Source organism: Urocampus carinirostris, chromosome 15 (assembly GCF_059441175.1).
Source record: "Urocampus carinirostris isolate Australia breed hairy pipefish chromosome 15, RoL_Ucar_1.0, whole genome shotgun sequence".
In the NCBI taxonomy this organism is placed as follows: Eukaryota; Metazoa; Chordata; class Actinopteri; order Syngnathiformes; family Syngnathidae; genus Urocampus; species Urocampus carinirostris.
This window is the reverse complement of record NC_142363.1, coordinates 7318019-7462197: the sequence shown is the minus strand read 5'-3', so window position 1 is coordinate 7462197 and position 144179 is coordinate 7318019. Positions and strand designations below refer to the sequence as shown.

Here is a 144179-nt window from a genome sequence, read left to right as displayed (position 1 = left end):
TTCGACCAGAACGACAAGCGGCTAATGTAACTATTCTGCCTTTAACCAAGCGGAAGGAAGCAGATAAATAAATAACCACGGCGGACGAAAACGCAGAGTGGCATGAATTCATGAAAGATGAACACTTGTTTGTTTTGTAACTCACAGAAACGCCATCATCGCATCGCATACCACTGGATTTATAACATGTTGCTCTACGTCACTGGTGTGAACAGTGGCGCTCATTGATAAAGCGATAGTATCTTCTAGTGCAGGGGTCGGGGTGCCCCGAGCCATTTAAGGCTCTTGTCATGAGTACAGAAAGCTTGGAGATGGAATAGAACTTGTTAATTTTTCAATATATTCTATTAGACAGAGGTGATTGTACCACATGCAAAGTCGTGACATAATTGATAGACAAATATAGCCCAATATTCTTATCAAAGTGGTTTAAACTTACCTCATCTATAAAAGATTTCACCAAAGTGTCTTTGTGCATTACATCTTGAAATATATTCCTACAAAGAGGCATACTAAATTAGTATTGTTAAAGTACAAACATTTTGAAGAGAGGCGAGATTTGAACAGCTTACAAGTCAGGGGTAAATGTGTCGTCAGTTGGGATGACTGTTTCAGGAGGTATGTCTTCCTCACTGTCAGTCTTCCAAAGTGTATTGAGCTCAGACCGCATGTAGCTGCGTTGGTTATAGGTATGCTCATGACACGGTGGCATCTGCTTGACTGTGTTGATGTCCACGTCAATGTGTGTGGTCGGGTAAGGGGAATAGAGAACCTGGCGGAACGGGAGCACAAAGCTACCAGTAGAGTCCTGAAATAGAGAAAAAAAAGTAGTAAAGTTAATACGCTCTAGAGCAGGGGTCTGTAACCAATGGCTTACGAACCATATATGGCTCTTTTCTTGAGTACATGCGGTGTGTGCGCACGTGTGCCTTCTGCTTTGCTGCTGTTATTTAAAGTTTTGATATTTTCTGCAACAAGATATCATTGATGAATGGTATGGTAGCTTTCCATAGCACTTGTTTTTTGACTGTAGTTCTTTGTTAATGAAGAATGGTTGATTCTGGTTAATTCTTGTGGCAAAAAGTTGAAGTCATGGATGGCTACAGGCCTTTCCACTTGTTTTTCACATTCATTTTTAGTTGATTGTTGAAAAAGAGTAGTGGAAGATAAATTGGTGAGTTATACGATTTCAATGTATATCAATGTTATATATTTGGACTTGTGTAAAATTACAGCTCTTTTGGATATAAAACATACTGAAAAAACACACTGGCACACTGATTTACAAGGAAATTTGAAAGTGGCACTCGACACCAAAAAGGTTGCTGACATAGTCTCTCCAGCATGTCCTGGGTCGTCCCCAAGGCCTCCTGCCAGTGGGACATGCCTGGAACCCTAACCCTAACCTCCCGAGGGAGGCATCCTTATCAGATGCCCGAGACACCTCAACTGGCTACTCTCAATGCGGAGGAGCAGTTGCTCTACATTGAGTCCCTCCCGGAAGACTGAGCTTCTTCCCTCATTTCTAAGGGAGAGCCCAGCCACCCTGCGGAAGAATCTCATTTCGGCCACTCGTATTCGGGATCATGTTCTTTCGGTCATAACCCACAGTTCATGACCATAGGTGAGGGTAGGAACGTAGATCGACCGGTAAATCGAGAGCTTTGCCTTTCGGCTCAGCTCCCTCTTCACTGCGACGGACCAGTACAGGATACGCATGACGGCAGAAGCTGCACCTACCCATCTGTCGATCTCACGTTCCATCCTACCCCTCACTTGTGAACAAGACCCCAACTTGAACTTGAACTCCTACACATGGGGAAAAATCTCATCCCCAACCTGGAAGGAGCATGCCATCCTTTTCCGTCTGAGTACTATGGTCTCGCACTTAGAGGTGCTGATCCTCATCCAGGCCGCTTCGCACTCGGCTGCGAATCGCTCCAGTGAGAGCTAAAGATCACGGCCTGAGGAAGCCAACAGCACCACGTCCTCTGCAAAAAGCAGAGATGGAATGCTGAGGCCCCCAAACCTGGGGCCTTTGTTATTATTAGTAGACTTATTTTTCCACATGTTTAACTTTTGTTCGGTAATTTATTTTCTTAATAGTGGTCTTAACACATTATTTTTGTTCGTTTCTATTTAAATTAGTAACTGTGTATTCTATCGAGCTCGTTTATTTATGTGCAGTATTATGTTAAATTAGTCTTTACAGCAGGCCCGTTCTTAGTTAGTGTGAAAAAGCGTGTTCCTGAAAATGTTCTCATTTATTTTGTTTCAATGCTTCTTGAAGCAGTGTTTCGATGCAAATAATTAAAATCAAGAATATTATTTTGTATTTATTATCTAGTTTGTGTTTTTGCTCTTTGATTATTTCTTTAGATTTTTCATTTTCAGACTGGTTTGAAATTAGGTAATTGTGACGGCAGTAGCTCAGGAGGTAGAGCGCTCGTCTTGGGATCAAGGGATCCCAATTCGAATCCCGGCTTGTCCGTGTTACATGTCGAAGTGTCCTTCGGTAAGACACTGAACCCCTAATACCCCCAATAAGCAGGTTAGCGTCTTACATGGCTGCAATACAAGGCCGCTATTGGGAAATGTGAAGCACACTGTAAAGCGCTTTGGGAAGTCATTGACTTGAAAAGCGCTATATAAATGCAGATCATTTCATTTCATTGTGCAATTTTGTAATTGTAATCCGGTGAGACATTTTTGTGATTAAGGGCTATATAAACAAATGTGACTTGACTTGACTATCGGAATAACAATTTCTTATCTTTTTTTCATTTATTTGAGTTGCATCAATCTGTTCAAGGCTTAGTGGGCTGCAGTGTTTCTCTGCATAATCAAACAAGTGTGCATCAACATTTCTCTTTTGATTTCATTGTCGGGCCTAATATTCTGTGTCCCAGCGTTATTTGATTGTTGAAATGCATATATCATGTTCATAAAAATATGCACATTATTTCTACCTTAAAAATTACAACAGCATAAGGTGATACTGAAAATTGCATGCCGTGATATTTTCATAAAGAAAAGTGTTGAAACTTTGACATTCGGAGTTCTCAAAAATAAAAAAGTAAGTAAGTAAAAATTTTAGGGTTTTTTTGGGCTCAGTCCTGCAAAATCAAGTTGACTGGTGCAGCGGTGGCCCGATAAAAATGAAATTTTAGGGTTTGTTCCAGGCGCGGTCCTGCCAATCAAATTAATTAGTCGGGTTCGGGTCGGGTTTTAATACTTGCAGGCTGAGTCAGGTTACATTTCTCAGGCCTGACCTTACCTCTAATACATTTATCACTATTAAGAACATTATTCCATTACAAATATTATTTAAGTCTAAATTCCTAATTCAAAGAAAAAAAATGTATACAAAAATGTTTAAACAATCAGACATTATTAGAGGGACACGACAAATGACAAGGAACAACACAAACTACAGAGACTCAAAGTGACCAAACAGCACCAGTTTTCTTATGTTTTTTCCACCCTTTACAAAGTTTTTGGGGTACCCTCAGCAGCAAGATGACAGAAAATTAGGTCAGCTCCCTCTAGGTGAGGCTTATGTTATATAAAATAAATGTAGTTTTCTCGATTTAGGAGTACAGTAATCATTCGCTGTATCTCAATTTGCTTATCACAGTTTCGCTACTTCATGGATTCCCATCGCCCATTGTGTTCTACATTCTTATTGGCTAAACAGTTGCCCAGCCCCTGCCTGCTTGTCTGCTTGCATGTGAACCTACATTATGAATGTGAAAATCTTTTTATTTTCAAGTTTCTCCAAAAGCCATCATGTCAAAAAACACTTTGGACCAACAAAAGCAGCAAAAGGCAGAGGAAGATGCTTTCATTTGCCAACAAAATTGGACTTCTCCACCAGCTAAACTGGCTAAATGTCCCTTTAAAAAATAGCAATAGCTGAAAACGACTTTAAAAGAAGGATGGGGTATGAAATACAAAATCAGAAAAAAAGAACAATTTTCTTTTTGTGTTTCAAAAGTTAGGTTTCTAAGTATGCTTGCGTGTACACTTGACTGTTTTCTATTGCGCTAAATAGGACAACTTTGCAAACATCAAATTCAAATTAATAGATGAAAAGCCACTGATATTTCAGACAAAACAGAGTTGGTACCTCACAGTATTCTAAAAAACAAGCTAATTACCAAAAATAGCTCACGTATAATTAGGGGAAAATTTTTGAAGATACTTACCTTCAGAAGACCTTGAACAAAAAGGCCCGTATCATATTTAAAGGACAAGTCTGCCTTACACAGCCGAGAACATTTCTTCTCAGCAGGAGTAAGAAAGAGGCACAGTGTTCGCACAATCTGTCAAAATATTGTTACAGAAAAGAAAAAAATGAGAACGTAAAGATGTGAAACTTTTGAGACAATGTATTATTGCCTACAGAAATACATTTTTTTTTCTCGAACATAAGGTGCACCCCAAAAACCCAAATTGGCATTCTGAAAGCAACATAAATGTTGCAGGAGATACACGAGCAGAAGAAAACCAGCCAAGTTCAGCACATCTGAAAATGTACGGCTGAAAAAAACTAGCCTGAAAACAAGCAATGTATGCTCATATAACTATGTAAAGTTTATCATGTAAAGGTAATTCTGATGGGTACAAATATGTTTAAAATATAGTTCATTAATGGACTGATTATTCATTGACTTCAATATACACAACCTAAAACATATTCAATTATATAATAATAGTACATGACCCTTTAAATGACCCATTTAATTGATAAAGGGTTCTTTTTGGAATGCTACCTTTATGATAGACAAAGGTTCACTCGACACAATGAAAATACAGAGAATTTTTTGCTAAATTTGGCCAATTCCAAATTTAAAAACCTATGTTTGGCGCTTACTGACCAATACCAACTAGGACAATATTCACCACAACTGTTTTTTTGTGGAGCACATCAGCAATTATCTGTGACTGATGTAGCCCGCTGAAATGTGGAGAGTCAGCCAACGGAACCAATCTATTGGCTTTGTGATTGGTTGGAAGGAAAATTGCGTATCACCAAAAACAGGCCAAAACAATCATGTACCTTAATTTAAGAATTGTGATACACAGGTAATAGTGTGCATTTAAAATGGGTTAAGCATTGCTATTTGTAATGTGGTCTTATTCACAGAAATTTGAATAGTGTAGCAAAACTTGCACACATGTTTCTTTGTCAATTTCCGGCTGAATTTACCTTGTTTACTTTTTCTGGGTTACTTCCAACCACAATTGAGCAACCACATGTCTGAAGATGAGAGCTGATAGCCCTGAAACACAGAAAGAAAATGTGCAAATTGGACTCAATCAGCACAAGAGGGTTTAAATATTAGGATACATATCATATTTGTATTTGTGTTACATTGCTGCTTTTTGGGGAGGTTTCTCTCTTGACTTTTTTCCTGAAAGAGTTGTGTTACAAATATGTACAATCAATTTATTTTTCATACTATTAAAGTTTGTATAGTAGTTAGTTAATAATAAATAATATGTGCCTAAAAAGTACCCCAAATCTTTGTACTGCGTTTATAGTAATCATAAACTAACTAATGGGTGGTGTCCATTTCTGAGCGTACATAATATTTTCAATCGATACCACTTTGTATTTACTTGGATCGGCTCGATACCAAAATTCCAAGTACAGCATTCCCCGCCCCTAGTTGATGGCTTAAAATGTATTTATTTATTCTCTACAACCAAGTTTAGTAATTAATATATTGACTAATTCTTGATTCTATCTCATAACTTCAAACACGATTTTGCTTTAAAAAATGCTTTAATTGAAATAAAGCTCACCGCTACCTAAAATGCAAACCCTTTTAACTGATTGCAATATTGGTATATCACACAAAAAATGCCCAGCAGCAGCACACTCGCAATTAGAGTGAACACACAATTTATTGCTTGGTATTTGGGATGATAATAAATCAGAAGACCGTGAGGCTTCATGCTACCTCAAATTTCAGCGAGCCAAGAAATGCAATGCATCCCCTCTTTTTGATTTGTGGCTTTAACATAATGAGCTGACTGGCCAAAAATGATCTACACTGACCAAACATTAAATCAGCTGTACTATTTGTTTTTCTAAGCTCTTATCAGCCATAAATGTCGCAGAACTTGAATATAAATTACTTTAGATTACCGGTATGGACCGTTTTGCATTTCAGCAAGATGTTGCAATAAACATTAAAAACTTTCTGGCAACTATAATTTAGTCCCGGGCTTTGCCTAAAGCAAACTTTGGCAACAGTCAGCATTTTTACTCATCGGAGGGCTCATGGATGATAATCTGACACTGCTCGTCCTAGGTCACCATTTTTGGAGAAGGGAGCTCTTACTTGTGGAGGAAATCTTCGTGGCAGCTGTCTCCAATGTCATCATCATTAAGCATGGTGTCTTTTATCTAGGCAGATGCAAAAAAATAAAATAAAAATAAAAATAAAACCATTACGAAAGTAATTAAGGTGTCAAACAGGCCTAATAGAGTAAACCAAATGTTTATGACCACAATTTTGAAGAAATTTTGGTGTGAGACAAGGACTCCGCAATTTGGACCTGTGTATAAATTGAGAAAATAATGACTCAAGAGAATGTCATGAATGAACTGAATTGCTGTCACAGTTATTGTTGAAGAATTGTGTTGCATTAAGTTCATCCGCAACCTGAAGGAGCTGGTATCGCCAGACACTGTTATAACTAACGCCATTACATTTTTTTCAGTAACGAGGTAATCTATCTCATTATTTTTTCCGGCGTTGCACAACTCTGTTGCACAACTTTGTTGCACAACGCCATTGCACAATGCTGTTACCATTACTGATGTCATGCCCTCGCAGGCCTGACGCCGTTTTCAGTGGCCTGATTTTCTGCTTTCTTCAGAGTTGCTTACGTAATATCTATTTGAAACGTGTCATTATTCAAAAGAGTGACCACCATACAGTATACTTAGATAGCAATTACGAATATAATATTTACTAAGGCGCTCAAAGAAAAGGCAAATGAAGGCTGATTCGCAAAAATGTGAGCCCTATATTTGACGTGTCGTTCGCGAACCGGCTCTTGGAAGTAAATGAGGGGAGCTAGCTCTCCACCAATCAGCAGCTGGTTCCCTTCGAAACTCCAAAACCTTTTTTCCCCTGTGAATGGTCAATATACATTACTCTGTGTTCTTGACTTTAAATTTGTCGAGCATAAAAAGGGTTAAAATTGTTTTGTATTTTATCTTTTTGTAGATTTATAGATATTTTAATTATTTTGTCTGTGCTTTCAGTGTTAATGTATTCATAATAAAATGTAAAGTTAATTCTTTTTTTCTTCTTTTATTTCTGTTTTTGTCTTTTGTTATTGAATTATTTTCTTTTGTTTCTTTCGTTTCCATTTTTGACATTGTTTCTTTATTTTCCCTACTTTTTAAGTCCCTCCATAATAAATGCTACCTAATAATGTTTATTGAAGGGATTAAAGCAACAAAAACAACCTCAAGAGCTGTTGGGACCCGAAAGAGACGGCTTTTTTAAGCGAGTCTGGCGGGAAAAAAATGTTCCCTAAAAATAGTCGGAAGTCCCATCTTTTCAACTAAACTACGATCAAAGACGTCACCGCGTTTTTTTGTGTTTGCTCGGAAAATTTCAAATTTTTTGACATACAACTTTATTTTAATGTAACGAAAATATTTAATTTCCCAGGTAACTAGTTACTTTGGCTATAGGGTAACTCAGTAACTAACTCAGTTACTTTTTGGAAGAATAGGTGAGTAACTAGGCTTTTTTGAAATATTGTGCCCAAAACTGGGTATCGCACAGCACTTGTTTGTGTTGTAGATTTGACAGCAATGGGAAGTAATGATACGCAAACAGTATAGTCATGCCTCTTTAAACACGAGATTGTTGATATGAGTTTTTTTTTTTTTAACAGGAATAAACCTCGCCAAATCTAGTTTACAAGCTGTCCGAGAGGCTACCACTAAATGAAATGAAATTATCTGCATTAAATATAGCGCTTTTCAAGTCAATGACTTCCCAAAGCGCTTTACAATGTGCTCCACATTTCCCAATAGCGGCCGTGCAGCCATGTAAGGCGCTAACCTGCTTATTGGGGGTATTAGCGGTTCAGTGTCATACCCAAGAACACTTCGACATGTAACACGGAGGAGCCGGGATTCGAACTGCGATCTCTTGATCCCAAGACGAGCGTTCTACCTCCTGAGCCACTGCTGCTAGAGACCGCTCACCGCCCGTGACTGCTTACCGCCAGCATCAGCTCATCCAGTTTGCGCATGCAAACTGTTACAGGCAAAAAAAGAATAAAAAGTTGCATTCCCTATTGAGAAAAGGGTTGCTGTTTAATTCCTGTTTTTTTCCCTGCTATATTAGATATGACTCACTTGCTAATATTGGGTGTAAAACTCAAAACTGGGTATTCCATAACGGAAAATATAGGATCAAAAGGCCCTAAGAAAATGCCATGATCAGATAATAATCAATAACAGATAGAAATACACTAAAAAAAAGGATTCTTTTGGAAATCATTCCAAATATTTTAGAAAAACAGCTAAACGTGGTGATAGCCATCGTTCACAAAAGCTTGAGACATGTGTTTGATTCGATTCACGGTGTTGCTATCAATGATAATAAAGACAATTGTAATTCTAAATTACCAAATGGGCAAAAAGACAACTTTTTAAAAAGGGAATCAGTCTAAGAACCACTAGCTTAGGTCACCGTTTAACGTCCATCTATGAGAAAAACACTGCGAAAAAAATATTCTTGGTAGACCTAAAAGGTGAATATGAATGATTCTCAATAAAAAAAGTGTAGCTTTTCATTTGAATGATTATTACAGCTTTCAGTGATTAAGACATGAGTTTACTTAGATCTAGTGCAGGGGTCTCTAACGTGGTGCCCCCTAATGACAGCGGAGTTGACCGCGAACCTGTTCTGAAAGTAGCTATCCAGTGATGGGTCATTAGATTTTTTCTTTTAGTCAAATAATTGTGTGGCTCACGAGGTAGAGCGCTCGTCTTGGGATCAAGAGATCGCAGTTCGAATCCCGGCTCCTCCGTGTTACTTGTCGAAGTGTCCTTGGGTATGACACTGAACCCCTAACACCCCCAATAAGCAGGTTAGCGCCTTACATGGCAGCACGGCCGCTATTGGGAAATGTGAAGCACACTGTAAAGCGCTTTGGGAAGTCTTGACTTGAAAAGCGCTATATAAATGCAGATCATTTCATTTCATTTCACACAGTCAAGGTGAAGAATATTTTAAAAAGTTAACGGAAAAACGTGGTGGTGGTAGTAGTTCAATATTCTTGGATAGCTCAGCTGATCTAGAATCTGGACAATTTGTTTGTTGAAATGACAAATTCTGCACCATTACCAAAAAGTTGGGACAAAATCAGAATGGTTTAAAGTCATAAATAAAGCCCTTCAAGTAGTGTCCCTGTTTTCCAGACATGAATTGAAACATTAGAATTATGTGACACAACATCTGAACGTTAGATTATATTTGTAATTGAGGATGGTGCATCAGTTATTGGTTAAATGGAAATTACCTTTTAGCACAGCAATGTAAGATTGGATTTTTTTCCTCAACATAAACACTTCATTTGAACCTGTATTTTGTGTAAGCTTGTGTTGTCTTTGACTAATATTCACATCTGTTTGATGATGTGAAACATGTGTTTCACTTACAAAAACATTGTACATCACATGTTGGTGCTATTCAACGTACTATGGCAGTTCTTTCATTATCTAAATGTATTATCCTCAGAAGGATCACAACTGAGACAGATCTTATTGCTGCTGTTTTAGCAAAAACTGTGTGTACCCGAGGCAGTTATTTATACTTACATTAGCACATATTTAAAATGTGGAAGAAGGTGGACATGCAAAAACTGTGCTAAGTATTTCATGTGGGTGACGCGCTATAAAATCCCCTGACAGACTTGTTTTCTGTTTTTTTTTCTTTCCATGAGCAGTCACAGGTACTCACGTCTATGTCTTCGGGAACACAATGCGTTTTCATGGATGCAAGCAGCTCCATAATAGGAACAATCTCCAAGCTGAGCACAGAGATGATGTTGTAGCCCTAAATAAACAAAAACATTTATGAATAGATATCAAACTGTACATTTTTACGATCCATTTGACATTCCAATAATATGAAAATATTTCTGTGCACCAAACTGAATCATACACATTCACTTGCGTTTGTATGGTACTCTAACCATTGTGGTGACTTAAGGAGATACTATTTGAACTGATGAATGTAAAAAGACCAATCGTGCCTCTTGTGAACATTTGAAAAGTCAGGTACCTTCTGCATCCATATACGTCCCTTGCGAATGGCATGCTTTAGCCTCTCAACGCAGATTGTATGCAACGGGAGATAGTAGGACAACTCCGTCTGTGGAAGAATAATGGACAAGGCACAGGTGTTCTTGTCTCCCTTGAGCTCACCGTCAAAGATGAGTGACACAATAATGACGCCCTTCTCAGCCAAGACAAAAAATTTAACATCCACTGCACCACACTCTGCACTGCGCAGAATCTCTCCGTTTAATGTATGGTTGGCCAAGAAGGTCACATCGCCATCGCTGAGGAACATCCCATGGTCACCTTTTGGTGCCCAGATGTGATGGACACGAGGTCCAAGGATATTGTCCCAGTAAGCAAAAGTGGCAGCCAGCATTGGGCATTCTCCTTCTATTGATACTTCAGACTTTGCAACAGCCGGTGACTGGGGTGGGCACCCAGATGACATTGAAGGATGGGTATTAGTCTTCTGAGAGGCGGAAAAACAGTCCGTCTGAAATGTAAAAAATTCAAAATAAACCTGTGGAACTCAATCGCAGCAAATTAGAAGGAATTGTTTGCTGTACTTTTCAGTTGATTTGGTGTTTTTTTCTCAAAAATGGTGACAGCAACATAATGTCATTTGACAATAGCCGTGGGCGATACTGGAAATTTAGGTATCAATTCGTTCCAGGGGAGATATTGATTGAATCTGATACCACTACTCTTTGCTTGGGAATTTTGTTATGATTGAATAATTTAACCCCTCCACCCTTGAGTAGGTTGATAATTAGGATAAAAACAGCTTGATGGGTGTGTATTTTTTAATAAATAACTAATGCAAACTTCAACAGTATAAAAATAAATATGAATTTTTCCATTAAAACTTTCAGAATTGTTACAGAGCACTGTAAAAGCATCTGTAGAATCGATGGAGCCTGCAAAATCCTTTTACTAAGCAACACAACATTTACTGCAAGTGGGGCAAAAACTAAGAAAGATGCTGAAAGAACTTATAGCGTTGTGAGTTTGGTAAGTAAAATAAACTTCTTTATGCAAATTATCTTTTTTTTTTAATTCAACAAAGTCTGTTTTGCGGTGAGTAAATAGTGTTTAGAGGGTTTATTATTGCTTAATAATATAAATCCAAATCTATTTATATGGCACTTTTCAGACACCAAACTTCAACTCAAAGTGATGTATAATCAAATTCAATGTGCAATAAAAAGCAAATTTATAAACCGCCTCCCGCCCCAATCAGAAGAAACGACTGATATATTTACACTGACATATTTTTTCTTAAAACAGAAATAAATTAATAGCAAATCAAGAATCCTTTAAATCCAGATTTTTTGCAACTGTTGTTGTCATGTGAAAAAGACTCCATTTATGTCTTACTTTTTACATATTTTTTTCAATAGTTTTTCATTTTTATATCGTAAACTTTATAAATGTTGGGGGAAAAAAAGGACAAAACAGCAAAGATGTCCATTGTAATCTTTTCCCTCATTTATTACAGTTTTGCATTTTTCGCAGGGTAAAAATTGCAAATATTAAAATGACTTTTGCAAAGCTCTACCCCACTTTAATGAAATAGTCCTTAAATTGATCAGCAATGTCCTTTTTATTGGAAAATATCTGATTGTGTTAAATATATTAAGGTGTTAGGTTAATAGTTTGTCTGTTTGTGATTGTTTGATTAATAACGTCCCACAACTATTTAGTCTCATTTTGATTTAGTTAAATTTGTTCACAGGAAAATATCTGATTGTGTTAAATATATTAAGGTGTTAGGTTAATAGTTTGTCTGTTTGTGATTGTTTGATTGATAACGTCCCACAACTTTTTAGTCTCATTTTGATTTAGTTAAATTTGTTTTTGTGATACTGTTTTTTTATTTTTACTAACTGTGTGTTTTTTGTTTTTTATTTCTATATTTTTTATTTCTTTTGTCTGATGCTTCTGTCCTGTCATAAATAACTTGGATATTATTTTTTTTCCCAATCCTAGCATTTTGTTTGTGTTGTCAATCCCAGGTTAATTGATTTACAACATTGAATGTCTTATAGCTCAATTGTGGAAATTATTTAATGAGGTAATAAATTGTATTTTGTAAAAACGGACAAAACTGGATTCTAGTTTGTCTGAACTGTTTAAATCCGGGCTTAAAACACATAGTCTTACTTCTACTTCTTGTCTATAGCTTATGAATGACCTATATTTCCTGTTGACAATATCTGTGTATTATTTGTTATTGTAACATCCATTGCAGCCTGGTCATCCTGGAAGGGGGATTACCTCATGTGCGGTCCCTTCTCAAGGTTTCTCCATTTTATTTGTGTTGATGTTTTGAGTTTTTCCTTGCCCTCATGTAGGTTTTAGATCAGGGGATGTTGCAATAATAGTCTGTAGTCTGCGCAGCCCTTTGAGACTCTTTGTGATTAAGGGCTATACAAATATACATGACTTGACAAAAATGAAAATACGTCTCTCTCAAACTACAGCAACGACATTGCACTCTCAAGTAGTCTTTAATAACAATACTAGAATTGAATTGCAATATTTATTGAGGGGAGAAATTGGCTGAGGTTGACAGGTATGCTTCGATTTGGTTCGGTGTCTAGCTATTAATAAATCCAACTAAATCAGACTTTTTTAAGAGCAACTGCATATTCAATTTGATACTATTACAGCACAATATATTAGCCTGAAAATCGTATTCAATGATAATGAATGACTTCTGTACCGAATAAAACGTCCCTAAAAAAGCACAAACGGAAAAATAATGCAAAAGCATTCTCTCGTGGTGATCATTTATCACTAATGACATATTAACTTAAGCCTCCAGTCGAAATCAGTCACACCTTACCCTTTTTGTCGTTTTTAAATCGCCACTCCGCGTTTTGAGTTTAAATTGTCATGGCGTTCGTTGTGTGCTGTTCTTTTCCTGTCAAATCAAATATTTTAATCTACTGTTGATGTGCTGAAACCGCTACGGTTTTGTTGTCGAGATACTTCCTAGTACGTCATCATGACGTCGTCTAATGCTGCATTCGATAGCAAGGGGAAGTCAGAGATCTTGAATTTCGTATTTCCCATTTCGACCGTAAAACGTTCGGGGCGGTTTTATGTGGCATCTAACGTTCAAAATCCAGATTTTGAGTCTAAATAGGAATACTAGTCATCATTTGTTTGGGCAAAATGTCATCAGTTTGTCTTGAACGTCACGCGAAGGCAGCGTATGAGCGGCTGAAAACGCCCTATTCGATAACCAATGCAAATTTCTGTGGAAGCCCAAACGTGCCAAATTCAATTAATTAAATGAACATTCGATTAAGTCATGTCAAGTCATGTTTATTTATATAGACCTTAATCACAAGGAGTCTCAAAGGGCTATACAGACCAAAGATTATTGCAAATCACAGAAATTACACCATCCCCTGATCTAAAAGTTTTAACGAGTGTGTTGTTTTTGTAACCATTCCAGTTTGCATGAGTTAAATCAAAGAGATAATATGTAATATCTGACCACCACATGTTATTGGATTAGGTGGTGCAGTAAGATCTTCATGAGGAAAATGAAGAAACCTTGAGAAGGGACCGCACATGAGTTAATCCCCGTCCTGGGATGACCAGGCTGCAATGGATGCATTAACAAATAATACACAGATGTGGTCAACCTGAAATATAGGTCATTCATAAGCTATAGAATAGATGTGTGTTTTAAGCCTAGATTTAAACAGTTCCACTAAGGTTGCAGATCGAATATCACGGTGAAGAATATTCAACACAACTGGGGTCCGAACATGCGGTTCTCTTCTTGGCTCTTGGGATCACTAGTAGACCAGCATTTTCAGAGCGAAGGCTCCGGACCGGGACATAGGAGAAAATAAAATCTGAAAGATATGAGGGGGGCTAGCCCATGCATGATTTCGTATAATACAAAAAGAACCTTAAAATCTTTATCAATGTTTTTTTTTTTAATAGCATTTTATCTAGATATCTTCCTGCCCTTTTAGCTTTGTAGCTATCTTTTTTTGCATGCTATCTGACTAACATTTTAACTTTTTCCTAGTTAACAAACTTAATTTTGGCCTCCTTTCTATCTGACTTTTTAGTTTTTAGTTTTTAGCTTTCTATCCGGCTTTTTAGTCGCATGTTTCCACTTTTAGCTAGCTATCCCGCTCTCTTTTAGTTTTACCACCTGTGTACTTTTCTAGCTAGCTATCTGGCTACCTTTTTAGCTATTTAGCAAGCCATCTAGCTAAGATCCTATTTTAGAAATTCATACGAAAGTGAGTCCCCGTTGTGCCAACTAGTAACAAAAAAGCTTTAATCTTGAGAAAAGTTGGAGACCCCTGGTTTCATACATGAATAGATTATTAATCTAATCTCTCTCCTGTAAAATAATTATCAACTCTTGAACAGTTTTTTTGGTCCATGAAGCCCATGAACTGGAATTTATTAATCAAAACACAATAAATATTTTCAGAACAAGTCTGGGTGCACCTCAACTGTCCTTAGGGGGCACCCTGGTCCATACGGGCCCCTTGTTGGAGCCTCCGGGAATTGAATATTCGTATCTGGTACAGTGGCTAAGTGTGATAGTGAGATAAAACCGAATGCCTTTTCAAAGTGGGTCCTGTTTCCGTTCTTGTCCTCTATAGTAAAATGTATAAAATCCTTCATCGCCCAGTAGCAAAGAAGGGTAGGACACCGGTGGCATCTTTAAAAAAAAGACATTTTGCGAGCCACTAAAATGGTGCTTGCACACACCTTAAATACCTTGTTATTATCATTGAACCCATCAACACTAACAAGCAATTATTATTGAATGTGTGTTATTGAATAATACAAATTTCATATTACTGTTATCGTCGAATCAGCTTCCGGTAGGAACATTCGCCAGAGTAGGAAAATATGGCAGAACACCGGCCAATGTTTTTCTCATTGATGTGTGAAAGTTATCAAATTTGAGTTAGTTGTAATATGGACATGATTTAGCCTGCGCTAAAGGAGGGTTCACTGTATCCCCTAATAGCGTCGAAGGCAATTCACAGTCAAATGAAAAGGTTTGGCCTCTGTCAGGGAGGAGAGTGGAAATCGGCGTACACCTCGAAGGCTTTCTGCCTCCCTTTGTCTGATATTGCTACCGAAGGTGGTTTGTTATGCCCTTTTTTGATTGGTTCGCGTTTTCAGGTGAGAAGAGAGAAGCCGTAGATCACATTGGGAATTAAATATGTCTGAATCTGGTTTTCTCTTTTTGTTGATTTAGTTTTCTTTTTTTCTTTCTATGTTTCTTAGTTTCTTTCTTAGTTTCTTTCTTAGTTACTTTCTTAGTTTCTTTCTTAGTTTCTTCCTTTCATTCCTTCCTTCTGTCTGTTCGTCTGTCCGTCTGTCCGTCTGTTCGTCTGTTCGTCTGTTCGTCTGTCCTCCTGTCCTCCTGTCCGCCTGTCCGCCTCTCCGCCTGTCTGTCCGCCTGTCCTTCCTTCCTTCCTTCCTTCCTTCCTTCCTTCCTTCCTTCCTTCCTTCCTTCCTTCCTTCCTTCCTTCCTTCCTTCCTTCCTTCCTTCCTTCCTTCCTTCCTTCTGTCCGTCTGTCCTTCCTTTCTTTCTTTCTTTCTTTCTTTCTTGCTTTCTTTCCTTCCTTCAGTCCTTCCTTCCTTGCTTTCTTTCTTTCCTTCTTTCAGTATGTAGTCCGTCCTTCCTTCCTCCCTTCATTCCTTCCTTTGTTCTGTCGGTCTGTTTGTCTTTCTTTTTTTCTTTCTTTATTTATGTCTGTTCTTCTTTTTCTCCCCTACGCCTCACTTTCTCTCTGTCTCTTTCTTGTTCTTTATCACTTGCTATTTCTCTGCCTCTTTTTCTTTCTTTTTCACTCGCGCTTTCTCCATTTATTTTTCTTTCTTTATAACTCACTTTTTCTCTGTCTCTTTTTCTTTCTTTATCACTCACTTTTTCTCTGTCTCTTTTTCTTTCTTTACCACTCACTTTTTCTCTGTCTCTTTTTCTTTCTTGACAACTCGCTCTGTCATGATTACTGATGTGACTCACCTGTGCCCGGTGATTTGGCACCAACCGCGGCGGCTTTTGATTGGCTCCCTGTCACTATTTGAACCCAGTCCTGCCAGTCCCTTGTTGTCAGTCCGTCTGCGAACCTCAGTGTATACTAAGCAAGCCTTTTTCAACCCTGACTCCCACCTGTCCCGTTTTTGCTCGCTTCTGTCTCCGTCTACGACCTGTTTTGATCCTGACCACGTTTGCTCTCCCGTCCCGGCTTAAGACCTATTTTTGTCCCCAACTACGTTTACTCTCCCGTTCTGGTTTACGACTCCTTTCCGAACCCGACCACGCTTTGCTCTCCCAGTCCCGGCTACCGACCAGTTTTGCCGTCCTTGACCCCACCATCGCTCGCTACGGAAGATCCACTTTTGTGTTCGGATCACAATCCGAGTACGAGAGAGAAAATCTTCCCGCTTCCAGCGAACACCGGATCGTGGGCGCAGCCCTTCTTCTTTCTTTCAATAAAACGTGGTAAACGTCACACAATTGGGTCCTGTTTCTGTTCTTGTCCTGACACGCTCTTTCTCTGTCTCTTTCTGTCTTTTTCTTTCTTCTCTTTTCCCTTTCTCTTTACGTATTCCTCTACCTTTGTCTTACTCACTCTCTTTCTCTCTTTCGTTTCTTTCTTTTTTTTATCTTATTTTCAATTTCTTTCTCTCTTTATCCCTCAATGTTTCTTTCTTTTTACCTGTCTCCAACCAGTTCAGGGTGTCCCCTGCCCACTGCCTGAAGATAGCTGGGATGGGCTCCAGCCCCCCCGTGACCCTATTGAGGATAAGTGGTGCAGATAATAGATGGATGATTTTTTCTGTCTTTCTCTAACTCTCTCTTCCTCTCAGTCTCTCTTTCTCTTTTGCCCTTATTTTCTTTCTATTTCTATCTCTCGTCAGCTATCTGTTTGTTTCTGTCATTTTCTTTCTCTCTCTCAATCTCTGTCACTCTCTTTCTCTTCCTTTTTCTTTGTCTTTATTTATCCATTTCTCTCTCTCTATCTTTATTTCTCTTAATACTTCAATTTTCTCTCATAATGGCTCTTTCTCTGTCTTTCACCCTTTTCTCCTCTCTTTATCTCACCCTCAGTGTCTCTTTTTCTCTCCTTCAGATTTTTCTTCTTTCTCTTTCTTTTTCTGTGTATCTTGCACTCTCTCTCTCTCTCTATTTCTATTTTTCGTTCTGGCACTTTTTTCTCTTTCTGGATATCTCGTTTTTCCTCTTTCTCTCTCTCTTTCTCTCTCTCTCTCTCTCTCTCTCTCTCTCTCTCTAACTATATCCATCCATTATCTGCACCGCTTATCCTCAGTAGGGTCGCGGGGGGTGCAGGAGCCCATCCCAGCCATCCTCGGGCAGTGAGCAGGGGACACCCTGAACTAGTTGCCAGCCAGTCGCATGGCACACAGTTCGCTTGCTCATTCACACCAAGGGACAATTTCGACCGGCCAATTAACCTGACCTGCATGTTTTTTGAATGTGGGAGGAAACTGGAGTGCCCGGAGGAAACCCACACAAGCACGGCGAGAACATGCAAACTCCCCACAGGAAGGTTGGTAGCTGGATTTGAACCCATGACCTCAGAATTGTGCCGCACACGCGCAAACCACCGCGCCGCTGGCAGCCCTTATTACTATGTAAGTGACTCTATTTACACTATTATATGTAAATGTATAGATATAAGAATGTCTTTCCGGGAAAACTACTGAGTCAATACAACCAAAAGCGCTGAGTTAGGTTATTTTTTCCATGGAATTTTCACTTCTAGAGTGAGCTAACTGATTGCTTGTGAAATATTCTGATCCTGGTCAAACTTGTTCTGGTCTGTAAGAGAAGAATGTCTTTCCGGAAAAAATGCTCTTTCAACAAAATCGAAAGGGTTGGGTCAGCTTTTCTTTAGGCATTTTTCACACCTACGGTAACTAAACTGACTGCCTATAAAAGATGGTGTTAACATTCAGTGTCATTGTGGCTTATGATATGGTATGTCTTTGTGGAAAAAATAAATCAGCACCATTGTTATTACTCCCCCTTTTTTTTCTGTGCTTTTCAGGGATGTGTTTCACAGTTAGCTTTCAAAGTTATTTTGTTTTTATTCTGAAAAGAATACGAAAGAATTCTACAATAATCCCCATAGTCAAGTCATGTTTATTTGTGTGGTCTCAAAGGGCTGCACAGACCATTTTCATTATTTTTGATATTCTTTATGACGGACATACTACAACAGAAATACTACAAAATACCATTACAGTAATATTAAGAGAAATGTAAGAAACACTACAAATATAGTCCTATAGAAATACTTCAAGATACTTCTATGGAAATATTACAAAAATACTACAAATATGCTACAAAAATACCTCAAATACGTAATGTATAGTTTATTCTTGTATTTGGTAGCTTTTTGTTGTGCTGAAAAGTCAGTATTTTTAATTGACATTGTGTGGTGTCATGCAGGGATTCCTGTTTAAAGTTGCACAGTATAAGAGAGTTGAAATAAGTTAAAAATTCACACCAGAGTGAGATAAAATACATTTTATTATTACCTAATAGAATAATAGATTCTCAAAAAATGTGTTAATTTATCTATTGCATTATTAGTAGTAATATACTGAACAAATGGACCCCAATAGGTCTTTTTTTACTGCTTTTTCTCTTCATTTTATTTGTTTTTTTCTTCTCTTTTTCTCTTCATTTGTTTTCCCCTCAATCTTTTCCCTATCTTCCCACTGTTTTTCTTATTTTGTTCCCCGATTTCCGTTTGATATTTTGTTTTTATTTTCCTCTAGATTTTTAATTCTTTACTCTTGCTTTTCTCTGGTTTATCTTTTACCTGAATGTTTTCTTCTTCTCTGTTCATCACGTTCTTTTATTCTTTTGTTTGTTTTCCCTGGCTTTTTCATTTTTTTCAGGCTTTATTATTTTATTCTTCTTTTTTCTTTCGTTTTTTACTTGTATGTTTTTTTTGTTATTTTTCCCCCAAACTTTTTTTATTTTCTTGCTTTTTCCTCTTTTTCTATTTCTTTTTCTGCTCTTTTACTTCTTTTTCTATTTTTCCTTTATTCTTCCGTTTAATTTCCCCCAGCCTATTACTTATTTTTTCTTGCTTTATTATTTAATTCTTTTTATATCTTTTTTTCCTTTTTATTTTGTATTTTCCTTTGTATTTTTTCTCCCCATCTTTTAGACTAACTTCACCACTGTTTCCAGTTTTGTTTGCGTGGGCAGAGCGTGTCCATGGCTGGACATTGCCCACCCCATGCAGCCCGCCCCCTGGTAGCACCCCTGTTTGCAGTAATTAGGAGTATCTGGCATTGCCCTGGTAACCATGTAGGTGTTATTATCAGAACACCTTGAAAAATTGTGGGAAAGGTGTCAAATCTTTATCTGAATGTGAGAAATCCAATCAGAACATACTGAATGGGAGCTGATGCACCTTTGTAAAGTGACATGTTTTTTAGCCTTCAAATCAGCTGCCCCCACCCTTCAAACCCCATCATGGGGACTGATAGATTGAAGCATGGGCGTAACCAGACCGTTTTGGAGGGTGCTTGAAATTACATCCCAACACCCCCAAAGAAGATTGCATTTTTAAAATTCTCTTTTCCTTCATAGATAACAGTATAGGTTTAAATGAAACGCGCTAGTTAAAAATGAAAGTAAAACAAAAATGTGAACAAAGCTTTGTCGAAAATACTCCACTGCCTTGAAATGGCTGTCAGGACCAGAACGGAGACAGGAACCACTTGCGTTGCGTTTCTCACAAGTTTTATTGGAAGAAGAAGAAATGGTTGCACCCACGATCCGGTGGTTGCTGGACACAGGAAGCGGGTCGCTCTGAAGGCGAAGTGGATCTTCCTTGGCAAGCAGTGGCGGTGTCGGGAATGGAAAAACGGGTTAGTAGCCGGGACAGGAGAGCAAAAACGTTGTCAGGGTCGTAAGCGAGTCGTAAGCCAGGAAAGGAGAGTAGACGTGGTCGTGGACAAAAAAGGTCGAAAGCCAGGAAGGGAGAGTAGACGTGGTCAGGATCAAAAACGGGTCAGAACAGACAGGAGCAAAAAACAGGTGGGAAAAAGGGTCGAAAAAAGGCGTTCCAGGTGTTGACAGAAGGGGACAGATAGGAGTGGGTTTAAATAGGGACAGAGAGGCAATCAGAGTCCGAGGCAGTTGGCGCCAAAGGAGCGGGCACATGTGAAGCATTTCAGTAATGAAAATGGCTCGGTCCATTTGATTCCTAGCACCACATCATAGTATTTCTGCAGAAGTATTTTTGTAGTATTTTGATATTATACTTTTTGCAATATTTCTGTAATATTACTGTAGTTATATTTTTGTAGTATTTATGCAGTATTAATTTGATTTGTATTATTTTTGGTAGTATTTTTCAAGTTGTATTTTTGTGGTATTTCCATGGTAAAGCCTTTTTAGTATATCTGTGGTATTTTTGTAGTATTTCTGCAGTCAAATTTTTGTAGTATATAAATGCAGATCATTTCAGATCATTTCATTTCATTTCATTTCATGTAGTATTTCCATAGTATTTTTATAGTATGACCGTACTTTTATTTTGTCGTATTCCATAGTATTTCTAAAGCAGTATTTTGTAGTATATCTCTCCTAATATTCATGTAACAGTATTTTGGTTATATAGCGTTAATGTAGTGTTTATTGTACTATTTATGTAAGAGTATTCTGAAGTATTTACATACTAGTATGTTTAAAATATTTCATACATATTTTTTAATATTACTGTAGTTGTATTTTTGTAGTATTTTGGTTGTAGTATTTCTGTAATAGTATTTTGTATCATAGTATTACTGTAGTAGTATTTTTGTAGTATTTCTGTAGTATTATTTTCAGAATGAAGAGAAAATCATGTTAGGTCCCTGTTTTTATGCAATCAAAAAATAATATTTAGTTAGTAGTAATTTTGTAGTATTTTTGTTGCAGACATTAAAAAAGGACAATGGGACCCCAAAAAAGTTCTTGATTACCGTAAATTCCGGACTATAAGCCGCTACTTTTTTCCCAAATGTTCAGCCCTGCGGCTTATTCAGTGAAGCGGCCAATTTATGGAATTGGCCACCAGTGGTGCTGGAGTATAAAATGTAAGATTTAGAGCAGTGGAATATGTGCGCCAAGTAAGACTGCAACCTCTTCGTTTACGCACACATTGTAAAGTTGAGGTACATTCCGATATGAGGAAGACGCCCTTAATGGCGATGGTTATGAGGAGGAAGTTGCAAACGATCTGCCGTGAATTTCACTTTTAAGGGATGCTTTGTTTTTAACAGGTACGTTTGATACATTGCGAGCGTGATCCTAACTAGCGTGTTGGTACCTTTCAAAGGCACGGTTTGGGATGAAAGTTATATTATTATTATTAAAGCTTTGAAAACTCTCTCGGTGTTCCGTCTTTCTTCGTAAATATGTGTAACCATGTATAATATGTATTTGTAATGTATTTATTTTAGAGATTTATTCTGTTATGTGTTCTACGGACGAATGAAAAAGAAGGGGCGGATCAAACGCGGGCTGATGGGAATTGGAGTAAAGCTGAGTTACCGGTAGATCTGTCTGTTGTCGCAGCGGACAATAGTGGATATATATTTTTCCCACCCTTAACTTTGGAAATATACATTTTGTTTCCTTGGATTACTTTCATTGGGACTCAGACTTTACAAGTCTGCATCATACGTTAATTATGGGTATCATTTTTCATTGATGATGCCGACCAAGATTCCAGGATTGTGCACTATCTATGGAATTACAATTGTGGAACTTTCAGGATGGTCTGGGTTGAGTTTGTGATCGTGTCATGAGTTCAATGGGTGCGGTTTGAGTAAACACAAAAGTGGCGAAACACCTAGAAAGTGACGGGTGCGACTTATTATCAGGTGCGCTCAATAGTCCAGAATTTATGTTACTAGTGCTATATTTGCTTATATATGTATATATATCTTCATTATATTCTAACCATTTCTATTTGGCGGGCCGGATGACGAAGCCTGCCTGGCCGCGTGTGACCTGCCTGGCCGCGTGTGACCCGCCGGCCGAAGTTTGCCCATCCCTAATCTGGGTGCTCAGCAACCCCAAAGCTCTGAACTTAAAATGCATTGAAGAATAACTGAAGATTGAATATGGGTGGGAGAATGTCCAAATCCAATGATTCACGACATGCTATGCTGCTAGGAACACTGTGAACTTAGTGTGAGGATTCCATTTTCAGTCTTCTGTTCATTCTGCCTTTTCCATTATCAAATGGGAGAATTATTTCCCTTGTGCTGTGCTTTCGCTTTCATGTTCAATGAATAGGTTTTCTTTTAAGTGTTTTTGTTTTTCGTTTATTTCCTGCCTGTTTATCATAATCAAAGATTTAATGAAAAAAACCTTATTGACAACATGTTGAAAAGTGGGTTCAGATTTTTGACATTTCTTTTATGGATAAAAAAATTGCTGCACATGAAATGAAATGTATTGCTCTTTCTTCGTTATTGTTTTGTATGAAAAGTCAAAATGTTATGTGATTTTCAGATAAAGTGGCAGAGCTGTTGTTTGTGGTTATGCACCAAATAGCAGTTCAGAGTACCCACCCTTCTTTGAGTCCTTGGAGGGTGTGCTTGAGAACGCGCCCCATGGGGACTCCCTCGTACTGTTGGGGGACTTCGGCGCTCACGTGGGCAATGACACTGAGACCTGGAGGGGCGTGATTGGGAAGGCCCCTCTGACCCCAACGAGATGGGTGTATCGTTATTGTACTACTGTGCCCGTCATGGCTTGTCCATAACAAACACCATGTTCAGACATAAGGGTGTTTATATGTGCACTTGGCACCAGGACATCCTAGGCCGCAGTTCGATGATCGACTTTGTAATTGTTTCAACGGACCTGCGGCCGCATGTCAGCCGTCTCCTGTTTTACACTTCGTTATGATGTTGTGAATAAATCCGCCCCTGTGTGCAAATGTCGGCTTTCCTGTTCATTTTTCTCTCAAAAAACGAGCGCGCATGATTGCTGGAGGAATGTAGGTTGTGTTTGGTTAACGGAGTCGGATAACTAATTCGAACAATTTGGTAAACGATACATTTTGATAACTAATTCCCAACAACACCAAATTTAACAAATTAAATTCTAATTTATGTGTTTTATAAAGCTAATGAGCAAAAAAAAATGAATTTTTTAGCTAGCTTCCTCGCTAACTTCTTAGCTTCGTAGCTATCTATCTTTCTATATTTTTAGCTATTTAGCAAGCTTTCTGGGTAGCTTTTGCTATGTAGCTTAAATATGACCCTTTTTGCTAAGGTTATGATTATTGAAATGTATCACTCAGGAGGTTCACAATTGCATGAGTTTTCAGCCATATTGATTTTATGATTTATTCGGCCAGTATTACGAGTTTTTAAATCTAGACTTAAGCCCCACTTCTATTCAATAGCTTATGATTGATGCCGACCTCATACTCTGTGTTCTACTGTCTTTTTCTGACTGCCTGGCTGGTGGTGATACGAGGGAGAAGGATGATTTGAGATCAGTCAGCAGACCAACGTCTGACCTGAAGCATGTCAGCGCCTGCATCGACAAGCCCGCAGAGATGGGAAGCTGCGTCGTGGCTGTCATAGACTTTCTGGACTAATTCACAGGCTGGGGGCGTCGTTGCTGTCATGCACTTTCTGGACAAATTTTCAACATGTTACTTAGTGTTCTCTTTTATTGTTGTTTACGATGTTTGTGTACAGTGACCCAATGCTAAATCTATTTCACCCCGGTCATCCTGGAAGGGGGATTACCACTTGGAGGCCCCTTCTCCAAGTTTTTTTTCCTCACGCTGAGGTTTTGAGTTTTTTCTTGCCCGCATGTTGGTTTAAGATCAGGCGATGGTGTCATTGTAATCCTGTGCAGTCCTCTGAGACATTTTTGTGATTAAGGGCTATACAAATAAATGCATCAAAGCAAGTGAGCCGTTTGAGAGCTGGGTCTCTTTAATGAGTTGAGCCGAAAAAGCCGGTTCTCTAAAAAGAGACAGACGTCCTTTCACTACACAACTTCCACGTGAAATCCGAGGCGGCAGATGCATGCGCACAGTAGCATCAAACCGCTCGCTTCGTTTGCAACAAAAAAAAAACACACAGAGATAGCGGCTACCGCGACGAACTCGTTTGCCGTTTCGTCATAGTCGGTGTATAGCGGATGGTACCCATAATCGACTAATTTGCGTTTTTCCGTACATATTTTCTTGTACGTCGTACACGTCTTAAAATGCATCATAAACGTACTTTGTACAGCAAAAACGTACAGGTTGACAGGTATGATGCCAACACTAGTTATCGAGTTAAGGTTTGGCATTGTTTCTAGCTAGTCATCTATCTTTGTTTTAGCTTTCTATCTGGCTATTAATATGGCTTTTTAGTCTGTTAGCTGGCTATCTAGCTCCATATCAGATTTTTACCTGTTTAGATTTCTAGCTTGGTCACCCCTCTTGAGGGATAAGACCAAGGTAGATAGATAGATAGATAGATTTCTAGCTAACTGCCAAGCTACTTTTTAGCTATTTAGCAAGGCATTTAGCTAAGGTGCTATTTTAGAAATGCATATCAAACAGGGTGCCCTTCATGCTAACAAGTAACAAAAAGCAGCTCGACACTTGAAAAAGGTTGGAGACCCATGGAATAATATATTAATTCTAGTTGTAAACCTATTTGTTGTGTTTCCTCAGCAAACTTCCTATTATATGGCCACACGCCTCACTCATTACTTTTTCACATGTCACATGCAACTGCCAAGGGTGCAGCTTTATTAGCTCTTGGCTGAGGATGATATTACTTAAGGGGAAGAGTGCAAAATGACGTCACGCTGAATCTTCTTTTAACCCTGCAGGCTCAAGTAGTTCACTTCAACCCCCAGAGGCCCACTTGCAATGCAGCGTGCCAGGCTCACTTTTTCTGTTATTGCTCTCATCTTTCACACGGCGGTGTGCGCTGGTGCTCGCCACAAGCTGCGTTTTAATGGGGCAGTTTCCACCGGGATGAGCCCGGCACGGCTCTTTGACCGAGCCACAGCTAAACGGTGGGATAATGCGGGGGTCATAATAAAATGTGTGGCGTCATTATATTTCCATTTAAAGGGAAGCAGTTGCTCTAATATCAGAGGCCAGTACAGTCTGGGTTGTGTGTATTAACAGGAGACCCTCTTTTTAATTACATTAGGGTATATCATGTGAAGTTTGGCAATCAATTGAGGTGAGAGAGAGTGTGTAATAATCAGTGTTGGGCACGTTACTTTAAAATCTTCTAGTAATCCCAAGAACCAAGAAGAAATCTGCAGGTTTGAGAGTGTTCTCCATTCGGGCCCCGGTGATGTGGAATGCTCTGCCCTCTGAACTGTTTAAATCTTGGCTTAAAACACACTTATATTCTATAGCTTCTGAATGACCTATATTTAATATCTGTGTATTGTTTGTTGATGCCCTTGCAACATCCTGGTCAACCTGGAAAGCGGATTACCTCATGTGCGGCCCCTTCACAAGGTTTATTGAGTTTTTCCTTCTTCTCTTGTAGGTTTTAGATCTAGGGATGGTGTAATAACAGTCTGTAGTATGTACAGCCCTTTGAGACTTCTTGTGATTAAGGTCTATACAGATAAACATGACTTGACTTGAAATGACTTAAAAAAATGTAACTACCGGTAGTTATCATTGCTCACTACTCCTTCATTCATTCAACTGCAATATATATTGTGTGTGGCCTTCCTTATAAGGTTTATATCCATCTATATACCAAATCTGTATTCCCATAGTGGGAGACGTCTAGAGTCAAGATCGCATTCACCAAACATTCATTCCACTTCGCTCTTCCCAACCTGACACCAAAATTTAAATCCACAGCTCAACAAGGTGTAAGTTGCTGTGCCATGCAACCCTTCATCAGCAGAGAGGCCTGACAGCATACACTGGTTTACCCCCTCTGCATCGTACTGTGCGATCCTAAGTTGGCCATCCGCGAGTCCAGGTTGACCAGTTCTAGCCGCGGCGATATCAGTCATTCTTTACTATTGTTCCCCATTCACATATATACTTTTGCATCCATTAAATTAACCAACCTCTCATCCAGAGCATGTTTCATCCCAGCCATCCAAACTTATTCAGGCGTTCCTCTCATTGTATTTCTCAACACTTCTGCACTACATACTCTCTAAGTCAAATGACCTTCATCCATATAAGGCTTATATTTTATTTTTTTGCGGCTCCAAACATGCTTTTTGGGGGGATCCAGTATGCCGCTTTCGCATTTCGGGTTGCGAACCCCTGGGTTAAATCATTAAAGCTGAACCACAGACACCACATCACTTAACATATACATTTCATCTCATAGCTTGATTACACCAATGCCAAGTGAAAATGCATCCTACAATGAAAATAATAAAAGAGAATTTTAGGCTCTTTGATCCTGCCTTCATCATCCCACAGATCACGCCTTAATATTCCCAGGGAGCTCTGGGACCCAGAAGACCTGCATTCCCTTTGCTATCAAGATGATAACATCAAGCGCTGTCTAAAAATGAAACAATCTGCTAGGGCAGGGTACAGAATCTGCATTTCCTTTCATCTGACTTGTCAGGTGATGAAGGATGCAGCTGTTGAAACTGTCTTTTCACCACCCGTGCTGTTGGTCTCGAAGTGAACGATGATGCCGGTATGCTGTGCTTCATTCAAGTACTTTGACTCATGTATTTGAAGGGCCCATTTCCATGGGCGGGTCTTTAACTGACATCGCTCTGTTACAGTTTTTGGTTCTCGGCCCAAAAGTAAGTCATGGACGGTGTTGGGCACGTTACTAAAGGTAGTAATGACTGTATTTTCTGCACTTTAAGTCCCACCGGATAATAATGCCCGCTCCAAAAACTGTCTTTGTGATGTTTTCTTCATATCTAAGGCGCACTTGTGTAGACTACAATGCCACAAATTCATTTTTTTGTGGTGGAGGATTTGCTTAGTATGCATGCTGTTTGCCGCATTTACTTTCACTCAAGTATGTATTTAGAAGACTACTTTTTACTTCTACTTAAGTATAATTATTCTGAAGTAAAGTACTTTTACTTGAGTAACACACCTTTGCGCCGCACTTCGGTGCAGAAAATCGTTCTTCGGCACCAAAGTTATATTTTTCAGACTAGCACAAAGAACATGCTTTCCGAACCATCAGTTTAACTCCAAATCACGAAATCCAAGGAAATTTTCATCCTCGGTTTTACGGTACAGGATATGCATTTAAAAAAAAAAGCGCCACTTCCTCTTTACGCCTCTATGTTGCTTACGTAAGACGATATTTCCACCTTTCGCCAATAGCTCACATGCTTTACAAACTGTCTTTCTGCTTTTCGACCAAATATTTTATTATTTGCAACTTGTAAACTGCAAAATATGATTTGCCTTTTGGTGCCATTTCGTTTTACTTGAATAACACACTACTCTTCTGCATACGGCGCCGCGCGTACTTCGGTGTCAGAGTGCAAACTTCATTTGAGGGGCCGAGCCCGAAGTAAACCAGAAGCTGCACCCCGGTGAAGTGCCGCTTTGGGTTTACTTCGGGCCCGGTCCCTCAAATCAATTTGATCTATCAGGTTCTGGCTTGCGGCAGGGCAACGGAGTGGTTAGCTCATGTGCGGCACCGTTCTGAGGTCATGAGATCAAACCTTCCTGTGCAGAGTTTGCATGCTCTCACCGTGCTTGTGTGGGTTTCCTCCGGGCACTCGGGTTTCCTACCGTATAACACAAACATGCATGTTAGGTTAATTGTCTGGTCCAAATTGTCCCTAGGTGTGAATAAGCAAGTGAATTGTCTGTCTCTGTGTGCACTTCGACTGGCTGGAAAGCAGTTCAGGGTGTCCCCTGCCCACTGCCCGAAGATAGCTGGGATGGGCTCCAGCACCCCCGCGACCCTACTGAGGATAAGCAGTGCAGATAATGAACGGATGGATGGAGGTACTGGCTTTTATACACGCAGGCCGGGTCGGATCAGGCTGATTATTTTAGGCCCGATGTTATCTCTACCCTGCAGTGAGCCTTCCCCAACATGATGCTTTGTCTGACAAAAAGGTAATATGAGAAAAAGATTTCAGAACAAACCGTTCTTGGTGTTGTGTAAAATTACCAATAACTATTTCAAAGCCATAAAATAGTTATTGAGGGTTGGATTGGTTTGGATTAGTAATGCGAATTCTGGCTCTTTTAAGAGAAGCGTCTCTTTTATCTCGGCTCACTAAAAAGAGCTGACTATTTAGGCTCCCAAATGTTTTGTTGTTGCTTTAATCTATATATTACCAACTTGGATTGGGCAATTAACCTGACATGCATGTTTTTGGAATGTGGGAGGCAACGGGAGTGCCCGGAGGAAACCCACGCAAGCATGGGGAGAACATGCATACACCGCACAGGTAGGCTGGTAGCCGGATTTGAACCCATTACCTCAAAAGTGTGCCGCGGACGCGCTAGCCACTCAGCTGCCTTGCCGCCCTCATTCAGACATTCAAGAATTATATATATTTTTTAATTGATTTATGTCAAGTAGGATCAAGTCATTTATTTTGTGACGCCCTTCATCACAAGAAGTCTCAAAGGGCTGCAGAGACCACAGATATCATCCAAATATTTCCTAAAAGTAAAAAAAGTACTTTGTGAGTGTGTGTGTGAATGGGTAAGTGTGAAGCACATTGTAAAGCGCTTTGGGAGGTCTTTAGTGATTTGAAAATGCTATATAAATGTAGAGCCTTTACCCTTTACCAAATAAAATTGGAAATCAAGGCAGGCTGGCTGGAGGCTTAGGCTGGAGGCATAGCGCATCCACTCTAAAGGTGCTGCACATTAAAATGGAAGGACACGTCTCTGCAGAGCAGGCAGAGAAATGACTCCTAAGCACTCTGAGGATGCTCCTTCCACTGGCGATAGGGACACGCCTGACAAATAATAAAGCCATCGTTTCCAACATTGGCCAACGGGCAAACTGAGGCCCATGGAATAATAGTTAGCAGCTCCTAGCCTCAATTTTTCTTTAATATGGAATTGTTGAGTTGTTGTAATCATCTTTTCGCCTTTTTCCTGCCGTTTTGGGGCTGCTTTGTTATTTTTTGATCATTTGAAGGTTTGACTTGTGGAAGTTTTCAGTTCTTTTTTGTGTCCCTTTTTTACAATTTTGAGTAATACTCTTATACTACTTTTCAATACTGTACTCCATCGGACACGGCCGAAGAAGTGACGTTGGAGTGTGTGTGAAGCCTTCTTCTGAAGTCGTTTAGCTTTCTCTTATTGGCCCACCTCTCCCTGCAAGACGGCGTCTCGGCTCCTCCCATGGGCGTGCCAAGGATTTGTCTGCGCCCAACGTTCTCACAACACAGCGCCTTGATGTCTGGCTTCCCAAAACAACGCCTGTCGTCCTGCGTCAGCAAATCCACGAGTCCTGTTATCAGAATATCTTGGACAAAATATTATGCACTATGCATTTCGAACAGCCTGCCCTGTCATTGAACTAAAGCCCAGTCAGTGAATATCTGAATATAATATATATATGTATATATATATATATATATATATATATATATATATATATATATATATATATATATATATATATATATATATATATATATATATATGTGTGTGTGTGTGTGTGTGTGTGTGTATGTATATAGACATGAGTCTCAGTGGCTAAGGAAGGCATAACAAATGCACAGGGAGGCACAACTATTATTACCCAAATTATTTTTTGCACAGCACCGTTTACAGTGTTTTTCGGGGATAAGTTTCACAATTACCTTTAAAACGCACAGTTTGTGTCCGTGGGTATGCAATGCCCCCCGGTAACGCCCCTGCTTTGAGCTCTATAATCCTTTAAAACAGTTTTTAGCTTGATTACTTAGCTGCACAACATTCGTTTTTGCAGCATCTCGTCATGCTGCTCATGAGAAAAGGATACATCAACCACGAACAAAAACAAGATGCATTATCCCTCTGGGAGAGGAAGAAAATTACTGCTTGAAAATTGTAGTAGGGAAGCCGTAATGAAAACATGAATGAATGCCGATTTTGAATGCTTTCGTGTGTCACAGCAGCAGCGGCGGCCTTTGCTTCCCACACAAACAGAGGTTTCCAACATAGTGCATCTGTATGAGGTGTGCGCATCCCTTTAAGTGATGGAAAGTTCCAAAAATGCATTAATTCTTGTTTTTTGGGGGGTTGGGGGTACGTCCTAAAAAGGACCCTTGATTGTCGAAATGCACGAAGTTGAAATCTTTTTATTTATGAAATACTCTATTATACATTGGAACCAAAAAAACCCTATTAACAGGCTAAGGCATTTGTTTAATAAACAAAAGTGCTCTACTTTATAAACGTTTTTATCATAAATAACCTCTGTACTGGTAAATAATTTTTTTAGTTTCTAAATATTATTGTGGTTATATTGCACTGTTGTTTCCAAAAAGGCATGTAAATGATTTTAGGACACTATACTTTTTTTTCTCCTTCAAATTATATCTTGTCACTATCATGTGGACGTTATTGAGAATTGAGCTGGGTTATTCTGATTTTCTACTAATATACTAATATATACATATATATTTTATTTATATCTGTACATTCAAAGAAACTGTGCGGGTCAGATGTATCGACATTTCGTTCTGTATACACGTGTACTAGAATGACAATAAAGTAGATCTGAATCTGAATGTAGTTACCTTGAAGGCAGAGAATGCTATGAGTGCAAGGATCCCTACACCCCTACATCTCAATAAATCAATGTGCTCTGGCTGCCTGTTTGGTGTTTTCAGGTGTTTACAGTTTGTTCTTTAGGTTTTGATCATAAATGTTCTCAACATGTATCGTTTAATCAGATTCTATAAAAAGAATTTCATAGAGACGTACAGCCAAACGGGGTCTGTTGGTTTAACACCGTGACTGTAAATGTAGTTCATACTGTGTAATATATATTTTGGACCAAGCATTTCACTTCCATTGTTGCTTTGGCTTTGCATATACCAATGTCTGAAACTCATGACAAAAAGTCACCGGACACTAGGGCAGACAACTATGCCTGCCCAGCCATAGAGTTGCCTGCCGCATTTTTTCACATCTTGAATCAAAATAAGACGACTAATCATAAAAAAAGCCATTATTGTAAAGTGTTAAGGATTGATAATCAGAATATATAACAGAACAACACTTTACAATTAAGTTTATTATAAATCTACTTATAACATTCATTGCATGGATATGACATCGCTGTTTTTCATCTGCCATTAGTATGTACCTGTATTAACTCATCTTGATTCATGCAATGTTTGCGTTGCGTTTTCTGCTACAAGCCACGTGAACTCCTCTTTCCACAAAGCTTTTAATATACGTTTAAGTTTTGTAGCGTCATAAATTTTGTTAGCTTCTTTTCAATATTTCTCCTGGGGCTGAGGTTTTGGCATGATTCTTAACCACTTCTCCATTTTTCTTGTGTTCTCTCTGCGTCTACTTTGGAAAATTATATGCAAATGCACGACCTTAGAACGCTCGGGAATGTCCAGAAGCACGAAGTTATTCGATGCAGGCTTCTGATTAGCTGCCGAGTATGCAATTTGCCAAACGAACCAAAATTCAAAAATTTCCAAACCGGAAAGATTTTAAAATCGGAATAAAGCAAACGTTTGATTTGAAAAAAATCTTTCTATTTTTTTTCTTTTTTTTTTTCTTGAAAAAGTTGTAGGCAAGCCGGGCGGAGACGTTTTGTAAGTTGTACGCCCAACGTAAAAGATGCACGCCCGAGTGTCCGGCCAGACGTTATTTCAGACACTGCATATACAAATGAAAGTGATGATGACAATTTGTAAGGAATAATTACTAAATAAATGAAAATAAGATTCTTAACATTTAATATCCAAGTCATAATAAACCTCACTTGTGCCTAACTCTTTTAAGGGCGTTAAAAAGGTTCTTTATGAACACAAAAAAAGTTTTACAGAAGTATGTAAACAAAATTGAGATCAAGGTTCTTTTCGTGGTGGTATTGGAATGCGATAACATGTATGTGAATTCAATGGCTCTGGCAGGTTTTGTGATGAATGCGAACTGGCCTCTCAAGAAGAAACATAATGCTGATGTCCAGCTTGACCTTGACCTCTGAATACAGTATGCTCATCGGAGCATCATTGCTCTGTGTGAGCAACGCCGAGATGCCATCTTGGCCTCACCGAGCAGACCAGACTGAAGAACACCCTTGATCGGGCTGACGTCATCTGAGCTGCAAAAAAGCTATGGAAATGGAGGTTGGGCATGGGCTCTCACCTGGTGTAGTCGGGCACTTGTTGTTCACTCTTGGTACACGTCCAATCCCACTTTAAAGTGTACAATTTTCACGAGAAAATGCATATTTGTCTCAGGTTTTACACCTTATATTGTTGTTAAAAATTAAGGATGAGAAGGATGTAAAAAGAAAAACTAAATACTGAATACTGTATGACATGATTCAATAATGTGATCATTTTTAATAGATTAACAAATGAGGGTTATAATGATGTAAGAAATGATAATTTGTTGGTATGATTGATTAAAGAAGCGTCCAAAGTTATTTTGGTGACGGGTCTCTCATATGCCTTTGGCTTCAACCTGTCATCCCTTTTTTTCTTTTCAATTGATTTGTTCATTCTGTGATGTTATGTTTGTTGTAACTTGACAGAAAAAGATTAAATAAATAAAAAAATACAAAAAAAATCTACTAAAATTAAAATGACACAGAGAATATTTGCATAGACCATATTTTCCAAACATCGAGGCGAGGTGGTGAGCTGTAGAGCCCACGTGGGCCTTCCCTGGCACGCCCATGGGAGGAGCCGGCACGCCATCTTGCGGAAAGACGTGGGTTGAGAGGAAAAAGGCTGGAGGACTTCAGAGAAGGCTCTACAGCGACTCGAGCGACACTAATTGGACTAATTCGGCCATATTCAACGGAGTTCACTTAGTTTAATAGTTAAAGAAACTAAATCTGCCCCTGTCTGAAAATGTTGGCTTTTCTTGTCCATCTTTTCCATCAAGAAACGAGCGCGCATTGTTGGGTGAATGTCGGTTGTGTTTGGTTAATGGAGTCAGATAATTGGAACAATTTGGTAAACGATACATTTTAATATTAAATTCCTAACAGTAGAGAGATTCGTAAGTTGAGGTACCACTTTCCAATATAAGAAATTCTGTTTCGATGCCAGTCGCTGAATATAAAATGCCATTCCAATAATAGGGTATCTTATATGTTTATTTTTTTCTTGAAAATATACCCATAAATATATTATATGAAAACAACAATACAAGCTTCGAATGACTTTTATCACAACGTAATTACACAAATAAACACCCACATCCCCGCAATACAAAGACTTGCCCTTAATTGTTTTGCCAATATTGCCCACACCAAACATTGAAAATATTTCCAAACAAAGAAAACATTACAAGATTGCACTACAAGTTTGAAATCGACACCTAAGAAAATACTGGTTTCACAATCAAAGAGGCTCGATCGAAGAAATAGGAGGGGAAATTTAGGCCATAACTCTGCTAGGCTAACGTTTGTCTTGTCCGAAAGAGGGCACAGGCCAGTAAATCTTTGTCGTTGTGTCTGGCCGCAGCATCTTTTATACCACATCAAGGGATTTGTTTCCGGCAGCAAAAAACTGTCTGTGATTTATTATGGTATGAAACAACTTTAACGCGTCGTTTCGGTTGCGGTAGGGCCTTTGGCCAGTGTCGTTCCTAACATCTTGCCTGAATGGGAATTCTATGGGCGAGACAAAGCTCACACCTCACATTCAATTACAGCAAAATGTTCCCCTGAGTTCACTTGATTCCCTCTGTGTTAAAATCTTCACACGAGGGCAACTATTTCCAAACAGATGCAGCATTTGTTTTTAGGAATAAGCGGTCTACTTCTTACCCTTATACAAGACATACAGCAGGGGTCACCAACATGGTGCTTGTGGGCATCAATAGTGGGTAGCTTGTGAAGGAATTCCAAAAATAACTCACTTTGGATGTGTGGTATTTTCAGCAATGTTACTTCTAATTTTCCACGGGTCTGAGCCTTCACACAGAGTCTGTGAGCAACGCTTGAAACAACAGTGAGCAACAGCAACCCCAAGTGTGGCAACTAAATCATTATCAAACATGTCCAAAACTTGACATCACGTTACATTTTGCTGAGTTTTCGGCAATGCAAAATTATTTTTCACTTTTGAAAGAATTGACTAATGTACGATTGCAAAGGTTGCAGGGCGTACAATTATCATTTGTTTTTACAATTCTTTCACAAGATTTCCATTTCTTTTTTTTCCTGGTATTTTTGTCGCATAATACTAACATCTTTGGGGGCTTATTTAGTCGGTTGCACGATACACAACTGTATTTGATGACATTTCTTTAGTGGAAGTTCAATGTTTGCGACAAGATTGACCTGAAATAATTGGAAATTATTTAAATGCAACACACTCTTTTTCGTCTTTTTCCCTGTTTTTTTCTACTTTTTTCTAATTCCTTTAAAAAAAAATCTTATTGTGTTTATTTTTTCCCAGCTGTTACCTTTTTCTTGCCTTTTTTGTTCTCTATTACCTTTTTCCTTTATTTGTTTCTTTTCTTTTTTTTTCTCAGCTTTTCACTACTTTTTTATTTTGGTTTTTTTTTTCTTTTTTGTTCTATTCACCCCTTCATTTTGTGCATAATTTTACATAATATTTTCTCATGTTGGGATTAAAGAAGCAAACAACCCGAAGAGCCGTTTGGGACCCGAAAGAGACGATTCTTTTTAGTGAGCCGAGCCGAGCAAGCAGTTCTCGAAAAACGCTACTGACTTTACTCAACTTCGTTCGACTTCGACCATGACTTCAAAATACCGGATTTAGAACACAGCGTCAGGGGAACCCCTGTATTTTTACCTTCATGCACTGTAACTTTGACTTAATTTGCTTCTTAATTAGCAATTTCGAGCCCTGATTTTTGTGAGCTGGCTAGATCCTCTTGTGCGTGGAAAAGCTCTGGGTAGAGTGCAATTGCGCACACACGCAGCTTAGAGGGAACATTGAATGTAACTCAATTTTTTTTTCCCCGTTACAGTTACTGACAGTGAAAAGTGGTACATTACTTTGAATTAATTAATACGGGATGGGTTGGTGTGGATGAATTTTTCCTTTGTGTCACACGCAAGTAAATCTTAACATACAACTGAAAGCATTAGGGGGGGCACCGCAGAAGCTCGGGAACAATTGTGGGCATTGTAGTTCTTGGCATCGCACACGGAGCGATAAACTCACTGAACAAGACAGCGTGGGGCTACCATTATCTGAGTACTGGGACGAAAGTCCGCGTGTTAGGTCCTTGGTGTTATCGACCTTGCCTGTGAAGCCTGGTCGCTCACTGAGGGCCTGAGGCGTAGACTGGACTTCCTTTGTGCCAAATTCCCTTCGGCGAATCTACGGGGATCGATGGAATGACTACGTGTCAAACCAACAAGTGCTCGACTGGGTTTCAGATGGGACGTATTACATGCCAGAATCGGAAGCACCAGCTGCGTTTCTACGGACATGTGGTGCAATTCCCACCGGAGGACCAAGCTCATCGAATCCTTTCTGTTAGGGATCTGAGAGGCTGGACCCGCCGAGTCAGTTGCCTGCGTGTATCATGGCTCTCGCAGCTGAGAGGATACATGGAAGGCTGTGAAATGGGCCGAGCGTCTGCCTAGGCGATGGCCCAGAGGAGGCCAGCAGAGTGGAGGGCTAGGGTGAGCGCGTGCTCCCATTCCTGACCTGACCTGACCTAGTTCTTAAATTATTAAGCACATGGAGAGAGGGATTGGATCGTGGTTATATATTGTTCAACTGTTTACTTTTGTTGTGAGCAAAATACTTGAAGTACAGTAGGCTATATCTACTTGACCAGTTGTCTCAGGTTGTGAGTGTTAAGTTTAACCTATTAAACTCACTTTATAATGTTTACTGGAGGTTATTATTTTACTATATTGTTTACTGTTTATTTTTGGTGCACCTCAAGTGTAGGATAAAGCTTTTGCTGTCAAGATGCAATAAATATTATGAAATGATCTGCATTTATATAGCACTTTTAAAGTCAATGACTTCCCAAAGCGCTTTACAGTGTGCTTCACATTTCCCAATAGCGGCCGTGATCTGTGCAGCCATGTAAGGCGCTAACCTGCTTATTGGGGGTAATTGGGGGTTCAATGTCTTACCCAAGGACACTTCGACATGTAACACGGACAAGCCGGGATACTAACTGGGATCCCTTAATCCTAAGACGATCGCTCTACCTCCTGAGCTACTGCCGCCCCCAAGAAGCTTATATAACACCTACTACTACCTGTCCATTCTTCACTATTCAACTGACTCAAATACTGCTTGGAAAAATTTCAAATTCTTTGACAAACAACAACTTATTTTCAAAGTAACAGAAATGGTTACTTACCCTGGGAACTAGTTACTATAGAGCAGGGGTGTCACACTCAATTATACAGAGGGCCAGAACTCAAACCACACCTTTGGTCGCGGGCCGAACTGGATAAATATTTATTGAATACACTAAAACTTGCCTTTTGAAAAAAAAAAAAAACATGAATAAATATGAATTTAAAACAGTTAGGAATATTATTCGAGAATAAACAAACTTAAACATTAAATGAATCAAAAATTGTTGCTCTCCATAAGACCATCTCATGTCAAAACCTTAAAAAAGTAAATATGAAAAAACAGAAAATATAAATAAAATTTGTGCTTTTCACTTCGGGTATTTGCTTTAGTGAAAAATGTCTTCATATACTCCTTTTACTCTTCAACTTTCTGTATCCTTTCTCTGGATTCAAGGTTTTTCAGCTTACTCTGAAGTTTTGTCTTGTAGTGCCGTCTTACATAAAATTCCTTGATTACGGCCACAAAATCTCCACAAATAAGAAACAAAGGTGTACGGGCAATGTCAGTTAACATAATTTTCTCGGCCATTGTGGTTTTTAGTATCTGAGTATAGTTTGAAAGTTATCAGGGTTTCATAGACCCGGGCCATTATAGTAGATGTATATAAAAGGATTTCACGGGCTGGATATCATTGTACGCCGGGCCGGATGTAGCCCGCGGGCCGTGAGTTTGACACCTGTGCTATAGAGTAACTCAGTAACGAACACGGTTACATTTTGGAAGAAGTAATGAATAACTATGACTAATTACTTTTAAACAGTAACGAGCAAAACACTGGTCACCAACGTGGTTCTTGTGGGCACCAGTAGCTCCCATGAACCACATATTGGGTAGCTTGTGAACAAATTTCCAAAAGAGCTCACTTCAGATGTGTGACACTGTGACTAACAGATAAGGATTGCATATTGATATTTATATTTTTAGAATTGTCTGAGAAACTATCACAATCATTGTGTTCAATTAAATGATTCCTAAAAATAATTAGCGATGTCCCTAAGACAGTGGTCTCCAACATGGTGCCCGCGGGCATCAGGGGGCCCCTAAGGACAGCAGGAGTGCCCGCGGACCTGTTTTGAAAATAGCTCACCAGTGCTGAGTTATTTGGATTTTCTAGTAAAATTCGGATTTTTTGTTTACACTATTTTTGATAATTAACCTGGTAATGATATGGTATCAAAATGATAATAACATGATAAGTTATTATTTAGAAATTCTAATAAATAAATTCCAGTTCATGGGCTTCATTGACAAAACAAATCTAGTATCAGGTAATGATAATTATTTTAAGCAATTCATTAAGAGAGTAGAATGAGGATCTATTTGTGTATTAAACAAATGTATTCATTCATCTTTTTATTGATTTATTTTACAGGACATACAACAGACTAATTTCCAATTTATGGGTTTTATGAAACAAATGAGAAAAAAATATATATATTTTTTAAGCTATCTGGCAACATTTTTAGCTTTGTAGCTAGATATTGTCCTATTTGGAAAATAATCTAGCAAGCTTTTTAATTTGTTTGCATACCATTTAGCTGACATTTTTATCTTTTTGGTTAGTTATCTAGCTAAACCTTCACATCTTTTCAAGCTAATTATCTAGTTTTTAGCTTTCTGGCTATTTAGTTGGCTTTTTATTCGTTCAGCTGGCTATTTGGCACTCTTTGATTATTTTTTTTTTTTACCTGTTTACCTTCCTAACTATCAAGCTACATTTTTAGCTATCTATCTAGCTTTTTACTTTTTTTTTGCATGCTATTGAGCTTAAATTTGACATATTTTGCCAATTATCAAGCAAAATTTTGACTTTGTTTCCAAATAGACACCCAGATTTTTTTTCTTTCTACCTGGCTATTTAGTTGGCTTTCTACTATATTAGCTGGATATCTAGCTCCCTTTTAGTATTTTTACCTGTTTACCTTTCTAGCTAACTATCAAACTATGTTTTTAGCTATTTAGCAAACATCTAGCTAAGTTGCTAGTTTATGAATTCATATCAAAATGGGTGCCCTTTGCGCCAATTAGTTACAAAACGTTGCTCAAAGCTTGAAAAAGGTTGGAGACCCTTGCCCTAAGACTGTTTTACCCCTTTTACAATAGTAATAACAGAGTAACATCCAGTGTTGGGATTTACGCTTTTCAAAACAAATAATTCCTGGAATGCAATTGCTTTTCTCAGTAACGATTACTGTAATGCAGTATTAATCATTACTATATTACGTTATTATCTTACTTTAGGAATGCAGATCATGAATTGATTTTCAGAATCTGATTTTTTAGTATGCTTTTTCAGTACGCTTTCTTGTCACCTACATCTATCAACCCAGAAATGTTTTCATATATAATTACAAAGTACAGCTCAGTACAGTTACTGTGGCACAATCTCAAACACAGAGTACAAGAACGCTGAATTTCACCTTATATAGATATTCTCCCCACCGTATATACTGGCTTCTCAGCCAAATCTACACCTTCAAAATAAAATACTGAAATGAGGGGTCCAGCTTATTTGCATATATTTGGTTTGTGTCACCAGGAGCAAATGCTAGGGAGCGTGTGCGGAGGGGTTGTTGCTCAAACAGGAACAATGCTAACGGAAATCAACGGGGCAAACGTAAGCATAGAATTTACACACACCAGGACTTTAGTATTTAAGGGGTAACATTGTCAGACACTCATCAGAACGTTGAATGTCTAGTTTACCTGAACCGCATTTAAAAAAGCCCTCTACGCCTCGCTGCCCTGTAGTAAAATTTGGTATTCATTCCACTCTTGCTGTTTCCTTGACTATGTTTTTGTTACCGGTTTTTCCATTCCCCTTCTCTATGGAGCACCCTTTGTTGCTTCCTTTCTCCTTGTTAAAGACTGTAAAAAACAGTTTTTTCTGCATTTGGATCCTCTCTGCGCAACAGGTTGGTGTACACTTTTTCTTCTTCATGAGTCTATACAGTAATTTGTAGATAGAGATACTCTCTGAGTAACGCGCTTTTAGCGTCATTGGCATCAAGGAATGGACTGGTGTCAACTTTGCCATGACCCAAAAACAGGCCAGGAACAGTCAGCAATATAGTAAGTTGTCCAGAGATGCGTCCTCCGTGGTGCTTTGGTGACTCAGATGGTTGAGGGATCTGTGAACTGGAAATCTGGGGGTTACTTAATTACGCAACTATTTATTTCTTTCAAAAAAGCGCCCAAAACTGCTAACTACTTAGTTATAAACACAATTTGAATCTCATAACCATAATATGAAGTCAAATATAGTTTGAACAAAATTGCTATTTAGCCCTTCACAGTGGTCGGTAGCAAACAAGTAGTGCTCAGCTTGACAGAGTTTGGTGACCCCTGATGTAAAGTACGGCCATTTCTTACACAGCAGTGACAATGACCCAATGAGGACAAAGGCCCGGGTCCCATCTTTTTAATATTTCTCTTTAGAAAGGCAATGCGTGCACATGCACAAATAAGGACACTAATGCAACATGCGTACACCGAGGCACGCACAGCACACATGGTTACAACACGCACCTTTCACACTGCAGCTAAGATGGGTATTATTTGACAATTTAGTCCTGACATATTGCAGCTAAGATTGCTAGCACTACGCTCAGTGTTCCCCGTAAACCCCGCAGTGGCTCCGTCCTTCACTTTGATGTCACGGATAGTCGACAACATCATTATTCATCACATCACCACCGATACACATGCCAGCGAAACACTACATCACTCCCATATTGATATGTCGGTTATAGAGTTATATTCAATGTATTGTGAGGAAATTATTTCAAATCGACACGTTTACGGTTTCACTTGGGTAATGATATGATCACAAGATCACCTTCATCGACAGCCACTATACTGGTACATCATTTGTCACGATTCCACTGAGTCATAGAAAATAACTTTTGAAGCCGATATGTGAAGCGGCGGCATCGTGTGCATCGGTCCACTTCAAGTTCAAATCATTTTCATGTTCACTCGCCGGGGGCCGCTCGTTTCTGTCACTTCCGATGAGGCCCCGTTGGATTTGCGCGGGACATACTCTATATCAAAGTTGTTCTTATGACGTCCTTTCCCTCGGCTCCAGGCAAACAGAAGTAGGAAGCAGAAAACGACCACACCTAGAAAGGAGAGACAGCCCATTGCTGTGGATATGATGATGGTCTTAATGTCTATGGGGACTGTCATGTTGTACAACACGGTCCCGTTCCCCCAAGTGCTGTTCGAGTTTGCCATATAATTTGAGCTCCTGTTGCTATTGTGAAAGCTGTCCCTAATGCCCAGACTCTTCACAGCTAAAGAGGCTGACAGGCTGGCATTGCCTGCGGGGTTACTCGCAATACACAAGTACACCCCGCTGTCATGTAGCTCCGCTGCCTTGATCTCCAGGGTGCCATCTTGTCGGACTTCCACTCTACCGCTGCTCTTGGCTGTGATGTAGCGCCTGTGAGGCGTAACCCAGACCACCGAAGGTCTGGGCGCTCCCTCTGCCATGCAATTCAAACGGGCCGGCTGGCCCTCATCGGCCATCAGTAGTTGCGTCACGTTGGGTCCAACTCGAGGCTTGGTGCATGTCATGTACCGAGAGACCAGTGGCTCCTTGAGCTCACGAAGAGTTTTTCCGAGTAGGTACTCAGGGGCACTGCATTCCGGCTGGATATCAAAAATATGAAGGGAGGGGGGCTTGTAGCTATTCAGCAACCAAAGCAATCTGCAGTCGCACACCAGTGGATTTCCACCCAAACAGAGCCTCTGCAGACTATCAGTTGAAGCAAAAACTCCCTTCTCCAGAGAGTCTAGACGGTTTTGGGACACATCCAGTAGTTGCAAAGAGATGAGGCCAATAAATGCAAAGGGTTCAATTGAAACAAGCTGGGCTCCTTGGAGACGGAGCTCCATCAAATGGGGCAAGTGCCCAAGCTCTCCTTGATGAATATGCTGAATTCGGGAAAAGGACAAATTGAGGTGCGTGAGGTAGGGCAGGTGGCGCAATGCCGCACCAGGAAAGGCAGATAGGTTAGTGTTGGTTATGAATAAGGATGTGAGGTTGAGGCCATGCAGAGATAGTGAGGGGATAGTGCCCAACCAGGGCCAATTATCAATCTCTAGTTGGCGAAGATGGAATAACCTCTTGAAAGAGAAAGGTTTGAGGAAACTAATGCTTAAATGGAGCAAATGTAGTTCGACCAAGTTGTGCAGGTGTGCCAAAGCTTCAGTGGGGATCGCAGTGAGATTGGAACGTTCTAGTGTCAGACTTTGGAGGCCAGTTAGTCCCATGAAAGCCCTCTGAGAGATGAAAACAAGTTCGTTGTCACCCACCTCCAGGGATGCTAACTTGCGCTGGTCTTGGAAGGCATGGTCCAGCAGAACCACAAGTCTGTTGTGGTTGAGGTCAAGTCGGGTGAGGTTGGTCAGGCCAGACAGCACCCCTGCAGGGACCAACTGGATCACATTACTGCGGAAGTTCAGCGATCGGAGAGCCAGCTGGGAACGAAATGATCCGATTTCTACCACGCTGATGAGGTTGTCACTCAAATCTAAGTCTTCCAGCAGGTGGAACGAAGAGAAATTGTCCGGTGTGATTACACGTAGCTTGTTTTTGCTGAGATCCAGGACTCGTGTTTCGATGGGGATTCCTTCGGGGATGGTGCTCAGGCGTTTGCGGTGGCAGCTTACTGACTTGCTCTGGGCAGAGCACTCGCATCGGGCGGGGCAAGCCAGGACCAATCTAGCCAGGAGAAGGAGCACGGCCCCACCGAGGAGGATGTGGTAGCGCGGGGCTGGGCGTTGCATGACTCTCTTACCCACGTTGCCCACTTTCATCGCACAGCTCCTCATACATGCAGAAAATCATCACGATCAGACCCTGTAAGGCACAAAATGGGAAAGAAACAGCTTAGAATGAATTCCTTTTTCCATGCAGACTTCATTTGTTTGCCTGCGGCCTTTTTCACTTATAGAACATTAACTCCTCCTTTTTTATGATCTGTCACAACCTTGGTTCACTCCAAAGAATGGAATTAAAATTAAAGCAGGAAAAGTCACAATAAGAGAAATATTATCTGCAAAAATGTGATTTTTTTTTTGTTATCAACGGTTAGAACAAAAGGCTGCAATCCAACTGGAGCTATCTTCAAAGGATGGTGAATATTTCAGGCCTGCGGTGAGAAATGACTCTCGTTACGACGTGATGAGGCTAAAAGCCTGGGCTGTAAAATTGCACGGACATCTTGCTTGTGCGGGTTTATGGTCGTTCAACTGAAATTGAAAAATCATCAATTATGGCGGCATTTTCTTTTTTTTAACAGTTTGTATCGAAATGGTCATCTTCATTTTTCCAGCACACATTGCGAGGGGCCCTACTTTTTGCTACTTACTAGTGCGATAGGCACCCGGTTTGATATAGAGTAACCGCTTATCTTGTACTTCTTATAAGGTTGTAAGTATGTTTTTACCATGTGAATTATTGGAAGTAGAAAGAAGAAAGAGAAAAAAATAGAAAGAGAGGCAGGGAAAAAGAAAAAGAAAGACAGAGAGTGTAAACATGAGTGAAAAAGAAAAGAAAGAGAGAAAGAGAGAAGGAAAGGGACCAGGAAAGAGAAAAAGAAAATGGATAAAAAAATGATTGGGTAAAGTTAGGGCTTTTCTTTTAATCTTCCTCTCTTTAACCTCTTTCTTTCTCGCTTTCTTTCTCCCTTTATTTATTTCTCCCTTTCTTTTAACTCTTTCTCTTTCTCGATTTTCTTTCTCTTTGTCTCTGTCTCCCCCCCTCTCTCTCTCTTTATATTTCTTTCTTGTTTTCTCTATTTCTACTTTCAATAATTAACATTTGGTAATAACATGGAAACAACAAACTAAGTGGTACAATTTAGTTTATTATTTTAGAAGTGTATATCAAATTGGGTGCCCTTTGCGCATAATAAGTAGCAAAAAGTAGCTTGACGTTCGAAACAGGTTGGGGACCCCTGTCTTACAGAGTCAAAAGGGTCCCCAAACTCCTTCCCTTGTGTGTTGAAGGGCTGAGGTCAGTCTGCTACAGAAATAGTGTGACTATGTGTTACCGGTATCCCAGTGGTAAGAGTTTAGGACTCTCTCTCTCACAATTTGGGTTCAAAAGGAAAATGTGCCCCCAGACTTTAAAAAATGCATTTGCTCAGTGGGCAGCATGCATTAGTCAAATACTTCACAGCTTTAAATCAGTCACATCCAAAGTCCGGCCCGGGGGCCACTTACGGCCCGTGATCAAATTTTTACTGGCCCGCGGCCTCTGTCATAAAATTAATCATGTGTGGCCTGCCAGTAATATTGACCTATAAAATAAATTTGGACAAAAAAAATCAACATTTGACTAGATGATGACAGTGGCCTTTTGGCCAGCTTGCTCTTGGTTTTTTGTGAAACTATTAGCCCACCCAATTTTTGACTTAGCAATTGTAAATAAAAAAAGGAAAGTTGACTGTGAGGATCGCTGCTTCCAGGACAAGGTGCAACTGAAGTATTTTTTCCCTAAAATCTGAAAAAACTCCATCTGACTAATTTTCCATGACCCCGTGGTTGTTTTCGTGTTAAGTCAAGTCAAATCTAGTCAAGTCAGGTCATGTTTATTTGAATATAATATGAAGTGTCACTGCCAGACAAAACATGCCTACTACAAAAAAGCTAACTGGAAAAAAACGCTGTGAAAAGGTGAAGCAAGTGGAAGCTGTTTAACGGCACAGCAGCGCTTTTTCGCGAGACCTTATGAGTCAAATGAAAATGCTACAAAGGGGAGCTATGAGGTCGTGACACTGATCGCCAAGCACTGCTAACCTTTCACGGAGGGTGATTTTATTAAAGACTGTTCAAAGAATCCCAAGCTGAATAATCGGCTCTCACACATTTTCAGCTTCCCAGATCTGGCCCACGTTCTACAAAGTTTGGACACCCATGTTTTAAATCAAATGAGTTGGAGGCCGCTAATGGATCAGGTTGGGGTTTTTACACAAAAACTGTGCTGATAAAAAGAGTGTTTTGTATTTGTCCATGAGATGTCGCTTTAATGTGTACTGACACCAAAAATGAGTCCGAGGAAGACTAAAAGCTACAAACACGGCAAGTGAACAAAAAGCACAGTTTTCTTACATTTTTACCCAGCGTTTCCCAATAAAAGACAAAAGGGAAATGATTTTTAAAAGAAAGAAAAAAAGGGCAAAAAAGGGAATGTTAAGAAAAGTAGGGGATAAGAAAGTAAAGAGAAGAAAATGGGGGAAAAGAAAGAAAAAAGGAAGGGAAAAAAAGAAAGAAGTTCAACAGAAAAAAAGACAAACGGGAAAAAAAGAGTTTTTTTTCCTTTTTTTTCTTAACTTGTTTTACTTTTTTTTCTTGTTTCTCTTCTTTTAAAAAGTAACGATGTGCGTTTTGGTCACTTCCAGTCTCCTTATTTTGTCTTTTTACGCTGTGCTTTTAGCACTCGTTTTCGGTTGCACGACAGAATACGGCGACATTTAGTGGGAAAATAATACACATTGTTCTTTTAACTTTCATTTTACGGCAGGGGCAACTGGGGGCTGCGAGTTGGAGACCCTTGCTTTAAATAATGTCAGGGAAAACACTGTCAATCAAAAAAGTACAGCGCAGAGACGTCATAAACGAGGCAAGGATACAGCCTTCAACAGAAACATTGGAGACGTTTCTCGTCCCAATTTGGAAAGACTTCGCCCTTGACAGAAAGAAAATCTCTCCACCCCCCTTGTAGCCACAGGTTGTTGAATTGACAGACGCCTATGAGCACAGAACCTGACAATAATTGCCTCATTACCAGTACTATCTGCATTCTGCTCATGGCTATATTTGCCAATTAGGTGTGTAGACTGTGAGACTCAACCACGAGTGCAGGAAATCTTAATGCAACGACGAGGGAGAAAGAATCAACGAGACGTGAAATGCGTATTCAGAGAGCAGGGACGATCCCCGCAACACAAGGTTCGACGATGTAAGCTGAAGGGTAGGAAAACTTTTTGAGGCCGCATGTGTTTGAAATATTTGCAGAGGGGCTGGAGGGAAAGAAAACGCTGATTAATGTAATTCAGGGGTCTCAAAACCATAGCCCGGGGCCCAATCATGGCCCCTAGGATGATAGTTAAAGGCCCCCGCCATAACATGAAAGTTCAAGGGTGTCATGGTCACCGTGGCGACCGGTCTGCCCCGTCCCATGGGCACCAGCTGAAGCAGATCAGCTAATTGGGCTACTTAAGGTTGGGTTGTGGGTATTGCGGGTGTTGGCTCATTACACATTGTCCGTTCTGTTATGCCTTGTCCTGTTTAGTTGAGTCGGAAGAAACCTGTGTTTGCACGTTTTTGTTAAAGCCTGTTTGTTCTGTCTTGTCCCTGAGTTTTGGACGACTTTTATTTTGGTAAATAAAAGTTTTGATCGTCAACGCAATTGAGTTCTCCCTTCCTGCTTCCTGCCTCCGTTCTGGTCCGGTCCCACCTCGTGACAAAGGGACAGTGGGTAGACAAAATAGGGACTCTCAACATGACCAAAACACACCTTATAACTATTGAAAATGAGAGAAATGGGAAAGCAAAAAAGAGAAAACGAAAAGAAAAAAAGAGAGTAAATGGGAAAAAAAGAATAATAAAAAAGACAAAAAGCAAATTTCAAGGGAAATGAAAATAAAAAATTGCATTTTTGTAGTTTTTGTTTATTTATGCGTGAAATCCTTTCTTTTCTTTCTTTCCATTTTTATTTCTTTTGCTCAATTTTCCTGTTTTTGCTTTACTTTACCCTATATTTTATAATCCTGTTTTACTTTTTTCCTTCTTCATTTTTCTTTTTCCTTATCTTGTTTTATTCCTTAAAATAAATGTTTTCTCTTCTTTTTGTCGTGATTATTTTCTGACATTGCGAACAGAATTCCCATCAAACGTTGAATACTCTACAAGAGAGAGAAATGAAGGCAATCGGAAACAATAAAAAAGGAAAGGGCAGGGGTCACTTTGTTCAGTATTTAGTTATCCATCGATCCATCCATTATCTGTACTGTTATCCTCAGTAGGGACGCGGGAGGGGATATCAAATGCATGGGGGGGCACAACCATATGTCATGAACCAGAACAGGCTCAGGACCCAAACGCGTGAAGTTTCTCACACAAGTCTTTTATTTTACGGGAAATGGGCAGTCATGCATGTTAGGCAGCAGTCTGGCGTGAAATGATAGGAAGCCAGAGGCAGACGAGATCGATACCAACTGCCCGAGTAGATATCGGACAGATGGGGTTGATACCGGACAGGACGGGATGGACAGGATTGATCATGAAACAGTATGTCGAAATTAAATAGGACAAACTAGAAGAGAACGTAAACTGGAGAGAATAATAAACAGGACAAAATTAGACGGGAACGAAACTGGAAACCGATATTAAACAGGACAAAACTAAATGGGAACAATACCGGACAGGAAATACCAACAGGACCTGGTCAAAACCCACGTTCGAGGTTCGCTGATGGACTGACAAAGGAAGAGTGAGAGCACTGAGCTTAAACAGACGAAAGCCAATCTGTCAATGAGCCGCAGCTGGCGCCACACAGGCTGGGCCAATTGGGCGCCATGGCAACTTTGACACCATAGTATTTTTTTTCACAGCACTAATGCACTTTAAACATAACCAAAAACACATCCAGCAGAAGTTTACATCATGTTTCATTATTTAAAACAATAGACAGCCAGCTCCCTTATACAGTAGACACTTTTTCTCCTCTTGTGATTGGTCAATATGAATTATTTTCAGGGATTCTGTGTTGCTGACTTTATATTAGTTGATTATACGAAAGGGTAAAATTGTTTTGTCTTTTATTTTTATTTTTTTTCATTGTTAGATATTTTAATTTTTGTTACAAGTGTTTTCAGGGATGTGTTTTCCGATTAGCTTTTGTAAAAAGAAATGTCTAATCTATTCTTGTATTTTGACGTTACTTTGTTGTTATACTGACAAGTCAATACATACTTTTAAATTACATTATGTTCTTTCACTTCAAATGTGTAATAATGATTTAATAGTTTATTTACCAGTATACATACATACAGTGAAGAAAATGGGTATCTGAACACCCTGCTATTTTGCTATTTCTCCCACTTAAAAATCATGGAGGGGTCTGAAATTTCCAGCGTAGGTGCAGGTCCACTGTGAGAGAGGTAAACTAAAAAAGAAAAATCCAGGAATCACAACACATGATTTTTTAACAATTTATTTGTTTGATACAGAAAGTATTTGAACAAAGTATTTGAAAATTCTTACCCTGAAAGACCTGTTAGGCCGCCCATTACTCAAGTCAAGTCATGTTTATTTGTATAGCCCTTAATCACAAGGAGTCTCAAAGAGCTGCAGAGACCACAGATTATTGCAAATCACAGACTATTATTACACCATCCCCTGATCTAAAACCTACATGAGGGCAAGGAAAAACTCAAAAACTTCAACATGAGGTAAATGAAGAAACCTTGAGAAGGGACCGCACATGAGGTAATCCCCCTTCCAGGATGACCAGGTTGCAATGGATGTTGCAATAACAAATAATACACAGATATTGTCAACATGAAATATAGGTCATTCGTAAGCTATACAAGGGAAGAGTGTTTTAAGCCTAGATTCAAACAGTTCCACTGCGGTTGCAGATCGGATCTCAGGAGGAGCACACTGGAGAACGCTCTCAAACCTGCGGATCTCTTCTTGGCTCTTGGATCACTAGTAGACCAGCGTTTTCAGAGCGAAGACTTCGGACCAGAACTAAGGGGGAATAAGAAGTCCTCCTGCACTCCATCATCCTGAATCAGATGCACGAGTTTGAGGTCTTTAGCTGCACAAAGACACCTGTCCACCCCATACAATCAGTAAGACTTTAACCTGTAACATGGCGAAGACCAAAGAGCTGTCCAAAACACCAGAGACAACATTGTACACCCTCCACAGGGCCGGAAAGGGCTACAGAGCAATTACCAAGCAGCTTGGTGAAAAAAGGTCCACTGTTGGAGCAATGATTAGAAAATGCAAGAAGCTAAACATGACGGTCAATCTCCATCGGAGTGGAGGCCCATGCAAGATATCACCTCCTGAGGAATCAGGCCGTAACTACACAACAGGAGGAGGTCAATAAACTGAAAAGAGTTGCTTCGTGTAAAAATGTTCAATGTTTTAACACAGGGACATCTTGTGGTAGAGCTTCACATGTCTTGCCATTGTTTGATTATTTTCTGACATTGCAAAACAGAATTCTCATCAAACGTTGAATACTCTACAAGAGACAGAAATTAAGGCAATCGGAAACAATAAAAAAGGAAAGGGCAGAGGTCACTTTGTTCAGTATTTAGTTATCCATCCATCCATCCATTATCTGTACCGCTTATCCTCAGTAGGGTCGCGGTTGTGCTGGAGCCCATCCCAGCTATCTCCGGGCAGTGGGCAGGGGACACCCTTAACTGGATGCCAGCCAGTCGCAGGGCACACAGGGACAGACAATTCGCTCGCTAATTTACACCTCAGGATAATTTGGACCGGCTAATTAACCTGACATGCATGTTTTTGGAATGTGGGAGGAAACCAGAGTGCCCGGAGGAAACCCACGCAAGCACGGGGAGAACCTGCAAACTCCGCACAGGAAGGTTGGTAGCTGGATTTGGACCCATGACCTCAGAACTGTGCCGCACACTCGCTAACCACCGCGGCGCCGTGCTGCCCAGTATTTAGTCAATGATGACATAATATTCTGCAAATAATATATTAATACGTTTTTGAAATAATCTATTATTCTGCGAAGTTAAAATAACATTTATTTCTGTGAACTTTCAACTCAGTCAACTTTTTTATACTAAGCAACTTTCAACAGGAAATCCCTGCATGACACAATAAAATGTCTATTAAAAATATGGACTTTTCAGTGCATTAAAGTTATATACAATTTTAAACACTGTTTTATCCGACATAAAGTCAAATATGCTTGTTCTAAAATCTGACTTCAGTGTTTGAGGTCAAACTCTGAGAGAAGGCTGTCGTAAACCCCTGTGCTTTGGAATGATTTATTTGGTTTCAGTCTGTGCAGATAATAATGATTTATCACCTCGCCTGGGGGGATTAGAATGTGTGTGTCGTGCCCCATTCTGTCCGGAGGGCGATGACCTACCACCTTTCTCCCATTCTTCAATCATGGTTGTGAAATTTGCATCAACAACGGCGCGGACCAATAAGCCAGAGGCTTGGTCATGTGGCGTGAACATTTAATCGCCATGTGTCATAAAATTGGGCAACCCGGAAACCCCTTCGTCTTTCTACACACGATTGTAATTGGCAAGGAAGAAAGATCCGATGTGTTTAACTCTTTGATTTGGTTAATAGATTAATATGTGGACGATACTCGGCTCAATAATTTATTTTGGGCATGCTTCAACTGTAAGGGTTTGGACAAGACACGTGAAGAATCTTCTGAGTCAGATTTCAGTTTAAGAAATGTTAAAACCTTACAGCAACAACACGTGAACTCCAAAATCCAAGGGTAAACTAAGTGTGAAAAATATCCCTGAAAAACACTGGAAACAATGGTGTGCAAAATATTTTTTGGGTGGTAATAATAGTCGTGCCCCCCATGCATTCAATATGCCCCCCTGAGATTTATGTCTGGCAACGGCCCTGACGTGAATGACATTTGAAAATAATGAAATAAAGCTTGGATGAGACGGGGAGTCACGGAGCGCTACCCCACGCCCCATTCCGCACCGTCCGGGCTTCCTTTTCACACTCTCGGCATGGCAAAAGCATCAGTTCCCTCAAGATTCTCAGCAGGGTGGGCTATTTATCGATCGCAGCGTAGGACACATCAGATGCCGGGAAGAGCGAGCTTGTTGCTACGGCAACCGCAAGCCATTACTCTCATCCGCCCGATGTAGTCTGCCAATCAAATTAATGGACAAATAGAGTGAGAGGAGTGTTGTTTTATTCATATTTCTTTCGTCCTGGAAATGTCAGAACATACAAATACAACAAAATACTATTTCTTCACGTTCACCGACTTGAACCGAGTAGCTATGGGAATTCCGGAATTTTCGGCCCAGCTCACTGAAAAGAGACAGCTCTTTCGGCTCTCAAATAGCTTTCATTCACTCCAATGCTGCAAATTAGTTAGTTTTGAAAATATGTTATGCTACTGTGTCTCTGTCGTAGTTAGTACATTTGCCTAACATGCGAACGGTCCTTGTTTCAAGACCAGGGGGAAACATATGTTAGCCTGGAAGGGATGGGTGCCACCAGGCTGTACTTGCCCAAGGCACACCGCAGGAAATGGTGGTTAAGGGAACCAACCAACATATCCACCATTATGCTACTTCAGTATAATGGCCTTTTTAACCTAATTTTAACATGCCTATATTGAGAGAGAGGGAGAGAGAGAGAGAGAGAGAGAGAGAGAGAGAGAGAAAGTGGGAGTGAGTGAGTGAGAGAGAGAAAGAGTGAAGAAAAAGGGAGAGAGAATGATGTAAATGGAGAGACAATTAGGATCAGGGAGAAGGAGGGAGGGGGGGAGAGAGAGAAGGAAATACGGAAAAAAATAGAGAGAGAAAGAGAGAATCTGAAAGGAAAGGGGGGAAGAGAAATAGGAAAGAGAGAAAGAAAGAGTACATAAGGAAAATGAGAGAGAGACAGAGAGAGAAGTAAATAATCTGAAAGAGAGAACGAGAACGAGACATCAAGAGATTGAGTTAGAGAGCGGGAGAGGGAGAGAGAAAGACAGAGGGAAGTAGAGAAAGAGGAAAAGAGAATGTAAGAGAGAGAGGATGAGAGACCAATAAAGAGAGAGAAAGAAAGAGAAAGAGAGAAGGAAGGACGGTAAGAAAGAAAGAGAGATAGAGAAAGGGAGAAAGAGAGAGAAAGAGAGTGGAAAATGAGATATCCAGAAAGAGAAAAAAGTGCAAGTAGGAAAAATAGAAAGAGAGAAAGTGAAAGATACACAGAAAGAATAAAAGAGAAAGAAAAAAAATCTGAAGGAGAGAGAGAGAGAAAGAAACACAGAGGGTGAGATAAAGAGAGGAGAAAAAAGAAAAAGATAGAGAAAGAGAGACAGAGTTAGCAATACATCGGGAAAGAGAGAGAAAAAGCCTATAAGAGAGCCAGGTTTAGAGAGAAATCAAAAAAGAGAGCGAGAAAGAGACAGAGAGTCAGGAAAATAAAGAGCCAGAGAGAGATCAAGAGAGTGAGTGAGGGAAAGAGAGCTTAAAGGACAAAGAGAAAGAATGAGATAGAAAGAGTGCAAGGAAGAGAGGGAGGGGGAAATAGAGAGACACAAAGAAACAGATACACAGAGAAAGAGAAAGAGGGAGAATAAGAGACAGAAATAGAGAAAGAAAAGAAGAAAGCATGAGAGGAAGAGAGACATAGAGTGCAAGAGAAAGAGAGAACAGGGTAGCGAGAAAGAGAGTGAAAGAAAGAGTTGGAGTAAAAGAGAGGGAGCGAAAGACAAGGAGAGAGAAAAAGAGTGAGGGTTTTCTCTTTGAACTCTACGGGGAAAGTCGGCATAAAGCGCCTTTTCGTTCGCGACAATCACTCGAGTGGAGCTGAAGCGCAGGGAAGCTTGTTCCTGGCTGTCTTCAGGACACCCTCGCTATTTGTCCACTTGTCTCTTTTGCCGTCCATTTTGTGCTACACTAACTCTCCCTGTCAGTCTACCTTATTATCCATCCGCAAGCCTGCGCCTGTCTCTCTGTATTTATCAGTCTGCCTGTAGCCGTCAGCGGGTGCTCTTTGCAGGCTTTCCTTTAAATAATTTCAGGCCGGTTTGCCAGCGCTGCAGTGAGCAACCGGGCAGCTGATTAGCGTCATTTACCTTAATATATACTGTATATGTCAGGGGTCTCTGGCCATTTTCAAGCCAAGAGCTACTTTTGATACTAATTAGTTCAAAGGGCACCCACTTTGCATTTCTAATATAGCAACTTAGTTAGATGACTTGCTAAAATGTAGCTTGGATAGTAAGCTAAGAAAGGTTGAAAATAAAAAAATAAAAGGGAGCTAGATGGGTAGCTAGAAGAGTAAAAAGTCATCTGGATAGCAAGATAGTAAGCTAAAACTAGACAAATAGCTAGAAAGGAGCCCAAACTTTATCTTGATAACAACCAAAAAAGATAACATTTTAGCTAGATTGCATCCAAAAAGGAAAAGGCTAGCTAGAAACCTTGCTTAATAGCTAAAAAGGTAGCTTAATATTTAGCTAGAAAGGTAAAAGGGTTAAAAAAATAAACGGGAGCTAAAAGAGTAAAAAGCCAACTAAATAGCCATATCTATCTCTCTATCTCTCTATCTCTCTCTCTATCTCTCTATCTCTATCTCTCTATCTCTCTATCTCTCTCTCTATCTCTCTCTCTCTCTCTCTCTATCTCTATCTCTATCTCTATCTCTATCTCTATCTCTCTCTATCTCTCTCTCTCTCTCTCTCTCTCTCTCTCTCTCTCTCTCTCTCTCTCTCTCTCTCTCTCTCTCTCTCTCTCTCTCTCTCTCTATCTATCTATCTATCTATCTATCTATCTATCTATCTACGCTGGTCATATCCCTCGAGAGGGGTGACCGACAGCAAGACAAACAAATACAAAAAACAGAGAAAAAAAAAAAGGGAAAAAGTAGCACAAAAAAAAATCACACACATTTTTTGGACCATGGCCAACCCAAATGCCCAAACACCCAAACAAGTTAAGCACCTCTTCACCCAAGTCGGTCATGCTTTCGTCCCACCAGATGAAACGGGACACAAGAAAGTGGACATGTCACTCGGGTCAGGGTGACGCAACACACTCTTCTGTTCAACAGCAGGGCCCGACAGCTTTCACAGGTTTACCCCTGCCGCATCATACAGGTGCCCCGCCCATCCCTTAGAACGCGTCCAAACAGCCCACTATCCGTTCACAACACATCTCCACTCATTACTATCACCAACAAGAGCTCGAGCTTCCATTATATTTAGACCCCTTTCCTGCAGTGCACTCATAACACTATCCATCCACGTCAATAGCAGCCTTCCTCTTGGTCTCCTTCCATTGACTTCTGCTCTGTAGATCCTCTTCAACATTCGCTTCTCATCCATCCTCTCCATGTGTCCAAACCAACCGAGTACTCTCTTATCCACACGCTTGCTCAGTTCCACTATTACTCCACTTCTGTCTCTCAAAATTTAATTTCTCAATCTATCCAATCTTGTCACTTCTAACATACTCCTCAAACACTTCATCTCAAAATAGCCAAATAGAAATCTAAAATCTGGATAGCTAGCTTGCGTGTTTCCTCCCACATTCCAAAAACATGCATGTCAGGTTATTTGGCTGGTTCAAATGGTCCCTTGGTGTGAATGAGCGATTGAGTTGTCTCTGTGTCTATCCTGTCTGCCTTTCTGTCTGTCTGTCTGTCCGTCCGACCAATAATTATGCTTCTTTGTCCCAAATCTGTGTTGCGTGATCTATATCCATCCATCCATTATCTGCACCGCTTATCCTCAGTAGGGTCGCGGGGGTGCTGGAGCCCATACCAGCAATCATCGGGCAGCGGGCAGGGGACACCCTGAACTGGTTGCCAGCCAGTCGCAGGGCACACAGGGACAGGCAATTCGCTCTCTCATTCACACCTAGGGACAATTTGGACCGGCCAATTAACCTGACATGGAGGAAACCGGAGTGCCCGGAGGAAACCCACGCAAGCACGGGGAGGACATGCAAACTCAGGAGGTTTGAACTCATGACCTCAGAACTGTGCCACACACGCGCTAACCACTGTGCCGCCATGCTGCCGCATGATCTATAAACACAAATAAAACCTAAAGTTGTTGAGTAACCTGCTGTAAGCAGGGTCTTCAACCTTTTTGAAGCTGAGATCTCCAATTTGTTACTAATTAGCGCAAAGAGAACCCAGTTTTCACGTTGGAGACCCCTCCTGTATAGTGTATACTGTAGCATTAGTCTTCATTAAAGAATGATATGTTGCCAGTTTAATGGCCAAAGTACTGTTTCTTCATTTACTGAAAAGCTTTTTTTCATTTTCATGGCGCCAAGGCTGAAACAAATGACACATGGAGAGAACAGGACAGTTTCTTAGCTCCATTGAAGCTCATACTGCATTTTTAGAAACACTTGGAGCCAAGCAAGGCATTGCTGGAATGGAAAGAAAATAATAATAATAATAATAATAATAATTTCCTTTGTATTGTCATTCTTTGTAACAATGTACACAGAACGAAATGTCGATACACCTGACCCGTTGTAGCGAGTCGATGCAGCCGCAGCCAGAGGGCGCCGCCATTATACCAATTAGGTATGTCTCGGTCGAGGCGCGAACCAGCGACCTCCCGGTCTCAAAGCGGGCACACTACCATCTAGGCTACTGAGCTGGTAACACTATCCCTTGGAATTCTGGGTAAACGTTAATGATAATGGCAGGGTTAGAGAAGGGCTGCCTAAGGGTTCCTGTGTTTCTGAACTTGGTTCTGAATTGGATTAGAGCAGTGATTCATGTTTAGTGGGGTGGGTCCCCCTGGGGGGTCGCAAGTCTCCGTTGATGCGGGCGCGGTAAAACAAAGTGCAATTGCACCTCGGCTACACTAGGGGGCAGTGGTGTTCTCAGTGGCTAAATGTTTGATTTGCATTTAATCTCCATTAAGTCCAGTGTAGACACAAAGAGTAACAGGCCCTTAAGTGATCCCATTAAAAAAATATTCTACACGGACACGGGAAGGGGCAAAGAGAAACAGGGTAAAGAGATTAACAAAAGTCTCTCCTCAAAAGCTAAGACGAGGACGTTGGACAGAGCGTAGAGAGCACAGCACTGCGACCACGGAAGGAGACGAGCGAAGACTGTTCTGATGTGTTATGAAAATTGGACAGCATGAAGCCAAATAAATTAAGCCATCACTTAATGATGTTACAACCCAATCACACTGATAAGACGCTTGAGTTTTTCAGCCAAAATGTGCTGAAAGTCGAAGATTTGGATTGGACAGATGTTACGTTATTCGGTCCCCACTATATTATTTGATCAGAAAAAAAATGCGTAAGGTTTTTTGAGAGGTTTAAATATTAAATGGTTAAAGCACAGGTGTCAAACAGGCGGCCCGCGGGCCAGATCAGGCCCGCTAAGGGATTGAATCCGGTCCGCGAGACAACACTCAGAGAAGCGCAAGAGAAAAACAAGCTGCAGGTTGAAATATGTCAACTTGATGTTGCCAAAGAAAGGTGCCTCGAACAAAGACACTGTACTGTACTTTTTTTTTCTTTCTCTCTCTCTCTCTCTCCCTCTGTTCCACCCCTTTTCTCCCATTCTCTGTCTCTTTCACTCTCTGTGTCTCTCTTTTTCTCTTCCTTTGTTGCTCTTTGTCTCTTTCTCTCTCTGTGTCTTTTTATCTTCTTTTGCTCTAACTTCCTTTTTTCCTTTTCTCTCTTTTCTCTTTCTCTCGTCCTACCCTTTGCGCTTTCTTTTCTCTTTTCTCTCCTTCTGTCTTTCAATTTCTCTTTGGATTTCTTTATTCTGCTCCCTTTCTTTCCCCTCTGTCACGACTTCTCTTTTTATTTTTCTGTTTCTCACGCTCTGTCACTCTCTCTATTTCTTTGTCCCGCCCTCTCTTCTTTTCCCTCCCTCTTTCTCTTATTTCTTTATCTCTCTTTTTCTTTCTCTTTAATCTACTAGTCCGGCCTTGTTCTATCGTGTGGCCCCCGAGTTAAAATGAGTTTGACACCCCTGGGTTAAAGGGATTAATTTATATGGCGCTTTACCAGTCCTTTAGGACCCAAAAAAAGCATTTTTCTATTACTTTTTTGAAGTAACGGGCCCAACACTGGTCAAATCATACTACAACATCTGTAGCTTATGAAATTAGCAGCATCCATTTATCTTGACTAAAGAGAACTTTACTGAACTAAGCTAATACATTTTTAATGTCCCCGCTCGGATACAATATTGATCTCAAAGGCGCAAATGTGTCCATGAATTAATGATGCTGATTTTACAGACTTTTACTTTGTGATCTGCGAATGTTGCTATACCCGAGGGAGGGCTTGGGTCATGGTTTGAACCCAGAACAGTAGATAACGTCGACCAAGCATGTAAACAAGGGGCTTCAAACCTAATTGAGTCAGGGGCCGTTGGATCTTAGGTCTAAGTAAGGTTGGGCCAGATTGGAGTTTTCCAAGATGTTGATAAAAACACTACACTGTTGTAAAATGCTGTTAAAACAGGGATCTTAAATTTGAGCCCAGGGGCCGATTGCAGCCCTAATGGTGATAGTTTGAGGCCCTTGACTTGATATAAAAGTTCATAGAACAGTGTGTATTATTTGACCACCAAATGTCGCTGTATTGTGTCGGGCAGTCAAAAATGAGTGCTAAATGGCATGAGGAAGAATGCAAACTATGGAAATTCAAAGTAACCAAACCACACTGTAAATTAAAAAATAAAAATAAGAATATAACATTTAAAAAGAAGGTAAAAGAAGAGAAATTACTAGACAAAGAGTGGAAAAAAATGAAAAGTAAAAAGTAAAGAGCAAAAATGTCAAAACCAGAACAGGACCCAATCGCGTGACGTTCTCACACAAGCCTTTATTTTATGGGAAATGGGGAGTCATGCACGTTAGGAAGCCGGTCTGGCGTGGGAGGACAGGAAGCCAGAGACCGACGAGACAGATTCCAACTGCCCGAGTTGATATCGGACAGATGGGGTTGATATTGACAGGAAGGGACAGACAGGATGATTAACGGATCAGGATATCGAAAATTGACAGGAGAAACGAGACGAAAACGAAAATTGGAGAAAATAATAAACAGAACAAAAACAGACGGAAACTAAACTGGAACCCGAAATTAAACAGGACAAAAATAAACGGGAACAATACCGGACTGGAGAAATCACAGGAAACCAGGACCGAGTCAGAACCCGCGTCTTGTGGGGAAGAAGTTGAGCGCTGAGCTTTATATAAACAGAAAGTCAATCTCTCAACGAGCCGCTGCTGGCACCACACGGGCGGGGCCAATTGGGCACCACGGCAACTGTGACACACACGGGTGGGGCCAATTGGGCACCACAGCAACTGTGACACACCCGGCGTGGCCAATTGGGCGCCATGGCAACCATTACAAAAAAGCAAGAAAAACAGAAAGAGAAGAAAAAAAAGACAATCATGTCACCCTCATCTTGTGGCAAATAAATACAAAATTATCTATTTTTTCTCTTTCTTCCCCTTCTCTCTTCTTTCTATTATTTTTTCTTCTTTTCCGTTCATTTTTCTTTTTGTGTTCAAATTTCTATTCTTTTTTTCTTTTTGTATTACTTTTTTTGTAGTTCTTATTCTTTCCCCTTTTTTCCTTAATGTTTTTCCCCCTTTCTTTTCTTTTTCTTTTCCTTCTTTTTACTTTTTCCCTTTTTATTTCTCTTATTTTTAAGAGGAATAAGACGCCATCTCTGTAGTCTCTCTATGCTTAGCCTTGTTTTCGATTGCACGACACAATACAGCGACATCTAGTGGAAAAATAATACACACTTATCTCTTTAACTCTTACTTTAAGACTTGGGCCTCAAAGTATCATCCCAAGGGCAGCAATTAGCCCCCGAGCGGCAACTCAGAGGCCCCAACCGCGCTGTGCTGCCCAGGATTTGTGCGTGTGTGTCTTTTGTAAAGGATACTGCAATATTTTTTTCCCCATGGATTTCTCTGACATTCTCAAGTCTCAGGAGAACACCATGCGACATGGTTTACAGCAACTCAGAATTGAATAAATCTTTGGCGTTTGCCCACACAATCCTAGTTTTTGGGGTGCATCAGTCAAAAGTCAAGAAAGGAGAATGCAATAAGATGAAAAGCGCACGTATGTCTTAAAAAGAGCTATCACTGGCAAACCCCATGACTTTTTTTTTCTTGTGTGTTTTTGCGCAGGTGTGAGTTAGACTTGATGTTGGTCAGTTTTCCAGATGGCCTGAAGTTAAGCAGTGTTATTTCCAGAACAGCGACGTAATATTTTGGACTGGAGGTCGACCGATTATCGGGCAGGCGGATTATCGGCACCAATATTTCAGAATTTGACAGATAGCAGTATCAGCATTTGTATTTATTCATGGGGCAGATCAAATATATTTAAAATTGGGTTATCTATGCTCAGATGCAGATGAGCCTCCCTCTCCCTTTCTTCTGCTCCACTCTCTCCTTAGACGCTAACCCCCCCTTAAAGCCTTATGAATGGATAAACGACCAAGGGCAGAGCCACCGAAGCATGAAGAAAAACATCGAAGCAGCAGCTCTACTAACTCGTCCAAACATCCCTGTGAATGAATATTGACATTTGTTCGGGTGGAGTCTAATTTGGCTCTTATCATTACATTAGTTTGTCAATCAAGCGTGTGTGCTAGTGATTAAAAAAGAGCATAAAAAGCATACTAAAGCGTAAAGCTGGGTGATTAGCTTTTATCATAACACTAGTTTGTCCATCTGGCTCATAATTGGAGTTAACACACTTTACAATTTTTCTTTAATTTAAGTCATGTTGGTTGCGTTGATATTTTTATTGTTTTTGGTAAAAAGATTCAGGGAGCTCCTTAAGTTTTTATGTACCTTTATACGAGTTCATGTTAAACCTATTTTTTATTTCCTGCACTCTTAGTTTTTGGTTTAAGTGAAGATAAATCATCTTAGTCGATTTGAAATTCTAATTTATAACTTGTAAAAGGTTTCAGAGAGGTATACAAGTTTTCTTTGCATCTACTGGTATATGTATAACAAATATTTACAGTTTCTTTTGGCATTATTAACCATTTCTTACGCCACTTTTTAAGATTTTACATCAAACGAAACTTAAATATTGGGTATTGACCTCCTCTCAATTTAAATTTTCGGTATCATATCGGCCCTGAAAAACCCATATGGGTCCATTCTTATTTTGGACAAAAAAGCTTTTTCTGCTTCATGTATGTTATTGTTATTGTAATGGTTGGTGCTGGGGGCAACAAAAGGGAAATGGAGAGAGGGTTAATTCTTGTAGTAAAACAATTATTGGTTGCCTAAATTCAAATCTTCTAAACAAGGGGTCTCAAATTCTATTTACTTAGGGGCCACCAGAGCTAGAGTCAGGTAGAGACTGGGGCAAGATCGTTTTTTTCACATGAAAGACTCTGACTTTTCTAAAATATATGTTTTCTAATTTGCCACATAAAACAAGATCTAAATTTTAAAAAGGTAAGTATTCATAAGTGTTATAGATACTTTGTTTGGAACAATCCAAACATTTGGGTTGTTTTGCGTCAAACAACCCAGAAAATTGAGTCAAATTGACCCGAGTACTCGGTTGTTCCTGATTAAAAGAATTAATTAGGCGACTAAAATTACACACTGTCCCTTTTCACTTTCATATTCAGGCGGGGCTTCAAATTCTCAATTTGTGGGCCGCAATTGTCCACCCGGCCATGAGTTTGAGACACCTGGTTTGGAACAATCCAAAAAATTGGGTTGTTGTGTGTTACACAACCTAGAAACTTGGCTCAAATTTGACCCAAGTACTGGGTTGGTAATGTTTAAATAAAAAAAATGTTTTCTATCGCTCGTAGGTGCCTAATAATACACTCTTTTAACTTTCATCTCAAGGGGAGCTTGGAATTCTCATCTCGTGGCCCGCAATTGGCCTACGGGCCATGATTTTAAAACCCGTGGTTTAACACAACCCAAACAGATGTTTTGTGTTAAACAACCCAGAATATTGCATCAAATTGACTTAAGTACTGGGTTGGTCCGGATTGACTAATAAAACACACTGTTCCTTTAAACTATCATATTAAGGGGGGCTTGGAATTTTAATCTCGTGGGCCGGAATTGGCTTACTGGCCATGTGTTTGAGACCCCTGGTTTAGAACAACCCAAACAGTGGTTTTGTGTCAAACAACCCGGAAAATTGCGTCAAATCGACCCAAATACTGGGTTGGTCCAGATGAATAAATGAATTAGCGCAAGGAAGCGACTAATAATACATAATGTCCCTTTTAACTATCATATTGAGGGGGGCTTGAAATTATCATCGCATGGGCAGCAATTGGCCCATGGGCCGTGAGTTTGAGACCCCTGGTTTAGAACAACTCAAACAGTGGTTTCCTGTCAAACAACCCAGAAAATTGCGTCAAATTGAACCAGGTACTGGGTTGGTCCCGATTGAATTAATGAATTAACACAGGGAGGCGACTAATAATACACACTCTCGTATTAAGGCCGGGGCCTCAAACTATCACGCCCTGGGCCTCAATCGGTCCCCGGGCCGCAAGTTCGTGACCGTCTGAGCTATGCATGATATTTTCTGTCAACTGCAATTCATTTTTATCGTCAAGTTGTCATGACAACCATCTGGTGCAACGTGGTCCCAAAAAGAATCAACTGAACTTGCCTCGGTCCAACAATTGCAAATGCGGCCATTATTATGCTGAGCGCGATGACGCCTGTCTCGGAAAATAGGGCCTTGGGTCTTTTAGGTCAATAAGTGTCTTTTGGAGCGTTTCATTTTTAAAAAATGACGGATCAGAAGGATGCCTGTTTGACAGCTGCAGCAGCCATAGTCACAGAGTCCAATAGTGTTTCTAAACCTGTGTTGGTATAAATGTTGGGACTAGCACGTTTCTTTGTAAATTGCTAGTCCCAACATTGATACCGGATTAAAATGTTTTAAAACGTATTCAAATAGGGCACATAACATGAGTTTTCCGGCTATTGTGATGATTGATGATTCGGGAGACCTGCGAATGCCCCGTTGGCGCCAACAGCCCTGGTCGCTGATTGGTTCCCTGACTCTTATTCAAACCCCCGGCTTCCAAGAGGAAGCTGTCAGACCGTCCTGCGAACCTACGCTTTTACTAAGCAAGCTCTGTACCTTCCGACAATCTCCTGCCCTGTTTCCTGCCTGACTTGTTGCCGACCTTTTTTCTGGACCCGTTTCTGCCCTGCTCTCCCGTCCCGGCCATCGACCTGTTTTGCCCTGTTTCCTGCCTGATACTTGTTTCCGACCTTTTTTCTGGACTCGATTACAGCCCTTGCTCCCTCGTCCTGGCTACCGTCCAGCTTTCCTGCCACCCACGACTATCCCCGCTCGACACAAAGGTGCCTCTTGCGCGTTCCTGCCATCTGCTACCCGTGTCCGACGATCATCGGATCGTGGAAACAAGCACTGCTCTCGTTTTCAATACAACTGAGTTAAACGAACGCTATTGGTTCCTGTCCCCGTCTCTGGCTTGGGACACTTTTATTCATTTTACTACAATCTCAAGTTTTAACCTTGACAATAAGTCCAATAGAATAGCCTAAGTTAAAGCAGGTGTAAGACAATAAAGAAAATTTAGCTCACTATTAATCTAGTTTATTTTCAAAGTGACAGTCTAATTTGCACCTAATTATATTCCATTTGGGGAGTTATTATTCAAAATCTGTGAACATGGTTAATCATCACAGAATACTGGTCTTTATATGTAGCGTGCCTTGCTACTTGGATGCTCAATTTGCCAAATACATTAGATCTGAGGGGCATCACGGCAGCGCAGTGGTTAGCGCGTGTGCGGCAAAATTCTGAGGTCATGGGATCGAACCTTCCTGTGTGGAGTTTGGATGTTCTCACCGTGCTTGCGTGAGTTTCCTCCAGGCACTCCGGTTTCCTCCCACATTTCAAAAACATGCATGTCAGGTTAACCGGCTGGTCCCTGACGTCAAAAGGTGGCTTTAAAAGGGGACGGCAAGCACCTCCTCACGGGACCCCGGGACCGCAAACGCCCACGCCAAAGACAAGAGCGCCAAAAGCGAAAAATGTCTCAAAGACAAGTTCGCGTCCCCACGCGCCTTCTCTATCAATAAAGCACTCCGAGAGGCTCCATAGAAAATCTCTGCTTATTTCTTTCGTGAGCTATTTTCCACAATACACCCACCATGTTTTCCAACACTCCAAAAAATCCACCACATTCCATTTTCTATCTTGTTGAAATACCTGATTTTCAGTTTGAATACATTTAGTAATGTTTTATCAAGCAACGTGTGTGTTTTTGACCGAATTAGTACTTTATCGTCAAATCAATGAACCGTGAATTAATGAAGAAAAGTGTAGCTCCTTCAAAATTATTAACTATTATTACCCTGACAATCTATTATGCACTGGAAGCCAATATTAAACAACGGGACTGACAGGATTGATATCAAAACAGGATATCGAAATTAAACAGGACAAACAAGACGGGAACGAAACTGGAAACTGATATTAAACAGGACAAAATAACGGGAAGAATACCGGACAGGAAATACCAACAGGAATCAGGACCAAGTCAAAGCCCACGTCTTGCGTGGCAGAGGTTCGTTGACGGACTGACCAAGGATGAGTGAGAGCACTGACCTTAAAATGACGGAAAGCCAATCTGTCACCCAGCCACAGCTGGCACCACACGGGCGGGGCCAATTGGGCGCCATGGCAACTGTGACACAAAGAGACCCCAATCTCTTTTCCTGCTTTTTTTCTTTTATTTTTTTTTTCGATTTCCCTTTTTTTTCTGTATTTTTTCCTTCTTTTCCTAGCTTTTGAATTATTTTTTTTCTTGCTCTTTCCTCTTTTTATTATTTTAATATGCTTGCTTTCTTCTTTTTCTTTCTTTTTCCTTTTGTTCTTTTGTTTCTTTTTTGCTAGCTTTTTCGTCTGTTGTCATGCTTTATTTATTTTTCTTCCTCTTCTCTTTTCTATATTTTAAGACTTTTTATTTTTTTTCACTGCTATTTCTTCTTCTTTTTCTCGTTTTGATTTTCCAAAATTTCTACTTCTTTTTCCCCTCTCCTTTTCTTTTCGTTTTTCTTTTTTGATTTGCCTTTTTTTAGGATTCTTTCAGACTGCTCTCATCACTACGTCCAGTTCTCTTTGGGTGTGCAGAGCGTGTTCGTGGGTGGGCACTGCCCACCCCTGCTCCCCTCTGATAACGCCCCCGGTAGGTTGTGAGTGTTGATCACCACTAAATCTGGCACGTTGGATGCAACCACGTCCTCAGCATGGTCCGTTATTGTGGTCATAGTCTTAGCCGTAAATCCTCCCTCCTTTCCCTACAGCCTCACTCACTTGAAGCCATGAAAGTAATTTGCATATTCCGAATTCTTTTTCTAAAGAGAAGCCATTATTTGTATTAGCATTCATCAAAATGTAGTGACTCCATCTTTGAGAAATTAGAATCGCCTCTTGCTGCTATTTAAGAGCAACAAAGCATGTTTTTGTTTCTCTTTTGTTTCTACTTGCAAAGACTTAACACAAAGATGACACGCTCTTATCGTTATCTTTTTAAACGTTTGAGTTGGGTCTTACTATGGCGCTATTCTCATTTCCATACATAACAGCAGCATGAATAATGCAATTATTGCACACGAGCGGGTTCACATGCAGGGGATAGAAGGATTGCAGAATGAGCAATGCGAGAAATGACCTGAAATTATGTGTTGGGAAAACATTCATTCATTGTTGTGATCTGCTGATGCACAATGCAAGTTACCGTATTTTAGGCATTATAATGCACACCGGATTATAAGGAGAACCCTCCAAAAATGATATTTTCTCATAGATATTTCATATATAAGAGTATAAGGCTATAAGTGTCATGATTACCGATGTGAATCACCTGTGCCCACTCATTTGGCGCCAACCGCTGCGGGTTCTGATTGGCTGCCTGTCCCTATTTAAACCCTGTCCTGTTACTCCCCTGTTGTCAGTCCGTCTGCGAACCTCTGTTTATACAAGGCAAGTCTTTTTTGACCATGACTCCCGCCTGTCCCTTTTTGCTCCCGTTTGTCTCCGGCTAGGACGTGTTTTGATCCCGACCACGTCTGCTCACCCGTCCCGGCTTACAACCCATTTTTGATCCAGACTACGTCAACTCTCCCGTCCTGGCTTACGACTCGTTTCTGACCCCGATCACGTTTTAGCTCTCCCTGTCCCAGCTACTGACCTGTTTTCCGTCCCTGACACCGCCATCGCTCGCTACGGAAGATCCACATCCGTACTCGTATCACAATCCGAGTGCAAGAACTTGCTTCCTGCGTCCAGCGAACACCGGATCATGGGCGCAGCCCTTCCTCTTTCGTTCAATAAAGCTTGTGATAGACGTTAGGCAATTGGGTCCTGATTTTGTGCTGGTCCTGACAATTAGGGGCTTGAAATTGAGACTACAGTAAGTGTTTATTCGTGTATAACTAGTGTTCTTTTGACTCTGTACCGTACCTGTAAATTTCACCCTAAATCCAAATCCAATATGTACCCAAAGTATATTGAAAGCTGTTCTTGAACCCTTGATACGTTTTTTGTCTCTTTTGAAAGGTAAGACTCTGAAGTTTTGTTCCAAACTGAAATAATCACTTCAAGTGCTACAAACAATGAGTTATCTAAGTTGGAACACACAGAAATATAAGGCTTTATTTTCGCCTGAATTTTATTTTAGCAATTAAATGCCTGCGAAAGTGTCATCAAATTCGATGACAGTCTAAACAACTAGACATTGTATTTTACATTTTGTTCTGATAATGGGTCCAGGCAATTCCAAAAGTGAACAGTTCACAGCCCTAAAAAACGATTTTTAGACATTGTGAAGGAGTTGTAGATTTTTGACTTCTCTTTCCAGAAGTCAATTACTGATTGTGCACTATTGCGCGGAATAATCGCACATAAAAATGGATACTGGGTTGCATTTGCACATGTTTATTTTCTGATTTCAATACAACTCTTAAAATTGCATTGGGAATTTCATTGGCTAACCAGCGTGTCAATCTAATATTGAATCAGTCACTATTGGCTTGATTTTTGAAGCCAGATTGGTCATGACCTTCTTTTTTTCAATACAGGGCTTCATTGGTTGTCACAGGCTAAGGACTGTGGAACAAAAATCTGCAATTGGCCAAGAGTGGAGTCAATTTAAAAGATCTGAAGCTAATCGCAAAACCCGAAGTCATCTGACTAGTCTGTTTATTTTTAAAAGGGAGTTCCGGAGCCAAACTGACGGATTACAAGAATGATCGTCAAACGCTGCGGGAATACTTTAAGGCGTTTTTTTTAATCTGTTGGCAATATCGTGTGTTTTGGAGTAAATATTTACCAAGGTTAGATTCACTGGACTCTCATGAATGTAACAAGACTATGTTTGCGGGGGATCGTTTCACCGATGGAATATTCCAAGAAGTTATACTAAATTTGTATTTTTCGGGTAAGATTCATATCACAAATCGCTGTTTGCAGCGGGAATCAAACCCTGACTGTGGCGGTGAGGGCGCTGAAATTTCACCTCTAGTGTCATGATTGCTGATTCAATGCACCTGTGACTGCCCCATTGGTGCCAACACCCCTGAGAGCTGATTGGTTCAGAGACTCCTTTTAAACGCCTGGCTTCCAAGAGGAAGCCGTCAGACCGTTTGCGAACCTATGCTCCCAGCTAGGCAAGCTCATACCTTCCGACATTTTCGTGCCCTGATTTCTCCTGCCTGATACCTGTTGCCGACCCGTTTCTGGACCCGTTTCTGGACCCGTTTCTGCCCTCATATGCCATCCCGACCTCTGACCTGTTTTGCCCCGTTTCCTGCCTGATACCTGTTGCCGACCTCTTTTCTGAAATCGATACCGCCCTTGCTCTCCCGTCCAGGCTAGTGACCAGTATACCTGCTGTCTACGATTATCCTCGCTCGACACGGTAGTGCCACTTCCGCGTTGCAGCCATCTGCTACCCGTGTCCGTCGATCATCGGATCGTGGAAGCAAGCCTTGCTCTCCCTCTTTATCAATAAAACTAAGTAAACGAACGCTACTGGGTCCTGTCTCCGTTTCTGGCTTGTGACATCTAGACTACCAGTGGTACTGGCACATTCTGCAAGCGGACCCAAATGCAGGAAAGCCAGAACAGAGGTTAGTGTTCTCAACAAAAGATTATATTTATAAAGACAAACCAAGAACGATGCACAAAGTTTCCAAACCATAGACAAAAACCAAACCTTACAATAGTAACAGAAGATAGGATGGAAGTAAGTGGCATTGAAATAGCAAGAATAATGACCTGACCCAGTGTGATGTCCCAACAGTCAAAATAAAGGCTGGATTTAATTAGGGACAGGTGTATGTGGAATGGGCTCAAGTGTGTCCAGTTCCGGTTGGGCCCCTCTGGGGGGAGGTGGTGTACCAGATCTCGACATTCTCTCCTTCAAGTGGGACACGACATTGGGTCAGGTCATTGCATTCTCCATTGTAATCCTGTTGCAATGTCCATGCAACTTCTATCCAGTTTTCTGTTATCATGCCAGGTTTGCTTTTGTTCCTGGTTTGGACCATTTTTGTTGTTTTGTGGCCACTTGTTTGTTTGTTACATTGTATCTCATTTCTATTATTAAATATCATCCCTCGTTTAAAGAAACACCTGCCTCTGTTCTGGCTTTCCTGCGTTTGGGTCCACCCACAAAATGTGACAGAATGTTCCAACAGTCAATATAAAGGCTCGGTATAATTTAGGTGTGGATTGGGCTCTGGTGTGTCCAGTTCAAAAACCAGTTAGCGCCCTCTGAGGGAAGATACCGTACCAGATTGTGACGGGTACAGAAAACATACAAAAAGGCTCTAGTGTCATGAGTACTGATGCGGGGCACCTGAGTCTGCTCCGTTGGTGCCAACAGCCCTGGGCGCTGATTGGCTCCCTGCCTCTTTTTAAAACCCTACCTTCCTATCATCATTTGTCGGATCGTCTGCGAACCTTCGCGACACGCGAAGCAAGCTTTTTTGACTCCTGATCAATGTTCCCTGTATATTGCTTGTGCACGCAATTGCGCACCGCCCACAGCTTATCCGCACACAAGAAAATCTAGCCAGCTCACAAAAATCAGGGCTCGAAATTGCTAATTAAGAAGGAAGTTAAGTCAAAGTTACGGTGCATGAAGGTAAAAATACACGGGTTCCCCTGATGCTGTTCTCTAAATGCAGAATTTTGAAGTTAATGTTGACGTAGTCAGTAAAGTTCTACGGAAACCGGCTTCTTTGGCTCGGCTCACTAAAATAAGCCGGCTCTTTCGTTCACAAGGAGCTCTTCAGGTTGTTTTTGCTTCTTTAATCCCAACATGACCAAATATTATGTAAAATTATGCACAAAATGAAGGGGGGAATAGAACAAAAAGAAAAAAAATACCAAAATGAAAAAGTAGTAAAAAGCTGAGAAAAAAAGAAACAAAAATGAGAAAAAAAGGGCAGGAAAAACTCAGAAAAAAGCCAGAAAAAAAAGAAAATAAACAAATTTTTTTAAAAAGTAGAAAAAAAGGTAATGGAGAACAAAAAAGCAAGAAAAAGGTAACAGCTGGGAAAAAATAAACACAATAAGATTTTTTTTTAAAGGAATTAAAAAAAGTAGAAAAAAACAGGGAAAAAGAAGAAAAAGTTTGTGTTTAATTTCCAATTATATCAAGTCAATCTTGTCACCAACATTAAACTTCCACAAAAAAATGTCATAAAATACAGTTGTGTATCATGCAACCGACTTAATAAGCCCCCAAAGATGTTAGTATTATGCGACAAAAGATACCAGGAAAAAAAAGAAATGGAAATCTTGTGAAAGAATTGTAAAAACAAATGCTATTTGTAGGCCCTGCAACCTTTGCAATCGTACATTAGTCAATTCCTTCAAAAGTGAAAAATAATTTTGCATTGCCGGAAACTCAGCAAAATGTAACGTGATGTCAAGTTTTGGACATGTTTGATAATGATTTAATTGCCACACTTGGGGTTGCTGTTGCTCACTGTTGTTTCAAGCATTGCTCACCGTTGTTTCAAGCGTTGCTCACCGACTTTGTGTGAATGCTCAGACCCGTGGAAAATTAAAGGAAACATTGCTCCTCACTCTATCCTGCCCCGTTTTCCGTCTGATTCCCGATGCCGGCCTGTTTTCTGAACACGTTTACGTTTTTGCTCCTCCGTCCCGGCCATCGACCTGTTTTTTCCTCGCTTTCGACAATGCCTGCACTCGACGTGGAAGTGGCACTTCCGCGTTCCCAGCAATCTGCTACCCGTGACCTAAGATCACCGGATCGTGGGTGCAAGTCCTTTCCTCCTTCTAAATAAAGATGAGTAAAATGAACGCTATCTGGTCCCGTTTCCGTTCCTGGTCCGCGACATTTAGGGTAGAAGTCTTAAACGTAATTCAGTTGTAGGTCGCTACCAGCTCAGTAGCCTAGATGGTAGGGCGCCCGCTTTGAGACTGGGAGGTCGCTGGTTCGCGCCTCGGCCGAGTCATACCTAAGACTTATAACATTGGTAAAATGACGGCGCCCTCTGTTGGCTGCGGCTGCATCGGCTCGCTACAACGGGTCAGGTGTATCGACATTTCGTTCTGTGTACATTGTTACAAAGAATGACAATACAAAGGAAATTATTATTATTATTATTATAGCTAGGATCCGGGTGTGGTTGGGCCAAATGGGGTTTTCCACAAAAACAGCTGTGCTAATTGCATTCTGGTATTTTTAAAGGGACGGTGTTTTATTTTTGTCCACTAGATGTCATTGTAATGTGTGGTGCAACCAAAAAATGAGCTCAACAAGACTAAAACCTTTGGAGACTGAAAGTGAGCAAAAAGCACCTGTTATTTTACCATTTTTACCCAGCCTTTCTCAATGAAAGACAAAAGGGAAAATTATTTTTTTAAGGGAATAGAAGAATAGTGAAGAAGAAATAAGAAAAAGAGGCAAAAAGTAAGAAATAAGGAAAGAAACAAAATAAAGGAATGAAAAAAACTCAAAAGCAATTTTCTCTCTTTTTTTCTTTTCACTTTTTTTAATATGTCTTTTTTTGATTTGTTTTTAATTGAGCTTTACTTTTTATCTCTCTCTCTTTTTGGCCTTTTTTATTTCTTCTTTCTTCTTCTTTCATTTTTCTTTTGTTATTTATCTTGTTTTCAAAAGTAATGAGGTGTGTTTTGGTCATTCAGTCTCTGTATTTTGTCTTCTTCCATTGTGCTATTAGCACTCATTTTCGGTGGCGCGACATCTAGTGGGCAAGTCATATATACTGTCTCTTTTAACTTTCATATTGTTGCAGGGGGTGTAAAACTGTCCTCCTGGGGGCTGCAACTCCGTCCTTCTGGCACTGTAGAAAGAGTTTGACAAAGAGATAAGCTTGACTGCCTTTTTGTTTGTCATCTATGACACTGGTGGTCAAGTTTTAGGTCAAGGGTGATATTTAACTAGTCAATCATTGCTCAAATATGGATGTACACCATAAAACCCTCGTAGAGTAACATTTACCTGTCTGCATTTTGCGATATATAAGGCACACTGGGTTATAAGGCGCCTCTTCGACTTTAAATCATACGATAGTCAATTGTGGGCTCAGTGACACTCGGAATGACCAGCTTGCCGAGCGTAAAATGTCATTTGTCTTTTTTCGGGATGCTACTGGGATTCATTAGGAAAAGTGCATTCAAAGTGGAGCAATTAGACATTTCCTTTCCGCACCGCTGGCCTTGCCTCTTCGGAAGGGTGCTTCAATGAGCAATCAGTGGCGGATCCTTCCGCCATGTGACTTCTTCTATGTCTAATGAGCCTTAGGCTGGAGCAGAAGAAGGCGATATCCAGCAGGATCTAAGTTTAGTCCATTGTGTTGGTCTCTTCTGTGGCAGAGGATGCAAATTGTGGATTATGTTTTTCTACTAGGACTTAGTAACTAGGTGGATAATGTCAGGGCACCTTCCTCAACTTTCTGAAGTAATAAATAGATACTTTATTCATCCCTGTAGGGAAATTCACACTTCCAGCAGTCTTCCTTGTTGTTTATTAACAAATTAACAGTATGCCCTCGGGGTGCTTTGTTGTAGTTTAGCCACAGCGGAGTGGATGGCATCACACGCTAGCCCAAAAGTTCGACGTCCCTGCAGCAGAGGGAAATCTTTGTGCCCACCTCGTGTTAGCGAGTCCACCTTCTCTCTGCTTCCCGCAGGCTTTCGTGTCTCTGTCTAACAGCGCTGAAGCTGGGTAATTCCGGGTAGCTACACGTTAGCTTCCGGGATGCTAGACGTGAGCCTCGTTTCCGTAAAACACAGCAAACAGCCCTCCCTGTGCGCTTTAATGTTTCTCACCAACACAGCCAGTTCGTCGGTCTTATTTGGTAGAGAGTTCACATTTACCATGATTATGGACGGTACCGAAGGCTTATGTCGACGCTAGCTGCTTAGCCTTCACCTTAGCTCCGGCTCTGCAGCCACGATAGGGCCCCCTCATCACGCCGGCACGAGAATTCCACAGGGCAAGGAGTTGATTCCTCGAATAAACGCATTTTTGTGCGTTAAAACCAATAACAATAGGATAGGAAGTAATCCAAAGTGTAGTTGTCAAACGGGACGACAAACACCGCGAAGATAGAAGCAGACACTTAAAACAATAAATCACAAAAAGTGCGAAAGAACACGGAGATGATGGAAAGGCTGTATCACGATTTACCTTGCACTGTTTCGATAGTGCTTTTTTGGTATTTTGACAGTTATTGCGCGCTGTTGTCAGTTGTTTTGACTAATATGAACTGTTTACATCACAATCGGCATATGATATTCTTTGATCTGCACACCCTTGAGGGCAGACCTGATTTTGTAACATTTAATGTCAGGGTTTGGTGCTTGCAGTATTTCTTTTTTCCAATAGATGGCAGCTTTACCCAATTTTTCGATCCCCTTCACTCTATAGACCAGGGGTGGCGAACAAGTTTGACACAAAGAGTCTAAGTTTTTAACTGTGAGGGTCAAAGAGCCACACCACACACTGACCTGCCATGACAGACAGACATACACAAAGACACACAATTAAAAACATATTATTTCCCATAACACACTCCTCTCCTTACAATATACAGGGATCAGAATGGAGATTTTCATTTTCAGCTGAAATAGCCAGGGTCCAGGAATAAAGCAGGGCGGAGCCACCCCCCCCCCCCCCCCCCCCCCAAGCTCCTGGGTTTTAGGCAATTTACTTGTCCAAAACCATGCTTATATTTAGCATTTAAGTAACATTTTTAGAAGATTAAAATAATTTGCCCACATAACTGATTTTTTTGTAAATACTGCAAGATAAGTTCAAATGCAGTTCAGTCCCTGCAGCTTGAGCAACAATGCGGCCAATTTTTCTAACGGCCGCCAGGGTGCGCCAGAGCGATAAAGGAAAGAGTGAGACAGTCGGATTTTGAATTTGTTTGCTACGCAAGAGAAAAAGTGAAAAAGTCGGAATGCCTTTGGGGTTCAAAAACAGCGGAAATCCGCGGATCCGCGGAAAATTCTGATCCCTGAATATAAGTATTGTTCTTGTGTTGATTTCAAGGAAAGTTTCCACCCTCAATACACACAAAAAAAAATAAACATGAAACAAGGCAAAGAGCCACAGTATATCGAAAATATGATGAGGCAAAGAACCGCATTTTTACTGGCCAAGAGCCGCATGCGGCTCTAGGGCCACGTGTTCGCCGCCCCTGCCATAGACAATCAGGCACCTCTACTATAAATATTCCGGGCTTCCACCTCACTTTGCTGAACTGTTTAGATTCCTAAAGACTTTTACTCACCAAAACGAAAAGCTTCGGCTCCCAAGAACACCTCCTTCAATTCTATCTTCCAGCTTCTCCACACCAAGACCTGCCACTCCATCCCTCTTCTTAAAGGAATTCCTTTTCAAGATTCTCTCCACCCTAAGATTCCCTCTCAAGTCTCCTTCTTAAGGTTTCCCTTTTTTGTCCCAAGATCTTGAACAGTCACCTGCCACTAGCCTAGGAGGTTTAATGTCAGGGTTTGGTGCCAGCAGTTCTTTTCTCCAAAAAGTGTCAGCTTTACCCAATTTTCCTGTCTCCTTCAATTTTCCTCTCTAGACAATCAGCCACCTCTACTGTTATTACTACGGGCTTCCACCTCACTTTACTAAGCCGTTTTGATTCCTGAAGACTTTCACTCACCAAAACGACAAGCTTTGCACCCACAAACTCCTTCAATTCCCTCCAGCTTCCAGCTTCTCCACTCCAACGCTCCTCTTAAAGGTATACCCTAATCTCCTTTTCAAGATTCTCTTCACGACAAGATCCCTTCTCAACACTCTCTCTTAAGTTCTTCCTCCTCGTCCCAAGACCTTCAACTCCAACTGTCATTTTAAAATTCAAGTTTCCCTCTCAAGCTTCTTTCTCAAAATTTCCTACTCTGCTATCCCCCTTCTTGCCGGAATTTTTTTGCGGTTGATGTTTGATTAAACGCCTCCCCTGGCGGGGTTAGACCACATCCTTTGTGCTCCGCCTTTGGGTCCTGTGACATTTAATAAATAGAAAGGTCTTAGGGGAGGGCCTTTAGAATAAGTTGTAATTTCTTATCTGAAGACGCGCTCCCCTGTCCTTCTTGCTGTCCTCCTTATATGTGTTTTTTCTTGTTTGATTCTTTCTCTTTCTATCGCTCTCTTTTTTCTCTCTTGTTCTCCATCTCTTTTGCTGTGTTTCCCCCTTAATTTTATTTTCTTGTTTCTTTTCTTTATTTCTCCCTTTCTCTTTGTTTCTCTTTCTTTTTTCTTACTTTCTTTCAACCTCTCTTGCTCTTTCTTTCCCTCTATTAGTTTTTTTCTCTCCTTCATTTTCTCTCTGTCAACTGGAGCTGGATTTATTTCTCTCTCTCTTCCTCTTTCTCTCCCTCTCTTTTTTTGTGTCTCTTTTCTTTTTTTCTTCCTCCCTTTCTTTCCATTTATCTCCCTCTTTCTTTCTCTTCATTTGTTTCTTTCTTTTTTTCTCCCTTTGGTCCCTCTTTCTTCCCATTTTTTTTCTCTTTCTCTCTCTTGCTCTCTCCATCTTTCTCTCATGTCTTCTCTAGTTCTCCCTTTCTTTTTCTCTCTATTTCTCCCTCTCCCTCCTTTCTCTTTCCCTCCCAATGTTTCCTATTTTTCTTCCCATCCCTCTCTTCCATATGGCCCTCTGAGCTAAAATGAGTTTGATACCGCTATCTTAAAGGGACATTTTGTATTATATTTCCTCCCTGCGGTAAAAGTTTTTTAAAACCAAAACTCGATTTGAATAATAATCCAAAATACGCGATCTATCATAAAAAACGTGCATTAATTGAAATACTGGGAGTTGTTAACTTGGTTCCAAAAAGACCAAAATGCAACAAAAGCCTTTTTTTCTCGTACAGCCAGCGTTTCCTTGTCCAAAGCCAGACATTTATCAACCCTCTCCTTAGTTTTCTATCAGACTTGTCACCTTTTCCCAAGAAGCACGGTTAAGATGAGCTTTTCTTGTTCCTTCGGTGAGAAAAATCGCACCCACGGCATTTCAACTCGCTGTTTTGTTGCAGCGAAAAGTAATCCCACACAAGAAACAAGATGGGTCTGATGATTTATGACATCCATAATGATTGTTGACGCCGCAAAACACACATTAAACAGGACCGCTCCCGTGCCGTGACCCGATCCCATTCGCTCCTATAAAAGCCAGTTGATACTGAATTTCTCACTCCGACATCCTTAAAGGGACTGAAGGATTTCATACATTTGACTATAGGGGATTTTGTACAATTAAATACAAATTACATTTAATGCAAAAGATATACACTGAGTGGGTTTCAGGTCGCGCCATTCCAAGTGTGGAGTGTTTTGGCTGGGGAATTTTGATAACAGAACTCTGACGCAGACGTGGAAACGCTCGGGGATGTTTTGACCATTTCAGACATCGAGGCGAGGGGGCGTTCCGGGCCCGCCCATGGGAGGAGCCGGTACACCAGCCGGCGGAGAGGCGTGGGCCAGGGGAACTCCAGAAGATCGGAGAAGATCGAGGGACAATCGAGAGAAAAGGCTCGACGAAGACTCGAGCGACACTAATCCGGCTAATTGGGCTAATTCGACAGAGTTCACTTAGTTAATTTGTTTAAGAAATTAAATCTGCCCCCGTGTGGAAATGATGGTCTCTTGTCCATATTTTCCCAAAAAGAAATGAGCATGCATTTTTAGGCGAATGTAAGTTGTGTTTGGTTAATGGAGGCAGATAACTAATTCGAATAATTTGGTAAACGATACATTTTTAATATTTTAATTCCTAACAGGACACTGTGTAATATTTGACCACTAGATGTTGGCGTATTGTGAAGTGCGGGGGGTCTCCAACGCGGTGCCCCCTAAGGACAGTTGAGGTGCCCGCGAAACCTTTTCTGAAAATAGCTAACCATTGCTGGGTCTTTGGGATTTTCTAGTAAAATGATTGTCTATATAACAGCTAGGTTTAATCATTAACCTGGTAGTAACTTATTAATAATATAAAAATGATATCATAAGGTGATGTTTTCAAAAATCAAATAAATTAATTACAATAAAAATCTATTCAATATCTTTAAGTCATTAATTAAGAGGGTACGATGAGAATGTATTCATGTATTAAACACATTTATGTATTTATTTTTTATTGATTTATTTTACAGAAAATACAACAAACTAAATTCCAATATATGGATTTTATAAAGCAAATGAGGAAATAATGAGCATTTTTTTCTTGCACGCTATCTGCTACCTTTTAAGCTTTGTAGCTAATTCCTACCATTTAGCTACGTAACAAGCTATCTATCTAGCATTTTACTTGCATGCTTTGCTAGTTAGCAAGCTAAAATTGGGCTTCTTTCTAGCTAGCTATCTAACTTTGTTTTTAGCTTTCTATCCATCTATTTAGATTACTTTTTAGGTTTTTAGATAACTGTCTGGATTCCTATTCGTTTTTTACCTGTTTAACTTTCTAGCCAACTATCGGGCTACCATTTTTAGATTTTTGGTAAGCCATCTAGCTTAGTTCCTATTTTAGAAATTTATATCAAACGTGGTGCCCTTTTCTGTATGGTGTAGTGCAACCAAAACAAGTACTCAAAAGCACAAGGAAAAATACAAACAATGGAGACTTAAACTGACCAAAATGCACCATTTTGCTTCTCATTTTTTTGCCCTGCTATTTTGTGGTTTTTGGGTACCTGTAGCAGCAAGATGGCCGACAATGTAGTCAGCTTCTTTTTGGTGAGACTCATGTTATGTAAAATACATGCCAATATATCGACCTACAGGTGTTTCTACCATGCAATGTTAAGTTTGGGGGTGATGGACCCATGTGGGGGAGGCAGGAACTGGAAACAAGGGGTGCTCAATACAATGATGGTATTTATTAATAAAACCTGGACCAAAGAAACAACTGAACAAGCGGGCACAGAACAAATGACATGTCCAAAAAAAACCTGACAAAGTCCAAATAAGGAACAATGACCAAAACTGGAAATGGAAACTGCAATGAGCAAAGTAACAAAGAAAATCGGAAACAAACAAACAAAGCGTGGTAGGGGAATGAAAGGACACAATGACAATTTTTGTCTTTTTTTCTTTAATTCATTTCGTTTCTTTTTTCCACTTTTCCACATTTGCCTTTTTTGCTTCCTTTCCCCCTACTTTTCTTTGTATTCCCTTTTTCGCCTCTTTTTCTCATTTTTTCTTCCCTATTTTTTATTCCTTTTCAAAAAGTATTTTGTAGTCTTCCTTGGACTAATTTTTTGTTTCACTACACATTACAGCGGCATCTAATGGACAAATATAAAACACTGTCCCTTTAAAAAAAGCAGAATGTAGTTATCAACTGTGTTTTTGTGGAAGACCCCATTTAGCCCGACCTCACTCGGACCCTAGCCTCAGCAGTATCAGACCCTAAGATGCAAGTTTATATGATAGTTCAATTGATTTTGTTTAGTATTCAAATCAATATATTTTTATAATTTTTTCTGTTTTTCGACAGATAGCGTGTATTATTTAGAGTGTATTTGCTCTGAAAAAGGGAATAACGCCGCTATTCAAGCGCAGCTGAAGATGGGCAGTTGAATGCTAAAATAAAGGATGGACTTAAATCAATACTCTTGATCGATATGGGCATTACATGATGACAACATGGCCCCTTCTTTGTCTGTACAAATGATTCCCTTGACGGTTGTGTCAAATATGAAATTATGCAGCACTTTAATCTTCTATTAACCTGAATACAGGATTCATTCACCAGTTTTTGAGCACTTTTCAAGTAATTTTAAGGTAATTTTTTTTTCAATGTTTCCAGTACTTTCATAGGAAAAAATTCAGCGCCGGTCAATAGAATGTTATCTTGTTTATTGACTTTGATGACTAAATTAAATCCTGCTAGCACATTTTTTATGCTTTTTTGAGCTGTTCCTATCTTTGATCCACCATATTTTTGTGTCGATTGGCTACTATAAATTGACATGAATTCTGCCATTCTGCTTCAACAATGCACTCACAGTTTGACAATGTCACACTATGACAAACACGGGAAAGGATCCATAGTTTGTGGGTATCATTTGAGTTAATACGGAAGACAAAAAAGAAAGAAAGTACTGTCTGTATTAAAAAAAAGAAAAATGAGCCACATTTGGACTAATTTTAATTATATTGATTGTTTAGAAGCAAAATGTATTCCATCTTTCAATGTTAGTCTAAACTTGTTAAAATAAAATTGTAAATAATTATTTTATTGCATTTTATCCATTTTTTATATCACTGAAGAGTTACATTTTTGCATTTTCAGGGATTTTGTGTTGTTGTTCGACTTTAGATCTGTACAGAGTATAAAAGGCAAATTTATTTGAGTATTTTACAAAAACAAATTGCAGACCTGTAAATATTTTAATTTATATTTCATGTGTTTTAAGGACCCCCTGTAAAACAAATTAAATTACTAACTACAAAATAATTTGGTGCATAATGTTCTAATTAATAATATATAACTTTAAAAAACAAAACATCTTAGTGGTTGTCAGAACCCGAACAGAATGTGGACCAAAACGCGTAACGTTTTCACACCAAGCTTTATTTTTACGGAAACAGGGCAGTCATGCGTGGGAACACAAATGCCAGCAATCGCTGGGCAGAAAAAGTGAGACAGAAGACAAGTGAGGGAAAACAGGAAGCCAGGGACAGGGATTGATACCAGATACAGGATACATGAGCAGATACCGGACAGGACGGGACAGACGGGATCGATACTGGGTACACGAGCAGGATACTGGACAGGACAGATGGGATTGATACCGGATACTGGATACACGATCAAGATACCAGACAGGACAGGACAGATGGGATCAATACCGGATACTGGCTACACGAGCAGGATCCAGGACAGAGTCAAAATGAATGCCTTGCAAGTGCAGAGGTTTGTTGACAGACTGACAAGGAGTGAATGGAGTACTGAGTTTAAATAGCAGGGGAGCCAATCAGGCAATGAGCAACAGCTGGCGCCAAACGAGCGGGCACAGGTGAGGGCAATCGTGACAGTAGTGATGGGAGCTGAAAGAGCACTTCTCTGTGAGCCGAGCCAAAAGAGCCTGCTCTCTAAATAGTGCTGTCCTCTTGGGTACGGCCAGTAGTGGGTGGTGCCACTTCACATGACACCGCTTTAAAGACGAGCAAACAAAGCAGGCGTGACTGTCATTTTTCTGTACTTTCTTTAAAAAAAATCTTAATTTATTGAATGGTCTATAGAGTCAGACTGCCAATAAACAGCAATGGCTTGACTTTTACTATATTTTGAACATTGCAAAGTGGCTAACTAAAGTCCAATCATTGGAATTCTTTGATATAAAAAGGCGCATGCCGACACGTTTTAATATGCTTTTTGCATCTCACACAAACTTAGACGCTAATCCCTTCGCTCGGCTAAGAGCGCAATAAACCATTAAGACTCGCAACGAAACTAAATGTGCATATTGGAAATCCACTCGGAGAAACAAATGTAATCAAATTTTCTTTATAGAATAAGTCTGCGAGTGGGTGCTTGCGGTAGAGGTAAGATTTATGGCCCGAGCCCGAACCCGAACCCGAACCCGAGGCAATTTCGGGCCGGGTCGGGCCCTGAAATGTCAGTCATACGGTCGGGTCGGGTCGGGTTCGGTCCTGCTTTTTTTTTTTTTTTTTTTTTTTTTTTTTTTTTTAAATTAATTAATAATGTGTTAAATGTTCATTAAAATATATACTTAAACTATGTATGGATACTAGACCAAGGAATACTTGTTATAAAATAAATAATTTGGATAAAACGGAGAAGGAGCTGTAATCGCTATTTTTCCGACTCCTATGGAAATTCCTCCCCCCTCCGATTTTAGATGAAAAAAACAACAATTTGTTTACACCGCGGGATCCAATGCAACCAGGGTTTCATTCACAATAAAAAAGACATTACATACGGATATTATAGTAAATCAAATAAATATTATTTGTGTACAATTAGTTGTGATTGCGGAAATCATAGCGTACAGTGACGTTGGTGACTTTTCCATCCGCGTTAAAAAACGCATTTTGTAAAATACGATCGCGCTTTATTGTTTAAATAAACGCGATCTCCCAATGATTATAATTAGCTCGCTTTATTTTGTTTTAAAGCGTATTATATAGAATACGATCGCTTTTGTCGGAAGCGTACATTGACGTTGGTGAGATTTTCATCCGCGTTAAAAAACGCAATTTGTAGAATACGATCGCGCTTTATTGTTTAAATAAACGCGTTATATAGACTAGGATCTCCCAATGATTATAATTAGCTCGCTTTATTGTTTTAATAAGCGTTTTATATAGAATACGATCAGGGGGGGGGGGGGGGGGCTAATTTGCATAGGAGTCGGAAAAGGGGACAACATGTCAACACCCCCTCAATGAAAGTGCTGCGCTAAAATCTTAAAGGCGTACTACTACTGCTGCTGTGGATTATGGCCCAATGATCAAGTCGTCAAAATGACGGACGCCTTTAAATGTTTTCGCTACCTCAAAAAAAAAACCCGTCAATGACAGATTGCAGTGCAGACACAGAAATATAAAAGATGTAAATGTTTATACAGTTTTATTTAACTTAGGCCTAGATGTTGTAACAAAAGGCAGAGTTTAATTTGTTATCATAAATCACCCCTCCTTATAAATAAAATATGTAATTTCGGGCCCCCTCGGGCCGGGCCAGCAAATCCAGTTAATTAGTCGGGCCGGGTCCGGGTCGGGTTTAATACCCCTCGGGCCTGCGTCGGGCTCGGGTGCTTTTTTTGGGCCCGATCTTACCTCTAGCTTGCGGTGAACAAGTGCCATGAAAAATAGATGTGATGGAGCTTCTGAGAGGAAAACTAGACAGCAACCTAATATGGTGAGTGTCCTTCAAGTAACACCGGGATTTGGGAGGATCCGTGAGAGAAGCGGGAGAAAAGATCTGCCTCTCCGAGCCTTTTATCAAGTCGGATGGGGAAAAACAACGCTGTTCGAAATCCGTGTTTTTTTATCTTTCGTTTGCAGCAAAGGTAAAACCACATGGAAAGGAAACTCCGACATCTTCCCCTGACAATATGTGGAACACGTGAATGTCCCTGAATGAATCTTCTGCTGAAGAAGAGAAATTGAGTAGCAAAAAAGATCACAATGAGAGAGAGAGAGAGAGAGAGAGAGAGAGAGAGAGAGAGAGAGAGAGAGAGAGAGAGAGAGAGAGAGAGAGAGAGAGAGAGAGAGAGAGAGAGAGAGAGAGAGAGAGAGATGGAGGTGGGTCTACTCATTGCTATGAACTCATTTAGTTCAGGAGGCCACAATGTAGGATAAACATTCTCAGGGGGGTGGACTAGTAGATCTAAGAGAAAGAAGAAAGGAAGAAAAACAGAAAAAGATAGAAAAACAGAGAAAGAAAGAAAAACAGAGAAAGAAAGAAAAAAGACAGAAAGAAAGAAAGAAAAAAAGAAAGAGGGGCCACAAGTTAGAATAAACATTCTCAGGGGGATGGACTAGTAGATCCTAGAGAAACGAAGAAAGACAGAAAAACAAAAAGAAAGAAAGAAAAATATTCTCACCAATCGCAGTAGAATAGAACAGAGGTGGAGAAAAAGACAGAGGGCGAGAGTGAAAGAAGAATGGAGAGAAAACTTAAGACAGAATAAAAAGGCCAAGAAAGAAAGAAAGATAGAAAAAAGAGATAAAACATAGAGGACAAAAATAGACTGAAAGAGAGAGACAAATGAGAGAGAGAAAACAGGGAGAGAGAGAGAGAGAAGATAGAAGGATATAAATAGAAAGAGAGATTGACAAAACAAAGAGAGAGAGAAGATAGAAAGAGATATATAAAAAGAGAGAATGAGAGCAAGGAAAGGGGAAAAATAAAAACATAGAAATAGAGAGAGAAAGAGAGAGGGAAGATAGAACGAGATAGATAGAAAGGGGGATGGAGAAAAAGAGAAATAAGAGATAAAAGAGAAAGAGAGAGAGAAAAAAAGAAAAAGTGAGAGACATATTATACAGTATATTGCTTCCTTGCTCTAGTTTATGGGATTAATGGGCAGTAATTCTGGCAATAAATAACACACGCGGGATTAGCACTTTTTAGAAGATTAGCAATCTCCAGTGTCACTCTGGAGAATTCACTCCTGTACCAGACAAATTCAGTGTGGGTGTCAAGGTGACATTGCCGGGTGTAAGAGTGAGCTATTTTCCTTCAACTCTTTCCTCAAAACTCTAAGATCAAGTGGGTCTTTGAGTTGACGTGACACATCTTTTGCAGGGGCGGATCATGGATGCTGGGTCCTGGTTATTGGGTACCTTTATTTATTTTATCATCATTTTTAGTAAAATATTATTATTAATAAGAAAAGTGTTGAGCGGTGGAAAAAAAAATCCAACAATATTAATAGGGTTTACTATTTCTCTCCACATCTTAGAAATGTCACTTACTTTTACAGTACTTTCCGTTTTTTTTATACTTTGCAGTACTTTTTTCAACATGGTTCACTATTTTTCACTGTGTTTGCCATACGTTTCACTGTTTCCCTAGTTTTGAGTACTTTTTCAATAATTTTCCCTTTTTTTCAGTACTTTTCAATATTGTTCAGTTTCAGTTCTTTTCAGTACTCTTTCCAATTCAGTTCCCTATTTTGCATTACTTTTAACATAATCTTTACCATTTTTCACATTATTTTACCATTATTTTCCCATACTTCACTATTTTTTCATTTCTTAACTAGATCAACTGGAGGAACTTGAGAAATATGGATATAACATAAATGCAATAAAAATACGTCATCATGAACACTCAAAATGAAGGAACTGAGAGAAAACCACTAAGAAAGATACACAAAAAATATAATATAATATGAAATCATCTCTCAAAACTGGAACAGTGCACCAGAATCAATGATGTAATATTAACCAAAATAGATATGAAAGCGCGTGCTTACGCCAAGGACGTATCGCCAGGAGGGGAAATAAATGAAGAGGAGCTGGCAATGATGGAGGAACAGGTGGTTCTGTTCATGAATAGACTCGTAAAGTTATTTCTTTGGACAGTAATGAGATACAGCAAGGGTGGGCAAAGGGACCGGGAGGGGAAAACAACCATTTGAATTTATGTTTTATATTTACAGATACGATCTAGAAACCAGTACCCCAGAAATACATGAGGAAAAAAGATCATGTAGGCCTATTCAATCTCCTCATAAAGGCAGATTTCATTTTTGGGGCTCTACTTATTATTTCATTCTTTTGCTTTTTTTGCATAAACAAGGTCGACTAAAAACGAGCAAAAAATGGATACAAGTGTTTTAAGAATAGCAACTACTATATGTATTTATACATAAATGAACATGCAAACATTTCAAATTACTTACTCTATAAATAAACCATGTAATCAAAGAGGTATGTATTGAACACCTTAAAATAAAAGCAAAGTAATGAATTATGTCCTTTTATTAACCACCAAATTTGATAATATGCATTGAACAACTCCAAATGCATTACAGTCAGCTCATAAGTGTTTTTTTCCATTAAATTTGAGAAATATCATAATAAATAAGATAAATAAATGAGAAAGTTAGCAAGAAAATGTAGCCAGTTATTTTAAACTTGGAGACTATGGGGACAAGGGCGGCACCAAATTAACACATTTTAATTAGTAGTACTTTTTTTCTTACTATTTAATACACACTTTCATTGTATTTTTTAATTTTTGGTTTAGCGGGCCAAATGAAAAATCCTGACAGGCCTCATGTGGCCCGCGGAGAGTAGTTTGACCACCCGTCATATAGAGGCTTGTCACACCTTGCCTTCCCTGGACACACATGAAACAACTCCTAAAAAACAACAAATAAATCAAAATATTTTTGCTTTTATGGCTCATTGGGTAAAAAAGGTTCCTGACCCCTGCTCTAATTGATCTTCGAGAAGATATAGCGCATAACATTGACAACGAGCTATATTCCGTTGATATTTTCTTAAATTTAGGGAAAGCTTTCGACACGATAAATCACAATATAATACTCAAAAAATACAGCATTACGGAGGAATTGTGCATCACTCTGTCATATTTATCATGTAGATTTCAATAATCACAGATTGGCAGCAGTACTTCAACATTTTTGAGCATTAGCTATGGGGTCTGTTTTAGGACCTTTATTTTTTCATTTTATATAAACGATTGATTGATTCAATCATTGATATTGAAAAATATATATCACACACATATATATATATATATATATATATATATGCGAGCAAAACACAATAAGAGGCTCGGGTACGGATTTACAAGAACTACAGGCATAAATAACAGTACAACATAATGGTACAATAGGTGTTATTTGACCACTAGATGTCACTGTATGGTTTAGCGTTCCTGAAAACAAGGCTGAAAAGCACAAGGCTATACATGCTACAGAGACTCAAAGGGACCGGACAGTACAATTTTAAATGAAATTTTTTGGCCCAGCTTTATTGAGTTTTTTTTGGGTTCAGTTATTTATATATATATAGAAAATAACACACACATATATATTAGTATGTGTGTGTGTAATAAAAATCCTTATTTTTAACCTCCTTACTGTCTACATTACCAGCTCAGTAGCCTAGATGGTAAGGCGCCCGCTTTGAGACTGGGAGGTCGGTGGTTCGCTCCCCGGCCGAGTCATTCCTAAGACTTAAAAAGTGGTCGGCGGCGCCCTCTGTTGGCTGCGGCTGCATCGGCTCGCTACAACGGGTCAGGTGCAATCGACATTTCGTTCTGTGTACATTGTTACACAGAATGACAATACAAGGAAATTATTATTATTATTATTATTATTATATTTTAGATTTATTTTGAAACTCATTTGATTGATTAATGGAAAACACACAGGTGTCTGGGTGGCCCCAGACCTTTAAATGGTAGTGTATAGAAAAAATATTTTATTTTATTTTTTTATTATTTTTCAATGAGTGCCATACAGACCTGATCCTTCTCACTTGTGTTGTGTTTTTATATCGCGCTGGACTTTTGGTGCTTCCTCACTTCTCCACCACCACACATACTTGCCCATTAGCATCTACCAACTTCCTGCATGGTAGGTGCTCATGATAATTTAATTTAATTCCATTATTATCATCTCTATGTTGTTGCTGTATTTTATGTTCAATTACTATTTTAATATATTTCAATATATTTAAATATCTTATTTGGGCATTCAGTGGAATTGATAGGATTGATTCTACCAGGAGAGCTGAAAGTGTCATGATTGCCAAAGTGAAGACACCTGTGGCAATCGTTTGGCGCGTTGGAGCGCGCTCTCTGATTGGCTGACGTTCTCTTCTTAAGCGGTCAGCGTCCAGAGAAGGACGTCAGACCGTACTTCTGTGTTCCTGTGTGTTTCGCCAGATTACCAAGTACCAAAGACTACTCTCCTGTTTTGATTCTTGCCTTCGGTTCCGACCTGTTTCTGCCCCGCGTTTACGATCTACTCTCCTGCCATGGCCATCGACCTGCCCGCTAAGACGTATTGATTCTGCCTACCTGTCACAGAACTGCCGTTCCGTCCAACGCTGCTAGCGACCGACAACCATCGGCTTCCAAAGCCAGCTCTGTCAGCTCCATCCAATAAAGATTCCTTTAAAACGAACGCAATTGAGTCCGAAATTCCATTCTGGGTCGTGACAGAAAGTTAAAGACCTTGTTAAACACAACTGGACATCAAAGATATTGAGGAATTGAAACGGTTGTTCTTCATTCTCATGGAAGGAATTTGTGCTGGTGTTTTTATGTAGGTTGTGGACACGGCTGAGGAAAATGTCTGAACAACTGATCAGTGATCAGACTGAAGTCTCACTTCACTGCGTGATGCCATCCTGGCCAACAGCCACCGTGCTCGAAAACGGCTCAGAAGAGCTGAAAGCTGACCTCCACAACATGTTCAACGACAAGTTCGAGGTCCTCAACGTACAAAATGAAAACTACTGACTGACAGACCAGCTACACTGGTGTCTTCGTCTCAGGACGGACTTTCGGCTCTTCTCATCGAAGGTAAATGAATACCAAATTGAAATAAAAACAATCAAAAATTAGGCGGAGATGTCAAAGCGAACATGAAATCGGCTTATTAAGCTAAACATGATTACGCTGATCTAGATTTTACATATATGAATACTTCTCTTGTGTGATGATGAAAAGGGATTTATGTTACTCAGATTGCCCTTGTTTGTCATGACCAGAACCGCATCAGGACCAAAATGCGTATCGCTATCCACAAGTTTATTGATAAAATGAGTAAGGGCAGCGCCCGCAATCCGGTGATCGCTGGATGTAGGAAGCAAGCCGCTCACCCAATCAGATCGTGATCCGAATACGGAAGTGGAACTTACGGAGCGGGAGATGGCGGTGTCAAGGACGGAAAAAACAGGTCGATAGCCAGGACAGGTGACCAAAAACACGTTTGGAATCAAAAACGGGTTGTAGCCGGAGACGAACGGGGAGATCAGGAACAGATGGGTGGAAAAACGGGTGCAAAAAGCGGGACTGAAAGGGAGTCAGAGTCAAAATGCTTGCCTTGTAGAAACAGAGGTTCGCTGACGGACTGACAACAGGCGAGTGAAAGGACTGGGCTTAAAAAGGACAGGGAACCAATCAGGTAGCCCACAGGGGCTGGCGCCAAACGAGCGGGAACAGTTTATCCAAATCAGTCATCGTGATATTGTTATAAAAATGTGATTACATGACTAGAATAAGTGTTTTGGTTGTCAAGGGTACAGTACCAAAAAATGATCTGGCTTTTATCAAAGCTGTTAAATTTCCATTTATTGTAACTTTATAAATGATGACCAGTGGAAAAATGTCAATCAAAATATGGATTTAGTGATCTAGAAGATGTGTTTTAAGGTTAATTTGGAGGATTTTGGGAAGCCGGTAACGGATTAGTTGGTTTTCAGTTATTTCTTATGGGGAAAATGTGTTTGAGATACGAGAAATTCAAAATACGAGCTCAATCCGGAAAGTTGTTAATTTTGTGTGTTTCTAGCGTGTACTTCAAATTCCATTTTATGTTTGCCGTCGTAGCATTTCGATGAGTAAATGGAGCACTCAATTGACTCTATTTCTTAATCCCACATTTGTGTGCAAGCGTGCATACGACATGCTTTCGGAATCCGCAGTGCAAGCATCATGTCACAAAGGTAATAGGTATTCACATGATGTGATTATGATTTATGACTAATAAGTGTCCCTGCAAATGATCCTCCAAATATGACAAAACTCTTCCTTATCCATGCGGGGGATGTTGAGTGCACTTTAGCTCATCTTGGCAACTGAATGCACCATGCTAGTTTCCTCTCCTAGACGGACGGAGCCATTAAAACAGATAAATGGCAGGAAACATTACAAGCACTTAATGGTTACGCGTGCTGGTGCTAGTCTTGCTTTTTACACTGCCTGATTAGAAATAATACGCCAAATGATTTCCCTTCAGGCACCAGTAAAGAACCACTCCTTTAAAAGCTTTCAAATTGATTTAAAACGTTGATTGCTTTTGTGTTTACAGTTTAAAGACCATTTACTCTTCACAATTAAAAATTAATTGCTTGCAATTAAGGCTTCAAATGTTTTTTGTTTTTGAGTAGAGGTTTATTTTTTATCGTTTTGATTTTTAAATATGTTTGCTTTGCAAAACACATCAGCTTCAGTCTTTGCTCTTTGGGCTCATGATTATGTATTAGAGTATTGTACTGGATAGCTAATTGTGTTCAAGTGTTTTTTTTTTCATTTTGTTGTTCATTTGTTGATGTTGTTTTGTGCTGTGCCTAAATAAAAAGGCCACAAAACATAACAAAAACATTAATTTGCAAAATGTCTGGAATCTAATAACTGAGTTTTCCATTTCTAAATTAGCTAAGTGACAAGTTTATTCTGTTTTAAAATTGGACAGTTTTGACCATTACATCATTGTCGTGATCTTCCAAACATGTTGCTGTTCTTTGATTTCCAAACCTTCAAGGACGCATCTGCTTTTGCTTTTGTAACCTATGAGCTGTAATAAAAAGAAAGAGCTGGCTTGAGTTTAAGGTTTCATCTCATCTCATCAGCTGCAACGCTTATCCTCAGTAGGGTCGCGGGGATGCTGAAGCCCATCGGGCAGTGGGCAGGGGACACCCCGAACTGGTTGCCAGCCAATTGCAGGGCACACAGGGACAGACACCTCGCTCGCTCATTCACACCCTAGGGACAATTTGGACCGGCCAATCCACCTGAAATGCATGTCTTTGGAATGTGGGAGGAAAACGGAGTGCCCGGAGGAAACCCACGCAAGCGCGGGGAGAACATACAAACTCCGCACAGTAAGGCCGGGAGCTGGATTTGAACCCACTCAGGAGGTTCCCACGACCTCAGAACTGTTAAACCACACCCCCCACATTGAGTATTACCGTATTTTTATTGCAGTTTTTATTCTGTGTAGCACTATCTAGATACTCTATACAACACGCTACATTGGGTATCAACACGTCACATTGGGTGTTTGTGTATTGTATTCTTTTTGCTTTATTATTGTTTTGTTCTCCAGCGCAGGGATGCTGCTGGAAGTGTGAATTTCCCTGCGGGGATGAATAAAGTATCTATCTATTCTATCTATCTATCTAGTCAAGTCATGTTTATTTGTACAGCCCTTAATTACAAGACAATACACAGACATCATTAACATGAAATATAGGTTTTCTTCTTGGCTCTTGGGATCATAAGTAGACCAGCACAAGAGATGATTAAATCTTCGTAAGGCAAATACCAATTTTATGTGTTTTAAAAAATGCAGAATAAAAACTAAAGGAGGAATGAGAATGAGAAAAAGCCAGGCAGATCCAGGCCACATCTACCAGTATCTTCTGAATAATATTAAGGGGGATAATTCTCCCAAATCATGGTACGTGATGGTAAAGATGATCATGTAAAAAAACTCATCATAGTCAGAAAGGGTGTAGGGCATAACAGGGCAGTATCCCCTCCATCTCCTTACCCAACCAACTCCCCAGGGCCCGGGTAGCACATGGGCACGCTAATACCACCCCATGGCAGCAGCACCTGCTGCTCTCTTTATTTTGAGTATCTAAACTTTAAACTTAACTGAGCCCTTTCTTTTCATTAAAAAGTAGGTTCTAGGTCATCCTAGGTTACAAAAGCAGATCTAAAGGGTGTGGGTATCAAAGAACCGCAACACTGTTGGCCTATAACATCAATGATATCATAGTCGAAACAACAAACAACAATGCGTGATAGGCGTCAAAATAACAAACTGGTATTCGGTTAAATCCCCTTTGCATGTGTCCAAAATAAACTCATCCATACTCAAATAAAATATGTAAGTCTCCCATATTAGTTTGTGGAATCAATAATTCATTGATTTGAGGGCATAATTATGTGCCACTTGGGCGTTGGCTTGAAGCTGCTCGCATGGCGGAAAATAAAATCCAGGCTTCACCTTTTTAGATTCCAGGGCTGCAACTGCAGCCACCTCTGACCCCTCACACCTAGTCACCATGGTAACGAAATACAATCTCCAGGAGTATATAGGGCGGGAGAAAAGCTTTGCCTTAGATAGAACTTGTCATTTCAAATTGGCTCATTTCATTGAAAATAATTTCCTCATATGTTTACCTGAACAACAAGCTGCCTCAAGGACATCATCTAATTGCTTGTACAATAAAAGAATGAAATAGTGGCAGCACTCCACAATATAGGTTTGTTGCTGCTGTGGGGAATGAACACTTCTCAACAGTTGCCATAGCAACCGAAGCCACTGCGCCCGAAACAGAAATAGTCTGTGGTTGATAGAGTTATAAAAAGGATACTGTTTTTTAATGATTTTAAATTCCAATAGGAGTAATGATTTATTAATAATCATTTATTTTGCATGTTTTGAGAGAGCACCCCGAGGTGATTTCAAAAACAGGGTACGTATTCTGTAAGTTAGGGCTGGGTGCTAAAATTATGAATTGATTAGATTGCTATTCAAACCAACTGAATTCATCATCCATCCCTCCATCCATCCATTATCTGCAGCGCTTATCCTCACGGGGGTGCTGGTGCCCATCCCAGCTATCATTGGGCAGTGGTCAGGAGACACCCTGAACTGGTTGCCAATCAGTCGCAGAGCACACAGAGACAGACTACACACTTGCTCATTCACACCACGGGACCATTTGGACCGGTCAATTAACCTGACATGCATGTTTTTGGGAATTCAACATAATGTAATACATTTTTTTTTAAAAAGAAGTTTTGACCAGTGGTTCTCAAATGGTCAGACTTGAGGACCCACCATCCCACCCTGATGACAAGATGCGACCCAAATCAAGAAAAAATTTGTACTTCTCGAATATATTTTAATGAAAGGAGTGTGCTGTTTAAAGAAGGATTAGTACAGTATACAGTGAAGAAAATAGATAAATGATAGGCTCCGCTAAGGAAGGCGCGGGCGCGCTTTTCTTTAAGAAACTTTTTTTTTACTTTCCCAGAATAAAGTGTAACTGGACCCGCTCTACACTAGGGGGCTGTGAAGTGTTTTGTTTTGCATTAATCCCAGAGTACAAGCATATGAAGACACAAAGTGTAGGAGCCCCTAAGTGACACCGTGAAAAAAATATCTGACACTAATGCAAAGACAGGCGAAGAGAGACGGGGTAAGGAGCCAAACAAAAGTCTCCTCCAGTAGCACTTCAATGCAACCTCGGAGGGAAAAGAACAAAGCCCGGTGTGCTTGCTTTGATAAAAATGTTGTCAGCAGACAGCACGGAGCCAAAAACCTATGCTGTCACTTAGAGACATTATAACAGAATAAAGCTGATAAGACACTTGAGTTTATGAATAGAGAAAAAGTGCCGTGTTACCATCAATATTGAGCAATCTTGGATGGGCTTGATATGATTTCTTCTTCTGAAGGGGGGGCGTGACTAAATATAATTGAGAATCACTGTGCTCCACCAAAGTCAGTGCCGAGTTGATCCCCTCGGCCCCTCCTGAGCTGCATTCTTAACGCCAACGCTGTAAAGTGCTTCAAAGAATAGGAATCGAATTCAAAGCAGCAGTCCGCTTTTGTGTTTCCTGTTGTGGAGCCAGTGGCCCCTCAGCTGTTCCATTGTGTAGACACGCACTTCCATCGTGTGAAAGCAGACTTCTCGCCTGGGGGCGACACAGCTGCTCGATGGACGCACTCGACCTGGTCGCTTGTTAAGGATTGACACGTTATTAATAGATTGTACCTGCGTCCTGTTTCAACTGATGTTGGGCGTCCACATTCTTAATGACACAAAGGTAAATTTCATTCATAATCCATCCTTCCATTATCTGCACGGCTTATATCCACTTAGGTCGCGGCCGTCTTCAGGCAATGGACACCCTCAACTGGTTGCCAGCCATTCGCAGGGCACACAGAGACAGACAACCATTCATACGGTCACTCACACATAGGGACAATTTGGAGACCCCAACAAAAGGGATTACAAAAGACCCTTTTGTAAATTAGGCACAATCGCCGTCGGTTCTTCGACGGAAGGCGACATTGTTTTGGTTCTTGTTGTCACAGCTCTAGGGGAAGTGAGGTCAAACTGTCTACTTTGAAAATGAATTCCTCGAGATCCAAGTCAAAGACGAGACAGACGGTTTTCAAAATGTAATAGAGATGCTCCCCTACTTACGACCATTCGACTTACGCAAAACGGTAGATGGGAATATTTTTTTCAGAATGTTGAAAAATATCTGGACATTTCTAAAAGTTTGATTTTGTATTTTGTGCTCCTTTTTCCGAGTAGAGGACAGCGCTGTAGTGCTTCTTTCCGCCACGTAGAGCTCTGAGAGATCTCCTAGCATCCACCTCGAAGAAAAAATCTGGTTCCTCTCCCGAGTTCCTATACCGTATCTCCAGCGCGCTAAGAACTTTGACATTTTTATCGTTTAATATCTCGTGCATCCATTCAATATAGTTGGTGTGAAGTGTAAGGAAGAGGTGAACCGTTTCTTTTTAAATGAAAGTGGAATAAGAAAGCTTGATGTAGTTGAGAAAATAGTTTGATCGCTTTTTTTTCGTCCACTTTTTACCACAGAAGAGGAAGTCGCCTAACTCTTCCAAAAGTAAGTTAATCCTAACTTTAGAGACAAGTCAAGTCATGTTTATTTGTATAGCCCTTAATCACAAGGAGTCTCAAAGGGCTATACAGACACAGAATGTCAACGCCTAATGTGTAGCTTTGTTTTTCAGTAATATGCTTTATTATTCAGCCTTCTTTATGACGTTATAGAGCATATTATTTTAATAAACGTTTATTTTTCAGTTTCAAAATAATACAGGTTACTTATACAAGCCTTAAACATACTTATATAAAACTTAAACATATATTCCATACAAAATATAGTACTGAAGCAAGAACAAATTCAACTTACGAACGATCGTGCGGAGCCTATCTTGTTCGTAAATAGGGAAGCGTCTGTATCAATGACATATATAGAAATAGATATTATGCAAATAAACATGTACTATTTTCTCACATCTGTTATGTTTTAGAATTCTATTAGCCCTATAACCTGCAACACATGTTTTTGGAATGTGGGTGCTTACTTACCAACTTGATTTAAAAAAAATTCAAAGATATCAAGTCAATCTTTTTGGCAACACTGTACTTCCTCTAAAAAGTTTGATTGAACACTGCACTGTTCTCTATTCTGCACAAAATCAATTCACAAAATGTTAGTATTTTGTTGCAAAATATATGTGTTTTTCTATTTTTGTTGTTGCCAAATAAAACTGTGAAAAAATATACGCAGTACTATTGCACGGAACTGTGAAAACATATACTTTGTGAATTATATTCAGTTTTGATAGTGCTGCTGCTAGTTATTGCACTATTGTTACAATCTGTTATTCTTTTTCATTGCATTATTAATATTTTAAATTAGGCCAGTTTTCTAAGCACTATGTTGTTTTTATTTTTGGGCCTATTTATACTGATTGTCTTTCATCTTTTTAACCTTTAAAGTCTTTATGACATGGTTTAACCTGGAGTGCCACGTCTAATCCCGTTGCATACAATGTTTCACAGCATTGATATCAATGACAAAAATGACAATAAAGACTATTCTAGTGTCACGAACCAGGACAGGAAACAGGAATGAGAACCGCAACGTTACTCACAATTTTTGGGGGAGAAGATCCGGGGATCGATGGTCGCGGAAGTAGATTGAAATTAAACAGATCGGGCCAAAAATAAAACAGGATCAAAACACAGGCAAAAACGGAGATTCACAGGACTTGGCATATCACACAGAGTCTAGCAGAAGTTTCGCAGACGCCCTGACACCAGGCAACTTGCGAGACCGCGTTTAAGTAGTCCGCCAGCAATCTGTCAACGCCTTTCAGCTGGTGTCAGTGGGCAGGGCCAATTGGGCGCCGTGGCAACTGTTACAGAAGCTGGCGCCACACGGCGGGGACCAATTGGGCGCCATGGCAACCATGACATCTAGTCTAGTCTAGTCTAGCCTATTCTCTACCATTATTAGGAACGTGAGCACCAGAGCCATGTTCTTGTTTTGAGGTTGGACCCATATGTAGGGATGCAGTAACTGAGGCAGGGGTGGTCAAAATGAGGATGGTATTTATTTAAGAAACCAGGAACAAAGTTACAAATGAACAAAAAGGCACAAAACAAATGATAAAGTCCAAAACTGGTACAAAATGCCACAGCGAGGCTTTTAACTAGGACAAAAAAGTCCGATCACATCATGCCGATTTTGGCTAACCTGCATTGGCTCCCTGTTAGCCTGAGATGTGACTTCAAGGTTCTCTAAGTATTATACAAAATTATACATGGACTTGCTCCCTCATATCTTTCAGATCTGATTTCCCCCTATGTTCCGGAGTCCGAAGCCTTCGTTCTGAGAGCGCCGGTCTTCTGGTGATCCCAAGAACCAAGAAATTTTCCGCTGGTTCGAGAGCGTTCTCCATCCGGGCACCGTTGCTGTGGAATGCTCTTCCCCCTGAGATCCGATCTGCAACCTCAGTGGAAATGTTTAAATCTAAGCTTAAGACTCACTTCTACTCTATAGCATATGAATAACCTATACTTTTCGTGGACAATATCTGTGTATTATTTGTGATTGCAACATCCTTTGCTGTCTGGTAATCCTGGAAGGGGGATACCACATGTGCGGTCCCTTCTCAAGGTTTCTTCATTTTCCTCATGTCGAGGTTTTTTGAGTTTTTCCTTGCCCTCATGTTGGTTCCAGATCAGGGGATGGTGTAATAATAGTCTGAAAAAATAGTCTGTGTAATAACGTGTGAAGCCCTTTGAGACTCTTTGTGATTACGGGCTATACAAATAAAAATGACTCGACTTGACTTGACAATCCAGTAACCAAAATGACACGAGAAATGGAAAATGCTGGAAACAAAAGTAACAAACTAGAAAGTGGGCACAAAACTACAAAAAAATGTCCATACAAGAAACAAAAAAAAAAAAAAACTGATGCAGCAATGACAGTGGAAATAAAAATGACCCTACCATGTGTGCTGTCATTCTAAAGGGTCAGGATCAATAGGACACACCTGTGCCCAGTTCTAAACCTGGTTGGCACCCTCTGGTGGAGGGAGGCATACCAGATGCTAACAAAACCCATCAACTTGGCTGCGATTCCATCTGAATGTTTTATGCATAAGAGCATTTAGTCCTTCTGGCGGCATCGCAATGCATTTAAGTTTCATTTTTGGGTAACAAGCTTCATCAAAGAAAGCCAATTCTGCATATTTTGGGCATTTCCAGATGGGAACGCCGGAAGGGACAAGTTTAGTCCATCTTGAGCAAGAGGTGGAGTTTGCAGATGAAGACTGCCAGCACACAGGCGAGTCATGCATTTGCATTTTTCCATCTGCAGCATTTCCCTTTTGACCAATTAGTGCCACTGTTTTTCTTACTTTTTTTAAGTCACGTAAGGAAAAGTAATGTTTGCGTTACAAATATTCAAATAAAGCTGAACCTCACAAAATCAATGTTGAAACTACACGTTTGACTTATTTGCGTGAGGCGAGCAACCACAAATTTATTTGTCTATTGCCACAAGGCTGACAATATTCTGATCTTGTTTTGTCTGCAGTTCATTTTTTAATCCTGGTAGATTTTTGTCCCCTGTAATAGGTACACAAACACTTGCCGGGCTCTCGTGGATTTGCAAAGTTATTCTCTCGTGTGTTGCGCTTGGCTTTTTTTAATTAGGATGAGAACAAAGGAAATTGGTGGGACCCATACTAATCCTTTAATTGCACCGCTCCCAATGACACCCTGCGGAGTCAGCATTTGTCGAGGTAACAGTGAAATAATGTGCCGCCTTGTAGTTTATTAGAAGGTATAAGTGATACATGTATTCTGTTTTTAATATTGGACACCTGCAAAATAGATGTAATAAGATGTCGGTTTGTTGTTTGGACCATTACATGGCCCAGAGGCCAATTACAGCTCGTGATCAAATTTTAAATGGCCCCTGGCGTCTCTCCAAAAATTAATAATATCTGCTTAGCCTGTTAGGTTTAAATTTGTACCCAAAAAAGACAATTTTACCATATGATGGCACTTTGGCCACTTAGCCTTAGGCTTTCTGTGAGAATTATAGCCCACCCCATTTCCGACATTGTGACTGGTAATAAAAAAGGACTGTGGACTGTGGGGTCGGAAAATTGAGTATTTTTTTCACCGAAATCCAACACAACTGCGTCTGCTCAATCCCCCAAGAACATAATATCAAGAGGCACTGCCAAATCAAACATTCTGACTACAAAAAGCTAACTGGAAACGAATGCTGTGAAATGGTAAAGCGACATGAAGTTGTTTTATCGGCAAAGCAGCGCTTTTTCACGAAGCCCTGCGAGTCAAAAGAAAATGCTACAAAGGCAGGCTACGAGGTCGTGTCGCTGATTGCCAAGCACTGCAGACCTATCACAAAGGGTGATTTATTTAAAGACTGTTCAAAGAATGCCAGGCTGCTTATTAAATCACTTTCTGAAAAATTTCGACAAGCCATATGTAGGATGACGCTCTCTGCTACAAATACACCCTATCCTTTCTCGCTGTAGACTATGTCAAATAGAAGGAACCATAAAAAACTCACCTGTTGTCCCCCAAAACAACTCGTTTCTTGGATTATTGAACTCCTGAAAACTGCCTGATAAACTGACCATCGCCTGTCTCCCCACACCTGCGATGGTCACCTGCCTCTTGGATCACGACTGTTGCCTTCCTACCTGATTTATCGTGTACGAACCCTGTCAGAATAAAAGACCACTGGTTTCTGTACTAATTTGTGTTGCTGCCCTTTGCTTCCACGTCAACTAGAGTGGGCTCTTGACATTTCGTACCGGGCCGCAAAAAAAAAAGTTCCTGTATGGTTTGCCCAATATTGTTTTATTGGTTCTGCAATTGGGCAGCACGGCGGCGCAGCGGTTAGCGCATGTGCGGCACAGTTCTGAGGTCATGAGATTGAACCTCCTGTGTGGAGTTTGCATGTTCTCCCCGTGCTTGCTTGGGTTTCCTCCGGGCACTCCTGTTTTGTCCCACATTCCAAAAACATGCATGTCAGGTGATTTGGCCGGTCCAAATTGTCCCTAGGTGTGAATGAGCGAGTGTGTTGTCTGTCTATGTGTGCCCTGCGACTGGCTGGCAACCAGTTCAGGGTGTTCTCTGCCCACTGCTCGAAGATAGCTGAGATGGGCTCCAGCACCCCCGTGACCCTACTGAGGATAAGTGGTGCAGATAATGGATGGATGGTTCCGCAACTAACGAGTGTCCCCATCAAAAAGTGAATCGGCGTTTGAGGTAGTGCAATAGTGTTAAAGTCAGTGTAATCTGTAAGGGCTGACATAGAGGATCCTCTTCATGGCTGTGGTCACTTGATTTCCTCACAGATTTCTTATGATCACCACTTGTTCTCTTCCCTTTATTAGAACCCTATACCCTTGGTTCCTTGCTCGTCACGTCTCAAACACCCTTGTCTTAGCTTCTTGTTCTTCTAGTGTACCAAATTCCTGACTGTCCTTTTGCATCCCAAGCTCCGCCTGATAAACTCTTGGACTGTTTGTTTCTTTGCTTAGATTTACTGGAATACCAACCCCTCGCCTGCCTCTTGGATAGGTGTTCTAGATACTGTTGCCTCGTTACCTGACTTAACTTCTACCAAACCCTGCCTGATTATAAGACCACTGTTTACTGTTCTATTCTGTCTTTCTGCACCACCACTGAGTGGGTTCTCATTTTGCTAAACATAACGGTAGCGACCAGAGTCTGTTGCAGTGAGTTGGCGCACCCAAATAGTGCACATGTTTACACAGTGGATTTACACTTTTTATTAACCGTTATCGTTATTATTAGTGGGCTGGTCCGTGGTACAAAAAAGTTTTGAGACCACTCACATGAGGCAATTGTGCATGAAATCCACATGTTTAGTAAGCTTCTTTTGGGTCAGCGCATTTATATCGGGACTTGTTGCCAAAGTGCCTGTAAGTGGTTCATCCTGAGTTCACTGCTGCAAGTGCATTTTCACATTTGCTTTTTGGAGCAGTTAGCAAAATTGAGTTACTTTGTCAAGTGTTGGCGCAAAGAGTGCATGAAAATGGACTGTTCCAAATTTAATGCTCCAATAAAGGTGGAGAGGTTAAAAAAGCAATTGAAAGAAGAACAAAGGCAACATTTGGATTCATTCTTCCACCATCCAACACATGACCCCGTGTCTAATAATGTCAGAAGGTAATAGCTGTGATGATTTCCACTTTGAGATAACATTCTGTGATCAAGAAAAGGACTATATATTTCCTGAAAATTGCCAGGTAAGAGGATACAAATACTGTAAATTCTAGATACAGAGTACAATTGATGATAAGCCGCATGTTCAAATTCTAGAACAAAACTCATTTTTGTACACGCCTCATCGTCAGATTGTACCACAGACGTGGCTTTTTGTATTTCTGTTATTGGTGGTTGTGCCAAACGGCACTTTATGGTAAATGATTCCCAATAATAATGAAGGCTGACCTTAAGCCTTTTTTTTCTTAGTCTTAACCCCTTCACAGTCCTGTAGAATTTGTTTGCCTAAAATCCCAATCCAAGACCCAAAGAAAATTGAATGTTGTTTTTAAATTGTTTGGGGAGTATGGACGGTCAAAGGTAACACAATAATCACTGAAACTGTGACTAACGTTGAGTAATCTAAGTTGAAACCCACAGAAAGTGAAGGTTTTTATTCTTGCCTAAATATTTTGCAATCACATGCATGCAGATGAGTGTAGCATGGGCATGTTAGCCGGAAAATAGGTGAGACAATCGCTTAAAGCCTTACCTGGTACCCTGTCAAGTTTGATCACAATCTGAAAAACTAAACATTGTATTTTACACATTTCTCAAAGGTTATATTTAGGTGTTTTCAAAAGTGGCCATTTGGAGGCGATGAGTGCACAGCTCTAAAACTGTGTATTTGACTTTGTGAAAGAGTTGTAAATGTTTGCCATCCCTATCACTGATTGTGCAAACTTGCGGGTAAAAATCTTGAATAAAAACGCACGTTTATTTTCAGCTCTGATTTGAATACACTACACATATATACATATATTTATTTTCAGAATTTTCTTGGCTACCCAATGCGTCAGTCATCATTTGAATCAGCCACTGCTGGTGGACCATATTTGGAGTCGTTTGTATAGATATCATTATTTGTATTGATTTTAATATAAACGTACCACCTCAAAGCCCTGCCTCAAGTTTGGTCTAAAACGTAGCAGTCAGTAGGGTCACAGGCAGCAAAAAGTGAATAGGTAAAAACTTTTTTTTGTTTCTGGGTGGCCTGGTACCAAACTACCCATGGACCGGTCACCCCAGTACCACTCTGCCTTTTGTTGCCGAACACAGTTTTACTCAGAAGATGCAAAACAATTGCAAAGATAAACACACACAAAAATCTATAAAAGATTAAAATAAATATTCCCATATTGTAGGATCACTTTAGCGCAGATTTTGAGTCATTTCTGACATATGTTTTTATTTTCTGGGGCTTTAGTGGTGCCCTGGGCGAGATGATGTCTTTCTTACACAATACTTTTTGGGTGTCACAGTGGGGAATGGAATTCTCTCATCTAAAGGTTTCTTTTCCTGTTTCTCCTAGCAAGTTTGAAATCCATTGATGTCTTTTCACCTTATTTTGAGTGTCTACTAAAGTTTAAACACCTAGTTATGAATATAACTTTACGAGGGAGTGAAAATACAATTAGTAAAAAGTAACATAAGTATAATTGTATGAATACAATCGAGGCTTTTCAACAGAGTCCCTTTTTGCAAGTGGCACTTTAGGCCAGGGGTCTTAAACCTTTTTCAAGCAATGACCGACATTTGGTCGGATTAGCGCAAATGTATATGCATTTGTAAAATAGTGACTTAGCTAACACTGAATTTGTTAAATAACTTTTCTGTCTACCGCTCTCATTCTCTCTCTCTCTCTTTGTCTCTATCCCTTTGTCTCTCTCTCTCTCTCTCTTTTCCTTTCTCTCTCTCTTTTTTCCTCTTTCGTTCTCTTTTCTCTCTTTGTTCATTTTATCTCTGTCTCACGCTCTTTCTCTTTTTCTTTTCTTCTCACTTTTTCCTTCTCTTTCTCAGTCATTCTTTCTCTTTTTCCTTTTTTCTATTTATCTTTCAATCTCCCTTGGGTTCTCTCACTTTTCTCACTTTTTTCCGTCTTTGTTTATTTCTCTCTTTCTTTTTCTTTCTCTTGCTTTCTTTTTATCTTTTCTCTCTTTTTTTCTCCTTTTCTCCTCTTTCTCTATTGTGCTCTTTCTACTGCTCTCTCTTTTCACAGCTCTCTCTGTCTCTATTTCCTTTTTATCTGTCTCTTTTAATATCTTTTTCCTTCTGTCTTTCTACCTCTCTCTCCTTCTTTCTCTCGTTCTCATGAATCTACATAGTTTGGCCCCGGTGAGATTTTTTTTCCTAGCGTGTGGCCCCCAGCAAAAATGACTTCCACACCTCTGGCATATGCCAAGACATGGGGCTGCCTGTATCCAATGAAAGTAAGATATTTAAAGTTACAATAAAACCAAATTCGCTCAGTATTCTTTGAAAAGGTCAAGTGATTGGTATTTCAAGTCCACCTGTACTTTGCGGGTGTTTGTTTATACCTGGGGGGATAGAACAAAAAAATGTGACAAAAAAGGAGAGTAAACGTAAACCTATCTTGATGACGGAATGAAATTGAGGGTGACAAAATAAAAGACACGAAGAAAAAAGTAAAATGAAAGCTGTGGGTCAGAGTGTCCCACCCTCACTGCCAAAAGAATGTCAGCTGAGTCAGCTTTTTGAAGACAACTATCTCATTTACTGTTAATAAAACATGACAGCTTGTCACAGGGCGAGCGTAGAAACAAATGTGAGGCGAGTGTCTGTGTGCGTAGATGGCAAGCATCCATGCATTCAATCTTATGTAGCACTCTCCCTCTTGACGCTTGGAATCCAGCATATTGATTTTTGAGCCCGATTGGTTTAAGGCTTTCATGAGCAATTATATCCCGGCTGTTGCCCGGGGTATTGGATAGACTGCCGTTCTGTTTGATTGATCACCATTTCATAGTAAAGCTGATCAAGTCTTAACATTAAAAGTCCCTGGAATTTTCAAGAAAAACAAAGGATGAAAACCAAAGGGAGAACTACATAAAAAGAATGAGAAAAGAGAGAGAGGGAGAGAAAAAAAGAGACAGTGTGAGAAAGAGGGAGAGAGAAAAGAAGGGAAGGAAAGACAAAGATAGAAAGAAAGAGTGAGAAAGACAGGGAGCAAGTGAGAGAAAAAAGTGAGAAAAAAAAGGAAAACATGTGAGAAACAGAGAAAATGAGAGAGGAAGGAAGACAGAAAGAGACAGAGAAAAGGTGAGTTAAAAAAGAAGATAGAGAGAGAGGGAGAGAAAAAGAGAGAGAGAATGATATAAAAGGAGAAATAGGGTCAGAGAGATAGAGAGGGGAGAGAGAGAAAGAAATACAGAAGAAAATAGAGAGAGAAAGAGAGAATCTGAAAGAAAAAGGAGGGAGAGAAATGGGAAAGAGCAAAAGAAAGAGTACATAAGGAAAATGAGAGAGAGACAGAGAGACAAATAAAAGAAATAGGAAAGAGAGAAAGAAAGAGTACAAAAGGAAAATGAGAGAGAGACAGAGAGAGAAATAAATATTCTGAAAGAGAGAACGAGAATGAGAGAAAGAGAAGAGAAAAAAGAAGGGAAGGAAAGAGAGACAGAAGGAAAGCGTGAGAAAGAGAGGGAGGAAGCGAGAAAAAATGAGCGTGAGAAACAGAGAAAATGAGAGAGGAAGGAAGACAGAAAGAGACAGAGAAAAAGAGAGAAATAAGGAGTTAAAAAGGAAGAGAGAGAGAGAGAGAGAGAGTTAGAGAGAGAGAGAGAGAGAGAGAGAGAGAGAGAGAGAAAGGAAGAAATATAGCTCTAAATGCTTTGCGAGTGGTGCCTGGCTTATGCCACATCAAGTTGACATATTTAAAACTGGAGCTCAATATCTCTCATGCTTGTCTTTGCATTGTCTCACGGTCCACATTAAAACCCCTGGTGGGCCTGATCCTGCCTGTGGGCCACATGTTTGACACCTGTGAGGTAGATTGTAGAACAAGCTGATGGCCATGGCGATGGAAAATTGGATTTCGGCTGCTTGGAGTGGTAAGTGGTTGGGAGCTGCAGTACCCAATTTGGCCGCGAGATGTTTATCGATTGTGTTGGTATTTATCTGGGGTGCCTTGTCACGAAACCCAGCTGAAGACACTACAACAGGCCTAAAGTACTACTGTGTAGATTTTCTTAAAAATCTGTTCAACCGTTTCACAGCCCATAAATCACATACAAACACATACATTTATTGGAATTTATAAAGTATGTAGAGATATTCTCTGCACATTACTGAAACCCTCTGCTTCTGAAAGTTTCCCCCCCACACACACACTCACGCATTCCATCCATTGCCTCAGACAAACTGCCCGCAAAAGACAACTCCTTTGTCTTCTATCAGTTGATTGAATTACTGCGGCAGACTGACAAGTTTTTCCATTGTAATAGAAATCTTTGACTGAGCTTGCATGCCCTGATAGGCCGGTGTGAACGATGACTTTGAGTAATTTACAAACAAGCGTGCCAGCAGAAAACTAATTATTGCCAACCAAATTGTGTGTTTTCATTTCTTAATCAGATCAAAGTTCTACTCAAAAGACCTGCAAAGGGAAAGGGAGATGGACAAGGTCTGCCCCCCTCTCCCTCTCCACCCACTTGCGTGGGTTCCAGTCATCCTATAAAAGGTGGATGCACCTATCCCTTCTTCTTCTTTTTTTTTTTTACGGCGGCGATCTACCCTGCTCGACAAGACGCCTGAGCGTGGGCTCAACCATGCACTCCCCTCAGGGTACAGGGCCCCCCGGGGCAAGATGTTAGATCACCCATGAAACCTGAAGGATTTTATACATTTGACTGTAAGGGATTTTGTACGATCAAATACAAATTACATTTAATGCAAAAGATATTCACTGAATGGGCTTCAGGTCACGCCGTTCTCAATGCAAATGTTTTGCTTAGTTCTGTTGCTAACAGGACTCTGACGGAGGAGGCCGGACGCACAACGACAGACATGGCGACGCTCTTCTCCGAGACAATGGGGCCACGTTGGGCCTTTTCCTGACACGCCCATGAAAGCAGCCCGCTTGCGGAAAAAACGTGGGCCGGGAACTTCAGAAGATCGGAGAAGATCGAGGGAGAATCGAGAGAGAAGAGGCTCGACGAAGACTCGAGCGACACTAATTCAGCTAATTCGATGGAGTTCACTTAGTTAAATTATTTAAGAAATTAAATCTGCCCCCGTGTGGAAATGCCGGTCTCTTGTCCGTCTTTTCACAAAGAGAAACGAGCACGCATTGTTAGGCGAATGAAGGTTTCTGTTTGGTTCATGGAGTCAGTTAACTAATTCGAACAATTTGGTAAACGGTACATTTTAATGGTTTAATTTCTAACAAACCCCAAATGCTTCCTCCATCAAGGTCACTTGAGCACAAAACTAATATTTCTATTGTAATATTTGTAGTATTTGATTTGTCAAAAATTTAGGCACAAAAATTCAGAATCCTGTGTTTCTCTAAGAAATTCCAAGTTTGCCATCTTCATTGAACTCTTTTTTTCCCCCTCGCAGTTTCTCCGTTGATAATTACAAATGCGAGTTTCTCTTGTCAACAATGTCCTTTATTGTTTCGTTTGATTCAATTTTCCTCGTCATGTAGATAAACATAGTTTGTTAGCATCAAACCATTAATTTTTTTTGTGTGTCTCTACTGTTTTCCTTCCAGACTCATTTTCCGTATCAATGAACTAAAAAAATCGATCATATAAAGCTAAAATTTAAATATGTTTAGAGTATTGCTTCCTTCATGATAAATGCTACACACATGAAGCTATGTGAATTTCCCTGCAGGGGGGGAATAAAGTATCTATCTATCTATCCATCTATCCATCCATCCATCCATCTATCTATCTATGTGGAATCAATTCGGGTGGGAAACCGTGAGCACTACCTGCTGGCCGATTAGGTAACCACCGAATTAGAGTCTGAATTAAATAAATATGATATAAAACAATTTTCTCTACAAGTACTGTAGTATAGATAGAATACTACGCTGTTTATTGTCATTGAAAACAACGTGGTTAATATTGTTTGCAATGAGATTAGACATGACACTCCAGGAAAAAGGGTTTTAAAAGATATGAAAATAAGATGGAAAATAATGTCAGGATGAATAGACAAAAGTATTTCCAGGTAGTGCTTGGAAACGGGCTTAACTTTTGAGTCAAAGGATGTGCAAACTTTTGGAGTGGGGGGCCACATTTTGTACAAAAGGGGCCTAGGTTTGATACAGAAATTGTATAGAAATTGTTTTCATTTGTATTTAGGAATAAATATACATACAGACATTTACACGTTTTATTTCTTACCATATTTGTTTTTGAATGGATTCATTTAATCAAATTGGTTTTGAAACACTCACAATTAAAGTTTGTAATATGTCAGTAGTATTTGTGAAGCATTTCTCTCATTTAATTGTAGTATTTTTGTAATATTTCTTAAGAAATATTTTTGTAGTATTTGAATAGTAGTATTTCTGTAGTGTTTTTGTAATATTGTTATCGTATTTTGTAGTATTTATGTCATAGTATTTCCGTGGTATTTCTGAAGAAATATTTCTCTTGCAGTATTTCTTTAGTAGTATTATTAGTAATACATAATGATGTAATGAATTTTTAGCACTTCTGTAGTATCTATTTTTTTCTTTCCATTCTAGTGTTTTAAATATTTCTTTAGTGATATTGTTGTCCTTTTTGAATAGTAGTATTTCTGTAGTATTTTTGTAATATTGTTGAAATTGTATCTTTGTAGTACTTCTATAGTATCTGTTTTATAATTTCATTGTAGTAGAATTTTTAATATCTCTATTATAATATTTGTGTAGTATTTGAATGGTCGTACTTCTGTAGGTTTTTGTAACATTGTTGTAGTTGCATTTTTCTAGTAATTCCGCCATATCATTTCTGTAGTATTTATTTTGTATTTCTGTAGTAATATTTCTGTAACAGTATTTCTGTAGTAGTCATTTTTGATTCCATAACGATGGAATAACTTTGTAGTACTTATCTTCAGGACCAGAACGGAAACAGGACCCAAAAGTGTAACGTTTATCACAAGTTTTATTGAATGAAAGAGGAAGGGCAGCGCCCGCGATCCGGTGCACGCTAGACGCGGGAAGCAAGTCGCTCTCGCAATCGGATTGTGATCCGAACACGGAAGATCCACTTCCGTAGCGGGCGAAGGCGGTGTCAGGGACACAAAAAACAGTTAAATAGCCGGGAAAGGAGGGCAAAAACGTGGTCGGGATCGGGAACGAGTCACGGGAGAGTAGACGTAGTCGGATCAAGAATGGGTTGTAAGCCGGGACGGAAGAGCATACGTGGTCGGGATCAAAACAGGTCGTAGCCGGAGACAAACGGGAGCAAAAACGGGAGCAAAAACGGGACAGGCTGGAGTCAGGGACGAAAAAGGCTTGCTTTGTATAAACAGAGGTTCGCAGACGGATAGACAACAGGGGATTGACAGGACTGGGTTCAAATTGTGACAGGGAGCCAATCAGAACCCGCGGCGGTTAGCGCCAAAAAGAGCGGGCACAGGTGAATCGCATCGGTAATCTTGACACTTATGTAGTATCCATTTTTTCTTTTCAGTCTAATAGTATTTCATTAATATTTCTATAGTTATATTTTTGTAGGATTTGAATAGTCGTATTTATGTAGTATTTTTGCTATACTATCTTGTATTTCTGTGATAGAATTTATAATGTATTTCTGTAGTATTTCTTTACCAGTATTTCTGTAGTTGTATTTTGAATTGCATACAGTCAGTGCTGTCGCAGCAGACCGTGCACGAAATGACCTCCTTACATCACCAGGTATTACCAGGCGGTCTCCCATCCAAGTACTAAACAGGCCCAACGCTGTTTAGCTTCCCAAGATTGGGGGTTCTTAGGGAAGTATTGCCGTAAAAAGAACTTTGTCAGCCCATTCAACATGAATCCCGGGAGCTGTTCGAGAGCAAAGGAGAAATTTCATGCGAGAAAGTCAACATACCGTATCCAAAAATAGTCACTTATTGAGCGTTGAAATTCCCACGCATCGCTGATGAATTTTAATCCAACGCCAGAGACGGACGGGGGAACCTTGGTTTTGTTCTAACCGACGCCCACAGAAAGAAACCGGCATTTGCAATGCTAAATGCACAAGGGCCCTAAAGACCAAGAACAAACCCTAACCTTGAATAAAAAATATTTTCTGTAATAACTAACTAAACATAGCGTAGCTAGTGCACAACGAAGCAACAAATCCACCAACTGAGACGACATCTCACTCACTCTATCTGTTCCAATGTAAACAGCTCGGAAATCGGAAACTGAAAGACAAGTGTGCACGAATACAGTTGGCATGTCAAGGTGACAGGCGAGAATCAGGGGCGATAAATTACAAAACACTGCAACCTTTTAAATACTCAACAGATTTAACGTCAACAACACAGAACTAATAGAATAAATGCACATTGCCCATTCACGAGAGAAAAAAACAATTTCAACGTTGTTTTGCCATCGGAAAATAATTAAATCCAAAACCCGCTTTAACCTCTTTTGAATGCTCTCCTAGTTTTCGTCCGCCATGGTTGTTCAATTGTCAACTTTGCCCCACCTATCAATTACATGCAGGTTACATGAAAGCGGATTGTTAGATTTAGGACCACATATGAAAGTGGCCTGGGTCTGGTGTGAAAAAAGCAGATAGCAGATAGAGGTGCCGTTCCGACACACTTTCACAGGTTGGATACAGGTTGCGTCCGTGGAAAAAATGTGATTATTTTTTACAAGTGACTTTTGTTGTGAACAAAATCCTTGAAGTATAGTAGGCTATGTCTACTTGACCAGTTGTTCAGGTTGTGAGAGTTAGTTTTAATTGATTAAACTCACTTTAAATTGTTTACTGCTGATTGTTATTTTATAACATTGTTTACTGTTCCTTTTTGTTGCACTTCAATAAATCTGTTGCTGGTAAAAGGCGATAAATATTATAAGGTTCCATAACACAACTACCTGTCTGTTCTTCTCTATTCAACTGACTCAAATACTGCTCAAAAATGTCAAATTCTTTGACATACAATAACATATTTGTAATGTAACAGAAATAGTTACTTTCCGTAATAACTAGTTACTCTTACTACTTATGTTTTTACAGTAACTAATGTAAAAGCAGCATGGCGGCTGAGTGGTTAGCGCGTCCGCGGCACAGTTCTCTGGTCATGAGATTGAACCTTCCTGTGTGGAGTTTGCATGTTCTCCCCATGCTTGCGTGGGTTTACTCCGGGCACTCTGGTTTCCTCCCACATTCCAAAAACATGCATGTCTAGTTATTCAAGCGGTGCAAAGTTGTGGGTAATCAGGGCCAGCAATAAATTTTTCTGCTGGCCTAGAAATACCTGAAACATGTGATGTCAGTTATATTTTGTTCAAGAATACTTTCAATAATTCCAAATTGTCTGTCAATTGCTTCCATTGCTTTTCCCCCTGGTCATGCTACTTCTAGATGTGTGCTCTCATATTTAAACATTTAATCTATCGCATTTAAGCCTTTACTTGTTGTCAGGGTCAGTAACATGCCTGGAGGTCTTGGCATGAGCCCATGAGGCATAACATCAGTGTCCGATAAAGCTGATGGTTTAGCCAATCAGATTTCGTGTTGGTGGGGCCAGCGCCTGCTAGCAGCCTTGGAAACAACTAATTATTATGTTTTTATATGTGTGCTTTAGTTGTAGTTGGAGTAAATGTTTTATAACCATAAAATAGTTATTGTAGGTTGAATTTATTCAAACGTAGCACTACTAAACGCCTAGGTGTGAAATTCACAGCCTGCCACTGACATTTTGATTTTGTTTTTCCTGCTCTTGAAAAAATAAAAATCCTCTTGTGGTTAATGTTGGGAATGTAATGCCCCTCGCACTGTAGTCTCAAAAGGTTTTTCTCACAATGAGTTGTTTTGATGCTTGACTAGCAATGCTAACTAGTCCAATAAACAGGGATAGGCGCATGCCGCTCCAAAGACGCTTGTTGCCGACCTCTGGTCTGGTTGAACCTGACCCCACTACCATTATTCTAGATATAAAATCTTCATAAGTTATTAAAATCAATCAAATATAATTCATCAGTTTATTGTATGACGATTTGGAACAAGGCCAAATGGCTGCCATATACTTTTTTTAAACAAAATTAAATATAGACGAGAAATTTAAAACTCAACCCCAAATTAGATAAAAAGGATGTTCCGAAGGGATTTTAAATTATCTGTACCTAAACTTAGAAAAGGGGAGTCCAAACCAAGGCTAAGAGGCCACTTGAGCCCCAGCCGTAATCTTTCCTCGGATCCCCAAAATATAATAAAACTGGTTTCTACTGTACACCTATGTATCGGACATTTAAATTGGTAAACATAGTCTCGAATACTTTGGAAGTGATCATTTGTTTTCGTGAAATTTATTTTTGTAAATTTTGAAACTACCCTTTTTCAAAACCTATAAGCCTTTTAATAATATATTAGTATCGTCTGCACAGTTTTGCGTTAGGAGTTTTATTCTTAACCCTTAAACTTTTGTTTGTTTTCTTTTGTCTACTATGCTTATTTATCAGTTAATAATATAAAACTGTAACATTACTTTGAAATAACAAAAGACTGCTGACAAAAGGGTAGTGAGCGTGCCTTAGTTTAAATGAAGTTTTTAAATTTAAAATACCCCTAAAAGTACAACATGTGACATCAATATGAATGATCCTAAATAAAACATACAACTTGAACTTTGGAACTTCATCAAGAAAACCTACAGTTAAATGTTAGTAGAAAATATCATTTATTTATACTTACATTTGATATGCAGACTTAGGGAGGAGGGGATTATTTCTATTTTTAACACAGTGGACTCCAGCATTTTCATTTTTATTTTAGGGGGAACCTGATCTTATTCTGTTGACAAAAAACACACACACAATTGATTTGAGTTTGGCCAAAATAGAAATCTGATCATTCTGACCTTGTTTCTGTTTGGAGGAAAACACAAAAAAATGAGATTGCTTTTTTTTTAGTATGTCAATATTGAGACAATAAACGGTTAGCTTCGGCCAAATCACATACTGATAAAACAAAAAAAAATAGGTGCATGTTAAAACCCTTATCCTTCTACTGACCCTACCCCTTAACCAATGCCCTAATCCTCTTACCCCAACCATACCCATAACCTTCTAACTTGTAACCTCTAACCTCTAACCACTAACCCTCACCCTCTTACCCGAACCGAAACCCTAACCCTAGCCCTCTAACCCTCCAACCCTCTAACCCTCTACCCCTAACCCTTAAACATATCCCTAACCTTCTAACCCAAACTCCTAACCCCTAACCCTAACCCACTTACCCTACCCAAAACCCTAACCTTAACCCTCTACCCCTAAGCCCTAAACTTAATCCCAAACCATACCTCTAACCCTCTAACCCTAACTCATAACAACTCTCTAACCATAACCCTCATAATATTGTTAAAGGTGATGTACTCAATTTGGACCTTTTCTCCTCACCGATGCCATTTTCTGGCTTGTGTCATCCTTGCAGCTTCTGTCAAGCTCCTTTTGTTGTGCGTGCAAGTACATGCATTCTTTAGATACTCTTGATGCTCTTTTGGGGAGTTTGGGTCAGGGTTTCAACGGTTCTTGAAGGAGCAATTACTTACTTTTACCATTTTCATGGTACCCTAACAAAAAACTACAAGTCACTTTCCAACCGCCGCTCCGCTCTTCTTCCCTTTCTCCTGTGTGGCCAAACAGTTTTGCTAAAAGTAAGATAAAAGCAGATAGGCCTGTGGGAAAGATTTTTAGGGGCTCTTTGTAGTCAGTTAGGCATTGTTGAAACATACTTCACAGAGAAAACATTATTTTTTTGACTTTTTTAAGGACACAAGATGACACATACCACCTTTAACAAAAGACCTGGGGAACAAACGACCTTTCTCCATGCTCTGACTAGCTCTCTAGTAATAAAAATGAAGTATTATGAAGCGTTTGAGTGTGCATGCGTGGGAAGGAACACATAGAAAACATTTGGGTCTGCAATGGGTGTGGACTGACTGATCCAAATATCGATATTATCTATACTAAGTAAGTTTTGGATCAGATATATACTTTTGTGCTGGGTTGATGATTTGCTCCACCTTCAATTTCCTCAATGCACCTTCATATATTTGGTGCAGTCTTCTCTTCCTCACCCAGCGCCCCCTGCCACTATCCAAGTTTATGACTGAGTCGTGAGAGACAGCCAGACTTTTGGGACCTCCCCCTTCCTGGCCTGATGCTGCCTCCTGCCTGAAAAGAGGGCAAAATCTATATGACCACCCCAACCAGAAGTTCAAAATGAAACCGGCCAACAGGAAACGTTGCATGGTGTGGACTTTTCTTTCAACTACAGAAAAGGAAGACGGCAAGTTTTATTTGTGGGGTAAAGTAGTCTGCTACTGGAGCAACATCACAAATTGACATAAACACTTGAAAATGTACCCTGCAGAGGCTACTGAGCTGCAACCAAAAAACATGACAGTGTTTCTGAACAAAAACCTGTAAATATGTAACCAAACAACAACAATAACAAAGCCTGCGGAGGACAATTGACCCTTTTTTGTATGACTGACTTTATTTTCAAAATATTGTGCAACAGAAGGGATTTCAGTCCTACAGTTGACATCGTTACACAGTATTTATATTTTCGTTACAACGCTGATTTTCTTGTTTCGACTCTCTGAACTATTTCAATGTATTTTAATACTGTTAAAAGTTTGCAATGTAGTTTGTTAACAAAACAATGAAAATATTTTAGAGGCTAAAATCATTGTGCTGTTTTTATTGTAAATATAAACTAACTCAAGTGGAGAAGAGTTCAATAATAATAATAATAATTCAATAATTCAAAGCTCATGACATTTCCAAGCGAAGAGTATTGGTATCAGAATCAATAGAAACTAACATGTTTTTCCTTGAATTAGATCAATACCAAAATTCCTAGTACCGCCCAACTCAAAACTACTACTACCCCATAACTTTTTTTGCACAGCACTAGTGCAACAAAGGCAATACCAACAGCACATCCAGCAACAGCTGACGACATACTTTTATATTTTAAAAATTAGACAGCTATTTCCCTCCGGAAGCCATTTTCCCTCTTGTCATTAGGTCAATAGGATTTTTTTCCCCCATGGATTCTGTGTTGTTGACTTAAATTTGTTGAGTAATTAAAAAGTTAAAATGGTTTTGTATTTTGACCCTTTTTTTAGAATGAAAAATATTTTAGTGTTTTTCAGGTTAAATGTGTTTCATGATTAGCTTTGTTAAAATCTGTGTCGTTTATTCTTGTATTGTGTGTTATATTTTTGTTCTACTGAAAAGTCAAATCAAATTTCACAATGACCCATCACTGGTGAGCCATATTTTTAACTGATCTGCTAGCCACTGAGGTGTTATTGGGGGCTCCCTGTTGTCCACGCGAACCACATTGGGGACCCCTGATTAAAGTGAAAGAAAAATAATAAATCGTGGGATATAAAACAAGCTATAATTTGAATTGTGATTGCCAATATTGTAAAATAAAATTAAACAGTTTCATCCAAGTCAAAAGAAGCAAAAACAGGAGAAAAAACAAAATATATACATATATTATATATAGTATATAATAAAGTAAATAATAAAGTATATAATAAAAGTACATAATAAAGTATATAACAAAGGTATATAATAAAGGTATATGATAAAGTATATAATATACAGTATAGAATATACAGTATATAATAAAGGTGAGAATGAGAGATTGAGTTGTCTGTCTCTGTGTGCCCTGCGACTGGCTGGCAACCAGTTCAGGGTGTGTCCCCTGCCCACTGCCCGGAGATAGCTGGGATAGGCTCCGGCACCCCCGCGACCCTACCGAGGATAAGCGGTGCAGATGACAGATGAATGGATATATATATATATATATATATATATATATATATATATATATATATATATATATATATATATATATATATATATATATATATACAAATAGGTAAGTTAAAAAAAGCTAGGCTCCAAAAGTTAACGTATTGGTGAGGTTCACACTGCAGAGGTTAATGCTCGATTCCAATTTTTGGGTGAAATCTGTTGAGACGAGCCCTTTGGACAACAGCTAACAATTATGTATGATTATTAACGTAAGAAAACTAGCACATAACAGGCTACTAATCTCCCAGTAAACAAACATGATGTGTAACACATTTCAGAGCTAACATTAGCTGGCATCAGCTTAACAAAGGATATGTTTACATTATAAATAACATTATTTCTCTTGAGCAAATTGACATTATGTTGCCTCAAATACTATGTTGACTTGTCATAGAACAGATCCAGACAACCTTATTAACTTTAACAACGTTGAGTTGGTGTGGTGACCGACCGCATAACTTTATCCAAAGCAGAAACTAGTCACAATTTGGACATGGCTAAATCGGGTAAAAAACGTGATTGGCGCATTGCATTTGAGGGCGGGGCTTAGCCATAGGTCAATTGTTGCAGCTTCTTCCCCTCCGCTTTATCACATGGATGTAACACAGCCAGCCTGCTTGGCTCCCCTTGTGATGTACAAGCATTCTGTAATTAAATTTCATCTTTCCGGTAGACATGACGGTATTAAAACTGAAGCAATGACAGATCTGTCAATACGACTCTGAGAGTGGAAGGCAAAATAAGAGTTAGCATTGTCCTCTCTATCAGACCTGCGGAGATTTTCACATAAACACTGCTGAAGTACACCTGCCAAGAGTTTTGATCGTCTGTTTACGTTTCGTTTATCGGACTTTTATTTTGGCTCGATCGATCATGTATTTCCTGGCCACGGCGTTGTGTCCCACATTGTCTGGCTTTCATTGATTTCTGCTCGTCTCGTTTATACCCACTCGCCAATTGTTATTGTTGACCGGCGTCCACTTTGCAAAACAAAGCGGTAAAATAAGGTATGGCAGTTTTCAAATCTAAATTCAGATTTATATTCCCTGATTGTAGAACAGCCGCGAGAGAAGCCAATAGGTGCAGTGGTCTGCAACCGTTTCTGTACCACGTAGCGGTTTCATATCTGCATACCTGTCAACCTGTACGTTTTTGCCGTACAAAGTACGTTTATTATTCATTTTAAGACGTGTATGACGTACAAGAAAATCTGTACGAAAAAACGCAAATTTGTCAATGATGGGTATCATCCGGTATACACCGACAATCACAAAACGGCAAATCAATAAAGTCAAACGAGTTCGCCGCGGTAGCCTCTATCTCGGTATCGTTTTTTTCGTTGCAAACGATGCGAGCGGTTTGATGCTACTGTGCGCATGCGTCTGACGCCTGGAGATTTCCCATCATGCATCATTCCGTGGTACTTGTGGAGTGAAAGGAAGTCCGTCTCTTTTTTGAGAACCGACTATTTCGGCTCAACTCATAAAAGAGAGCCGGCTCTCAAACGGCTCATTTGCTCATTTTTTGCTTCTACTGTGAACGTCTAAGCTACTTATTTTTTGAACTTTTTTTATAATAAACCTCATTCATGTTGAGCAACTCAGTATCTCACAAAAAAATTTTATTTAACAATATATATGATATAACGGAACACATGTACAATAATATGTTTAACTACATAAATAAACACGTTTGAAAAAAAAAATATGGTGTAAAATTCTTTTGTATTTTGTAAGGGAAAATACGACAGTTTGTAAGGGCATGGAGCCCTGGAGGTTTACAGGTATGCATCTGACTATATTGTCACGGCTTAGAAACTGAATTATTCAACAATAAAATTAACTAGTTACCAGGGAAAGTAACTATTTCTATTACTTTCAAAAGAAGTGGTAAGGATTTAAAACCTTTGGAGCAAATACGAGACACCTTGGTGACATCTTTGACTGGAGTTCGCTTGAAGAGATTTGACTCTTTTTAAAGAAACCGTTTTTTTCCGCTAGAGTCACTAAAAAGAGGTGGCTCTCTCGGGTGTCAAATGGCTCTTTTGGTTGTTCTTGTTTCTCTACTCCCTACATTAACAACTAACATGTAACATTATGCACAGACTTACTTAAAAAAAGGGAGGGGGTGTAGTATGGTAAAAATGAAACAACAGATAAAAAGGGAAAAAGAGGGATACAAGGAGAAAAAATCTATAATTTTTTTATATAAGCACATTCACACTGAAAAACACAAGAAATAGAATTAAAAACATTTATAAATCTACAAAAAAATGTATATATATATTAAACTTTTTTTTTATGCTCAACAAATTCAAAGTCAGCCGCACAGACTTCCTGAAAAAAAAATGCATTTTGAGCAATCCCAAGATAAAAAAGGCGTCTCGGAGGGAAACAGCTGTTGATTGGTGGGTAGCCAGCTCCCACTCTAAGAGCCGGCTCATAGAGATGTTTCATTCACAACTGATATGAGTTGGTGTGCTCCAATTTTTGGTGAATCAGCCCTCAACCACCTTTTCTTTCGGTGTATCATGAAAAACTATATTGGTAATCGCTGTCTATGTCAGGACCAGAATGGAAACAGGGCCCAATTGCGTAACGTTTCTCACAAGTTTATTGAGATAGAGAGAGGAAGGGCAGCGCCCGCGATCCGGTGCTCGCAAGACGCGGGAAGCAAGTCGCTCTCGCAATCGGATTGTGATCTGAATACGGAAGCGGATCTTCCGTAGCGGCCGATGGCGGTGTCAGGGACGGAAAAACGGGTCGATAGCCAGGACAGGAGAGTAAAAACGTGGTCGGAAACGAGTAGTAAGCCAGGACGGGAGAGAAGACGTAGTCGGGATCAAAAATGGGTCGAAAGCTGGGACAGGAGAGCAGACGTGGTCGGCATCAAAACAGGTCGTGGCCGGAACGGGGGAGCAGACGTGGTCAGGATTAAAACGGTTCGTAGCCGGAGACCGACGCGAGTTAAAACGGGACAGGTGGGAGTCGGGGTCGAAAAAGGCTTGCCTAGTATACACTGAGGTTCGCAGACGGACTGACAACAGGGGACTGACAGGACAGGGTTCAAATAGTGACAGGGAGCCAATCAGAACCTGTGGCGGTTGATGCAAAATAATCGGGCACAGGTGAATCACATCAGTAATCATGACAGTTTAACTATGTGGTATTCGCTATTTTGAATGGTGACGAAGAAAAAACCAGTGTCAGGTGTTTCAGCCTAAGTCACGCACCACTTTTGCCTGTCAGTAACGTTAACAGCGTTGTAACGGTAGAAAAATATTGAGTTGAATACGCCGTTACTAAAAAATAAATAATGCAGTTACGTAACAACGTTATTTTTAACAACATTATTCCCAAAACGGCTGGTGAGCTATTTTCACACTTCTTTCGCAGTTTCACAATTTTTCCGGAGTCTCATAAGAAAGGACGCTTCTAGAATTTCTCCCTTTTTTGCCTCCTTGTGCCATCACCTATGGTTTTTGTTTGTTGTTGGTTTTTTTATTTTGCTGCTGCGTTTTCTTTCACACTAAAAACTAAAAATATTTAAAGCAGGGGTCTCCGACCTTTTTCAAGCGTCCAGCTACTTTTGCTACTTATTAGTGAGGAGGGCACTGGTTTGATATAGAGTTCAAAAATAACTTCTTGTACTACTTCCCTTGATGTCCCTATGCCTATTACCAGGTTAATTATTGGAAGTAGAAAAAAAAAGGAAGAAAAAAGGAGAATAAAATAGAGAGAGAGAGAGAGAGAGAGTGTGTGTGTGTGTGAGAGAGAGAGACAGAGAGAGAGAGAGAAAGAAAGAGAGAAAGAGAGAAAGAGAGAAAAAAGAAAACAAAGAGAAAGAAGGAAATACAAATAAAGAAATCAGAAGAAAGAGCGAGGGAGAGAGAGAAAGAAAGGGGAGAAGTATAGAGAAAGAAAGAAGGGGGAGAGAGAAAAAGAGAAGGGGGTAAAAGAAAAGAAGAAAGAAAAAGAGAGAAATAGAAAGAGATAATGTTAGAGAGAGAAAAACAGAGAAAGATGAAAAAAAGAGAAAGGAAGAGAGACATGAGAGATAAAGTCAGAGGAATAAATAAACAAATGAATGAAAGAAAGAAAGAAAGAGGAAGAAAGAAGGAAAGAAAAGTAGGAAGTACGGTTGAGTTGACTCGGTCAACCACATAATAAGATCGCTTTACTAGAAAATCACAATGACCCAACGCTTGTGACATATTTTCAGAACAGGTCCGCGGGCAAATCAGCTTTCCTCAGGGGGCACAATGGTGCCCGCAGACACCATGTTGGAGACCCCTGGTATAAAGCAAGGAAAGCCGACGTCATAGACTTGATCAAATTAGCTCGAATTAAAATATGGCTGATCAAGAGGATTGAAGACTTTGACAAACTTGTTGGACATTGGTGGGATCAGAATCTGAAAACAAGTAATGGGTGCAGTGGGTATGGCAGGTCTCTGTGCTGAACGCAGTTGAACTGGCCTCCCAAGAAGACACAGATACAGATGTCCCCAACCTGGCCTGGGCCAACGCAGCTTAAATAGAGTACCCAAAATTTGACCAGTCATGTCCTATAGGGGGTGCGTCAAGGGGCTTAAAGTGAAGGAAGTGTGGGGATGGGCACGGGCTCTCACTGGGACTCGTCGGGCTCTCGTAACTCACTCTTGGTTTACGTTCATTCCCATTTCAGAAATTGCACGAGAAAATGCCTCTTAGTCTCAGGTTTTACACCTTGTAATGCTTTACAATGGAAAACGTATGAGAAACAAACTGTCAAAATACTGTATACCTCGTGGTTCAAACGATGTGATAATATCCAAACAGACTGTCAAGTGATTGAGAAGTGTGAACCGGAACAAAGGAGAACCCAAATGCGTGACGTTTCTCACACAAGCTTTCATTTTACGGAAAATGGGGCAGTCATGCACATTAACCCAAAACTCCAGTGATTCGGCGATCGTTGGGCGGAAGACGTAAGGCAGCAGTCTGGCGTGGAATGACAGGAAGCCAGAGGCCGACTAGATCGATACTAATTGCTCAAGCAGATATCGGAGAGATGGGGTAGATACCGAACAAGACGGGACAGACAGGATTGATAGCAAAACTGGATATCGAAATTAAACAGGACAAACTAGATGGGAACGAAACTGGAGATCAACATTAAACAGGACAAACAATACCGGACAGGAAAAACAGGCAGAAAACCGGACAGAGTCTAAACCCGCGTCTTGTGGGTGCAGAGGTTTGTTGACTGACTGACAAAGGGAGAGTGAGAGCACTGAGCTTAAACAGAAGGGAAGCCAATCTGTCAATGAGCCGCAGCTGGCGCCTCACGGGCGGGGCAAATTGGGCGCCATGGCAACCGTGACAAGAAGTCCAATTTTATTTTCAACTGGACGTACCTTTTTTTCTTTCCAGGTGATTTGTTCATTTTGTGTTGTGATGTTTGTTGCAACATGATTGAAAATAAAAAATACATGAGAAAATACAGAAAAAAATTCAGAACCTGTCTGCGGGCTACTCAGGTGTTCTTGGGGGTCAAATGGAACCACATAGTTCTCTAGAATCTTCAAACATTAATGCTTGGGTTTATTCTAACAAGTAGTGGGCGTTTTAACATGGCTCCTAGTGATCAATTATCGAGCCCCCTCCCTTTTTTTTCCCTTAACGGCTCGTTATCAGACTGCAAACTACATTGCGTCCTCAATTTAAGCATCAGTATCGCCCTGATACCGTTACCTAGAATCAATACACTTCTAATCCCTCGTTAACGGCAACAATAAAATCCAATTGGGAAGCCCATTGTAAATATTGACTAAACAGTGCTTTCATCAATCCACAACGAAATGAAAAATGAAAAAATAATTAAATCACATTTAAGTGACGTTTCAAGCTAAATCAAGTTTTGTTTCATGTATTCTGCAAATACAGCACAACACAATTCAGTATGTAAGACTGAAAAATGTGATTGAATCCAGTATTATGTGACCACACATAAAGCATTTCAAAGAACTTCTGGTGAACTTAAATGATGTATTTTTAACATTTACATTGTGTTTTGGATTGAATGCACAGAATATGGAAGTACTTTTCACTAAAATTGCTCTGAATATATTTGCCCCTCATTAGTATAACCAGTGTCTGAAAAAACGTCTGCCCGGACGCCCAGGGCGTGCATCTTTTACGTTGGGCGTACCACTTACAAAACGTCTCCGCCCGAGTGGCAGAACTCTTTCAAGAAAAAACAAAAAAATCTTTGTTTTTTGTTTTTGAAATCAAACTTTGCTCTATTTCAATTTTGAAATCTTCGTTCGGTTTTGAAATTTTGGAATTTCGGTTCGTTTGGCAATTTGCATATTTGGCAGCCAATCGGAAGCCTGCATCGAATAACTTTGTGCTTCTGGACTTTCTCGAGCGTTATAAAGTCGTGCTTCTGCATATCATTTTCCAAAGTAGACGCACAGAGAACACAAGAAAAATGGATAAGTGGTTAAGAATCAAGCCAAAACCTCAGCTCCAGAAGAAACATTGAAAAGAAGCTAACAAAATTTATGACGCTACAAAACGTAAACATACTTTAAAAGCATCATGGAAAGAGGAGTTCACGTGACTTGTAGCAGACGACGCAAATCAAACATTGCATGAATGAAGAGTAATTACAGGTACATAATGATGGCAGATGGAAAACAGCGATGTCATATACGTGCAATGAATGTATTTGTAAATTTATGATGAACTTCATTTTAAAATGTTGTTCTGTTATATATTCTGATTATCAACCCTTAATACTTTGCAACAATGGTTTTTTTACGGTTAGTCGTCTTATTGTGCTTCAATTTGTAAAAAATGGGGCAGGCAACATTAATTCCAATACAACCTCTCTCAATTTGTCTATGTCTTTTTATATATTTTTAGTTTGTGTATGTGACCGGGGGTAGCCACTCCCCAAAGTCAGCTGGGATAGGCCATGACACAGTTGAATGATCAATGAATAAATTAATAATAAATGAACGAATGAACTAATTAATGAATGAATGAATGAATGAGTGAACACCACTTGAATCTGGAAATTTTATTTTAAACACATTACATAATAATTCACTGTTATGATTAGCAATATGAATCACCCGTGCCCGCTCATTTTGCGCCAACCACCGCGGGTTCTGATTGGCTCCCTGTCCCTACTTAAACCCAGACCTGTCAATCCCCTGTTGTCAGTCCGTCTGCGAACCTCAGTGTATAGAAGGCAAGCATTTTTTGACCCTGATTCCCACCTGTCCCGTTTTTGCTTCCGTCTGTCTCCGGCTACGACCTGTTTTGATCCTGACCCTGTCTGCTCTCCCGTCCTGGCTTATGACGTTTTTTTGTCCCCGACTACGTCTACTCTCCAGTTCTGGCTTACGACTCATTTCCCGACACCGACCACGCCTTGCTCTCCGAGACCTGGCTACAGAGCATTTTTTTCCGTCCCCGACACCGCCATTGCTCACTACGGGAGATCCACTTCCGTGTTAGGATCACAATCCGAGTACGAGAATGACTTGCCTCACGCGTCCAGCGAACACCGGATCTTGGGCGAAGCTCTTCCTCTTTCCTTTAATAAAACTTGAAGTTAACGCTACGCAATTGGGTCCTGTTTTCGTTCTGGTCGTGACACTTTTATCCGTTAAATAAATACTAGAACCTGCGAATTGGGTTTTTTGGGGTAATAAATAAATACAGTTAATTAAATAAATAAATACAGGTTTCTACTTTGCGGGTTTTGGGACGCTATTTTTCAACTCAACCCCGGGAAAATCAAGGGAAAACTGTATTTTCTTCTTAAATACAATTTTTGGGAAATAAATAGAAGAAAGCGCTCGATTTTTTTTCCACAAAGATGAGAAAATTAACAAAACTACAACAGCTTTTTGGCCAGGATGTCCCTTACCACATTCGTTATAAAATGATTTTGGAAACAGGTATGCCCAGTGATTTGAGGGATCTGATAAGGAAGGATTAGAGGACGTTAGCAGCTTGATTCATCTGTTGATAGTAAGAAATCACTAAAAGTTGCTGGGGAAAGGGGGGGATTGTGGGGTCTTGCTAGGTGGAAGCTTCCGTGTAATGGAGGAGGAAAATCAGCAAAGCGAAGACGGCGGGGCAGAGCGCAAACAAACAATAGGATGAAGGAAACGCTCCTACCTGCCCTTCTTCCCTCCATCATCTCCTTCCCATCCCCCTTAACAAGCCAGACTCTCCGACGTCCCCCCCTACCCCTCCGGTTTCGCACCATCCCTGGGGACCAAACACACCCCTGTCAGGTTGCCATGGAAACGTCTCACACAAGCTCTCTTCTCTTGCAGGCGGCGATGCCCGCATCCTCGCTCTCTCCTCCGTCAGCATCCTCTCTCGTTTGGAGGCGGCGGCGCTTGTCAAAAGCCCTCACGTATCACAAAAAAAAAAACCCGCGCACGAACGCCATTGGTCCATAAAAGTAGATGAATAAGTCATACATTTATAGTTTAGTAGACACTCAAAATAAGACAAGACATCAATGACATTTGAACTTGTAAGGAGAACAAACCTCGGAAAAGAAACTTCAACCTCTTCTAAATACCCTCCCCTCAAGGCCTTTATTTTGATGAAATCTCCTAGGGTACAAAAAGCAGATCTCTCCTAAAGGATGTGGAATCAAAGAATGGCAATGATGTAAACTGTTAAAATATCTAACAATAGTGAGCTTTAATAGTCAAAATAGCAAACTGGCACCCTCCAGAATCTCCTTTTTCACATGTCCAATATTAAAAACTGGGAAAAAAAACAGGCAAATAGAAACGAAATAAAACGGAATAGTATATTCTTGTGTATGTAGAAACTCGCACAGTATTTTGTGAAACAGCAGGATTATTGTGTATTTATGTTCAGTTACTATTTGAATGTGTTTTTGGTAATCAGGAATATGTGTTTTATAGCTATTTAGGGTTAATTTGTACGATTTTTTTTTAGGCCGGGAACGAATTAATTGGTTTTCTTTTATTTAGTATCTGGAAAATTTGCTCGGGATACGAGTGATTCTAGATAGAGCATAATCTGGGAAAAAATACGCTTGTTGTAGAGTTATCACTGTATTACAAATTTTGGACTTTTTGGGGATCCTTTATTTGTCATTCTGCTTATCGGCATCAATATGGAAATACTGTCTTCTGGTGGTGAGCCGTCAATTTACTGATAATAAAATTGAGAGGGACTGTGGGAAATGTAGTTATGGGTCAAAAGTTATTTTTAGAGGCTATGACATATTAAGCTCTCAAGGGCCACATAAAATAATGTGGTGGGCCACATTTGGGCAATGGGCCATAGGTTTGCCACATGTGATGTGAAAGGTGCATAATAGTCAAATGACGAACAACAGTGAAGTATAATAGTCAAAATAAGTAACTTACAACCTTTGCAATGGCAGCATGGCCGATGATTGGTTAGCGCGTCCGCGGCACAGTTCATGGGATCAAACCTTCATGTGTGGGGTTTGCATGTTCTCCCCGTACCTGCATGGGTTTGCTCCACACATTCCGAAAACATGCATGTTAATTTGTCAGTCCAAATTGTCCCTTGGTGTGAATGAGCGAGTGAGTTGTCTGTCTTTGTTAGCCCTGCAACTGGCTGGTAATTATTTCAGAGTGTCCCCTGCCCACTGCCTGTAGATAGCTGGGATGGGCTCCAGCACCCCCGTGACCCTAGTGAGGATAAGCGGTGCAGATATTTAATAGATGGATGGATGCAATGTCTTTTGTGTGTATCCAATATTAAAAACAGAACAAACTTATCAATAAGCCAAAACAAATCAAAATTTAAGTGGATATTGCGCCCACTTTTGGATTTTGGCATATTTGTAATCTGTTAAATAAAAAATATTAAAACAAACCCCTATGGAGCAGAAAATTTTGATAGATTATTAAAACGTATAAATATTCAAAATGGCAGCAAGCAGTAATTTCCAAGACATTGCAAATTAAGGAGAAAGGGTTACCCTATGTAAATGTGAAAGTTGCCCATTTTTGGCTAATTGACAATTTCCTCTAGAAAATCTACTGAATATTGGATGGACTCCAGCACACCATTATGACGATAAGCAGTCGACCATTGCATGAATGAATGAATGAATAAGCAATTACATGAAAATCAATGATTTGTATTTATGTAGCAGGTGGTTCAAGAGACCATACATTGACTCGATCGCCCAAATATCAGTTGCTGCTTTTCAGGAGGTACTTTGCGAGTTTCCATTAACATACAAATATTTGTATGACAAAATTTATTCAGTTTTTAGTATTGGAGAACCGCAAAGGAGATTGCATAGGATGCCAGTTCATTATTTTGACTATTACATCATTGTCACTATCAGTGTTTTTTAATTTCCACAACCTTTAGGGTGGATATGCCTTTTATTACCTACACAGTCAAGTGATCAGTGTTAATTCAACACTTGTAAATAATGCCATATGTTCACTAAGGGTTTACTCTTTACGTGTGTTAAATTAACAGTGAAATTATTACCAAGAGTAGCAAGTGTTATTTTGACACCAGTTATTTTAAGTGACCCTACTTATAGTGGTTATTAGGCACTTAGAGAGTAAACTCGTTTGGAGAATATGTGTTCCTTATTTATGAGTGATATACTAACAATGGTTACTTTAGTGTGCAGGAGATTTAATAAAAAGTGAGGACTCAGGCATTTGGGATTGAGGGGGTTTCTTGTACAGTCCTCTCCTGTTCTCCTCGCGAGTTTAAAATCCATTGATCTCTTCGCTCCTTATTTTGTTTAATTTTGTTTTAAGTCTTTCAATTGAGTTGAGAGCTCAGTCCCTTAGCTAGGACTCTTACACTTTACTGATAAGTATTCTATCTTTAATATTGGACACCTGTAAAGGAGGTTGCATAGGATGCCAGTTGGGTATTTTGACTGTCATACTTAACTGTTATCCGTTATTTTGACTTTAAACTGTTTACATGATTGCCATTACCGGCCAATAATGTTTCTGTTCTTTAATTCCCACATCCTTTAGGCCAGATCTGCTTTTGTGACCAGGAAAAAAAATGAAAAAGTGGTCACAGGGGAGGGCTTTTAGACCAGAAATGTCATTGTCAGGGTTTCTTGTACAGTCCTCTCCTGTTCTCCTTGCAAGTTCAAAATCCATTGACGTCTTCTCTTCTTATTTTGCGTGTCCACTAACCTAAAAACCTATCATATGGTATATGACGTCTTTTGATTGCAAATCCGGAGTTCAGACAGAAGCTCAGTCCCCTAGCTGGGACTCATTTATAATTCATTGCTATTTCTCCTACTTAAAGTCAGAATTGAGGTATGTTTTTTTTTTAAAAAAAGCATGGCTTTTAGATCCTGGTGCACTCGAGGGAGCGACAATAAAAGCACAGCACTACTTTGCTGCAGCGCCACGTTGGACTGGCAGCAATTTGTGTCATTCTAGCCTGTGCATTTGAGGGGATCTCGCGGGGTACGTTCTCGCCATCTTCACGTCATTAGCAGCAACGGCGGTTGGAAACTCCCCATGCATCACTTTGCCCACTCGCCCACATTTACACCTTCTCCTTTGCTTTTCGCACCGCCTTGATTGATTTTTTTTCATCCCTGAAAAAGTGTTTGTTGTCGAAAACAGTTGAATGCACTTCATTTACAAATTAGGGTGGGCGGTCCGATCCAAATATCGATATTATCAATAAAGTATTTGCATCCGATCTATACTTCGGTCCAACCGCCTTAAGTGCCGCTTATCTATGTAGATAGCGCAGCACTTCTCTCTTTCACCCAGCGCCATTGGTCACAGTTTAAGCCTGATTACGTAACTGAACAGCACACTTTGCCTACCTGGCCTTATGATGCATCCTGCCTGCCAGACAGAAGAGAGGGCCAAAATTTTGCGTATTCCCCTTTCAGGAGCTAAAAATGACGGGGACAAAAGCGTGGTCAGGACTTTTTTCTTTCACCTACAGAAAAGACCCTGCCCGGTGTAATTTGCATGGACTTGCTCCCTCATACCGTTCATATTTAATTTCCCCCTATGTCCGGAGCCCAGGAGCCAAGAAGAGATCCGCAGGTTCGGGAGCGTTCTCCATTCGGGCCCCAGTCCTGTGGCATGCTCTATCCCCTGAGATTCGATCTGCAACCTCAGTGTAACTTTTTAAACTTAGGCTTAAATCACACTTAAATTCTATAGCTCATGAACAACCTATATTTCATGTTGACAATGTTTATTGTTTGTTAATGCACATTCATTGCCTACTTGGTCACACTTTTTATTTTATTTTTTATTTGTATTAATTATTTCATATTTTATTTAAATTTTTATCGTTAGTTAATGTTTGTTAAACATCCATTGCAGCCCAGTCATCCTGGAAGGCGGATTACCTTATGTGCGGCCCCTTCGCAAGGTTTCTTCCATTTTCCTCATGCTGAGGTTTTCGATTTTTTCTTTGCCCTCGTGTAGGTTTCAGATCAGATGGTGTAATAATAGTCTGTAGTTTGCAATAGTCTGTGCAACCCTCTGGACACCTTGTGTTTAAGGGTGTCACAAATAAACATTACTTGACTTGGTAAAGTGCTCTGCTACTGTGGCAACACCACAATTCTACATAAACACATGAAAGGGCTCACCCTCCAGAGAGCAACGAGCTACACCCAAAATTTAACATGTTACTATTCATGAACAAAAACCTGTGGCAACAGAGCCAATGAGAGAAAGTTGACACTTTATTTGCATTGCTGACTTCATTTTTAAAATATTGTTCAATGAAAGGTATTTTAGTTCACTAGATGACATTGTTATACAGTATCTGTATTTTTGTAACATACCTGCTTTTTTGGTTTGACTCTCTTGATGTTGTTCCAAAACAGTAGAAATATATATGTAGCGTCAAATTTGTCATTGTATGGAGTTATTTAATTTAAAAAAAGGAAAAAAATTGAGAACCTTGAATCGTGCTTCTTTTATCCTCATTATAAACTAACTCAAGGGGGGGAGGATTCAATCATTCAACGATCACGATATTCTCGAGCAAAACGTATCGGTATCCGATTCGTTCGATACTGCCTGGATCGGATCCGTACCAAAATTCCCAGTATCACCCACCCCTAATCACAAACCAATAACGATATACGTAAAAAGTCCTCGTGAAGGTTTTTATAAATATCATATATTAGGTCATGATCCGTTACAACACCCTATTGCAAGAAAAAAGCTCCTTTATTATTAATGCTTATGGAAGCAAATGTAAATACCTCTTTCCCTTGAATCCTGAGACTTAACAGTCTATTATGAGTCATGCCTGGACAGGATTTTTCATATATATGATTTTTTTGTTGTTGTTTAAATCCATAAACATAAGGAATTTAGCGTCCACAAATTAGGAATAGACTTACCTGACTATCTGCCTCTCCGCATGGCAAAAAAAACCTTCACATGGCAGATTGCAAGTCTGAATGAAGCTCACACCCTCCAGCTGACACACACTTGCAGTCTGGCAACGAAAATCCTCCGTCTGAGTTAGTCTTCCTTGCTGCTCCGCGGGAGAATTATCTTGCTGGAATATTTTTTGCTTGAATTTGATAGTTCGACTGATTTTATTTGATTTTTTCCCCTTATGTGGTCTTGTCACGAGATGCCCGGCAGCTCATCCTCGGCTGATGCTGCTCCACATTTGAGAGGCAACCACACGGTGCTGATGAGAGTAAGAGAAAGGGAGTGAGAGTGAGAGAGAGAGAATGCGAGAGAGAGAAATTAAGAGTTTTTGTGCAGGAAGAAAGGTTGCTTTGTTCATACCTTCAAAGTAAAACTGTAAACTCAAATTCAACCCTATTTCTAAATGCAGACAAGCTTACATAAGACCTCAAGTGGCCAATCCAAAACACCAGTACCTGACACCCCCGCTCACGGGTTTGTTGTGGTAAAAGAAAAACAAATTATTCCACAGTTGCAATTACATGTATGTCTTTAAAGGGACAGTGTGTATTATTTGACCACTAGATGTCGCTTAATAGTTTAGTGCAGGGGGGCCCCAACTTTTTGAAGCGGAAGGCTACTTTTTTGTTCCTTGTTAGCACAAAGAACAATTTTGATGTATTTTTTCTAAAGTAGCAACTTGAAATACATGAACTGTCGTATAAATGTGCTTTCGACACAATACAATGACATCTAAAGACCAAGTAATGCACACTGTCTCTTTAAACAGCAAGCCATAATCAGGAATAATTAAGTAAAAAAAAGCCGTTCCGTTAATTTGTGAAAACCAAAAAAGCTCAGTTTTCTTTTCATTTTTGCCCAACTTCCCCAAGACACCCCACATGTCAGAACCAAAACAGGACCCACTTGCGTGACGTTTACCACAAGTTTTATTGAAAGATAGAGGAAGGCGCCCACAATCCGGTGTTCGCTGGGCGCGGGAAGCAAGTCGCTCTCGTACTCGGATAGTGATCCGAACACGGAAGTGGATCTTCCGTAGCGAGCGATGGTGGTGTCAGGGGCAGAAAACTGGTCAGTAGTAGGGACTGGGAGAGCAAGACGTGATAGGGGTCGGAAACGAGTCATAAGCCCGGACGGGAAAGTAGACGTTGTCGGGATCCAAACAGGTCGTAGCCGGAGACAAACGGGAGCAAAAACGGGACAAGCGAGAGTCAGGGTAAAAAAAAGGCTACCCTAATATAAAAGGAGATTCGCAGCCGGAGTGACAACAGGGATTGACAGGACAGGGTTCAAATAGTGACAGGGAGCCAATCAGGACCCGGGGCGGTTGGCGCCAAATGAGCGGTCACATCAGAAATCATGACACCACATCATTCCAATTAGATACTGATCTTAATCTTAAGAGCTTTTTGAAACAATATGTTAATATTGAATAATAAATTGCTTCTTTATATACTTATGTCGGATTTTTGATACTGTACGCATCCATTCTTTTCTTAATACATTAAAAAAAACCACCACATTTTCTTGGCAAGTGTTTTTTTATTTGCATGTGTAATTTTTGAGGCACTCTTAAAGGGACAGAGTGTATTATTTGACCACTAGATGTCGCTGTATTCTGTTGTCAAAACGATTGCTACAAAGCCCTCGGAAAAATACAGACAAACGAGACTAAAAGTGACCGAAAACAACAATTAATTTATACTTGTAAAATAACGATATAGGCCAGTCATTTATTCATTTATATTTTGCCCACCTTTCAAAAGGTTTTGGGCTTTGGGGTACCCTTAGCAGCAAGATGGCAGACAATTATGTCAGCTAATTCTATTTGAACCACGTTATGTCAAACCAATAAAAGAAATTTGACCTACAAGTATTAAAAGAAATATTCATGTTTATATGTTTATGCATTTTACTTGTTTTTCAAATCAAAACTTTTTTTAATAAATTATTTTTTTACCACAAGGTGGCGCTAAAAATACACAACGTCCCTTCAACTAGAAACAATAAATTCCCTTTTAATCAAATGTCGCCTTCCAAAAGTCGTAAAAGCATGTAGGCAGAAAAAAACATGTACGTAGTACACGCGTACGAAATGTATTTTTAAATACAAAAAAATAAAACAATTTATATTTTATTACCTTTGTAAAGTTATTTTTCACGTTTTAAGTCCACGTAGAAAAAGGAGAAAAATTAATCGTAAAATGCTAAAAAAAAAAAATTGAATTATATTTAAAAGGCATTATGTATCATTTAGTAACAAAAAAAAAGGTAATTGATTAAAATAAACAATATTGATTTGAATAAAAAGCAAAGATAAGTAAACTTGCATTTTGAAAAATAATGAAATAATACAAAAATTCCCTATTGAGCTAATGTTTTGTTGTCCACCTGGTAATTTACAAAATAATCTAGATTAAATTTAAAGTATTATTGACCATTTGCTGCAGCCCTAGACGTAACCCACGTAGCGCCAATGACATCATACTCCATCACCAGAAATGTCCAGGGAAGTCCTCCAGCGGTTGCCATGGTGATGGTAATTCAGTTTATTACGAGGCAGTGGCCCATTAAAAACAATAAAATGGGATGATATAGGGCTTATGTGCTGTTTTATGACCAGTTTATAGTCATTTTTTTTTGTTATTTACAAATACACACTAGATGTTTTTTTTTTAAAATATGTCCAAACACGTGCAGTGGTTAGCGCATGTGCGGCACAGTTCATGTCTTGGGAACCTCCTGCGTGGGTTCAAATCCAGCTCCAGACTTCCTGTGCGGAGTTTGTATGTTCTCTCGTGCTTGCGTGGGTTTCCTCCGGGCACTCCGGTTTCCTCCCACATTCCAAAAACATGCATTTCAGGTGAATTGGCCGGTCCAAATTGTCCCTAGGTGTGAATGATCGAGTGAGTTGTCTGTCCCCATGTGCCCTGCGATTGGCTGGCAACCAGTTCAGGGTGTCCCCTGCCCACTGCCCGATGATTGCTGGGATGGGCTCCAGCACCCCCGCGACCCTACTGAGGATAAGCGGTGTGGCTAATGAGATGAGATGAGATGTCCAAACACATTATTTTGTAGTATACATTTTTTGTTCTGGTCACTTTATATATTCACACATTTGAAGAATCTAAAATTAAAAACTATAGAAAATGGGAGGACGCAGTGGTTAGCGCATGTGTGGCACAGTTCATGTCATGGGTACCTCCTGCGTGGGTTCAAATCCAGCTCCACTTTTTGCATCGTGTTGAAAAGTCAAACAACACATATTAAAATGTAGCAATCGTGAACCTTCTCAACTCACATTCACCGGGAAGCACAAAAAGAACCTTTCTCAAAATATGAACATTCACTAGGCAGGTTACGATAAGACAGAATCAGGACAACGTGGAATAATTAACATAGAGTGCGGAACCCCATGAATGGTAAAATACAAGTAGCAGGGAATTGACCGAAACAGATTTGAAAACAAATATGCAAGATTAGTTTACTGTATGTACATAAATTTGTGTTAAACAAAAGTTGCATTCTGTGCTGCGTTGTGATTGGCTATGTCATGATTGCACCTGAGCCCGCCCCTTTGGCGCCAACTGCCTCGGACACTGATTGGCTCCCTGTCTCTATTTAAACCCACTCCTTTCTGTCACCTGTTGTCAGTCCGTCTGCGAACTTTAGTTTACACTAGGCAAGCCTTTTTTTCAACCCTGACTACAACCTGTTTTTTGCCCTTGTCTGTCCCCCGGCTTCGACCCGGTTTCGATCCTGATCACGTCTACCCTCCCGACCCGGCTTTCGATCATTTTTGTCCTCGACCACGTCTACTCTCCTTTCCTGGCTCACGACTCGCTTCGGACCCCGACCACGGTTATGCTCTCCTGTCCTGGCTACTGACGCGTTTTTCCGTTGCCGACACCGCCATCGCTCGCCACGGAAGTCCCACTTCCGTGTTCAGAGCGACCTGCTACCCGCAACCTTTCCTTTCAATAAAACTGAGAGAAACGTAACGCAAGTGGGTCCTGTCTCTTCTGGTCCTGAAAGGCTAGAGTGTTTAGAGGAGGAGTTAAGAGATATCTGGTATAAGGAGGAGTCTTAGCCAAAAGGTCAAGTGCGTTTCCATTTATTTACTGCCCATTTGCATCTCATCTGTTGAAATTCTTTGTGTGTCTGTCCAACCCAGGAAAAGGGGGAAGAAGTTTAGATATTACCACCATCTTTCACAGACAGTCAAGTAGGTTACCCTAGTTGTGAAAAATGCCCCCAAAAAGTTGACCCAGCATTTTTTCCCAGGATAGTGGGATACTTGGAAAGTCTTAAAGGGCATAAAATTTACTATTCGAAAAATAAGACATTGATTGGCATTAAAATGTCTTAAATCCAAAATGTGAACACAAATATTTAGTAGTATTTATCAATTGTCCACATCCAGGGTACGTACAAAGGTTTTTTTTTCCATGCATGGGTTTTTTTATGATGCTACACTCAAAATTGACCATCAGAATAGCAGTGTTATGCAGTGTTTTTCAAAAATGGTTTACACAGGACCAAAAAGTCATTGTTCATAAATCATGATGAAAATGCTTCATGAATGTAGCAGAAGAATTCTTTGGAATTAACAGTAGTACTGAAGTACTGTAAATTTCTAATTTATTGTTTTCTGTGTCTAAAACATTGGAGGGTGCTGTTTTTCAGATGGAACATTTTCAACTGGACCTAAATGTGATTTTAAAAAAATTGAAATAAACATCCATTCATTTATATTCTATATACTTATTCTACATCAGTATAGTGGCAGGGGTGATAAGGCCTATCCCAACTATCTTCGGGCAGTGGGCAGGGGACACCCTCAACTGGTTGCCAGCCAGTTGCAGGGCACACAAAGACAGACAACTCACTCATTTACACCCAGGGACAATTTAGACCAGCCAATTAACCTGACATGCATGTTTTTGAAATGCGGGAGGAAACTGCAGTGTCCGGAGGAAAGCCACGCAAACACGGAGAGAACATCCAAACCCACAGGTAGGCTGGTAGCTGGATTTGAACCCTTGACCTCAGAACAATGCCACGGACGCGCTAACTACTCAGCTGCCGTGCCACCCTTAAAGTAAACATTTGTTTAAAATTGCCTCTAATTCACTTGGGGTATTTCGTCGTGTCTGTTTAGTTTTATTTTGTTGTTATTGTTGACTTGGTCTGAAATTTGGTTTCAAAAGGCGTTAAAAATTCTTAAAACACTTTGGTTTAATTTGCCTTAGCCTGTAGGAATACTGCAGAAAAACATTCCACTCTCCTAGGCCATAACAACATTGAATAGAAACTTCTCATCTGCGATAATAGGTAAGTTATCCCAGATGAGAAAACTGCCCAAAAGTAGCTGACTTGGCATTTTTTGTTTTGCTGACTCAGCAGCTTTCCAGGTCAGAACAAGTTTGGCCGGATTTGAATCTTTCACAACCATTCTAGTTGTTTTGGTTTTCAAAACTGATGTTGTACATGTTGGCCAAATATGACGTTTTGCCCGTCTAAATCAATTCCACCAAAAATTAAAAATAAATCATAAAACCTAGAGTATTTAGTGATTTGAATCCAAGCCAGTCGTATGGATTCCTGTCAAACTCAGCTAATGGCTCTTCTTATTTATGATTGCAATTCCCTAGATTATGTGATAATAAACCTTACAAACACAATGCGGCAACCTGGGTTTGATTCCCGGTGCATCCGACCTCTAATTCCGAGATGGGAAAAAGAAAAACAAAATGTAATACCAATACTGTATCTAATAATAAATTAAGGGTGCGCATTATAGACAAATAACCTCGGTAAATTAAGCACATAAAAGATCAAAGCGGCGCCTTTCCAGCAGCTCCGTGTTATTTCGCACTTTTTGTGATATATTGTTTTAAGTGTCTGCTTCTATCTTCGGTGTTTTTCGTCCCGTTTGACAACTACACTTTGGATTACTTTCTATCTAGACCTAAGATTTATGGCCCGAGCCCGAACCCGAACCCGAGGCAATTTCGGGCCGGGTCGGGCCTGAAATGTCAGTCATACGGTCGGGTCGGGTCGGGTTCGGTCCTGCTTTTTTTTTTTTTTTTTTTTAATTAATTAATAATTATAAATATATGTTCATTAAAAATATATACTTAAACTATGTATGGATACTAGACCAAGGAATACTTGTTATAAAATAAATAATTTGGATAAAACGGAGAAGGAGCTGTAATTGCTTTTAACGGAGCCAGAGCATGCTCTGTGCACGTGACGTGACGTGAATGCTGTCCTCTTAATAATAATTTGTTTACACCGCGGGATCCAATGCAACCAGGGTTTCATTCACAATAAAAAAGACATTACATACGGATATTATAGTAAATCAAATAAATATTATTTGTGTACAATTAGTTGTGATTGCGGAAATCATAGCATACAGTGACGTTGGTGACTTTTCCATCCGCATTAACAAACGCATTTTGTAAAATACGATCGCGCTTTATTGTTTAAATAAACGCGTTATATAGACTAGGATCTCCCAATTGTTATAATTAGCTCGCTTTATTGTTTTAATAAGCGTTTTATATAGAATACGATCGCTTTTGTCGGAAGCGTACATTGACGTTGGTGACATTTTCATCCGCGTTAAAAAACGCAATTTGCAGAATAAAATCACGCTTTATTGTTTAAATAAACCCGTTATATAGACTAGGATCTCCCAATTATTATAATTAGCTCGCTTTATTGTTTTAATAAGCGTTTTATATAGAATACGATCAGGGGGGGGGGGAATTTGCATACGAGTCGGAAAAGGGCACAACACGTCAACACCCCCTCAGTGAAAGTGCTGCGCTAAAATCTTAAGGACGTACTACTACTGCTGCTGTGGATTATGGCCCAATGATCAAGTCGTCAAAATGACGGACGCCCTTAAATGTTTTCGCTACCTCAAAAAAAAAAAACCGTCAATGACAGATTGTCGCTTAATGTAACATCTGCAGTGCAGACACAGAAATATAAAAGATGTAAATGTTTATACAGTTTTATTTAACTTAGGCCTAGATGTTGTAACAAAAGGCAGAGTTTAATTTGTTATCATAAATCACCCCTCCTTATAAATAAAATATGTAATTTCGGGCCCCTTTCGGGCCGGGCCAGCAAATCCAGTTAATTAGTCGGGCTCGGTCCGGGTCGGGTTTAATACCCCTCGGGCCTGCGTCGGGCTCGGGTGCTTTTTTTTGGCCCGATCTTACCTCTATTTCTATCCTATCGTTATGGGTTTTAACGCAACAAAAATGCGTTTATTCGAGTAATCAACTCCTTGCCCTGAAGAATTCTCGTGCCGGCGTGATGAGGGGGCCCTATCATGGATGGAGAGCCGGAGCTAGCTAAGAGGCTAGCGGCGTTATAAGTCTTCGGTACCGGCCGTAATCATGGTAAATGTGAACTCTCTACCAAATAAGACCGACGAACTGGCTGTGCTGGTGAAAAACAAAGCGCACAGAGAGTGCACTTGCTGTGTTTTACGGAAACGTGGCTCACGTCTAGCATCCCTGACGCTAACGTGGAGCCACTCGGAGCTACCCGGAGCTACCCGGCTTCAGCGCTGTTAGACGGAGACACGAAAGCCTGGGGGAAGCGGAGAGGGGGTGGACTCGCTAACACGAGGTGGTGTATCCCTGGGCACAAAGATTTCCACCTGCTGCAGGGACGTCAAACTTTTGGAATAGCGTGTGATGCCATCCACTCCGCTGTGGCTAAACTCCAACAAAGCACCCCGAGGGCATCCTGTTAATCTATTAATAAACAACAAGGGAGACTGCTGCAAGTGTAAATTTCCCTACGGGGATGAATAAAGTATCTATCTATCCATCTAAAAAGTATGCCTTAGCTGTAGGACTGGAGATCATTGGAAGCCAGCAATTAAATTAGGATTTAAATTTAATTCCCCCTATGTTTATTTTTGGGGCTTTCGCTTTAAATGCTGGTCTACAAGTGATCCTAAGAGCCAAGAAGAAATCCACAGGTTTGAGAGAGTTTTACATTTGGGACTCGGTGCTGTGGAATGCTGCGTCCTCTGAGATTCAATCTGCAACCTCAGTGGAAATGTTAAAATCGAAGCTTAAAACACACTTATATCCAATAGCTTAGGAATGATGTTGACCTCAGCCAGCAGTCAACTGGACATTCTGTTATTAATTGTCTTCCATGTTGATGATGATGTCTATGTATTCTTTGTGCAGCCCTTTGAGACTACTTGTGATTGATGGATATACAAATAAACATGAATTCACTTCTGGGATATACAATTCAGTTATAAATGATTATTGTTTTTTTTCCTTCAAATCATGAATTTGTAACAATTAGAAAAAAAGAAAAACAATTGAAGAGGAAAACAACAATTGAATCCATTTCCTTTACAGTTTATTTAACTCAGAGAAACTCATGCAAACTGAAAAGTGACAAAAACACCACACAAACAGTAAATTAAGCATAAATAAGGTAAATTATTCACATGATGATTTTAAAGTCATTTCTGCTTTGCATTTGTTTTTTATGAAACGTTTCACCTGCATTTTGGATCTTTGCTGTTAGATTTCATATCTGTTATAAAGCTTCTTTGGGATTCTTTAAAGACACCCAAAATTATATTTGAGTTTGTTTTTTTTTCAATACAGGTGTTAACTAAACATTTCCAATCACTGGGGATTAGAAGTGAAGTTTAGTAGCAGATGTTGTGTTTAAGAGAGAAATCCACGCACCACACGTTAGTGCAATCGTATTGCCTTAAACAGTGTGTCCATGACTTGTACTTGAACCCTCTTCTTAGATTACAAGCCTTGTCTCGTGGTTTAGATGAAAATCCTTCTGCGGGCTTGATCTGGCCCATAGACTCCCCCTCTTTGGACCCTGTCAATACCATCGTTTGAATATTCTCTCGGTCACAAATGACTAAGAAGACAAAGCTTTAAAAACAAGTGACTTCCCTCTTGACATTTTGGATTTATAACCAGATAACACAATCCTTCTGTCGTAAGGTTCGGGTCATTAAACGCAACAAAGAGGACATTCTTTGATTCGAAATGTCAGTTGAAGACACAAAACTTGAGGGTGACGGTTGTGTCTTTGATGTTACTGTATAGCCAGCTTCGTGATCATATTACTTGAAATCCATTTGCATTCATTTACCCAGGATTATGAGTCTGTTTAGCTGCGATACTATTCTGCCGATTCAACACACAGGCTTCTCCTGTCGTCTTGCAACCCAAGCATTTTATTTTTTGATTAAAAATAGGAGCTCGTGGGTATCATCCGCTGATTTTTCAGGGTTAGGGTTAGTTTTAAGGGGTTGGGTTTAAGTGTTGGGAGTAAGCGGTTAGAATAGAATAGAATAGAATAGAATAGAATAGAATAGAATAGAATAGAATAGAATAGAATAGAATAGAATAGAATATACCTTTATTGTCATTGTTACAAAATGGGTTAACATATTGTGACAACGAAATTGGGCTATGGGTTAGAGTTAGGGGTTGAGGGTCAGGGTTAAGGGTTAGGGTTATGGTTAGGGTTTAGGTTAGGGGTTAGGGTTAGAGTTAAAGGGTAGGGGTTAGGGCTAGGGCTTAGGGTTAGCATTAGTGTTGGGGGTTATTGTTTAAGGTTAGGGGTTAGTGGTTAAGGGTAGGGGTTAGGGATGAGGTAAAGGTTAGGGTTAGGAGTAGGGTTAGGGGATTATAAGGTCATAAGGTTAGGGGTTTGGGTTAGGGGTTAAGTTTGAGGCATTTGGGGTTATGGTTTAGGGAAGGGTTTAGGATTGGGTTTGGGGGTTAGGGATAAAGTGTTAGGGTTAGGGGTTTAGGGGTAAAGGTTAGGGTTAGGGTTAGGAGTAGGGTTAGGGGATTATAAGGTCATAAGGTTAGGGGTTAAGTTTGAGGCATTTGGGGTTATGGTTTAGGGAAGGGTTTAGGAGTTAGGGATAAAGTGTTAGGGTTAGGGGTTTAGGGGTAAAGGTTAGGTGAGGGTAGGGTTAGGGTTTGGGTTTAGGTTTGGGTTAGGGGTTAGAATTAGAGGGTAGGGGTTAGGGCTAGGGTTAGAGCTAGGGCTTAGGGTTAGCGTTAGTGTTAGGGTTTATGGTTTTGTGTTAGGGGTTAGTGGTTAAGGTTAGGGGTTAGGGATGAAGTAAAGGTTAGGAGTAGGGTTAGGGAGTTATAAGGTCATAAGGTTAGGGGTTCGGGTTAGGTGTTAAGTTTTAGGCTTAGCATTTGGGGTTATGGTTTAGAGTTAGGTTTAAGGTTTAGGGTTAGGTTTGGAGGTTAAGGATAACGTGTTAGGGGGTTTTAAGGTTTGGGTTAGGGGTTAGGAGTGAGGATTAAGGTTAGGGTTAAGGTTACGGTAACGGGTTAAGAGTTAGGGTTAGGGGTTAGGGTTATGGTTAAATCTTCGGGTTAGAAGGTTAGGTTTAGGGTTAGGGGGTTAAGTTTAGGGTTAGGGGTCAAAGGTTAGGGTTAGGCCTCCCGGTTAGAAGGTTAGGTTTTAAGGTTACGGTTAAGGGTAAAGATTTGGGTTAGGGTTGGGGTTAAGCTTAGCGGTTATGGTTAGGGGTTAGGGTTTATTGTTAAGGGTTAGGGTTAGGGTTAGATGTTTTTTTGGAAAGGGAGCTAGCTGAGGAGTGACACACAAACAACTAATAGTTTCTTTAAAGGGAACCTGTGTTATATTTGACAACCAAATCTTGCTGTATTGTGCAGTGCAACCCAAAATGAGTGCTTAAAAGCACAAGGAAATTTACAAATTATGGCGGATTTAAGGTACATTGTGCAATATTTGACCACGAGATGGTCTGTATAGTCTAATGTGGACAAAAAAACAGTGCCAAATGACTACAGTGTAGCAGCAAGATACATACACATTTCTCGACATATTAATATTTATTAAAAAAAAACATTGGTATTATAGTTCATGTATTTTTCCTATTATTCCAATCAATGTTCTGTTTTTTACTAAATTAAGTTTTTTTCTGTATCAATATGAGGCACTAAATGTTACACACTGTCCCTTTAAAGAAGACAAACCCCACTATTTTGTTCTCATTTCTTTGCTGGACCGTTCAAAATGTTTTTGACGTTAGGGGTACCCGTAGCAATAAGATGGAGGACGATCATCTCAGTTCCTTCTAGGTGAGCCTCATGTTATGTAAAACAATTACAAATTTCTCCACTTTCACTATTTTCAAACAATGCAGGAATGTATAATGTTTTTTTTACCACTAAGAGGCGCTAAATATTACACAATGTCCCTTTAATTTGGAATAACAGTTCCTTGTAAATAAAATGTACCTGTTAGTTATTCTACGATGGTTCTTAATTTTTCAATCATCTTTCTACCCGAGTACTTATTCTTATGTTGGGAGAAAAAAATACAATTTTGAGTAAGTAGTGTGTTTCTTATACAAAACAAATACTGTCGACAATATTTTTCTTAATCTGATACAATTATTTTCCAATTTTTTTCTACGTTGAGCTGCAAGAAGTCAGGGTAGAAAAATGAGGGAAATTAATTGAAAAATGCTAATAATAATTCTTTTTTTTTTAACGTTTTTCTCTGGAGAAGTATAATGCAAAACATTTTTAACTGCCGTTTTTGCAGTGAGCCCATACCGACATACAGCCTAAAGTGACAGTGTGTATTAATTACCACTACATGTTCCTTTTTTATATAGAACAGCTGAAAACAAATGCTAAAAGGAAGAATACAAACTACGGAAAATCAAAGTGACCAAGACGCACATTTTTTCTTCAATGTTTTTTTTTGCCTGCCCTTCAGCAAGGTTTTTGGGGTCCCCGTAGCAGCAAGATGGCGGATATTTATGTCAGTTCCCTCTAGGTGAGGGTCATGTTATTTAAAATACATTCTAATATCTTATTTCTTTATGTAAAAGTAAATGTATTCTTACTTTTTTAAATTAATAATACATTTCTAATTAATTAGGTTTTTAAACGACTAGTAGGTGCTAAATAATACACACTGTCCCTTTAAACTCAGGTTAGAAAACAAAGAACAATACAAAGGACACAAACTAATCCGCGCGTGCATGCGAATTCTCGACTGATTTACGAGATTTTGTAAACCATGGGCAAATAAAATGATGTCTAATAAGATAAAATAAGTTTCACTTAAGATACGCAAAAAATTCACATGTTGAATGAAAGTCGTAATAATTCCTGAATATGGTCATACTTAAATATTTTAGAAAAAATAAACTTGGTAGAATCGTATTAGTTAACAGGTAGTTACAGTGTTGAATTTTGTGTTTTTCGCTTATTCACACTCACTCTCATATCACTCTAATATTAAACAGTAAGAACCAAAGGAAATACAAAATGCAGTTTTGAAATGTTGATTCTGTTTATTAAGGAAATAAAAATCTAGATCTATCTGGCCCTATGTGAGAAGTAAGGAACCTCAAAAAACATCCAAGGAACTGCAGGCCCAGTTGGCCTCAGTCAAGGTCAGTGTTCATGACTCCACCATAAGAAAGACACTGGCCAAACACAGCATCTATGGGAGAGTTGCCAGGCAAAAACACTGCTGTCAAAAAACAACACAAAGAATTGTCTCACATTTTGCCAAAAAGCATCTTGATTATGCTCAAGTGTCTTTTCCTGGGCGTGCACATCTCCGACGACCTCTCCTGGTCTGCAAACACCAGAGCGGTGGTAGGGAAGGCCCAGCAGCGACTGCACTTCCTGAGATTGCTCAGGAAAAATAACCTAAAACAGCAGCTGCAGGTGTCCTTCTACAAAGCCACAGTGGAGAGCATCCTAACATACTGCATCACGGTGTGGTATGCTGGGTGCACAGCAGCAGACAGGAAAAAGCTCCAGAGGATCATCAAAACAGCCCAGAGAATCGTCGGCTGCTCTCTGCCCAGTCTGGAGGACATTGCCTGCTCTCGCTACCTCAGCAGAGCAGAAAACATCATCAAGGACTTTTCTCACCCCGGCCACCATCTCTTCGACCTGCTGCCTTCCGGCAAGCGCTACAGGTCACACAAAGCAAAAACGAACAGACTCAGAGACAGTTTCTTCCCCACAGCCATTACCACCCTAAACAGACACCGCACAAAAAACTGAAAACTGTTGCAAAAAAACTACCTCACACGTATGTAAAATGGTACTCACGTACATGCTGTCTGCACTATGTTTGTTCACTGCTCAAACAGACACCGCACAAAAAAAAACCTGAAAACTCGTGCCAACACTACCTCATACGAATATAATGTTACTCATGTCTTGTTCTTGCACATGTCGACTGCACTACGTTTAATGCTCAAATTGCACAATGTCTGACCATTTCCTGTTTCATGCTGACTATTTTTGCACTATGATGACTTTGCACCAAATGCAATATTGCACAACCGTTACGATACCAACGTTATCACGACAACCCTGTATGTAACATCCCACATGCCGACATTTCTTGTGTAAATACCATGTAAATTATAACTATAGCCTTATCCCCCTTGTCTTATAACATTATCTTCTCTGTTCCTTTATCTTCTTGCTCATACCTCACTATGAATGTGTAAAACTGGAGTGTCATGCCCAATTTCGTTGTCACAATATGTTAGCCCATTTGTAATAATGACAATAAAGGTATATTCTATTCTATTCTATTCTATTCTATGAACCAGAATCGGATCAGGACCCAAACGCGTGACGTTACTCACACAAGCCTTTTATTTTGGGGAGTCATGCACGTTAGGCAGCAGTCTGGCATGAAATGAAGCCAGAGGCCGACGAGATCGATACCAATTGCCCGAGTTGATATCGGACAGATGGGGTCGATACCGAACAGGACGGGACAGACAGGATAGATAATAAAACAGGATATCGAAAATAAACAGGACAAACTAGATGGGAACGAAAACTGGAGAAAATAATAAACAGGACAAAAATAGACGGAAACAAAACAAAATGAACGGGAACAATACCGGACAGGAAATACCTATAGGAAAACAGGACCGAGACAGAACCCACGCCTTGCGGGGCAGAGGTTCGTTGCAGACTGACAAACGAAAAGAGCACTGAGCTTAAAAAAAACGGAAAGCCAATCTGTCAATGAGCCGCAGCGGGCGTCACACAGGCGGGGCCAATTGGGCGCCATGGCAACTGTGATATCAAGACTTTTGGAGAAACATCCAATGGACTTATGAGTCAAAAATTGAACTTTTTGAATGTTATGGAGCCCATTAAATCTGGCATAAAAATGGCACAGCATTTGGCAAAAAGAACACAATGCCAACAGGTGGCAGTTGTATGGTCTGGGGCTGCTTTGCTGCCTCGGGACTAGCTGTGGTTGATGGAAATTCAATTCTGATGTTTACCAGAAGATCCTAAGGGAGAACAATTGTCCGTCAGTTCGTGCCCTCAAACACACCAGCAAGTCTACCTCTAAATGGCTCTAAGAAAACAAAATAAAGATTCTTCAATTGAATTAGATCATAATATCTGATGCACATGTTCTGACATTGTTTCATCACTGCAAAACGAATTCTGATTAAGGTTGAATGCACTACAGGCTTAGCTATACTTTGGAAGGTTATATAAGTGATTTTATTGTTAATAAGATCGATCAAAAGCTTCAGCTTCAGGCTAACATACCGTATACAGGTAACAATGAAACGTGATAAAAGTTAAACGATAAACTATGTTGACTTACCTTAGAACAGATGAAGACATCAGTATTAACTTCATCCACGTTTAGTTGGTGCAGTGGACGACCACCAATCTTTATCCAAAGCAGACACTTGTCTCGATTTGAAAGTGGATTTGAAAAGATTTTTTAAAAAAAAATCAAAAACACACCACCGCCCAGCTTGTCAGGATACCTCGTATCCGATTTGCATGTACCCCATGCACCACGTTTGACCATTTTAAAGTTTAAAATGAAAGAAAAAAAACCAGACCGAAAAAAGAACCGAAAACTGACGAACTGCAATGCATTTCTCCGGACGAGGAACTCAGAAAGTCCGAGTTTATTAAGTTTGCTCCGCGCACTGTGATTGGCTCATCGTGTTTGAGGGCGGGCTTGACCATAGATCAATTGGAGGAAATCAAGATCCGAGGCGTGTTCAGGAGAGTGAGTGATTGCTATCGCGAGCTATCGCTAGCTTCTGAACGGCCAGTGATTATTGAGCGCTCGCGTGCCCGAGTAATCACGGGAGAAAGACCGCTTACTTTGATTTCCAACATGGCGTCGACAGTGCAGAAGATGGAGGATCTCACCCTGACGAGTGCTGTTGGCGATGTAATATATCGTCTTACATTGCCTGGTAATGTTTGTGAACAATGCAAGACAGGTATGACCCTTCCACTGCGTTTAGGATAACCTTAACTGTGTCAATATGCGAACTGTCGCTCATATCAGCCAACTCGCTCAAAGCAAGCTGTAGAACGAAATCCATTGTACTGTCGTCGGCCATTTTGGATCAGTAAGGCAATCGCAGTGAGCGATTACAAAACGTTCAGCAGTGCGTGGCAAGCGATTATCAAGAGACTACATGTCTAATCACTCTCCTGAACACGCCTCAGGTAGTTGTTTGTGGTCCGACAAAAACTGCTTAAAAAATTTAGGGTCGTTACTGAGATGTGCACGCACGTCGTGTGCCTGCCTCATCTCTCTCTGTCTCTTGAGTGTTATTGATCGAAATTAGCTCATTTTGTATATGTAAGTATAGTTTGAAATAAAATCTTAATTTTGCCAAGTAATAGAGGGCTCCGCGCTTTGTGCTAAAAATAGTAACACGGCTTCGTGCCGCCATCTTGGAAGTCTGTCGATTACAAGCGGTGATAGCGAGAGGAGCAAATATTTACTCAGTTTGTCTATTTATTTACTCAACTAGCTTCGTTTGTGTACGGATTTTGTCCATCAACACTATGGAAAACTACGTGGAGAGTTTAGACAAGCAAGCACGCGAGCGGTACGCTGCGAAGTTGCATTTTATTGGAAAATTGGATCCCTACAAAATTAAAAACAAGGACTGGAAGTCTGATCCCGATTTGTTGCCGTGTGTGACTTACATCGAACTTGTTAACTATCTTATTTTCCACCCAAGTCCCTTTTGTGAACTGAAGGATTTTCAAAATTACAAAAGTATGGAAGCCTACGACAGATTTGTGTCTGGTTGGGTTCGGGATGTGTCTGTGCACACAAGCGAAGGTGATGAAAACAAGACTGTGAAAGGGAAAGTTCTACATTCTCAGAGTTTGTCTCAGCCAAGTATACAACCATGGATCATTGTTGACAAGTCATCATCGATTCTGTGTGCCCATTGCAACTGTGTTGCAGGTTTAGGGGAATGTTGTTCTCATGTTGCTTCCCTTTTGTTCTATGTTGAACAACCCGGGAAAGGCAACGCTTCTCCGAACGGCGCACCGGTGGCTAAGTTAGCTTAGCTTTCGGGGGCTTTAAATCCTCTATTGACGCTAGTTGACTGAGGAAAGGAGACTCTCTTTCCCTGAAACCGCGTTGAATTTCTCCACCAAAATAGTGTACGAATGAGAAACGGAGTTTTGTTCGGTTTTTAAATGTCGTTTTCGGCGAAATACCTCACATATATGTTATAAAAGTAGTTTGGGGTCGTCGAGCTGTTGTCATGAAGTACACATGTCCCATAACCTTTTTAAAATTTATTTCTACTTCATAAATAATTCAATTTACCTGTCAGAAAGTGGTCAGAACAAACACGAACACAGTCAAGCTTTGGCAAATTCGACCGGTTGATAGCTGCCAGCCACATTCGTCTTCGCCGTTCACTTTTCTCCTGAGCTTCAATCCCCTGATCGTAAACACACTTCGGAAGTCTAAAGAAGCCCTTCCCACCCTTTTCCCCTCGGCTACAACAGCCAACAATAACGCACGTATTCGGCATTACAATGTAGAATCTAACTGGTTCGCTGAACAATAACAATGAAGTGAAAAGCTTTGTGGACTTCCAAAATGGGCGCCAGCAATGCATCGTGGGTAATCTTAGGACCTCGAAGCACTCTATAGTTACTTTAATTAAATGTACCTGTTTTTTTGATCGCGTCCTTCTTTCTGTAACTGCAGCGAAATACAATCATATTTTATTTTTGGATATTAATAGTTCTAAGGTCTTGGGAACCTCCTGTGTGGGTTCAAATCCATCTACCGGACTTCCTGTGCGGAGTTTATATGTCCTCCCCGTGCTTGCGTGGGTTTCCTCCGGGCACTCCGGTTTCCTCCCACATTCCAAAGACATGCATTTCAGGTGGATAGGCCGGTCCAAATTGTGTGAATGAGCGAGTGAGTTGTCTGTCCCTGTGTGCCCTGTGATTGGCTGGCAACCAGTTCAGGGTGTCCCCTGCCCATTGCCCGAAGATAGCTGTGATGGTCTCCAACACCCCCGCGACCCTACTGAGGATAAGCGGTGCAGCTAATAAGATGAGATGAGATTGCCCCTTTACATGTATTTCGTTACTCTCGAACCCTGGATTTACATATGCAATATTGAGTCTTGTGTCTGATTTCCAGATACAGTACACGAGTTTTAGATCTTGTGCTAATAGCGAATATATTTGTGGATCTGAACATTTTCAGTTGAATTAAGTTCTTCCTATTACAACTTACCACGCTTCTTTAATTTTTGTGCATGTTCCATGATAAATGTCCATAATTAAGACATAATTACTTATTAATTACACTATGAAATGTGTATTAGTGTGAGCACTTATCCACATTTCATAGTGCCCTGTTAAGGATCAACTATGCACCCGTCCCCTTGGGCGCGATCCATAGATGGCAATGACTCTTCATAGGACAATGCCTTGCAAAAACTAATGCCAGCTGCCATTAATCATAAGGCAAGAAGAAATGTAATGGCAAAGAGAAGCCACTAGAGAGCAGTGTTGGCTTCATTGACAAGCACTTCACTCAAAATTCAAGCACTTTTCAATCCTTGAAAACACAACATTAAAATTCAAGGATTTCAAGTAACCATACGAAACCTTGGGTTGTTGCATATTTTCGGAGGGTGGCGGACCCTTGTGGGAGAAACAGGAACTGGAAACAGGGGTGCTCAAAACAATGATGGTATTCAAACACAACACTAAAACCAAAGTAGCAAACAAAGAAGTGGGCACAAAGCAACAGAGAGAACCTGAAAAATAAGTGCAAACTAGAAACAAGGACCGAAACTGGAATTGGAAACTGCAATGAGCAAAGTAACAAAGTAACAAAATTGCCCTGGCGTGGCAGTGAAATGAAATGTACAGAAGAACTTAAAATGACCCGAGCAAGTATGGTGTTCAAAATGTATTCTTTAAAAGGTTCCGCTGTGTGTTAATTAAACACACTGTGCCCAGTTCAAACGCTGGTTGGGGCCCTCTGGTTGTAGGAGGTATGTCACCCCCTAACAGTGAAGACATCTTTCTGTTTCAATGCCGTCCAAATCGTATGCCTAGCTAGATTTTTGTTCCAAATAAATCTCGTAAATGTCTTTGATGTGCTCGTCGTATTTAGAGGTGTGAATTGGCATTTTGAACAACTTAAGCAGATAGTTCCACGGATGTCACGTGAGAGCGAAAACAACTTCAAATTTAGTACTGCGATCAATGCTAAACTTTACCAAAAAAAAAAGGTTTTTGCATATTGATCTACTGCCACGGAATGTAGCAGTCTTGTATTTATTTCTTCTTACAATGTACTCTCTCAATTATTCATGCTGATTTAAAATGTACGAAGACCTTGGAGTAGTCCTGATTTCAAAGCGACTCTATACAGTAGTTGCGCTCTCTTAGACTATAGAATATTCTTTTGAAGGCAGGAATCAACTTGCCATCACTCTGATCTTTACTTTGTACTACGCCAACGGATTATCGCATGGTCTCAAAGTGCACATCCACCACCAAGACACAGAATCCGTGAAGCTCATTTGTAATAGATAAATAACGTCTAAATTCCATGGAGAAAATCAATAAATTGCGGAATGAGTGCAAGCGACATAGCACATCACCAAGGACTGCACTCATTAGGTCCCCTTTACAGGAGTGTTGCTATGTCTGTTCTCACCATCCCTTTGAATGTTACAGGGAATCAAACTGACATTTAAATTAGAAATTTAGCATAAACATTCACACTGTGTGGATGGTTCCTAGTCACTGAGCTTAATAAAATGCCTAACACCAGAATGTAATTAAATGCAACTACCGAGGCATTGTAGGAAGACAGAAGAGCAGAGGCACACTGAGGCCGGATACAATGTACAAAAGTAATTAGTGTGTTAATTAAGATGCTACACACAAAATGTCACTTCATCCAAGTAGCCAATTGTTAAATGGCAGTCTAAAAAACTGCCAAACGTAGCAGGAAATAAGTCAAGTTTTAAAAGCGCATCATACCTGTCAACTTTTGTTCACGTTTTTCACTGTATTTTGTACCTTTAATTAATCATTTCAATCCGGATAGTCTCATTCACTGGTAGCAGAGGACGTCATCATAGATTGTTAATATGTCACGAACCAGGACAGGAAACAGAAATGAGAACCCAATCGCGTAATATACTCACAGTTTATTGGGAAGAAGAGGAATGCGCGCACACTCGATCCGGGGATCGATGGTCGCGGAAGTAGATTGAAATCAAACAAAAGAGTGGTCAAAATCAAACAGATCGGGCCAAAAATAAAACAGGATCAAACACAGGCAAATTCACAGGACTTGGCATATCACCAATCGGGCGCCGTGGCAACCGTGACGGAACCTGCCGCCACACGGAGGGGACCAATTGGGCGCCATGGCAACCATGACATAATATTGTTGTGGTATTCTTCTAGTCTGTGTGGCTGTGAGTAAATAAGTGTGACGTGTTTGTAAGGTTTATTATCGCCTAA

At 40.0% G+C, this 144179-nt stretch overlaps 2 protein-coding genes across 2 annotated transcripts in view; both read right to left on the bottom strand.

The window, feature by feature from the left end:
• c9orf72 (C9orf72-SMCR8 complex subunit) overlaps nucleotides 1-13345 on the bottom strand; it is a 17194-nt gene extending 3849 nt beyond the window's left edge. Inside the window, exons 1-8 of the mRNA XM_088355047.1 lie at nucleotides 13179-13345; nucleotides 10332-10823; nucleotides 10008-10103; nucleotides 6354-6418; nucleotides 5213-5285; nucleotides 4209-4325; nucleotides 573-808; nucleotides 440-497 (exon numbers count right to left, since the gene is read on the bottom strand). Coding sequence (XP_088211173.1) covers nucleotides 440-497; nucleotides 573-808; nucleotides 4209-4325; nucleotides 5213-5285; nucleotides 6354-6418; nucleotides 10008-10103; nucleotides 10332-10778 — 1092 coding nt within the window. The 5' untranslated portion in view covers nucleotides 10779-10823; nucleotides 13179-13345. The remainder of the gene's footprint in view (nucleotides 1-439; nucleotides 498-572; nucleotides 809-4208; nucleotides 4326-5212; nucleotides 5286-6353; nucleotides 6419-10007; nucleotides 10104-10331; nucleotides 10824-13178) is intronic.
• Nucleotides 13346-33616: 20271 nt separating this feature from the next.
• Nucleotides 33617-139384, bottom strand: lingo2b (leucine rich repeat and Ig domain containing 2b). Its single transcript, XM_088354340.1, has 4 exons — nucleotides 138991-139384; nucleotides 124245-124543; nucleotides 122694-122765; nucleotides 33617-42711 (listed from the first exon to the last, which is right to left on the bottom strand). The coding sequence occupies exon 4, from the start codon at nucleotides 42681-42683 to the stop codon at nucleotides 40803-40805; it is 1881 nt and encodes a 626-aa protein (XP_088210466.1). The 5' UTR covers nucleotides 42684-42711; nucleotides 122694-122765; nucleotides 124245-124543; nucleotides 138991-139384; the 3' UTR covers nucleotides 33617-40802.
• Nucleotides 139385-144179: the final 4795 nt, after the last annotated feature.

Excerpts from the sequence above, each read along its gene's own strand:
- lingo2b (XM_088354340.1), bottom strand. The coding sequence starts at position 42,683 with ATGAGGAGCTGTGCGATGAAAGTGGGCAACGTGGGTAAGAGAGTCATG.